The sequence below is a fragment of the Lotus japonicus genome, chromosome 4, assembly GCF_012489685.1.
Source record: "Lotus japonicus ecotype B-129 chromosome 4, LjGifu_v1.2".
In the NCBI taxonomy this organism is placed as follows: Eukaryota; Viridiplantae; Streptophyta; class Magnoliopsida; order Fabales; family Fabaceae; genus Lotus; species Lotus japonicus.
In genome coordinates this window covers 8092994-8234398 of record NC_080044.1, presented here as the reverse complement: position 1 = coordinate 8234398, position 141405 = coordinate 8092994, and the positions used below count along the sequence as shown (strand labels likewise).

At 36.5% G+C, this 141405-nt stretch overlaps 15 protein-coding genes, 1 long non-coding RNA gene and 1 other non-coding gene across 18 annotated transcripts in view; 8 read left to right on the top strand and 9 right to left on the bottom strand.

Moving 5' to 3' along the window:
- Positions 1–24588: 24588 nt before the first annotated feature.
- Positions 24589–26816, top strand: LOC130712220 (uncharacterized). Its single transcript, XM_057562059.1, has 4 exons — positions 24589–25127; positions 25220–25313; positions 25427–25828; positions 25914–26816. The coding sequence occupies exons 1-4, from the start codon at positions 24589–24591 to the stop codon at positions 26814–26816; spliced, it is 1938 nt and encodes a 645-aa protein (XP_057418042.1).
- A 10214-nt stretch (positions 26817–37030) lies between these two features.
- LOC130716414 (U6 spliceosomal RNA) lies at positions 37031–37128 on the bottom strand. The gene has a single exon (XR_009012028.1). It is a non-coding gene; the product is annotated as a U6 spliceosomal RNA (small nuclear RNA).
- A 1101-nt stretch (positions 37129–38229) lies between these two features.
- LOC130710077 (uncharacterized protein At4g18490) lies at positions 38230–45879 on the bottom strand. Its single transcript, XM_057559230.1, has 16 exons — positions 45152–45879; positions 44084–44185; positions 43314–43440; positions 42800–42982; positions 41858–42673; positions 41520–41699; positions 41303–41440; positions 41024–41161; positions 40274–40468; positions 40003–40183; positions 39581–39648; positions 39438–39471; positions 39137–39298; positions 38723–38833; positions 38554–38636; positions 38230–38464 (listed from the first exon to the last, which is right to left on the bottom strand). The coding sequence occupies exons 2-15, from the start codon at positions 44142–44144 to the stop codon at positions 38580–38582; spliced, it is 2451 nt and encodes an 816-aa protein (XP_057415213.1). The 5' UTR covers positions 44145–44185; positions 45152–45879; the 3' UTR covers positions 38230–38464; positions 38554–38579.
- Positions 45880–46423: 544 nt separating this feature from the next.
- Positions 46424–49739, top strand: LOC130711360 (dolichol-phosphate mannosyltransferase subunit 1). Its single transcript, XM_057560942.1, has 9 exons — positions 46424–46553; positions 47085–47211; positions 47347–47446; positions 47574–47607; positions 47677–47753; positions 47960–47985; positions 48063–48227; positions 48322–48436; positions 49362–49739. The coding sequence occupies exons 2-9, from the start codon at positions 47102–47104 to the stop codon at positions 49464–49466; spliced, it is 732 nt and encodes a 243-aa protein (XP_057416925.1). The 5' UTR covers positions 46424–46553; positions 47085–47101; the 3' UTR covers positions 49467–49739.
- Positions 49740–51021: 1282 nt separating this feature from the next.
- LOC130711359 (nudix hydrolase 15, mitochondrial) lies at positions 51022–54502 on the bottom strand. Of its 2 annotated transcripts, none has more exons than XR_009010681.1 (5): positions 54091–54502; positions 53791–53933; positions 52367–52486; positions 51783–52275; positions 51022–51380 (listed from the first exon to the last, which is right to left on the bottom strand). XR_009010681.1 is itself a non-coding variant. In XM_057560941.1 (5 exons), the coding sequence occupies exons 1-5, from the start codon at positions 54485–54487 to the stop codon at positions 51306–51308; spliced, it is 930 nt and encodes a 309-aa protein (XP_057416924.1). In that variant the 5' UTR covers positions 54488–54502; the 3' UTR covers positions 51022–51305. The 2 variants fall into 2 exon arrangements, 1 of the variants encoding a protein (XP_057416924.1); XM_057560941.1 differs by having other exon boundaries at positions 52081–52275.
- A 5494-nt stretch (positions 54503–59996) lies between these two features.
- Positions 59997–65071, top strand: LOC130715227 (glutamate receptor 2.7-like). The gene is made up of 5 exons (XM_057565304.1): positions 59997–60374; positions 60598–61892; positions 62181–62487; positions 62901–63298; positions 64161–65071. The coding sequence occupies exons 1-5, from the start codon at positions 60086–60088 to the stop codon at positions 64644–64646; spliced, it is 2775 nt and encodes a 924-aa protein (XP_057421287.1). The 5' UTR covers positions 59997–60085; the 3' UTR covers positions 64647–65071.
- A 2146-nt stretch (positions 65072–67217) lies between these two features.
- Positions 67218–72435, top strand: LOC130715438 (glutamate receptor 2.7-like). The gene is made up of 5 exons (XM_057565537.1): positions 67218–67611; positions 67883–69177; positions 69684–69990; positions 70417–70814; positions 71622–72435. The coding sequence occupies exons 1-5, from the start codon at positions 67329–67331 to the stop codon at positions 72105–72107; spliced, it is 2769 nt and encodes a 922-aa protein (XP_057421520.1). The 5' UTR covers positions 67218–67328; the 3' UTR covers positions 72108–72435.
- A 2488-nt stretch (positions 72436–74923) lies between these two features.
- Positions 74924–83450, bottom strand: LOC130711634 (apoptosis inhibitor 5-like protein API5). Its single transcript, XM_057561335.1, has 17 exons — positions 83291–83450; positions 83061–83156; positions 82818–82979; positions 82068–82167; positions 81912–81977; positions 80053–80150; positions 79888–79962; positions 79617–79766; positions 79408–79473; positions 79249–79314; positions 78477–78587; positions 77732–77821; positions 77531–77637; positions 75882–75996; positions 75726–75791; positions 75527–75624; positions 74924–75419 (listed from the first exon to the last, which is right to left on the bottom strand). Exons 2-17 carry the CDS (start codon positions 83145–83147, stop codon positions 75224–75226), a joined length of 1653 nt encoding a protein of 550 aa, XP_057417318.1. The 5' UTR covers positions 83148–83156; positions 83291–83450; the 3' UTR covers positions 74924–75223.
- A 3051-nt stretch (positions 83451–86501) lies between these two features.
- LOC130715219 (uncharacterized) lies at positions 86502–90873 on the bottom strand. The gene is made up of 5 exons (XM_057565294.1): positions 90681–90873; positions 89601–89914; positions 88605–88684; positions 88466–88524; positions 86502–87009 (listed from the first exon to the last, which is right to left on the bottom strand). The coding sequence occupies exons 2-5, from the start codon at positions 89904–89906 to the stop codon at positions 86705–86707; spliced, it is 750 nt and encodes a 249-aa protein (XP_057421277.1). The 5' UTR covers positions 89907–89914; positions 90681–90873; the 3' UTR covers positions 86502–86704.
- Positions 90874–93273: 2400 nt separating this feature from the next.
- LOC130711685 (peroxidase 19) lies at positions 93274–97106 on the top strand. The gene is made up of 3 exons (XM_057561399.1): positions 93274–93882; positions 94483–94683; positions 96222–97106. Exons 1-3 carry the CDS (start codon positions 93655–93657, stop codon positions 96798–96800), a joined length of 1008 nt encoding a protein of 335 aa, XP_057417382.1. The 5' UTR covers positions 93274–93654; the 3' UTR covers positions 96801–97106.
- A 298-nt stretch (positions 97107–97404) lies between these two features.
- LOC130711684 (negative regulator of systemic acquired resistance SNI1) lies at positions 97405–103445 on the bottom strand. Its single transcript, XM_057561398.1, has 15 exons — positions 103159–103445; positions 102850–102913; positions 102409–102502; positions 102228–102311; positions 101918–102004; positions 101361–101432; positions 99840–99909; positions 99709–99758; positions 99346–99561; positions 99182–99252; positions 98993–99062; positions 98645–98710; positions 98369–98521; positions 97743–97876; positions 97405–97613 (listed from the first exon to the last, which is right to left on the bottom strand). The coding sequence occupies exons 1-15, from the start codon at positions 103271–103273 to the stop codon at positions 97541–97543; spliced, it is 1419 nt and encodes a 472-aa protein (XP_057417381.1). The 5' UTR covers positions 103274–103445; the 3' UTR covers positions 97405–97540.
- Positions 103446–107655: 4210 nt separating this feature from the next.
- LOC130712219 (uncharacterized) lies at positions 107656–109806 on the bottom strand. The gene is made up of 8 exons (XM_057562057.1): positions 109765–109806; positions 109401–109658; positions 108929–109320; positions 108670–108834; positions 108448–108558; positions 108291–108366; positions 108117–108212; positions 107656–108033 (listed from the first exon to the last, which is right to left on the bottom strand). Exons 1-8 carry the CDS (start codon positions 109804–109806, stop codon positions 107938–107940), a joined length of 1236 nt encoding a protein of 411 aa, XP_057418040.1. The 3' UTR covers positions 107656–107937.
- Positions 109807–109834: 28 nt separating this feature from the next.
- LOC130714403 (uncharacterized) lies at positions 109835–112664 on the bottom strand. The gene is made up of 3 exons (XR_009011267.1): positions 112255–112664; positions 110153–110230; positions 109835–109898 (listed from the first exon to the last, which is right to left on the bottom strand). It is a non-coding gene; the product is annotated as an uncharacterized LOC130714403 (long non-coding RNA).
- A 1563-nt stretch (positions 112665–114227) lies between these two features.
- On the bottom strand, positions 114228–119196 carry LOC130715497 (GDSL esterase/lipase At5g45960-like). Its single transcript, XM_057565606.1, has 5 exons — positions 118835–119196; positions 118051–118181; positions 116982–117215; positions 115115–115388; positions 114228–114670 (listed from the first exon to the last, which is right to left on the bottom strand). Exons 1-5 carry the CDS (start codon positions 119100–119102, stop codon positions 114477–114479), a joined length of 1101 nt encoding a protein of 366 aa, XP_057421589.1. The 5' UTR covers positions 119103–119196; the 3' UTR covers positions 114228–114476.
- Positions 119197–122862: 3666 nt separating this feature from the next.
- On the top strand, positions 122863–123543 carry LOC130712218 (LOB domain-containing protein 2-like). The gene has a single exon (XM_057562056.1). It carries the CDS (start codon positions 122863–122865, stop codon positions 123541–123543), a length of 681 nt encoding a protein of 226 aa, XP_057418039.1.
- Positions 123544–131702: 8159 nt separating this feature from the next.
- On the top strand, positions 131703–133855 carry LOC130710795 (LOB domain-containing protein 24-like). Its single transcript, XM_057560159.1, has 2 exons — positions 131703–132417; positions 133562–133855. Exon 1 carries the CDS (start codon positions 131869–131871, stop codon positions 132400–132402), a length of 534 nt encoding a protein of 177 aa, XP_057416142.1. The 5' UTR covers positions 131703–131868; the 3' UTR covers positions 132403–132417; positions 133562–133855.
- Positions 133856–135285: 1430 nt separating this feature from the next.
- LOC130710794 (rac-like GTP-binding protein RAC13) overlaps positions 135286–141405 on the top strand; it is a 7253-nt gene continuing 1133 nt past the window's right edge. Inside the window, exons 1-4 of the mRNA XM_057560158.1 lie at positions 135286–135533; positions 135818–135905; positions 136012–136121; positions 136237–136300. Coding sequence (XP_057416141.1) covers positions 135435–135533; positions 135818–135905; positions 136012–136121; positions 136237–136300 — 361 coding nt within the window. The 5' untranslated portion in view covers positions 135286–135434. The remainder of the gene's footprint in view (positions 135534–135817; positions 135906–136011; positions 136122–136236; positions 136301–141405) is intronic.

The window sequence follows — 141405 nt, the reverse complement described above, 5'->3', positions numbered from 1 at the left end:
TTAGCATAAAGCTCATAAGCTAGTAATTAAGCAACTATATATGAACGAACAAATAAATAAAACCTAAGCTAATCTAATTAAGAAATACTCCTAAACCAAGAAAAACTAATGTGAATTAAATGATGGCTTCTGTGATTCCATATAATTTAATTGTCCCAACAACGATGCCAGCGGATTGAATCTTCTTAGTTCAGCATGCACTTCACTGTGAATTGGAGGATCAACATATACTGCCTCTACAAAGGGGGCAAATTGGGTGTCTGGAAAGCCAAGTGTCAGCACATTGAAGATGGAAGGCGTGGTGGCAACCAGGAATCAGCCGAGCTGGTTGCTCTTCCTCGATGTCTTCGAGGCAAACAGCGCAAGCAGTAGGCATGTCCAGTTCTTTGCCGGTGATTCTAGTCTCCGGATCTAACAGTACTGCATTGATGGGATTTGCCGGTGGCCTTTCGTCAAGGGGAAAAAGGAGGCGAAGGCACAAGTAAATTATGCAGAGGACGATGATGATAATGAAGATGAGGAGCATGAAGATCAGAACAATGTCCAAAGAAGGATGCATCTTTTTCCGTCAAAGTTAATGTGGTTGATACACAATGTTGAGTCAACCGTTACCTTGATGTTAATTGCTTTATTCGGTAAGGTTAGGGTATTCACCGCCAAAAGCCTTGAGTAGTTCTGTCATCGCGGGTGCTCGTACTAAGACTAATGACTTTGACAAAGGGAATGAAAAGTAGGATTTTTTTTAGGTCAGGTAATTACAAGATTTCTTGAAATTATAATATGTACTGATTGTAGTAAACTTTAAATGTTAACAATTTGATTGCTATAATATTGGGTGTACGGTCAACTATTTAGTAGTAACCAAAAAGAAAAATAGTAGTAACACTAAAAAAATTGGCAAAAAAATAATAATCAAATTAACTGGGATCTAATCAATATCATTATTGCAAAAATAAATCTAATGCGTTTAAAAATAATTGACAGTAGAAATTTCGTTTTTTTATTTATTTTAACAGTGTATGGTCAACTAATTAATATTTCACTGAATTAATTTTTATATTGAAATTATATTATTTTTTAATAATAATATGTTTATGTTCATAATATTTTTATGTTCATAATATAGTTATTTATATATGTTGTTTTGATGAGAAAATGTTGAAAAGATTTTGTTTCAAAAATGTAATCTAATATGACAAAAATACATAAAATTAAGATATATATGATGATTGGTTTTTTTTTTTTTTTGATAAGCATATATGATGATTGGTAAGTTAAGAATCTTGAAATATTGGTTTTTTTTTTAATTCTGATTTTGCATTAAACTCAATATTTGATTCTCTTGTAACTAAAAAAAAAATCAATATTTGATTGTAACGAAAAATAACTCAATATTTGATTGATTCTCTTGCAATGCACTGGTTCGTTATGTATTGAATGTTTTAAATATCTAATAAAAGAATATTTTCAAAGAAAAAAAAGGTACTCTACAAAAAACCACAAGAAAAGGAAAAACAGGACAACCAACCAAGAAACAAGCCCAAGACAGCCAACTGAACAACCCAAAATAAAGCCCTAAAGTCAAACCCAGCTAAAACCCACAAAAAAGGATCAACAGACCAAGAAAAACTGTGTTACAGCCAAAACTAAAGAACCAACATACCAAAATGTAGCGCCCGCTGCGCTCAGTGACGGATCCATAAATTTGATGTTGTCGGGCAATATATACATATAAATGCATAGTAAAAAAATCAACCTATACTATTAGAAGTGAGAGAATTTTGTATTAAAGGGACACAAATGATAACATTTTTTACCAAAGAGGTTACTAAGAATTATATACGTTTACTACTCAAGTGAGGACATTTAGCAATGTGGGACACAAGCGAGAGATTTTTTACCAAATAAGTCATCTAAAACCACACACTTTTACTACTCAATTTTTCTTTTTTTAATGATTCTTTTCAAAATTAAGTGAGGGCATTTGCCCTCATACCTCCTAACCTAGATCTGTCTCTGCTGCGCTTGAATTGAATGACACCATCCTCAGAACAATGGAATCAACGAGACCTCATCTCCTCAGCATAAGCTTGAATGGCATCATGGTCAGAACAATGGAATACCATACCAAGGCTATACCTCAACAAAAAAGCTCTCCTCGCTCTTGTTAAAATACCTATCAAATCTTGAGCTTATGGCAAAATCAACGGGTTCACACTTATCGGAGAAGAAATAGAACAACCTAGCCTTCGAGAATGTTCAGCGATCACAAGAGCTATTTCTTCCTTTTTCCTTCATCTGTTTGAGAAATAAAATATAATGATATGTAATAAACTTAGAATAAGAAAAATTAATTTTAAATTTTAAATCATATTTTCATTAAAGTATTTTCCTTTTAAATCAGGGAAAATAAAAATTTACAATGAAATACTTTACATAGAATAAATATTTGTATTGTAACTTTTTTTTGTTGGTAATATTTGTATTGTAACTAAGATTATTTACAATAATAATAATAATAATAATAATAATAATATATATTAATTGTTTTAAAAATTAAACGTAGCTTCAAAAATTAATTCCAGAATTTAATTGTGTTTGAAGAAAATAAGATTTAGTTTATCCTACTTTTTTTGAAAGGAAGTACGTTTATCCTACTTTAAATAATATATTATTAATAATGTACATGTAATTATAAATTGATTAAATTCACTTAATTAATTACTAGATGATTATATCAACCTTAAGATAATACTAATCATATTTAAATATTTAATTGATCACTTTGGTCGTTTCAGAGCCTACACTGAATTCAACCGAACCAAACCATGTAAAATCACTCTTTTCTTCCGCACTACTTGAAAACTGACCCAGTTCAATCTATTTTACATAAAAAACCTTCAATTGATCCGGTTTTAGCTGGACCGGACCAATCTGAACAACCCTAGACATTAGTGCTTTAAAGGGGGGGGCAGAAGCACTATCGCATACTTCGAACAAAGCAAATTAAACGAACAGGAAAATCTTTCTTTCTGAAAAGCTTTCGGACTTTTAGATGAGATTTGAGACTTCAACATTAAATATACATGATATTATATACAATTTTTTTGGGGTGGTATTAATAAAGGTTCTGCCATTCGTGTGCTCATTGTTTTGATTGATATTGTTCCAAGATTGCATATCGTTCCGAATAATAACATAAAATTATACAAGTAACTTTATCTAACAATTTAATCTTTTGAGATAATTAATTGTTTAATATAGTATTAGAAAACGATTTTGAGTTTAATCTTTACTACTCTCAATCTTTCAAGACCAAACAAGCAAGTCTAAATACTCTTGCATAACAAAACATATTAGAAATAATAATATAAAAATAACCATATATAACTCTTATCTTACACTTTAAAAACATAATTGGTTGTTTGATCCTTATATAAAATGTAGTCGCCGTCTGACCCATTATATATGTGCCACACTCATCTAGTCATTCATTGTTTCTTTACATGCTTCCCTTTTTGGACTGTATTTCTTGCTAGCATATGTTTAGGCTCATGATAATGTCAAAACACAAGGTAGATCAAGCACTTCCTTAGGATGATATTCCTACACCTCATCTCACTTACAAATTATTTCCATCTTGTTTTTCTTTCTATCTCTCTTTTACTTTCTATCACATCACTTATCATATCACTTATTTCACATTTTTCCCTTCTTAAATCTTAAGAGGTGGAAAGGTGGAGAGGTGTGTATCAAACATTTTCCCATCCTTAGTGTGACGTAAAATAATGAATATGCAATAGGCCAAATATATATCATGCATGCATGTACATGAATCCATTCTTCTTGTGTAGTTGACTTTTAATTTGATATGCTAATGTGTTTTCCACTTTCCACTGACCCTTCATCACTATAATCCAAGATTACATACGTTGAAGTTTAATTAAAAAAATGAAAATAGTACCTTGGACAAAAGGTATTTTGTCTTTTAACAAGTTAGATTTAGCTATAGATAGGTTTCCCTTGTTTTTAACTTGTGTCGGCTCATTTGTGCATGAAGTGATTTCTTTTAGAAGTGATTCATCATTTGTATACGTGGCTATATATGGCATGATATAGAGATCAAAGTTCTTAATTAATTTTTTAAGTTTTCACGTTTAAGAGATATATCCAAGTGCATGTGCCTATTGGCCGGCCACGCGTGCAATCTATGTATGACTCAACTTCATTTTGTCATCTTCTTTGTTGTATTTATCTTAAACCTCGCCCCACTACAAGTTGCCCAACCTTGGATTATCGATTATGACATAATCTCTAATGAAAATTGATTTAATCCGTAATTAGGAGAAAGTGAAATCACTCAACTTAATTTGTTAATCTTTTTATTTAGGATTTATTATTCTTTCTTTTTTTGAAATGAGGATTTATTACTTTTAAAATGGTCTGTGTAAAGTTAAAACTTATAATTACTACCTTAAAGATATCAATAATTTAGTAGTTTATTTATATGGCAATTTGTCTATTGAGATTAAAGATGTGATGGGACGAATCCGACTAAATTACTTGGATGAGTATTGACTGAAAATGAATGGTGAGATTTCGACAAGTGCGAGCGACTGGATCAATGAGTCTCCCCGTGCTCTAGGGCAGTTCCTCCGTCATCTGGGTATCTAGGGAATGTAAAAAAAAACCCTGACGTTCAAGTTAGAATGTGGGTGAAAAACAATATATATATAAAGTATAAGAGTGCCTTATATTCTCCCATGCTTTCTATGAATTTGAGTTTGCGATGTTCGAGGTTGTCATGAGTATCTGATACATTTTCAAACTTTGTACTCTTGTCTTCACTGTTAGGCCATAGTCGCTTGATGTAATGTAAGTGAGGTGACATAAAAACCTTCAATTTCGAGATCGGTTGTTGGCAAAGACGAGGACATCGCCAACTGGGTGATGGTGGTGATAGTCTTGATTAGGGATGGATTTGATCAGCATGAGGCGGTGAGATCCCTCGCCGGAACTAGATGAACTTTATCAAGGTGTGAAACTCATAAAATACAATTATAAGTATAACCATCGTTTTATTGATCAGTTCTCTACAACGAAAATGTTTCTCCTTTGCTCGGACAAAATCAATCAAAGCTTCAGAATAAGCTTGTTGTCAAAATTCTAAAAAAGCTAATGGATAGAAAGCACGCCTAAATACTAATAGACAATATCAGTCTATATTAGGAAACAATAAATTTAGGGATTATATTCATATTTCATTATATCAGTATGATATCACAGCATATCTGTAATCATGCTATTTCCCTCCTTTAATCATGGGATCCCTCCTTTAATTATGGAGTTGACCCTAGCATTGTAACTCTATATATGTTGTACAGCAATACAATAATATCATACCTTTCTCCTCCATCTTTACATGGTATCAAGAGCAGGTTCTTTTCCAGAGACCTGAGTAAAACACATACGCCCACCCATCATGGCAGATGAGTCAGATTCAGATGCCTCAGTCCAAAATCTCACCGATCCACAAAATATACCGATGTCTGGAAGAGACTATTCATCACCATATTATCTCAATCCATCAGATAACCCAGGAAATGTCCTGGTTTCTTGCCCCTTCAATGGCAAGAATTACCCAACATGGCGTAGAGCCATGATAAATGCCCTTCGTGCCAAAAATAAGGTTGGGTTCGTCGATGGCACTCTTGCTCAACCAGAGGAGTCGAGTGTTGATATGCCAGATTGGATCAAGTGCAACTCAATGGTGGTTGCATGGATTTTTAACTCATTGAAGAGTGACTTTCATGATAGCGTTGCCTTCTATGAGAAAGCTATTGACATGTGGAAAGATCTGGAAGAAAGGTTTTCACAAGGAAACGCCCCACGTGTTTATGAGTTAAAGCAAGAAATTGCTCTGTCACAGCAAAGAGAACTCTCTGTTTCAGCCTATTACACCAAACTAAAGGGTCTGTGGGACGAGCTCAATACCTATTCAAAGGTTCCTCAATGCACTTGTGGTGCCGCAAAGGAGTTTGTCAGCGAGCGTGAAACAGAAAAGTTGCATCAGTTTTTGATGGGTCTAAATGATTGCTATGGAGTGACCAGATCACAAATATTGACCATGGAACCACTTCCAAGTTTGTCCAAAGCATATGCCTTAGTCTCAAGGGAAGAAAAGCAATTACAAATCACCTCCAAAAAGAATCCAAGTGTTGAAGCTGCTGCGTTTGCTGTGAAGAACACAGGAACACATGAACAAAGGAAGGATCTTTCGCAAGAAAGAGTACGAAACAACCCACGATGTGAGCACTGCCGAAAGCTGGGACATGTGAAAGAAAAATGCTTTGAGATTATTGGTTACCCGCCAGATTGGAATGTAAGGGGGAGATCTTTCAAAGGAAAGACTAATGCTCCTGCTGCTAATCAAACTACTTATCAACCAAAGGGTTCACACCAATCAACATCTTCACCTACTGTTGGACTTACTCAACAGCAGTATGATCAACTCATGGCCTTACTTGGTGACAAACAAAATATTGTTGCTAACTTTGTCGGTAAGATCTCTCAATTTTCAAATAATTGCACAAAATGGATATTGGATACTGGTGCGTCAGACCACATGACATCTAGTTCATCTATTATTGAAAATGCATCTTACCCACAACATGTGTCCCCAGTCTATCTTCCAAATGGTACCCAACTACCTGTCCATGCGTATGGGAATGTCTCCCTAACAAATGAAATTAGTCTTGATAAAGTCTTCTATGTTCCCCAATTTACTTGCAACTTGTTGTCTGTCAGTAAATTAACAAAAGCCTTGAAGTGTGTTGCAATCTTCTTTCCTGACTTTTGTGTTTTACAGGACCTAGTCACGAGGAAGCTGATTGGAACGGGTGAATTAAAGGATGGATTATACTACTTCAAGGATGTTTGTACTCGGCATATTGCAGCAACAGTAGTGGGTTCTGGTCCAAGTTTGCAGTTGTGGCACCAACGCTTGGGTCATCTTTCTTTTGATCGTTTATCTCGTATATCCATTTTGCCAAGTGGTTCTTCCCAGCACATTGACAAGTGTTGTGATGTTTGTCATCGCGCTAAACAAACACGCACTGTTTTTCCTCTAAGCTTTAATAAATCATTGTTTCCCTTTGAACTTATACATATTGATATTTGGGGGCCTTACAAGACTGCTTCCTCTAGTGGAGCTCATTATTTTCTTACCATTGTGGATGATTATAGCAGATCCACATGGGTTTATTTACTTCAGTACAAATCTGATGCGTATTCCAACTTTGTCCATTTTCATGCCATGATTAAAAATCAATTCAATCAGTGCATAAAACAAGTACGGAGTGACAACGCGTTAGAATTCACCTCAGGAGCGATGTGTAAATTTTTCAAGGAACAAGGTATCATTCACCAGACTTCATGTGCCCACACACCGCAGCAAAATGGAGTGGTGGAAAGGAAACATCGCCATCTCCTAGAAGTTGCTAGAGCCCTCCGTTTCCAATCTGGTTTGCCTATAAGGTTTTGGGGTGAGTGTGTCCTTACTGCAGCATATCTTATTAATCGTATGCCTACACCTAAATTGGATGGAAAGACTCCATTTGAATTCTTATTTGGAACTTCGCCATCATATTCACATCTGCGTGTTTTTGGGTGTCTTTGCTATGCACACAACCCTTCTAAGCCTAAGGATAAATTTGCACCACGCTCACATGCATGTGTCTTCATTGGTTATCCAATGGGAAAGAAAGGTTACAGAATATATGACCTCGAGACAAAACAGATATCCACTTCAAGAGATGTTATTCTCTATGAAGAACGTTTTCCTTTTGTGACATCCACTGTGGCAAGCTCATCACCTTCAACAAGTGCCATTCCCTTACCCATTCAAGATGAAAGCCTTGCCCATGTGCCACCTACAACTGGAAATCAAACGTTGGAAACTAATGCTTTTTCTCCAACATCTGAGGCTGAGCAAGGTGTTCCAAGTCCAACACCAGCACCTACTATTGTAACTAGGCCACGCCGTGATAGACACATCCCAAGGCATCTCACTGATTATGAGTACAAACTTCCTGGAATAGTATCCTCTATCACACCTGTGTCCAATTCAGCATCCTCAGGTACACCATATTCTCTATCTTGTCATCTTTCTTATTCACGTTTTTCCCATTCCCACCAAGTTTTTCTTTCGGCCATCTCCACTCAGGATGAGCCTCAAAGTTTTTCTCAGGCGAAATTAGACCCACAATGGCGTGAAGCCATGGCCACAGAGCTCGCTGCATTGCAAGATAATGATACATGGTCCTTGGTGCAACTACCAGACGGCAAGAAGCCTGTTGGTTCTAAATGGGTGTATAAAATTAAGCGTCATGCAGATGGCAGTATTGAACGCTATAAAGCTCGCCTTGTTGCCAAGGGTTACACACAAGTTGAAGGTGTTGATTTCACCGAGACTTTTGCACCCGTTGCCAAGCTCACAACTGTTAGATGCCTCATAGCTGTGGCGGCAGCAAAGCATTGGGACTTGTCTCAATTGGATGTGAAAAATGCATTTTTGCATGGTGATTTGCACGAGGAAGTTTACATGCTCCCACCTCCGGGTATGCTCAAGAAAGGTGACAACAGAGTTTGCAAGTTGAACAAATCTCTGTATGGACTTAGACAAGCATCTCGCCAATGGTTTGCAAAGTTATCCACTGCCCTTGTCAAGTATGGATTTGTTCAGTCCAAGGCAGATCACTCCCTATTCACCATGAAATCGGGAAATTCCTTTACAGCTGTGCTTGTGTATGTTGATGATTTAATTCTTGCAGGAAATGACCTCACTCAATGTGCTGATGTCAAAACATATCTGCAGAAATGTTTTCGCATTAAAGACCTTGGCAAGTTGAAGTATTTTCTTGGCTTGGAAGTGGCTCGTTCACCTGCTGGAATTTCTTTGTGTCAGCGGAAGTATATTGTTGATATTTTGGAAGAATCTGGTATGACAGGTTGCAAACCATCTTCATTTCCCATGCTTCAGCAACAACAACTTTTGTTGGATTCCAGCCCCTTTCTTGATGATCCTAGTCAATATCGTCGTCTTGTTGGGAAACTTATATATTTAACCATTACAAGGCCTGACATCACATATTCTGTCCACTCTCTTAGTCAGTGCATGCACCATCCTAGACAAGCTCACCTTGATGCTGCAATGCGGGTTTTGCGCTACTTGAAAACCGCACCTGGTCAAGGACTATTTTTCCCAGCTTGCAATGATCTTCAACTTCGTGCCTTTTGTGATTCAGATTGGGCTGGCTGTCCGTTAACACGGAGGTCCACTTCAGGATATTTTGTACAGTTAGGAAATGCTCCAATCTCATGGAAAACAAAGAAACAACCCACTGTGTCTCGCTCCTCTGCAGAAGCTGAGTACAGGGCCATGGCAGCAACCACTAGTGAGTTATTATGGCTCAAAAATTTATTTTTCGATCTCACTGTTCCTCAAACAGCACCTATGCATCTTTACTGTGACAACCAAGCTGCTATGCATATTGCTTCTAATCCGGTTTTCCACGAACGCACCAAACATATCGAAATTGATTGTCATTTTGTGCGTGACCAACTTTTACTACACACAATCAGCACTCATCATGTTCCAACCAATGCTCAGCCAGCAGACATTTTTACAAAGGCGCTCGGTGCTGACCAATTCAAGTTCTTGACACGCAAGTTGGGCATTTGTGATCTACATGCTCCAACTTGAGGGGGAGTAATAGACAATATCAGTCTATATTAGGAAACAATAAATTTAGGGATTATATTCATATTTCATTATATCAGTATGATATCACTGCATATCTGTAATCATGCTATTTCCCTCCTTTAATCATGGGATCCCTCCTTTAATTATGGAGTTGACCCTAGCATTGTAACTCTATATATGTTGTACAGCAATACAATAATATCATACCTTTCTCCTCCATCTTTACAAATACCAGATGCTTCAAGTCAAGCAAAAAATATTGGAACTATTCTTTAGAAGCGAGTGATGTTGGGAGCGACTTTTATAAGGACGAGCTCATCCTTGAACCATTGTTCAAAGACTCTATAAAAGTATAAATGCTTGTAAGATTTCAACCAGGATGGTTTTGAAGAGTAACGTAACCACCTAGAAGTTGGACGACATGGAAATGGCAAAAAGAAGAGAAGTTTAATGGCTAGAATGTTAAGGTAATCACATAGAATTAATCTGAAAAACCTCTAACAAACTCCAAGTGCATATTTGCATGAAGTTAGTAAAAACTCGAAAATGAGAATGAAGACCGTTCACTACACCAGAAAAGGGCTTTTACAGCGCCCCTATTACAGCGCTTCTCCTAGCAAGCGCTGTAAAAACAAAAAGACGGAGCGGATTATAGGATTTTATAGCGGTTAAAGAAAAAACCGCTGTAGAATCATTACTTATTAACAGCGGTTAAGTTTGCAGCCGCTGTAAACACAAAAACGCGGAGCGGATAATAGGATTTTATAGCGGTTATGTTCAAAACCGCTGTAAATAATTGGGTTCCACTATTTACAGCGTGTGTCTACTAACCGCTGTAAATAATATATCCTGAAAATTAAAAAAATGTTTCATTTAGGATTCGAACCCGGGTACATTAAAAAGATTGCATGACTTCTTACCACTGGGCTCGAGTGAGCTTTTATTAAATATGTTGGTTTTTATATATAAGTATATTATATTGAATTCGTACCCCACTAACAAAACCCAGTAACTGTAAACCCTATTCTCTACCACACTTCTCTCTCGACTCTTAACCTCTCCTCCTTCCCTGAAACGCGTTTTACCTCTGCCTCCACCGTCCTTGTCACCGCCGGAGACGTCCTAGCCGGCGTCGGAGCCCTCCTTCCCGCCGCCGTCCTTCCCACTCTTGTTTTGTGTTCCTTTGTGCACGGTTCTTGCCATCACTAACCTGAGCTGTTGTCTTCTCATCCTGTAGCCAAAACATGGGTAATATTTAGGACTTGTGGTTTTCAATTGTCCTGATATGAAGATATAAAATATCTTGAATCCACTTTCTTTCTTCTGTCTTTTTCAGTTTCAGATGGTTACATTTGCTTCCTATTTTGAGTTATTTTTCATTTTTATTTGCTTTTTAGCTTCTTAATTTTCAATATCATGTTTTTCCTCTGTTTTTATTAGAATCTAAATTAGGTGTTGTAGACTAAATTGGTGGTTATTGTTGTAAACTGCAATGCAATCTTGTTATCTGACTGACATGGTTGATATGATTTCTTGTGTCAGTGTCATCAATCAAAGAGATCTTAGTTTATTCCTAAACCCTTCCTACGAAAGAAGAGATCATTCAAGAGGCAGCCTAGTCAACTTTGTAGAGGCAATCATCCAAGTGTTTTGCAAGGTAAGATTATAATTGTATCAATAATTGGAACTTGGAATGGGGGTTGCTCTAGGTCTGTCAGATATTGCGAATTTGATGCTTTTGTTTTAGGTACTTTAACCTGTTGGTGTTGTGTTTTGATTTAGCGTGTTTGGTTCCCCGTTGGTAAACTTTAGATGACAGTATAGATGTTTGATAATCATCTCAGAATTGATTTCAGCCAAAATCAATTCTGTGTTGAAGCGAATATAATTAATTCTGAGATTTCACATCATTGCCCCACAAAAATCAGATTTCTTGAATGTATCCACCCACTTTCTAATCTGTTCATTTCACTTTTACCATAATCAATTTGACCATAATCAATTTTATCTGAAATCAAGTGTGACAACGATGGTCTAAACACACACATAGTTCTTTCTTCTTGACCTTGTCTGACATGCATTTATTTTATAAAAGAAGTTAGACTTTATTTATCAGCCATTTTAACCTCTGTTCCATCTCTCAAAAGCTTGCTGCACCTTGTGCCTCCACCGTCCTTGCCGCCGCCTCCGTCCCTGCTGCGCCGTTGCCGCTCTTGTGTTGTGTCCCTTCGTGCACGGTTCGTTGCCCTGTCCTCAGAGTTCAAAAGCGCTGCATTGTTCCTCTCCTCGATCAAGCAATTTTCTTCTCCCTCATAAGGTATGATTTTCTTCAATTTTGTAAATGCAACCTAGGGTTTGAGTGTGTTTGGAATTAGAAAATTTTCTTCCTGTACAGATAGCTTGATCATGTCAGAAAGTTTCATGTCAGTTTGGAATTAGAAAATATAGTTGTCACAATTTCTGATAACCATTGCATATTTGGTTAAAATGAGTCTGGAATATTGCAAAGGTACTTAATTAGATCCACTCTTCAAAACCAGCACTTCCAATGAGTTTTTCTCCAAGCTTAGACCATTCTTCTTCAATATTAGCTTGGATAGTCTTTGCCCATTCCTGCTCAGCTTTCAACCCTGGCACTTGGTTCCCCAAATCATCCCTTTCATCTTTCATCACAATTCCTTTGTTAAGCAGTATAGAAAAACATTCATGTTGGTAATGTCGTGGGGATAAGATCTGAATTACTAGTATTTAAAAGGACAGCTCACTTAACGCTATTGGTTCAAATTTTTAGCTGTATAGTTAAGTAAAATTCCTTAAGACAAAATGAAGGTCATTTCTATTGGATGTATAAAAAATTGCCTTTACTCTCATTCCTTGTCAAGCACGTAGAATGATAGAAAATGTATAAATTTTCATATCAGGAAGAATTAGATGCAGGGGTACAAAATTTAGATAAGATCTAAGGTAACGCTGTTAGTAGTCATTTTGTTATTTTGTATGATTGTCAAGTCCGTGGTTTTGCTACTCTCCTTTTATTATTTGATGCCTTATCTTTCATGCTTTCGTCTAACTTTTTTGTTAATTGTTGTTCATAATTAGTTTGGTACATTGGGATAATATGGATCGAAAATGGATGTTTGCGAACCGTTTGTCGAATGAGTACGAGGGTGGAGTCAACGAGTTTGTCAGTTTTGCGGTTCAACATGCCGAGGCCATTGATAATATCATATGCCCTTGCTTACGTTGTTACCATATAAGACGAGTCAATCAATCTGAGCTGAAAGATCATCTAATAATTAATGGAATTGATCCAAGGTACACATGTTGGACGAATCATGGTGAGACAAGTTCTGAGTCTAATGTGAGATATGCTTCACGTGATGATGACATGGAGACTGACGCAGATGAATGTGATCGTGTTGAAGAGCTTGCAAATATGTTTGAGGATGATTTTAGAGATTGCCCTAAAATGTTTGAAACATTGAAAAGTGATGCGGAGAAACCATTGTATAATGGATGTTCTAAATTCACAAGATTGTCAGCTGTCTTGAAGTTGTTTAACTTGAAAGCGAGCAATGGATGGACAGATAAGAGTTTCACTGAATTACTTATTCTTTTGAAAGACATGCTTCCAGAGGACAATGTGCTTCCAAGTAAAACATATGAGGCTAAACAAATGATGTCTTCTATTGGCATGGGCTACGAGAGGATACACGCGTGTCCGCGTGATTGCATTTTATTTCGAAATGAATATGCATCACTGAGGGCATGTCCTAAATGTCACTCCTTGCGATACAAGAAAGAAGGGTCAACTCCGGCAAAGACATTGTTTGCAGAACTGTCGCACTAATCTGTAAGTACTTGTAATTTTTGTGATATAGTAGCTGCTAAGTATCCTTTGCCTCGTGATATAGCTGGCAACCTAAAACTTGTAGCTAAGTTAATGTAAAATGGAGTAGTGTCTGTTTATAAACTTGTCTATTTATTTACATGAACTTTTCTATATAGAACAAAGATATCTGAGCTTACAACATTCATTTAGTGTTTATTCTTTGGCTTTTGTAGTGCCCTCGTCAGACTAATAATGTTGATTGCGGATATTATGTGATGAAGTTCATGAAAGATATCATCACTCACCAACAACTTGTGATTCCAACGAAAGTAAGAAACTTTGATATGCGTTCGCATTGGATTTTAAAAGCTCTAATTGTAACTTAACTCTATTTTTATGCTGTTTTGTAGTATTTTGAAGATTGTCAGTTCGTTTCCTACAATGAAGAGCAATTGCGTGAAGTTAAAGATGAGTGGGCTGCTTATGTTTTTTACAATTGTTTTTAGTATTTAATCTATTGGATAGTTATCTATGAGATGGTGGTAGATGAAGTTAAGGACGTGGTTGAGATATTATGCACTTTAGAAATTATATTGCTTCGAATTTATGAAGCTTTTGATATTTAGATATATTGGTTTTGATATGCTGAAGTTCAGAAAATGTTTATTTTATGGCTGAGTTGATATCCTGTGTTTAGAAAATGTTGATCTTTTTTGTTTGGAAGACTCAAATGGGGAGAGGGTCCTTATGATTTGGAGACTCAAGGCACATTTCTATTGCAGAAACTCATTTATGGGAGTTTTTTTTTTTGCTGTCATGAAATTACTGTCCATATGCTTGCTTTAAGAACAGAGGTTCTGTTTACATGAGATGTTACTGTCCTTATATGCTATACCTTGTTTTAGCTTATGTTACTGTGTTATACCTTGTTTTAGTTGGGTGATGTGTATTGATTTTGCAGTCAGCTTTCATAGCTTTTGAAATGTGTACCCTTTCGATTAAATTATGATCAATATATCTTCTTTTCAGAAAAAAAAAAGAAATGTTGATCTTTTGGCTGAACAGGTGTGGTAATTAATTCAACAAAAATTAAAAACAAATTACAGCGGTTCCAAACCGCTGTAATATATATTATCAAATACAGAAAAAAAAAACAAATTACAGCGGTTCCGTGGTGGAACCGCTGTAATATATATTATCAAATACAGCGGTTACCGGCTGAAACCGCTGTAAAAGAAGACTCAAGTACAGCGGTTATTCTATAGAACAGCTGTTGTAGGTCTGTATTTACAGCGGTTTTATTACTAGAACCGCTGTAAATAATGCATCTTTTACAGCGGTTAGAACCGCTGTTAAGGCTTTTACAGCGGCGAGATCTACAGCGGTTCTGGACCGCTGAAAACCGCTGTAAAAGGTCAAAAAAAACCGCTGTAAAAGCCCTTTTTTGGTGTAGTGAAAGAAGAAGAGATCCAAGTCCAAGGACAGAAAAAACAGCAGAATGTTATGGTTGCAAGCAAATTGGGCATTGGAAGAGGGACTGTCCAAACAGGTCAGGCAAGTCAGGCAACAGCAGCAGTTCAGCAAATGTAGTTCAGTCTGATGGTTCTTGCAGTGAGGAGGATTTGCTTTGTGTTTCATCTGTAAAGTGCACTGACGCATGGGTTCTTGATTCTGGATGCTCCTATCATATGACGCCGCACCGGGAGTGGTTCAACTCATTTAAATCAGGTGATTTTGGTTATGTCTATTTAGGTGATGATAAACCTTGTATCATCAAGGGAATGGGACAAGTTAAAATTGCTTTGGATGATGGTGGCGTGCGCACGTTGAGTCAGGTGCGTTATGTTCCAGAGGTGACGAAGAACTTGATTTCTCTAGGAACTCTTCATGAGAATGGGTATTCATTCAAGTCTGAGGAAAATAGAGACATCTTAAGGGTTAGCAAGGGTGCAATGACAGTGATGAGAGCAAAGAGGACTGCAGGCAACATTTATAAGTTGTTGGGGAGCACAGTTATGGGTGATGTGGCATCTGTTGAAACTGATGATGATGCAACCAAACTGTGGCACATGCGCTTGGGTCATCTCAGTGAACGTGGGATGATGGAACTACATAAGAGGAATCTGCTGAAGGGTGTTCGCAGTTGCACAATTGGATTGTGCAAGTATTGTGTTCTTGGGAAACAGTGTAGAGTTCGTTTCAAGACCGGACAACACAAGACCAAGGGAATCTTAGACTATGTCCATTCTGATGTTTGGGGGCCTACAAAAGAGCCCTCCGTTGGAGGTTTCAGGTACTTTGTTACATTTACTGATGATTTTTCTCGTAAGGTCTGGGTTTATTTTCTGAAATATAAATCTGAAGTCTTTGCCAAGTTCAAATTGTGGAAGGCAGAGGTTGAGAATCAGACAGGGAGAAAAATAAAGTATTTGCGGTCTAATAATGGAACTGAATACACTGACAAGAACTTCATGCATTTCTGTGAGGAGAATGGAATTCAGAGGCACTTTTCTGTGAGGAAGACACCACAACAGAATGGTGTTGCAGAGAGGATTAACAGGACTCTAACAGAGAAGGCAAGGTGCCTTCGGTTGAATGCTGGTCTTTCAAAAGGTTTCTGGGCAGCAGCAATCAATATGGCGTGCTATCTAGTCAACAGGTCACCACGAGCTTCTTTGGATGGAAAAGTTGCAGAGGAGGTGTGGACAGGTAACCCCATTGATCTCAGTAATTTGAGGATTTTTGGGTGTCCAGCATATGTGCATATTTCCAGTGAGGATCGGTCTAAACTTGACCCAAAGTCAAAACAGTGCACCTTTATTGGCTATAATAAAGGTGTGAAGGGGTACAAGTTGTGGGATCCAGTCAAGAAGAAGGTGGTTGTCAGCAGAGATGTTGTATTTGATGAGCAGTCAATGTTGAAACAGTCAGATGTGACGGTTGTGCAGATACTGAGGTAGAAAATTCCAGTCAGGACAAGATTCAGGTGGACATTGAGGAGACACCAGTGAGTCCTAGGCAGATTGTAGCCCAACAGCAGAGTGAACCAAGCTCAGATTCAGGTGGAGTACAAGACTATACACTTGTGCGTGATAGGGAGCCCCGTCGTATTACACCTCCAGTGAGATATGGGTTTGAAGACTTAGCAGCATATGCTCTTCTTACCAGCTCAGGAGACCCCTCTACTTATCATGAGGCTATGGCTAGCCAGGAGAAAGATAAGTGGATGGGTGCAATGGTGGAGGAGATGAAGTCCTTGAAAAAGAATGAGACATGAGATCTTGTTCAGTTGCCACATGGAAAGAGAGCTATTGGTTGCAAGTGGGTGTACAAGAAAAAGCCAGCAGTAACAGAAAAAGAAGGGGAAAAGTTCAAGGCTCGCCTAGTTGCAAAGGGGTATTCACAGCAGAAGGGGATTGATTATGATGAGATTTTCAGTCCGGTGGTTAGACACACTTCTATCAGGGCAGTATTAGCTTTGGTAGCCAGCAGGGATATGCACTTAGAGCAGATGGATGTGAAAACAGCTTTCCTCCATGGTAATCTAGAGGAGCAAATCTACATGGAGCAGCCAGAGGGATTCAGTGAAGTTGGAGATGGCAGACTTGTTTGCAAATTGAAGAGGTCTTTGTATGGCTTGAAGCAGTCTCCAAGGCAGTGGTACAAGCGCTTTGATTCATACATGCTCCGGATTGGCTATAGAAGGTGTGACTATGATTGTTGTGTTTATGTGAGGAGCCTTGATGATGGCTCTTTTATTTTCCTGTTACTTTATGTTGATGATATGTTGATTGCTGCCAACCATTTACATGATGTAAATGAGTTGAAGACCAAGTTGGGTAAGGAGTTTGACATGAAGGATCTGGGTGCTGCAAAGAAGATTCTTGGGATGAAAATTCACAGGGACAGAGGCGCTAAGAAATTATGGTTGTCTCAGAAGAGCTATGTTGAAGGTGTTTTGAGCAGATTTGACATGAGCAAGGAAAATCCTGTGAGTACTCCATTGGCGAATCATTTTAAGCTTTCTTTGGAACAATGTCCGAAGACAGACTCAGAGATTGAAGGTATGTCTAAGATTCCTTATGCCAGTGCAGTTGGTTGTTTGATGTATGCTATGGTTTGCACTAGACCGGATTTGGCACAAGCAGTTAGTCAAGTGTGCAAGTTCATGTCCAAGCCAGGGAAGCAGCATTGGGAAGCAGTCAAGTGGATCCTAAGGTACTTGAAGGGTACAGCGGATCGCGGTATCATGTTCAGCAGGGAGCAAGGTATTGTTCCATCAGTTGTGGGATATGTGGACTCTGACTATGCAGGTGATCTAGATGATAGAAGGTCTACAACAGGATATGTCTTTACTCTTGCAGGGGGACCTATATGTTGGAAGTCATCAGTTCAATCCATAGTAGCTATGTCTACAACTGAGGCTGAATACATGGCAGTAGCTGAAGCTGCCAAGGAAGCATTGTGGCTTACAGGGTTAGTGAAAGAGTTGGGTGTTGAGCAAGGTGGAGTTCAGTTGCATTGTGATAGTCAGAGTGCTATCTATTTGGCGAACAATCAAGTGTATCATGCTAGAACCAAGCATATTGATGTGAGGTTCCACAAGATCAGGGAGTTGTTGGCGTCCAGACAGATATTACTTCAGAAGGTTCACACATCAGAGAATGCAGCAGACATGTTGACCAAGCCAGTCACCAGTGACAAGTTTAAGCATTGCTTGAACTTGTTGCATGTTCTCCAATGTTAAGCAGAGGAGGCTCACAATCCCAGAAATCAGAATCAGGAAACTGAAGCAGCAGATCTTCATAGGGGGAGTCCGGAATTCGCCAAGGTGGAGATTGTTGAGATTTGGCTCATTATATTTTGGGCTAAAATCTTTAGTTTATTAGGATTTGATTTAATGGGGATTGTAAAAGGTTTTAAGGGATTGTTATAGGATTTATTAGGATTTTATTGTAAAATAGAGATCAATAGAATCCACTATAAATAGGATAACAATGTAACCCTAAAAACACAAGAGGCACTAGTGCAATTGAGAGAAATTGCAATTGCTGAGTGATTGTATTCAGGTTCGAATCAATAAACGGAACTATAGATGCTCTATAGTCGCAGAGGTAGGCAATTTGGCCGAACTGCGTGAACAAAGCTTTGTGTGTTTCTCTCTACTCTGATCTGTATTCGTGTTGCTGTTCTAACAATATGGCATTTCATAGTTAGTAGTCACTACACTAATTCTTTCAAAACTCAAAAATCACATTAAGTAAGTAAATTTGTCTTAAAAATCTTTTTTCATACACATTGCCCATGGATTAAGCCATTGTCTAAATCGCGGAGCTATTTACCAACTATGCTAAATTTGTTGGTGCAAAAACAAAAAAAAACTTTAGTTGATTAACTAAGAGTCACTTTGATTGCTAGTTTAGTTTTCAGTTTTTGAAACAGTTTTCAAAAATAATTTTTAAAAATAATTTTCAGAAGAATAAAACAGTTTGAATAATATGTTTACCTACATTTAGAAAACCGATATATGAAAACTAAAAACAAAAACCGAAAACATCTTTAAGTTGTTTTAATTTTTTAGTTTTAAAAATTGAAAATGAGAAATATTTTTTAAAACACCTTTTGAAAATAGATCGTATCAAACATGTTTTCAGTTATTAAAAATTGAAAACTATTTTAAAAATTGCAAACAAAAAGAGCCCTAAGTTGCCTAATACTCTTATTTTTTATGAATACTATTTTTGCTCTTTTACCTCAGCATTCAAGATCAAAAGGACCCCACCATGCTGTGATTTTATGCCATTTAACTACCTCAATCTAGTCAATTGTCATGTACCACAGAATGAATCACATTTCACATATTTCCATAATTTTGACGTACATAGAAGTGTTCATATTTAATTTATAAACTTTCTTTTTGTTAAACTCTCATGTTTCTAGTAGATATAAAATTTTGACGTACATAATTGCTTCTTTCAAAATTTTATATCCACTAGAAACATGAGAGTTTAACAAAAAGAAAGGTTATAAATTAATAGTTCAATGCCAACAAGTTGTTGGTGCAGTGATACATAAGCCAAATCTCTGTAAGGTTAATAACACAAGCTCGAATTTTGGAAAATTAATTTGTTAGGAGGGACTGATCGATCGGGTATATTGAACCGCGCTAATGATGATGAGGGTCAGGTCCTCCGGGACTCAATCTTAGCTTGTCACGCTGTGCACCACCACCTCGATCTTCTGCAATTCGTTGCATTAATGGTGTCCAATTTCCAAGCATGTGATCCCTCACCACTGTTGGGTTCAGAGGCCGTGTCTCACTCCCTGTACTCAGAATCAAGACTATGAAAATGCACCCCATAAATCTTTTCAAACTGCAGGGCATAGGCATAGCTAGTACTTGTGAATTGCAATGTATATGATGATTCTTCTCACAAATCTTAGCTGAAGTACTACTGTTTTAATTGGAAACTTGGATGTTGGAGTAGGAAATTAGAGGCATCATATATGGTATTTATAGTGTGTTTTTAGAGTTTATTATAGGTACATATGCATCATATATATCTATATTAATTCTGAAAGTGCGGTCGAGTGTATCTAACAAAACAGATTGAGGTAAGGTGAAATCATCATCATGCCTTTGCTAGCTGCTGATGCATGCCATCATCCCAGCGAGTGAAAGAGGTGCAATTTGGGAGGAAAGAGGCGTCATCCAATGGTACCTTCTGGTTGATGTGTCATATATCCACTTTACAAGGCCGCCAAATTACCTTCTTATTGCCCTGGCGCGCACGAAGGGGTAGTTCATATTTATCTAAAGACAGCTAATTTCTAAGTTGCAAAATGGCTGGTAGACATAAGATGCGTGTAGATAAACCTTCAAGTCGATTTAGAGTTGGTCTAGTGTTGGCATCTAGACGTACGTTCAAAGGCTCTCGAAGCTAACTCTAAGTATTAGTGTCGATCAGACCGACTCAAAGCCAACACAAATCGCTGAAGAAACAAACCAACACTAAATGTGTTTCATTAGCGTCGGTTATATAGACCGACTCTAGAACTGGAACCATAGTGTCAGTTTTGGCCGATGCTAAAGGGAATCTGAAAAAAAAATGAAATTCATGTTTTAATAGTGAAAAAGATGGATGAATCTTAATTTCATCAGTTTCAATATATATAAGACATCGTTATTTCATATGTTTTACAACTCATGACTTATATTAGAATCGCATGTTTTACAACTCATTACTCATATTACGATCATTAACATACATTAATAATTATGAACTTAATAATATATATATTGCAAGACAAGTGTCTAATGGTAAGCAAACACCTTTCTAACCAAATCACTGTTATAAGGAAGACCGCATAACTTAAATGGCAGAGGTGGAGGACGTGGGGCATATATTATGGCAGCGACGATGTCACCGAATGTGACGACAGTGAAAGGGACCATCGCAGAGGACAGACAATAGTGGTAGAGACGATGAGAACGCAAGCTATGGCTGCGGCTAGATGACAACTGAAGTGACAACGACACCGGCAGTCGAGGTTGTGGCAGACATGACAGTAGGGCAGCAGCGGATTAAGTAGAGGGAGCGAGGCAGCAGGAGACGAAGAGGTTGAGAAAGTTGGGTTTGTTGGTTGAGGGAGATGGTTTGGGTAGTGGAGGAGGACAAACAAGAGTGGAATAAGTAGCTTCGTCAAAGGGAGGGTGGCAACGACGAAGCAAGACGAGTGTGGCTTATAACAGCGGAGAAGCGATACGAGTATAATGGGCGGACAAAGGAGGGGTGGAGGAGGAGGATGACGATGTTGCAGAGGACGAGGGTGTACTCACAGGAAGGGGCGACGCGGCAGAGAGTTGGAGTAAGAAGAGATAAATTAGAAATAATCTTGGAGAGACTAGGTTACAATGAAGCATGGGCGAATGAATCTATGTTATTTAGCAAATTAGCGTCCAACAGAGACGAAGCTAAACCTAGAGGTCCGTGGAACAATTATACACTGACAACATTGTGTCGTCCAAGGTCGACGCAATATTTGCCGAAAAATTTAGCATTTCCATGAGTTGCCACTACCTGTTGGCAAGTGGAAGCTATGTTGGCCGGTGAATGTCGCGTCACCATAAACTGAGGCTAAGTATAAGTTCACTGACGAGAGGTAGCGTCGGATGGTCCGACTTAGAGTTTTAGTGGGTTTTTCTAAAAACCTCATTTTTAGTTGGTTAGGATGGCATTAACTACTCTAAATTGACATCAGTGTCCTGGCCGATAGAAAAATTTGGACGCTAATAATGCATTTTTCTTGTAGTGATTACTGATTAGTGATTAGAAGAGTGAGATAGAAATAAGAGTGATAAATGTGATATATAGTAAGAAATTTATTACTTGTGGCACTAGTTGGTGGACATGGGGACCCATTAACAGTCCGCTACAAGAAAAACGCACATTGGCTTCTGCTAAAAGCCAAAAACCAATGATGTAGCTGAAAATCCATTATGTGGTGGTCAAAGTTCGTGTCCCTGGAATTTTTTTTGAAACATTGTAGAGGAGACTTTTCCTTATTGATGTACATCTAGACCATTTAGGTCACTACAAAAATATGTTGAACAACGTTGGTCAAAGTGGACCCTAATAGGCGAAAAACCGACGCAACTGGTGATTTAGCGTTGGCCTAATGCTGGTGTTGGAGCGAACGTTATAAGGGTCAAAGCTAACTCGTAAATAGCCGATGCTAATATGGAATTGTGTGTGTGTGAACCAATAGTAATGAGCTGGCAGTTTTGAGTCGGCGTCGGGTTGGACACTAAAAAGGTCGAAACACCGGTGCGACTACTGTTTAGCCGATCATACATTAAAATTATGTTTCTGCTACCATTACTGGTCCATAAAATATTAAAATTATGTATTATACACAAGTTTAATGGATGAGCACTGTCAGTGTAAATAAGTTTTACACCGTCATCTAATTATTGTATGCCACGTGAGATTTTAGTTTAATTACAATTTTAGTTTCTGATGTGACGGAAAACAATTGGACGTCTGTGTAATGAAAGTTTACAATGAAAGTGTATCTTCCCTTTTCTCATTATACATTAAAATGCATTAATCATTGTAGCTACAAGTGTAAGCGAAGGTTTAATTAAATCTAAATTAATAGACTTAAATTGTAGAAATGGTAGAGAATATTCCACGTGTGCAATCAAAGCCCAGAAATGCTTCCTATAGTGCCATGTGGAAAAAATGGAGCATATTAACAACAAATTTTATTACTGAGTACACACTATTTATTGACAACGTTCGAGCAATTGTGATCCCCAATCTTGATCAATGATGCCTCGGATCTGGGCCCATAGGACTGAGACGATTAAGCTTGTAATGGGTGTTCTCCTTTCCTTTGAGTCCTGCCAAAATCCCATCATAACCCAATGATTTGGTGGCCTGGCCTTCAATGGGTGAAGGTAAAGAACGAGCTTCAGAAATCACAACCAAGCACAACACCAAGATCGTGCACAACCAGAACCTTGACATTGCCATCTTATTTAAGAGGAATTTTTGCAGTAGAACAACAATACAGTTCTAATGCTTTGAGGCAAAACTATATAAGCATATTTAGCCAATTGATGTTGTGCCATAATTAATATAATGAATCTCTCTGCATATTGTGCCATAATTAATATAATGACATTGGCCAATTGGTTTTTTTGGGTTTCACTTGCATAACATGAGGCATGCAATGACGGTTTCAATTTTAATTTTTCATCATTAATTCTCCAATAGTTGATATTGATGAACTGGACCATACTTTCAACTTTGGACAGACATAGCTTGAACGTACATCTTTAAATCCCCACTATGTACCAGCGAAAAAGTGTGTGTGTGTGGGTGCTATGTTACGTGTACTTTTATGATATGACCTACATATTAAAGTCAGGCTTTTTTTTCTGAATGGCGTGAAAGAAAATATTAATTGGAGAAAGGGGGTGAAAAAAAAACAAAATTAGCTGTCTGGGGTAGTTTTCTTTTAGCATTCGAGAGATTCCATGCGAATCCTAATAGGACAAACAACTTTTCCAGAACTGAATGACATGAAGTCAGGTTGACCAGGTACCATTCGTAGGAAACCTTGCGAATCCTAATAAGACAAGGAGAATCAGGTGCACCAGGAGAGATTCTCCTCCTTCCCGATGCAGTTTGACTGAGGAACAAGGGGCATTCGCAACAAAGCTCGCGAATGGCTGTCATTGGATGGGACGTAGCAGAGCTTGCAGGCATGCAGAGGCATGCAGAGGCTTTCGTAGCCTGCCACGCGAATAGCTTGTCGGCCACGATCAAAGCATGCACAGGCATTCGCACTTGACCTCGCGAATGGCTTGTTGGCTATGTTCTGCATTTCTGGCGGTCTGAAACCCCTATAAAAAGACCCCCAGAAATGTTGAAGCCTCATTTCTTTCAAGCCTCATTTCTCAACTTCACCTCTCCAACTCTCTCAATTCTCAACTTTCAAGCCTCATTTCTGAACTCTCAAGTGATAAGTTTGATACCTCTCAAGCTCTACCTACCCTCAAACTCTCTCAAGTGTAAAAGTCTCTATATTGTTGGTAATTATTTCTAACTCTATCTCTCATTCTAACCTTTCAAATATTATAGTTTATCATTTGTTTTTGAGTCTCAAACTTTCTTTGATGCCTAATTTTCGGTTGCATGTTATTACTTCATGAAGGTTTTGTAAATGGCGGATGAAGCAGTGCTAAGTCTCGGTCCAAAAAATCCGACGTTGTTGGTGAAACAAAACAAACATGTGTCGGGATATGTTTGGAACCAAACAAGTAAGAAAGTCTTGAAGCTGAGATTACCCCACATTCCTTTGGATGGTGTCCCTTCGATTGGCCGGATTTTACGAGGTCGCTCTATGTGGTTCTCTCAAACAAGACAAAGTGTTGATATCCGCATTGGTGGAGCGTTGGCGGCCCGAGACGCACACCTTTCATATGCCGTTTGGAGAGTGCACCATCACTCTTCAAGATGTTGTCGTTCAGCTGGGACTAAATATTGATGGGCAACCTGTTACCGGGGTGACATGGTGTGACTGGTCTGATCTCGTTACTCGTGCGCTAGGAGTCACTCCACCGCGACGTGCTATTAGAGGAAGTTGTTTAAACATGAGATGGTTAAACCAGTGTTTTGATTTTCAAAACCTAGGTGCACTTGGGCCGGCAGAAGCTGAATTTGCTGCAAGAGCATTCATTTTGCGCTTGATTGGCACTTTCTTATTACCCGACCACTCGGGATCAAATGTGCCTCTAAGATATCTACTACTAATAGAGAATTTAGCTCTGGCCTCCACGTACAGTTGGGGTTCGGCTGTGCTTGCAACTCTCTATCATGAGTTATGCCATGCAACCGGTTATGAACGACAAGAAATCGGTGGTTGTACTTATTTGCTCCAAATCTGGGCTTGGGAAAGGATTCCAATGACTGCCCCTGAAATCATACCGATATTGCAAATCGGCTGCCCCATCGCAGGAAGGTATGCACGTAATTTACAAGAAGTTATATTTATTTGTTCACATAAATGCGACAAAATAAGCCGTTAATAATTTACCCTAAATTTTATTTCAGGTGGGGAAGAAACCCAAATCGTGTTGACGTTGGTCGTCAAACGAATCAAATTGATTTGTGGCGGATCAAGCTCGACGAACTGAGAGCTGAAGACGTAAGTTAGTTATGCTAATATTATATTACGCTAATATTATATTATTTTGATATCTTGTCTCAATCATTTTATGTTTATGTTCTTAATTTTTTTCGTCTAATTTGGATGTGTAGTTTGTCTGGAGGCCATACCCAGATCATGTTATAAATTCGCTACCGGAACGGTGTTGGCAAAGTATGCACTTGTGGAGATCAGTTGTGCCAATGATATGCTACACCTTTGTTGAGTGGCACCAACCGGATAGAGTCTTGCAACAGTTTGGCATGTTTCAGGGGGTACCTGACCCACCATATCAAATTGATAAACTGCATGACATAACTTTGGCGGGGAAGGAACAGGAAGATTGGGTTACAGCCATGATGCCCTTTATACAGGTGTGGGGGCAAAGACACCAAAGGATAGTTCAGCAACCCGTGGTTAATACGTTAGCTGGCCCTAACGACCGTTACATGAAGTGGTACGCCCAACATTCCATTCGTTGGCTGACGCGTCAGAGTTCGACAACAGGGCAAATTGTAATGTTATATAACCTTTGCTTCTCTTTGTTCCTATGTTTGTAAATTTTGAAATACTAACTTTCTTATTTATTCACTAATGTAGGGTGAAAACATTCAACATGTGTGGTATGGACTTTCTGACGTCGATCGCGGTATGTATACACCTGAGGAAATGCAAAGCCAAGCCGCGCGTTGCCTTACTTTATGTCACCAGCTGGACAGGATTACTGTTCCTGCCGCGTCAGTTGAACTCATGCCTATGGACTTACCACGTCCCACAATTGAATACGTACCACATGTTGGAAGAGCAGAAGCACAGGGTTTGGGCAAGTATTGGAAAGAGGTGCATGCTCAGGATGTGACTATACATGGAGGTACTCTACCACCTCGAGAGGGCGAGTACTCGTTGTATCCCCTACATCAGGGTGATTCATACCGACAATACCACTTTGGTGGTGGGTCGAGACAGCCTGCAAATGAGTCAGGGTCATCTGGTAGTTCCCAACACTACCAAGAGCCACAGATGCAGATGCCGGAGTCACAACCATATTCTGGCTCACAGTCATACATTCCGGACATGCCGTTTGGTGAATCACAGTCACAACAATATTTTCAAGAGGAGCCTCATTCGATTTATGACCAGTTCAGGACACCGGAAATGCAGCACATTGATCCCCAAGGATGGAGCCCTGTACCTGGATGGGGAGGCGGTGGTGTAAGTGAAGTGTTGGAAATTCCCCGAGCTTCTGACGTGTTGAATCCCCGACCATCATTCTGGAATGTTGCCAACCCAGATGCGATCAGCAATGCACAGGCTAGCTTTGTGTTTGACTTGAACCAAGCATCTGGAGTAGGAGACAATGAGTCCAACATCCAACATGGACTTTCTTATGGCCAAGGTAGCCAACATGAGAACCAAGCAGAGCAGGAAGGTAGGCCATATCGAGTAGCGAGAGACACACCTTGGCCTGATTGCGGAACAGGATCCCATCGAACTCATCATTGATCTATTGTACTGTTTTTTGTTAATTAATGAATATGATGGAAAAACATTAGTTTAATTCAACAAACACACAACATTGTTTGAAGGTCCAAAACACACGTATCAAGCGTAAAAACCATGACCAGGAGCTCAGATTTTCCCCCTCGACAATTGCAAATGCAATTGGCAAAACATTGTTGTTCCCGTCCTGTGTTGTTGCGATGAGTAAAGTTCCACTATACTTGCCGTAGAACCATGTCCCATCAATCTGTATCACAGGCTTGCAGTACTCGAAAGCATCACAACATTGTTTGAAGGTCCAAAACACACGTTTAAATGTCTTTGAACCAACAACTACATTACCATTACAATCGATAATGTCACTTGTGGATATTGCGTAATAGGACCCAGGGGAAAACCGAAGCATATAATTCAGCCATCTAGGGAGCAAGTCATATGACTCTTCCCAGTCACCAAAGATCTGTGCAACCGCTCTCTGCTTCGCTTTCCAGGCTTTAAAGTATGATACTTTATACTTGAGCACACCAGTGATCCTCTCTTGAATAAGAGAAACAGGTACAGTAGGATGGGTACGTACCATATCTGCAGCATTAGAAGAAAGTCATAAATTACTAAGTATTTTTAAGGGTAACAAAATAATAATCATGAGAAAATATTGTACCAAGAATGAATGAACAGATAAAGTCGGATGTCATCTTCTTATGGTCCTGTGACGCTATCGTATTGATGCATGTATGCTGACCGCCCCACCTAGTTACCGTCCACATTCCAGTTTTTTTAGAACACATGGCCCTCAACTTCCAAGAGCACCCATTCGGACATCTTGCCACAAAGTATGTGGGTTTGGATTCAGCCACAATATAAGTTATATTTAGCTTAAAACAATAATGCTTGAGGGCCATCTGGACATCTTTCTTGGTCTCAAAACACTGGTTTATATATAATTCATCGCCTAGCTGCCATGATGTCTGATCATCCCCTCCAGTATAGAAATCTGTCTCTTCATCGGGGTGTTCCCAGTTAATATATGAATAGTGTGGAGACTCATTCCAAAATGGGGCTGGGACGCCTGTAACAAAGAAGATTTATACAAGACACGATATATTGATAAATACAACACCTAAAGAGTTAAAGTGACTATACATACCATGCGTTTCGGGAGAAACATTCACCGGCGTCGGTAATCCAATAGGAGGTCCGGGATTGCCGTCAAAGCCACCCTCGTCCGAGTCGGACGAGTCACCTCTTTCACCCAATCTTTCATCTTCATCATGATCATCTGAAGATACAATCTCCTCACCATCCACATTATCAGTGTCATGGTAGTCATAATCATCATCCAAATTCACTGTGTCATCACCCAAATGAACAACCTCCTCAACGCCACGGCTACCACCGGCTTCATGAGCGAATGCCTGCTGCGCACTTACCGGATTGGTTGAGGCCGGTATTGATGAACTTCCAGCTTCAGCAATATCAACGTATAACTCTAGCGTTGTCATGAAAGACTGCTGACGAAATCCATCCATCATGACACTCACGTCTTGATTATCAACTAGCTCAAGAGGTGAAAAAAGGATCGGATTTGAGTTAGTCATAAATCTGCAAATGACTCTAGAAATTATTTGGTTTCTTTGGAGCTTCAACCTCTCATGGATTTTACTCTTCAAGCGGTCGAATGTGATGTTGCATTTGAGATGCATGGACCTTGCTTGAACTTCAAATATGACACCTTGATTGCCATTGAAAACTCTACCTCTAGAATACACAAGAGCAATGACCTTATCCATCTTTGGTGATTTTTGAGCTATTAAAACGTAGGAAGTTTTGGAGAAAATTTGCAAATGGTGCTGAGAAGAAATCTGATTCAGAGAGCTTGGTTTTATAACTGGGATTCGGAAAAAATTATATTTTTAATGCATTCGCAATAAAGCATTTGAAGGCCTGTGGACAAAGCATTCGCGAGCCTGCAAACGAATCCCTTGTCTCCCACATGCACTTCTGAAACTCTAAATTCCATCTTGTCTTATTCGGTTTCGCGAGCCTTCAAACGAATCCCTTGTCTCTCCGTGCAGATTCCATGTCACAACATTGAAAAAGCACCATATTCCATCTTGTCTTATTAGGATTCGCAAGAATCCTTGCGAATGCCTACTGTACAACCTGACAAAGCTTCAATCATGTCATTCAGTTCTGGAAAAGTTGTTTGTCCTATTAGGATTCGCATGGAATCTCTCGAATGCTAAAAGAAAACTACCCCAGACAGCTAATTTTGTTTTTTTTTCACCCCCTTTCTCCAATTAATATTTTCTTTCACGCCATTCAGAAAAAAAAGCCTTAAAGTCACATAGGTTTGGTTAGCTCCTAGCTAGCAAGGCGTACCTAATATTGTAGGTCACAACCTATCATACCCATTTGATGTTGGAGAGCAACTTGTTTGCTGCTTGTCCTTGCCCAGTTGTGCGTTTATAGTGCCGTTATTTTATGTGTTTTCAATATGATCATTTTTTAATAGAGGTAAATAATCACTAGTAGCATTAAAGGTGGACTTTTTAGAATTCTACAAATAAAGAGAAAAGTAATTAATTAAATTGTTAAAACTAAGAAAACATTGTCATGGTGAGAACCATTTGACAATTGTAAATATTAAATGAAGAAACTCAGGGTGGTGATGCTCTAAGAAGTATCATTCTTTAATGGTTTGTTTGGTTGATGAACACTATAAGAATAGTATTTATTAGTGTCGGTCTCCTGAAGCTAATGCTAACAAGCCGAAAACTGACACCACAACCAACTTAGCGTTGACTTAAAGTCAGCATCGGGGTTGAGGCGTGAAAAGGCTTGAAGCTAACGTGTATTGTTAGTCATGCGACCGACACTAAGAGTTAGTGTCAGTTTATCCAATTATAAGATAGTTCTATACACTTGACACGGTGGTCGACGCTATCGTCATTCGTCTAGCGTCGGTCGTATATGTTGATTCTCTAATTCAGAAACTCACACACAGATTCACAATCCTCTAGGCAATCAATCTTGATAATCAAGATTAGGATTAGTGCATGAGAAGAAAGCTAATTGCATATCACACGAATTAACTATGTCTGAGAGAGAATGAAACTTTATTAGCATTGATTGCACAATCACAGTGCATATTACAACATTTATAGCTAATCATGAGCTGAGGACTAAAACCAGCTCAGCTCCCAAACTAAAGGACTAAACTCTAAACCTTATAAAACCATAAGGACTAAATTCTGAATTATACAATATTACAACATTCCCTCCTAATTCAGAATTTCAGTTGCAGACATAATGTTCAATCTTTTACACAGTGTATTGAACCTCTCAACCCTCAAAGGTTTAGTAAACAAATCTGCAAGTTGTTTTTCAGTTGGGCAATGAACCAACTCCAAAGCTCCTTTAGTAACCTGATCCCTTAGGAAATGAAACCTAGTTTCAATATGCTTGCTTCTTCCATGTGCCACAGGATGCTTAGCCAAGTCTATAGCTGACTTATTATCTATCATTAGCTTCATCACATTAGAGCTTCTCAGACCTATCTCTTCCATTAACATGCTTAACCATAGAGCCTGACAAGCACTAAATGAAGCTGCTACATATTCAGCTTCACAAGAGGAAAGAGCCACAATCGGCTGCTTCTTAGAACACCAAGACACTGGTGCATCACCACATAAGAACACATATCCAGTAGTGCTCTTCCTATCATCCTTGTCTCCACTACAATCTGAATCTACATAGCCAGTCACTTCACATTTCACATTGTAAGCCTTCTTAGGAAATAAAACTCCATGGTCAAGGGTTCCCTTGATATACCTAAGTATCCTTTTTGCTGCCAGGAAATGAGTCTCTGTGGGATCTTCCATAAACTTGCTTATTAAACCAACCCCATAACTGATTTCAGGTCTGCTACAACAAAGGTATCTCAATGAACCCACTATCCGCTTAAACAATGTTCCATCTACAGGCTTTCCTTGATCAGTCTTTGTCAATATCACACTGCAATCCACTGGAGTAGTCACAGAATTACACTCAGCTAAATTGAATCTTTTCAATACATCCACTGCATACTTTCTCTGACACATGAAAATCCCTCTCTCAGTTCTGAGAAACTCAATTCCCAGAAAATATGAAAGCTCACCCATGTCACTCATCTCAAACTCAGCTTGCATATTACTCTTGGATTTTGCTATCTCATTCTCATCACTTCCTGTGACCAAAAGATCATCTACATATAAACACACAATTAGCAGTCCAACCTTCTTAGACTTCTGAACATACACTCCATGTTCAGATGTACACTTCAGAAATCTCAGTTTGCTAAGGAATGAGTCAATCCTCTTGTTCCAAGCCCGAGGGGCTTGCTTGAGACCATAAAGTGCTTTATGTAGCCTAAACACTTTATCTTCATTCTCTGAACTTTCAAACCCTGGTGGTTGTTTAACATAGACCTCCTCATCAAGAGGACCATTGAGAAATGCTGATTTCACATCAAGTTGATGTAACTTCCAGTCTTTCAAGCTAGCAGTAGCTACAACCAACCTCACAGTCTCCATTCTAGCCACTGGTGCAAAAACATCTGTATAGTCAAGACCCTCCTTCTGTTGAAATCCCCTAGCTACAAGCCTTGCCTTGTATCTTGACACTGAACCATCTGGTTTCAACTTTGTCTTGAAGATCCATTTAACTGAGATTGGACTCTTCCCCTTTGGTAGATCAACTAAGCTCCAGGTCTTGTTCCTTTCAATAGAACTGAGTTCTTCCTTCATTGCATTAACCCAGTTCTCATGTTTGAAAGCTTGTTCCAAACTCACTGGCTCAGCTTCCACAAACAGTGATAGATGTACCAACTCACCTTCATTTGTGACTTCACTATCAGGAAAAAGAACATAATCACTGAGTCTTGTGGAAGATTGTCTAACCCTCTGACTTCTCTGGTTCTCAGTAGCTGCTGGAGGTACCAATACTTGTGGTACTGCTTCAGTATGACCCTCATTCCCTATGTCAACATTCAACTCAGGAAAGTCATAGCTGATTCTGGAACTAGAAGCTTCTGATTTATCTTCATTCCATTCCCAAGTAGCTGATTCATCAACTACTACATCCCTGCTGACTACTATTTTATTAGTCATAGGATCCAACAACCTATAAGCTCCAGTAGAATGATATCCTACCAACAAAAGCTTCTCACTCTTGTCATCAAGCTTTTTCCTCCTTTGATCAGGTAAATGTCTATAACATACTGAGCCAAATACCCTTAAGTGCCTCACTCTAGGCTTGATTCCAGTCCAAGCTTCTAAAGGTGTTAAAGACTTTAACTTCCTGGTGGGACACCTATTCAGTATATAGGTGGTAGTGGAAACTGCTTCTCCCCATAGCTTGACTGGTAAACCCTTGCTCTTCAACATACTCCTGACCATATTAGCAATGGTTCTATTTCTCCTCTCAGCCACACCATTGTGCTGAGGAGTATATGGTGCTTTGATCTCATGATAGATGCCAGCTTCCTCACAAAACTGCTTCATATCCTTGGACACATATTCACCACCACCATCAGTTCTCAATACCTTGATCTTCTTCTCACTTTGTCTTTCAACCAGGGCCTTGAATTTCCTGAACACAGCAAACACTTCTGACTTTTTCTCCAGCAAATAAGTCCACATCATCCTTGTGTGATCATCAATGAAGGAAACAAAGTATTTATTCCCTCCTGATGATGTAACCTCAAAAGGCCCACACACATCAGAGAAAACCACATCCAAAGCTACCTTGGACTCCACTGGCTTGCTGTTTGCAAAGGAATTTCTTGGTTGCTTGCTCAATAGGCAGTCTTCACAAACTTGCCCTGAACCCTTAATCAGAGGTAGACCTTTCACCATATCTTCATGATGAAGTTGATGAAGCCCCTTAAAGTGCAAGTGGCCATATCTAAGATGCCACAGTTTATCAACCTCTTCAATCTTTGCAGACAAACATTGTACTCCACTAGTATCTAGATCAACTTTGAAAGTTTTATTTCTAGACAATACTGATTGCAAAATCAGGTTATGCTTAGGATCATACACTAGTAGCTTCTTCCCCTTAGTCTTCCAAGAATACCTTTTTTCTAATAGCTGCCCTAGACTTATCAAATTGTGCTTCACATTAGGGACATACAAGACTTCTGGAATGTAGGCTTTTCTACCATTCTTTTTCTTCACCAGTATTTTACCAACACCATCAGCAGTGATGATGCTATTATCTGCAAACCTCACACTGCTTTTCCTCTCCTCATCAAGATCCACAAACCACTCTTTGTGGCCAGACATGTGAGAGGAGCACCCTGAGTCTAAGTACCAGGTATTCTCACTAAGCTTATGAGAACTCACAGCAGAATGACTAACTTCACAACTAGGATTTCTAAGCAATTTACCAGAACAAGAATAAACAGGGTCATCAGGGACTACAAACAGTACCTGTTCCTCATCAGAATCATCATCATCATGAGCAGAATATGCATGATCTTCACCATCCTGCTTGTTGCCCTTCTTCTTGTTCTTGCACTCAAAGGCATAATGGCCATACTTCTTACAAGCATAGCACTGAACACTTTGTTTCTTTCCTTTGTCTTTCTTCCATTTGTCTTTATCATACCCTTTCTCCTTAGAATCCACCTTCTTCTTGAAGTCACCATCATCCTCATTGTTAGCGAATTTTCCAGCACCCTTGTTCTTCCAATTCTTCTCCTTGGAAGTCTTAGAGTTGCTACCCCATTTCTTCTTGCTAGTACTGCCTCTAACATACAGTGCCTGCTCAGTTTCTCTCTCAGAATCTCGCAGGTTTAACCTCATTTCATGAGCCTCCAATGAACCTTGAAGCTCTTCCACCTTCATAGTCTCAAGATCCTTAGACTCCTCTATAGTAGTAACTATATGATCAAATCTTGTAGTCAAAGATCGAAGAACCTTTTCTACAAGCATTTGATCATTCATGGTCTCTCCATTCGTCTTCATTTGGTTTGTCAAGGTCTGAAGTCGAGTGAAAAACTTAGAAATCGTCTCTGATTTCTCCATCTTCAGAGCTTCATACTGTCTTCTGAGAGTCTCCAACTTGACCTTCTTCAATTTTGCCACACCAGCGTAACTCTTGTTCAGAATATCCCACGCCTCCTTCGACGTTTTCGCCGCTGCAATCTTCTCAAAATTAGCAGGGTTAACACACTGATGGATAATGAACAGAGCCCGCATATCCTTCTTCTTCAACTCCTTATGAGCAGCGCTTTGCTCCGCCGGTAGAGCATCATACCCAGAGGTTACCAACTCCAGAACATCTTGGAACCCGAAGATTACAAGCATCTGGGTATTCCAACGTTCCCAATCAGTCTTGCCGTCAAGAACCGGCAACGAAGCTGGGAAATTGTCGTTCGTTCCAGCCATCACCTTCAAAGAAGCGTCCACTTCCACCGGAGCTACCAACGGAGCAAGCAGCTCCGTTGTGACTGATTCACACTCCGTCGTAGATCGCCGTGCACTGGTGGTGGCTCACGTCTCCGGTCGCCGGATCGTCAAGCTCTGGATACCACTGTTGATTCTCTAATTCAGAAACTCACACATAGATTCACAATCCTCTAGGCAATCAATCTTGATAATCAAGATTAGGATTAGTGCATGAGAAGAAAGCTAATTGCATATCACACGAATTAACTATGTCTGAGAGAGAATGAAACTTTATTAGCATTGATTGCACAATCACAGTGCATATAACAACATTTATAGCTAATCATGAGCTGAGGACTAAAACCAGCTCAGCTCACAAATTAAAGGACTAAACTCTAAACCTTATAAAACCATAAGGACTAAATTCTGAATTATACAATATTACAACAGTATAAGCCGAGTATGGCATTAAGGATGTAGCGCCAACCCAAAATGCCACCACTAATTAAAAAATATTACGGAAAAAAATCAAAAGGTCATACCACAATCATATGAGACTAATAAATTGAAAGGCTTACTGAGATGGTCAAAATATATGACATGGGGAAAATGCTCTCAAAATCGTTTCAAATTCATTTCCTGAGAACACAAACCTGACAATCACCATTTTGGCAAAGAAAGAGAAAGACAAAAAGAGGATGTATCACCATCCCTCCTCAAAGAGAAAAAGCAAGAAGCAAGGTGTGGATCAGATAACGTTGTAGAAGTCATTCTAGAAGCTGAAGAAAACCCTACCTATGATGAAGACAATGTCATTGTTCTTCATGTTGATTCTGCTACTAAAGGCTAAGAAACTTCAAGGCCACAGATTGATGCTGATGATGAATGGGAAGTAAAGGTTGAACCTTCTATTCTTATACATCATTAGGAAGAGTCGAGCAGAACTAGAAAAGATGTAAATCGCTTGAACCCAAGAACTCCGAAGCCTCTCTTTGACAACACTATTATTGATTCAAGTGCTGATTGGGAAGATCTAGGTTGGCTGGAACAGATGATAATTATGTCATCTATATGTGCGAAGCACGATTATAAGAAAACTTAGAAGGGAAGAAGTATTACATTGATCCCATCAATGTCAATAACCTTCCATACATTCATTTGCTGCGCCCTTGGAAGACAATCATGCTTGTCACCCCTGCTGAGGAAGACTTTGAGGATGTTTAACCCCTTCCACATCTACGTCGTTTCATATGATATTCAAAGAATTCATGGAGAAATTGTTGATGTGTCTGGAGTAAGGACCTTTTTCATTAATGATAACTTGTCTCATGTGATGGCCTATCTTCAGAATGCCTCCTGATTCAATGGCTTCAACAATTTTTTTTAAGGTTTTCATAAATAAATAAATAAATAACAGGGGAGATTGTTAGGTTCTAATTTCCCTGTAGTGTGATTTTTAACGTTTTGACGGTAACACACTTAAGTTTTTGTAGCATTATCTACTTTGAAGTTTTTGTAAGAATATGTTGAAGTGAATATATATTCCTTGTAAGCTTCTGAAGATCAAACTCTATGATGAATTCTTCAAGAATCAGAAGATACTGAAGTACTGAAAAGGACTAGCACATGCTGAAGAGCTCATCAAATTATGAATTGTATGATGCTGAAGCTCTCCAAATTCTGAAGTCTTTTAGAATATGTCCTTTTTCAGAAGCGTGCTAGTCCTTTCAGATGACTAACGTGACCAGTAAAAATATAGATCGAGGATTAGTGCAAGTGAGAATAGTATAAGTCAATAAACTTTGTTCATATTATTAGGCTCATCCGATGAAAAATCTTAACAACTTTACAGGTGAAAATAGAGATTTGTTCCAATTAATATAATACTTCTATTATATCCACATCCAAGAACTTTTCTATCGTGATCACTACACACTATCCTCTACGGCATGAGTGTGGGGGACACTATCTTTCTTAGACACTCAACTTTATCGCCATTGACTTTCATATATCTTTTCCCATATCCATAAAGTTTTTTTTCTTGTGCAGATACACAAAGTATTTTGCCACTTAAAAAATACTACAATTTAATATTTTATTTTCCTTTTATGATGCCCAGTCGTAAGGTTATCACTTATCAGCTGATTAATATATATTTCGATGCTCATCGCACTTTTATCTCTTATCATTCAAAGTGGTTCTTTGATGTATACTGTAGAGCCCTCAGCCGGGGGAACCAATATACGTACAGTTTCATTCAGACTCCTTAAAAAATGAAAATGAAGTGGAAGTAAGAGAGAAATATAAAAAATAAAAAATATAAAGAAAGTAAGAAATGTAATGTGATATGACTAAAAATGAAGAGAGATAGATAGAAAGTGAAGTGAAAATAAACGAGTGTGTGAATGAATCATAGGTCAATAGAATGATTAGCCGAACATAGGGCCTCCCAACTAGTTAATTCATCTCCTCTTAACAAAAAAAATTTAAAAACCAGCAGTGTAACATTTTGTCTCCCATTAAAAAAACTGTTTCTCTCCTAGTATATCATTTGTTTCGACAATTTGAGTAATACGCTGATCACATAAATGGAAGGAGTCAACAAAAAAGTTAAAGTGAAAGGAATCATCTTTATTCATTGTGATGAAAGAGAGATTCGTTACAAGGTCTAGCAAAATATTCCTTCAATCCTTTTATTGATAACTTTGCTCGTGTTTTGACTCTCATACCATGATCCTATCATGAGTTTTAGGACTTCCACACTATTCATTTTTAATCCACCCTTAAAGATCTATACACTAGAAGAAATGAGGTATCATCCTTGAATAAGGGTCAGCCTAATCTTCTCCATATTATTTCAATTTTATCTAATGTCCCGGAACTTATTATATAAACCGAATCTTCGGTTATGTGATGTGATGGAAAATAAGAAGAAAGTTAAAAGAAATGTAAGGGCGGGTTAAAACTACATGTGTGATCAAGACTCTATCTCCTCCCATGTCCTCCACTACCCGTTGTTTCGAAGTGATGGTGTGAATCTGGGCCTCCTGGACTCACACGACTCGGTTGGTAGTACTTGCTTCTAGTTGCATTATTACTATTTCTAAACCCAATGCTGAAAGAGACCTTAGCCCTCTTCTTGGCTAGGCTTCGACCTTCTGATCCTGGATAAAGGTAGTGCTTGACAGTGCTCAGGAAGAGAAAACTAGAGGGGGAATGAGAAGAAAATGGATCATGATTCCTCAGTGGCCGAGTCTCGGACACGGAGAATGAAAGCAACAGGAGCAAAGTGCAGAAACAGAAACTCAGTCTAGCCATCTTCCTTCCTTGCAGAATTGGAAAAAAAATGCTAGACAGAGTTGCTATATCCGAGCAAAGAGGGTAATGTATTTATAAGCAACAGTTGCAAACTAGGAACCATAGTTTTTTGTTGTAGTGATCCAAGTGGAAGTCCAAGGACATCAAAAGTTTGTCTCATTGTCTAAATGTGCGATAGGCAGCTTTTGTATCTATATGGGCACTTCCAATTAATCGCCAAAAGCTTTTATTGTCCTTACACGTTAAATATAAAATAAAATATATGCAAAACAACAGTGCTAAAAAGATAGAGCTTGGATTTATAGGTAGAGCCAAATTGTTGTCTTCCATCCTCAACCACATCATGCACCTTCTTAGTGCTAATTAATTTGCTGCCTAATGAGTGTGTCTAAATGTCGTATGTGAAAAAAGAATAAGAACAATGAAAAAGGCTAGTCTCACTGAGTATCCCATGTCTTGTCGTGTTGCTTTGAAGAATTTCGTCAACATATGATAGCTATTGAATATGCTAGATGTAATTCTTTTCTAATTAGCAAATATTAAGGAAAATCTGTTTTGTATGATGAATGATATGAATCTTTCTTCATTTTCCTGCTCTTGGATTGATCTTGTCTAAGGAAGAAAAATCATAGATGATTATCGATGCTTATCATGTAATAGTTTCTAAACATTATAACAGAGTTTACTTTACTTTACTTTCGCCGAAAAAATCGAATTCTAATTTTAGCTCTGCATATAAGGGCCAAAGCCTGAAACAGACTTGTGGCATGCATCACAATAGACTTTGTACAATTTGAAAGTTGAAACCTTAATAGAGCACAGAAATGACAAGCTTTCAACAATTTCTCATAAGGAAATGGTAAAGGTTTGCCCAAACAGTCACAGCACAGACAGAATAACCTGTCAATTTTTATATGAATGCATTTAGTGCTTAAATTCAAATGGTGACTAGTAGCCAGGAATTTTTTTAGTGCAGAATAGGTACATACCTAGAATGCGACAATTTTGTATCTGACTAAGTTGCAATCCCCTCAGACATCACTTGAGAAGCAAATTTCTGAACCTTCTGAATGTTCAAAAATATTAAGGAAATAACAAGCTTTGATATCTATAATTAAATGACAAGGAGGAAACTATAGAAAAAGCATGGGAGGATATTTCTTCATCGTAAATGGGATGGTTAAGCATCAGCAAGTTATTGTTGTTCACAATGGCTCGAACCAATAGTTCTTTCGCTTCCTCGTGCTTCTTTTTCAGCATGTTACAAATCTGCAAGAAATTGCATTCAGAGCATGTGTTTTTAGCTGTCAGACCACACAACTTACTGAATTCTATGAAACTATTCTCATTTGTCTCAACTTATACCTCATTGGAGAAGACAACTGATACCATGATAGAAAATCTCTTGCCATATGATCAGTAAAATATCTTATGCTTTTCAATATACAGAGGTATATTGCTAAAACATACCTATGCGCTTCAGCAGAGTTTGATAACCAAGTAATTGTACAATTTTTGACAATATAACTTATTGTCAGTTTATATAGATGACAAAATGTTTACATCACTCACATCTTCAAGTTCCTTCATATATGCTTCAGCCTTTTCAACGCTACTGTTATCTTCCATGAGTACAGAAGCAGGTATTTCCACTTCTGTTACTTTAATCTCTGATGGACTTTCAACTCCAGATGTTGAATAATACTTGAGGAAGTTATTGGGCTCACTCTCTACCTGAATATCATTAAAATGAAACTAGTATTGACAACTAACACAGTTAAATATTCCCAACTCTCCTTGCATTTATCAGTAATCATAAAAAAAACTATGACAGTTCATCAACTAAAATATCCCAAAAGCAATGATAATGTACCTTTTCAACAACTTCTGAAGATTCTTTAGAATTTCTGCAGTTGTTTAAAAACTGTTACATGTCCAGAAGAACCAATACAAGGAAGTACGGACAATCTATCAACTAAAAAAAAAAAGTAAGTCAATCAATTTATTCTGCAGCACCTGCTGTTACTAGGAGACTGAGAAAGGCGCTTTAGGGGCCTCAAGGATGTCAAATCTGCTTCAGAATCCTGCACCATTGTTTCTTATAGATGTTCTAAGAAATTCTTTTAAGATGATTTTTTCAACACAAAAAGGTACTAGATCTTCATATTAGAGTACTATAGTTGGGAAGTTATTTACTTCTTCATCTTTTTCTATAAATATTTTTTTGTCTGAAGAAAAAAAAATCATCCAGGTATCAACTGGTTGTAGGCCAAGGGGAAGAATTATAAACAAATAGTAGGAGACAGTAAATGAAGACAATTGCAGATAGGACAGATCAAGAAGCAAAAAAATGGCCAAGGCATAGGTTGTCGGTGTCAAATCAATTTGGTAATAATTTCTTCCCTCATTCATTCAAAAAAGAAAAAGTCAGGTCAAACCTCAATAGTTTTCCTCTTCAAGAATGGGTTTGAAAGCTTTTTATTGTCACCACTGTCAGTCTGATGGTCATTCTTTAGTGGAGTAATACCCTGTGTCTCCTTATTGTGTTGAGAGTTTACCAAGGAGTTTGCTTCTTTTTGGTGTGAAGAAGTTGCTAGAACTGTGTTAGCTCCAATATTCCTGAGAAAACAAACCAAAGTCATTCGAAGTCCCTGCATGATTTTAAAGAGAGAACAGACAAAAGAAGAAAGTATTAACTCAGAACAGGACCTTAAAGTCTTTAAGCTAGAAAGTGCAGGAGTGGTCTTGCAAACTTTAACAGCAGAAAGTTTATTTCCTTCTACGGCAGTGATCCTTGATTTCTGAAAAGACTCCTTGCCTGAAGCTTCAGGTTGAGAAATTACAGATATCTGAGTAGTGATTCCAGCTGTCTTCTTTGTTAAGCTGGAAGGATTAACTTGAGAACTGCAAAATTCCACAAACATTGAAAAATTATGAGCCAATTGTACAAGTAACACAGAAGGACTTCTTGGAAGCTTATAATATAACTAAAAGTAGCCTCTTTTGACCATAGATTAACATCCAGAAATCAAGATAAATATAATGATCCAAATTTTTTGGCCAATACATTGAATTCAACAATTAGCAATCTTAATCTTTAAAACATGTAAGTGATCTCCAAAATGTCTATACAACAGTGTAAATTAAACATCCAGACACTGAATGAAAGAAAGTGCAATTGGACATATTAAAATTTAATGAGAAAATGGATCTATGATTATTACGGTGAAGAGAAGACATCAATTGTCATGATCATTCAATTGAAATTCTTATTTATTTTGGCTATAAGTAAATAAAAGCAGAGGAAAATATCACAATTTTCTTTCAAAGTGCTGCAGGTTAGCAAACCTAGTCACACAAAATCATATAAACAAAATATTATCTGGATCTGATGTATTATTTTTAGTTCTACTACCAATTTGAGGAACAAAAGTTAACACTCAACAGCAGCTGCCTTACCTCAAAATATTAACATCTTTTGTTGACGTGTTAGTTTCTTGAAATTTGACTTTGTTTCTATTTACGTCTTCAGTGAATGATTTCATATTTCCTGCCAACTTGCTTGCACTCTGTGTAACATCGAAAACAATGCCCTCCCTGATCATGATCAGAAGCAACAGTTACATTCATTACTGGGAAATAACCCAACTTCCACAAAAAATATCATCTATGCAGTTGAGAAAAGTGGTTATGAAGTAAGAAACCACATAAAACAGATGTCCAGGAACAATATATTACCTGGTACTACTACGACTTGCAAGATCATCTTTGCTACCAAGTAACGCTGGTGCGTCCCTCATTAGTTTGCCAGGACCTGGAAGTGAATCACTTACCATTTTGTTTCCAGATCTTGTGTCATTTGATCTGAAGCTGTCCCTGTTGAGGGATATATATATTGGAACATGCTACCATTGAAAGGCCAATAAATATAATTGTGATGGTAAGCATAACACACCGTGCTTGGGTTTTGGATCTCAGGTGTATGTCAGCATTTTTATTGCAGCCAAAGGAGAAACTCTGTGTCCCAACTGTTGATGAAGGGTGCATGAAAGACATTTTGTCCTCTGGAATACTTAACTGCATAACAGGGAGTCCTTTATCTTTCATCTGCATGATTTTATCATCTATAGGCTTACTGCATCAAAGGAGTGAAAGTTGTGAAAAAACAGTTAATAACTAGTAAGAAACAACCTATATGTCCTGGCTACCTCACAAAGGAGTTTCAGCAATAAGCTTATAACAGAAATAAATTTATAAAGACATGATAACAAAAAAGGATTGAAACAATTTGACCTGCTAGATGTAGCCAAATGACACTCCAAAGATGATTTGTTGTTTTCTCTGATGTCACTGTCATGCAAATTATTCTTCAAGACATCAGTTTTCTTAATATTTCCGCAGCTTGTAAAATTCTTTTCTGGTTGAGGATCATTAGTAACCCCTTTAATTCTGCTGCCTATATTAGTTGCTTCTCCAACAATGCCATCTGAATTAGGGATGTGAGGTGGGGGTGAGCGCTCTAATTGCAAGTCTGCCCCATCAGAATCCACATATTTTGCCTTATCATTAACCTCCTGTTTGTCACCTGAAACATTAATTACTCTTGTTCCAGATGAAATAACCTCCTTATGCTGTTCTGAGATAGTGTCTTGCTCTGAATCACTTTGACTTACTGACCGGGAAGGTGCCATATGTATAACCTTCTCAGATTTTGATTCTGTTGGCGGTGTCTTCTCCGACAAGTCTATTTCATGATTCATTTCTTCTGTACTTATACTTTTACTGATATCTGGAGTTTGATTCTCAGTTGACAATTCAAGGTTCCCAGATGATGATTTGGAAGCAGAACCATTTTGTCTAGAAACTAGATTCCCTAGGCTGCCAACCGAAGTTTCAACCTTTAAAGTTTTCACCTTCTCTGATGCTTGAGGTTTCATAGCTATATTATCATTAGATCCATGAACACCTTTCTCATCATTGATTTTAGGCTTTTTGGCACCTTCAGTATCATTTCCTTCTGTCGTAAATTCATTTTTTCTCTGGTTATGTTTTGTGTTGGAAGTAGTATCGAACTTCAGTAAGCTTGAATCAAGACTGAAGCTATCTAACCTACACCATTAAAAGACATAATAATAGAAGAATATATCTACACCTTCAAAGCACTTGCATTCATGTTGCAGAACCGAAAAAAGACGTATAATAAGCAATAGCCTTGAATATTTACCCCCCACTTACTCATTAAAATCAAAGCTGAAATTAAACCCATCTTGTTTCCCTGCTTTTGCACCAGAAGCTTCTCCTTTTTTGTCTGTAGGCTGGGAAGATTTTTTGGGTGGACTTGTAAAATCAAGGTCTGACATGTCTACCTTAAATGATGACATCTTGCCGAAATCACCATCCAGATCAAAATTCATGTCCCTACCAAAGATGTTGGTAACAAATAGTAAGGAACTACAAGCTCACAACTGCATTGCATAAGCATATAAGTCACTCAGGGTGATCTGTTCTTAAATGAAATGATCTTTTATATAAACTAACATAGCCATTGTAGGTCTGCAGAAAAGTAAAATGTTGCACATGTGATTCATCATATCACCCTTCTCCAGCAATAGTGCAAAATACTAACCATTAAATCTGTTAATCTTAAAGCATTTTAAAACACAGAACATTTCAGAATCAAACCAAAAAATGTGTCCTCACTATCCATATTTGACTTTGCATGAACTTTAGAAAGACTAATAAGGCTTACAGTTTTTCAAAGTCAAATGTCTTTTTCTTGCTTTTAGAAACAGTGTCAAAGCCAAAATCCATAGCATCATCATTTACGATTGACATGGACTTCCAGGAGCCAAGAAAATCCTTTCCAATGTCATCATCTGTTTAAATTAAAAAAATTGCAGAGTAAGAAGTGAAATACCTACGTAATATGTATACAAAATTACACACACACACACACACCAAACATGTGTGTGTGGTTCTCCATAGGGTAGATCAGAATGCAATCTCACAAATTTACAAGAAGTTGTGAGACATCTAAGAATCTTACATCAAAATTTAGGAAAAAGTACCCCTTAATTATGGGGAAAACAGGGGTCCAATAATTCAGAAATTATCTAAATCTGCTAAATTCTTTTTACTTTTTCTCTTATACTATCCTGTTCAGCTTCGCTAACATTTTTCAAGACAGCTGAAGATTAGCCATGGTGAGAGATGTTGTGATAATATTTCATTTCATCAGAAGAAACCAAAGTCCTAACTTAAGTCCAAAATGAAGACAAATTGAAGGCAGAATAAGGACTTCAATTGAAGCTACAAATGACAGCAAATTGTGATGCTTCCTTAAATTTTATGAACCCCTATTTCCAGTGACTAGTAAATACTACAAATATATACTGTAAAATGCTATCAATTTGAAGATCACCACTCCTCTCTTTGATACTGATATTTGGTTCATGAAAAGAGCAAGGAAGAATCTACTAGTCACTAAATTGTAGAAGTAAAAATAATGCTCAGAAAAACCTTTCGACGAACTTTTCTCCTTCAAATCTGCAGATGAGGATTCCTTCTTCTGTTCTTCCATTCCTTGAGATATGAAAATATTTCGATGACACCTAGGTTCGACTGCAATATTCAAATTAAAAATTATAGAGTAATTAAAACTTTCTATTTCAACTACCAGCAAAAATAATATCGACCATTAAGTATCACAGGTGTTTTTATGAGGAGAAACAATGAGACAGGTCTCTTAGTCACTCTGATGATGAAAAATGATAGGAAGCAAATAGAAAAAATGGTATCAAGCATCTACAAAAATAAGACATGAAAATACAATTCTGTGATAACTAAACCGAATAATGTAATAATAATGAGAATTACAATATAGAATATCCTATTGAACTTATTACTAACTTAGAATGAAAACAAAAGGTTAATTGATGAAGTTTGCAAATGAACCATCATTTGAACATTGTATACTACTCATTTTTGAATAGTCCTTCTAAATCAGAAGTTTCTTCGCCAATAATATGAATAAATCACACACTGTAACTCAACCGATAAGATACGCCGCGTAAGTTGAAAATCAAAGGAAATCTCCAAGAATATTATTAACTTACTTACAAGTATCGAAGTTGTACCGAAAACCAAAGCAGGAACACGATAACTACTTAGATTAGCAGTGACTTACTTAATGCACTTTGAACAACAGTGAAATAGCATGATTTTCTACTTGAGATGTTACATTCAAATCAGGGAACATTACGCATATCAAAACATTGCAGAAAAATAAATCAAGATATGGAAACCAGATTTAGCAGTATCAATCCATGAAAAACTCAGATTCAGAATTGATTTCGCAGAAATTCGAAGTTGGTTAAAAACATAGTGAGAAACTGATCGTAAATCAAGCACGCACGAAACAAATCTATGACTGATGCAGCAACTAGAATCGGTTGAACTCCATGCATAGATAACAAAATTGACACAGAAACTCAAGAGCTGAGAATCGCAAAGAGTATTTTGAAAACAAAATCGAAATAGGTTAGTTACAGATCGGAGAAACCTAGTGGAATCGGCGGAAACGGTTACCGTAAGCTCTAGAAGTTGATCGGTGACAGCGATTTGCAGTTTGAGTAGCCGAATGGGAACGACGATCGACAGCGATAGGGTTTCCTTTTCCTTCTTCTCGGTTCTAAGGTGATGAGAAAAGAGAGACGTGAAAATTCAGCGTTTGGCAGCAAAGAAAATGAAGGGGAAGCTCTGAGAAGGTGAAGAAAGAGGAAGCGCGATGAATTCGAGATTTAAATACTAACGGCTGGCTTCTAATGGCGGGTAAGAAAAGGAGAAATAATGCTATGTTTGGGAAAACGAAATAAAATGATCATTCATGTATGCCGTTAATTTTTTCAATGAAATAATTGATTTGGAAAGTATATATTGCTGGTTCATAAAACAATTTTATCTGGATTTGCAGGAAAGTGAGGGGGAATGGGTTTTTTTTTTTTTTTTTTTACAAAAATGGTAGAACGGAGTGAAAACACCTCCAGACTACCGGGTAGGGCGCCAGTGACATGCTGGGGAGGCTAGCATAGGCCCGCTCCTAGAAGGAGCGCCGGGGATCTCCCCGAGGAGGGTTGCCCACCAACTGAGATTTTACAGACCCTAGGGAATTCAAACCCTCGACCTTTGGGAGGTGAGAGCTAAACCCGGAACCTGAAGTCAGTTGTGTCTTGATTTCATAGAAACTTGGTCATTTTCAGCTTTACAAATGCTATTTTTTTAGCTCACCCACCTATGATTTGCAAATGCTTTCAGCATGTCTCAATGGTCTAGCACTAGCTCATTATTTTGCACAAGTTGCTAATAGGTTTTCTCAAGTTTTTTCAAGATACTGAATATAATAATTTTTTTTCTTTTAGTTAAATGTTAATTGTTAGTTTTGTTAGTAAATTTGTCCATCATCATGGTTCGATTCCTGATTTTTCATCATTTATCTCACTCAACCCTTATGTCTTCTAACTCTTACTATTTGAGCAATTTTGATCTGAATGTTTTGAAGCCAATTGTCCTCCAATCAAACAACGACTTAGGAGTTTAAACAAATAATTTTTACCAGTGCAACCAGCACCCGTTGGGTAGAATATATATATATATATATATATATATATTTTATTTAAATTTAGCATTTATATAAAAAATATGTTTCAGTAACACATATATATTTCTTTTGATACATCGGAAAATTATGTAACACATATATAGAATAAAATGAGTTTATTTTTCTGAATTCTAAATTATTTAAAGAAATAAGAAAATAAAAATCCAACTCCCTCAATCTAGATCGTTGGATGAATCCAAAGGCCAGACAATTCGCTACAAAGATATTGAGGAAAATAACGGCCGCAGAGGATCCATATTCACGGTTTGCAGTTCCATTGCAGATTAGCTTCAGATCCACCGTCGTAGCCGTCGAAGTCCGATTGCGTTGAAGGTAACGCCATCACCGTCGCTCTCTCACTCTCCTTTACTCTTTGCTTTCTTCGATTCAACTGAACTAGTTGCTAATTGCTATGATCTCTTTGTTTTCCCTTGTTGATTTCGGAATTTCACGAAATTCACTCTGATTAACTGTTCCACCTCTGATTGCATATTTAATTTGGGTAATTGTTACCTGTTCTTCGATGGAAAATGTTTCAATGTCTTGGTGCAACTAGGTTTTGAATTATGACTGTAGTAGTGTATATAGTTAACTGTGTATTTGGGTATGGAATGAATGCCAATTTGATGCTTCTAACCGTGCCGGGGATTCTTCCTATCGAAGACATTATATATAAATGATGCAGACCTGACTGAGTATTGAACATATATGTTGATTCTTCTGTATTATGCTAATTTAAGCTCACATTAGGATTTAATTGATATATATATATATGTGTGTGTGTGTGTGTCTGTGTGTGCGCGCGCGCGCGCGTGTGTGTATTTGTTGGCGCCTTATCGAACTCACTGTGTTGAGGTGGTTTAGGCCAGGATTGGATTAGAATGGATGAGCAGCATCAGAAGGATAAAGACAAGTACAGTATAATTGTTCCTACATATAATGAGCGCCTCAACATTGGTCTTATTGTTTACCTCCTCTTCAAGCATCTTAGGTAATATCTCCATCTCTTCCGTCTATCTGGTCTCCCATTTTTTCTTCTTCTTATGTGTTAGTGTGGATGTAACTGTTAAGCTGGACTCTCAATTGGTGGTGTTTATGAATACTCCTTATTGTTTCTCAATTTTAGGGATGTTGATTTTGAAATTATTGTTGTGGATGATGGGAGCCCGGATGGTACTCAGGATGTTGTAAAACAACTGCAGAAGGTGTATGGAGAAGATCGGATTGTAAGCTTTGACATTTACAAATTGAATTTAATTTTCATATAAACGACTAGTCATCCATGATCATATATATTTTATGATGTCTTTCTAACTCCCTTCATATAAACCTTGCTTATTCCTGTGGTTCCAGCTGCTAAGAGCAAGACCTAGGAAACTGGGTTTAGGTACGTATCTGATACCTGTACCAATTATTTTTTCTTGATAAATAGGCCTTTGACACAATTAATTTTCAGGAACGGCTTATATTCATGGCATGAAGCATGCATCTGGAAATTTTGTTGTCATTATGGATGCTGATCTGTCACACCATGTAAGTTATGCAATTATGTTGTTCACATGTAGATGATAATTTGTAGTTATGAAGCAACTAAATTTGAAAGGATTAAAAAGTTAAGAAGATTTGGATGAACGTCGACTTTGGATTTTAATTTTAGAGAATTTATTTGTTGCATAGTTGTGTTATCTTTTTAGTTTTTATTTAATTTTCTTTGTCTAATCTATTTAGCTCTTCTGCAGCCAAAATACTTGCCAAGCTTCATTAGGTAAGAAAGCTTTTAATAATTTTCTTCTTATTTTCTTGTTACCTGCCACAATTTAACTCTTCCATTTTACATTTCAGAAAGCAGAAGGAAACTGGTGCTGATATAGTTACAGGAACTCGTTATGTTAAAGGTGGCGGTGTGCATGGATGGACTCTTATGCGCAAATTAACAAGTAGGGGGGCAAATGTTCTTGCACAAACACTTCTATGGCCTGGTGTCTCAGATTTGACGGGATCTTTTAGGTATAGAGCTTGATAATGGGTATTCAATAGTTTGCTGTATTTTGGTTGCTCCTTTGTACCCTGGTTTGAGAGTATTTTTTATTGCTCTGTGTAGACTTTATAGGAAATCAGCTCTTGAAGATATCATTAGTCGTTGTGTTACCAAGGGATATGTCTTTCAAATGGAGATGATAGTACGAGCATCCAGAAAAGGGTACCATATTGAAGAGGTACAAATGCTGAATATGTGATGCTTATAAAGTATATTAACCTTGTTCTTTTGTTTACATAATAGTTATAATCGCACTGATCATATTCATCACTATGTGCTTACCATTTATGCATTTCTTGATATAACTAGCATGATTTTGGTTAAATATGTGTGCTTGTGTGTGTGTGTGTGGGGGGGGGGGGGGGGATCGATAACTTTAGATAGAATATGTTTGTGTCAAATCTTGTAAAAGTTAGATAGTCCATGCAGACATTCTAATTCTGTATTTTGAATCTAAGTTGCAGTTATGGTTTTTCATCTGACAGTTTTGTCAAATTACCTACTTAGATAAGTTGTTGATCTTTTAAGGTTGTTGAATGACTCATATGATTAAAGAGTATAGTATGCCATGTAACTAATTATGAAAGATCCTTTGATATTAAGATTGCCAATTTGACTGACAGTCATACTCTTACTGTCCTGTCATCCTGTGCTTTGTGAAAGGTTTGAAATGGTAATTGACTAAACATTGGAATTATTTTTCAGGATTGCAGATACCTTTCTATTCTTCTATCATTATCTTTTTTAAATTTTTGTATTTTCTTGTCATCAGGCACATGCATGATTGCTAGTTAATTGCCGAGAAGTGCCTTAAGCATTTGATGATTAGATAAAAATAGATGCTCTAAATTATCATTTTTTAATCTATTTATGTATTTCTTTCATGAGGTTAATTTGGATGCTTGTTGGTCCAGTTATATGTTTCTTAAATGTACTTCAGCAGTTATGCCATTCTTTTTCTCTTTCTTGCGTTTGCTACATCTTCATCACTTTACGAAATACTTGAGAAGTAGAGAGGACTTAGAGTTTTTGCCCTGTTTTGAAGTTTGTCACCGTTTTCATTATTCCCTTCAGCAGCTGACTTTAGTTTCACATGTTTGCAGGTTCCAATCACGTTTGTTGATAGAGTATATGGAAGTTCAAAGCTTGGTGGATCAGAGATTGTTCAATACCTGAAAGGCGTAGTATATCTTTTGGTGACAACATAAAAACATAAATCATAACAACTCATGAATGTCTTGCTGTGCGGCTAAAACTAGATAAAATGGTGCAGTTCAGTCACAATTATTGTCGTTTGCATTGCACGGGAGTACACTTCTAATGTTTGATCGATTTTAAATGAGGTTTGAGATTTGGTGAGGATAAAAGATCTCATTGCAGTTTGTACAACTTAATAGAGGTTACTGGTTCTAAATGTTGCAAGTTTTATATCTCAGCCATCAATTATAAAACAAATAAATCAACGTTATTACATCATGGTCCATCAGTGTATACAAACCCCGTTTGGACCCTTCAACTCTTTTATGTTTGAGATCAAGTTGGCAGAGAAGGAGATATTCTATTGTTGTTTTAATTATTTAAAAGGTTTAATTGCAACTTTTAGTCCTTGACGTTCTTCAAGACCACAATTTTAGTTCCCCACCAAATTTAATTACAAGAATGGTCCCTGACGTTACATGTCGTTTGCAATGTTGGTCCGTCCGTCTATTTTTTAACAGAAGAAGCTTATGTGGCGTCTGAAAGCTTATGTGGCGTATATTTTTCCTCCGTCATCTCCTCAAAGCTCAACCCAGATTAATCACCAATGCACCAGCTCCATTAACCTCAAAATTTCAGCAAAAAACTAGGAAAATATAAATCTAGTTCAATTTTCACTTTTCAATTTTCAATTCTCTTCATTCTTCCTCAGCAACCAATGACTAAAATCTACTGGTTCAATTCCCTCACCCATCTTCTCTTCCCACAAAGTGTTTCCCAAGTTTTGATTTTTACTCTCCATCGTAGTGGCTGGTAGGGGTGAGGTGCGGCGAGGGGTAGGGTGTGGCGCTGTGCACGGTGGTTTCTGCGGAGGTTATGGTGTGGGTCTTGAGGGGATTTGGGGTTGCAGGGAGGGGCTTGGTTGCAGGAGAAGGTTGGGGATCTGTGTGGTTTGTTGGTGTAAGAGAAACCCAGCCACTCTCTTACCTTAAACCTATTGAAAGAAAGATCTAAACTTTAGGGGATCGTTCTGAGCAAAAAGAAAAGAGTCAAGAGAGTGAAAGAAAATAAGTGAAAATTGGGGTGAAGATGCCTTGAATTTTGTTTTTGGGTATCACAGTAGAGAGAAGATGGTTGAGGGTGAGAAGATGAAAGGATGAAGAGGAAAGGAGGGATAGAAATGTGTGTGTGTCTGACTTGGAAAATAAGATTCTAAAATTATAGAAGATGAAGATGATGAACTGGGAGATGAAAGGGTGAAGGAGAAGATGAAGATGATGAACAGGGAGCATCATCTTTCTGGGTTTGAAGTTTTTTTTTTTGTTTTTCTTTTCAGAGATGATGAGGCATGCGTCTCTCTCTCCAGTAGCAGTGCCATGTAAGCTTTCAGACGCCACATAAGCTTTTTCTGTTAAAAAATACACGGTCGGGCCAACTTTGCAAACGACATGTAACGTCAGGGACTATTCATGTAATTAAATTAGGTTAGGGACTAAAATCGTGGCTTTAGCAAATGTCAGGGACCAAAGTTGCAATTAAGCCTATTTAAAATAAGCTGAAATACAATGAAATTTAATGATGATTTCATCTTATTCCATTGTATACATCTATTCCTCCATCCAATTTATAAGTTTACATGAAATCAACTTATTATTTGCACCATATACATAGAGTAATAGTATAGACAACCCTAAATTCCTAAGTAACAAATTTGATGTTGGGCAAATAATTCAAGAGTGCTCCTTTTGGCAAAGCACTTCCTTTATAACCTAGAGTTACTCACTCAAGTTTCAAATGCTTTACGAGTGTGTTTGGAAATGAATTGTCCACACGCTCCAAAACACATCAAGCTATAAGGGGGAGCGTCCACTTTGACATGGTTTTTTGACCTCAACATGGTGTGGTAATGCAGTGCCAAACACCCACTACGAAAGAAGTAAAAATCATAATGTTAATAATTATCCAAAAGTCTATACTACTCCTAATTAGATACATGATCTTGATAAAATATGAATTTTCTTAAACTAGATATCGTATTCAAAATAAAATCTCCAAAAACAAGAAAAGTTATCAACATCTTAAACAACATGATTATCACCAAACCCATAGATTATAAGTAAAATAATAATCTTATGAATTCTGCATCATCTCCTATCATTTCATTCACTTCCTAAACAAAAAAGGTCAAACCTTATTCCATTCCATTATAAAAGATCCCAAAAACAGCATGGTTGTTTTTCTCAATTTCATCTCATCCATTTCATTTCATCTATTACTATACAGACATAGCAGCAATACAATTTGGAAGATGACAAGGTCAAACTGACCTGAAGAAGAAGGTAAAACAAGTTACTAGTCAGCAAATGTTTCTAAGAATTGTTGATACTCCTTCTGAAGTGATTTACTGTCCGCAACTCCTCAACTTCATGATAGCATTGGGTAAGCACGAATATGAATTCCAAGTGATGGCATAGTGCCCTTTTAATTTCTTTCAGTAAATATAAACACTTGGGATTCTATAACTTTATAGTTGTGATGACTAATATTGTAGGATTAAGAACATATATTAAGGAAAAAATACAAAAAATATTTAACTCAACGCATTACACTATCCTTGGTTACAACCTGTGGAACCTTGTATTTAGGATTCTGCTCTATGAAAGCTGGTGGCCGTTGGTACACAACTGATGCAGCCCTAATCAAGATCCCAGCAGTTAAACCCCATATGAGGTATTTTTTACGCTCGATTTCATAATCGAAGAAATGTATCAAATACTTCTCTCCCATCCACTCCCTCTCCTCCTGCCTCCGATTTTCATCCTGGTTAAAGTAATGGGCATCAGACAAGGTATAGATGAATATAGAAAAGAATGAAGAAGACACGAGATAACAAATAAAGCTAAGCATGGACCTTGAGAAACATTTCCAAAGGTGCATCAAACACTGCTTCCACTTCTGCAGGGCTCAGAACAGGTTTGAATGCTTTCTTGTCATGAAGAATGCCAATGACAGGAACTACTCTAAGGAGATGCTGCAAAAGAAACAGTGATTGGTGAAAAATACTGGTAAAAATTCCTCAATGAACCCTTGTAATCTGAAGCAGATGACAAATAGACCGACAAAAATGTGAAAGACCTCGGAGTTTAGACTTCAATGCCATAGATACAAATAGTCAAATATATAACAACTTCTGAAATGATCAAAACTCATATTCCATAGAAATTGAGGACACTCCTTCATACCATTTCTAGTTTACAGTTTCCAGATGATGAATGATGTGTAAAGATTTTTTTAATAAAGAAATGTGTGTATTTTTCAAACAATGGTCCCAACAAATAAATTTCCAATCATTTCCCCAAATCGATTCATCATATCAAGGATAGCTAAATGTGAACTGATTTCCCTGCAATGTTTGCCAAAGACAGTCAATCCAAGAAAATGTTGTTATTTTATTCAAATTTTTGAATAGTTAGTAGTGCTGTTTTTGTCACGAAAGTATATAGTGTCACTCTAATGGGCAACATATATACTTGTAGGGTGCGTTTGGGTGAACAGCTTAATTAAGCGCTTATCGCATATACACTTATTCATATGCCAATTTCAGAAGCTTATTGAAATAAGCTCAAAACTGGTTATAGGTACTTTGGTGGGCATAAGCGCTTATTCATAGGCTATTATGGGCAACTTATGAAAATAAGCTTAAAACAACTTATAGGTAGGTCATAAGCTATTTATATAAGCTCTCCATAACGTTTGCATAAGCGCTTGTGCTATAAGATAAGTTCAAGTAAGCTCTTCCAAACAGAACCTTATTCCTTTTTGTACTAGAAACTAAATAATCTCTACAGTTAGTTCATTTGTGAAATATTCTTTTACTTAACAAATCATCATCATCTATATATTAAAGAATAAGAAGTGGAGAAATAAGAAGACAATGAAGAATATTGACTCTCAGCTATTTTGTATTAGCATTTGCTTAGATGCGATAGACAATACCCAGTTTAGTTCCAATGACCTGCAACGATACATGACTTTTACAATTGGTGGCACCAACAGGGACATTTCAGTGATTTTCTTCAACAGGGAGCAAAGGCCAAAATGACCCACTCAATGTAACATTACTTAGTTTTTACAACCATCAATGTAGACACTACCGTATTTGAGTACCACAACTGCAATTCAACTGTGTGGATACTGTATTGGAGTTTATCCCAAATTTACAAGAAATGCACTCGTAACATTCAAGAATGGAGTTCTTTTAATTCCAGAATTTTTTCTATCAAATTATCATTTCTTAATTACTTAAGCTTGTGAAGTATTAAATGGGACATTCACCTTAGACAAGAATGGTTCAAGAACAGTGACAACATTGACAAGTTCTGGGTCCAATCCAATTTCCTCATTTGCCTCCCTTTTTGCAGTGTCCCCATCATCCTTATCCCCCTCCTCCTCTTTCCCACCAGGCAATGCCACTTCACCTGCAAAAAACACATATGAACAGACACAAAACAACCCTCAGTTCATTGTTCCCTCCTAATTCACAGAACCCAAATAGCAAAAACTCAAAAAAAGGAGACAAATTTTCAAGATCATCACAAAACAATGAAGCTGAAAATTCCTAGAAAATGGACTAACCCGAGTGAGTAGAAAGCGTGGAAGAGCGCTTAGTGAGTATAACTCGCAGATCGCCAGCATCATCTTCAAAGAGGCAGATCAACACAGCAGCTTTATTGGGTCTGAATTTTTCTGGGTTGTGTGCAATTGGGGTGGCTGATTCTTGAAAACCCACTTGGGAAACAACCTTGCCACCACTTTCTTCGATTCTCTGCTCCACAATATCTTCAGGGAAAGGTGGTGGTGGCTTGTACAAACGAAGGTGTTGTGCCAAGGCCAAGAGCCTCTGAGATCGTCCATTGATGACGTTGGAAGAAGAATCCATGAATTTGGAGAAAGGTGGTTTGGGAAGTACTAAGGATGTTATTGCTCTCATGGATACATTTGTAAAAGCTCTGTTTTTCAATAAGGTTGTCATTATGTTTTCTTGTTGAGGTTGTTGTTATTAATTTATTGCAGAAATTAAAAAAAAAATTAGGAACAAGATCTAAAGTGTGACCAAGTATGAGAACACAAACTCGAATTTTAATAAAGACATTTGTTAAGAGTGATATGCAATTGTTTTACGAACAGGTGGCCTCATCCGTTAAAGACCGAAAAAAGGAACATAGAACTAGTGTTAGGTGTTGTTGTATGAGTGAATAGTCATTTAGGTCTTTCATTTTCACTAGTCAAAGAGAAAAGAGACTTGTGGTCGTTTAATTTAATAATTTTTGAATAAATGAATGACCAAGATTGTTTACCCGCCATAGGGTAGAGAAGTTTGGATAGATTTGTAGTTTAGTCTCTCGATTTGCAAAAGGGCTTGGGATTCCGATGAAAGATGTTCACAAACGAGGTGGTGGAAGAGAAGGAAATAGCAGTGACAGCAGTGAAAGGAGAGGCTGCAACGGTCAGAGTAAGGTCGTTGAATCTAAGGACGAGGCACTCTGCTTGTACGACTTTGGTGCGGGTGGTGGAGACGATGGAAGGAAAGATTTGAAGATTGACGAGAAGTCACCAACAACGTAACCTTCAAAAACTAGAAGTTCTCAGCAACGTAGGCTTCAAAACAGGTTTTGATGCATTGTGTTTGTATGTTCAGTAGACCATAAATGTGAGAGGACAAATTGCTATGAACTCTTACGGTTGATTTTCACTTTTTATATACTTATTGTAGTTCACTTACTTTCTTATCTTAACATTTTGCACGATCTGTATTGCTGATCTCATTGTGTCTTGTGAATTGAAAAGTTTTGGCATCCGGTTTAGGGGTGATTAATTATATGTTTAAGGACAAGCTACTTGAGCATTTACGCTTGAGGACAAGCTGTTGTTTAATATAGGGGTGTGTTGACCCAACGATATAATGGTATTTTGTATGTGTTTTTAATTTATTTTATGAATTCATTTAGTATTTCTGAGTTATTTTAATCATAATATTTATTGTTAGGACTTTAAGGAGCTTTAAATTTTTTTAGTTACTTTAGAGAATTTTGATCCTATTTTTCTATTTTATTTCATGAAGCAGTCCAAGGCAGATTTTACTAAAGGATTGTAACTGTTTTTTTCTTACGTGAGCTGATTCTTGTAGCACATACATATTCTTGACGGTCCTACCAATCAGATTGAAGATCTATGTGTTGTGAAAAATATATCATAATTTCAGTCTGATACAACGGTTAACGAGTTCATACAAGTAATTTTATGGAAAAAAAAAAAAAGCAAAAGCTACTGAAGAGTTGGCGCAACTGCGCCTAGAGCATGCATTTTCAGACTTTCTGGCCAAGTCGCGCTGGTAAGTGGTGTAGTCGCGCCAACCATCATACATAAAGGAGATTAAGGGGTACATTCGTAAGGTTTGCTCATAAACTTTTGAAATCAATTCTTGGATGCTAGCTTGTAATCATGTTATCCATGCTTGGTTAATCTCTTTACAGTACTTGGGGTTAATGGACTCAACTTTGTGATTATGTTTTAACGTTTCAACTTGTTTATGGCTTATTGATTTTACCTAAGAATTTATTCTCTCATTTTAATTGAAACTTGAGCATGCAAGTATCTTACTATTTCTCATGCAACCGGCAGATTGGTTAGGAACAAGCATTTGAGGAAGGGTTGGTTAAGTTTTTTTCTCATATATTTATCCTTGTTTAATGGCTTTTGTTTATTTCTAAATTTAGATAACAACTAAATTCACACCAAATCAACCTTTAATCGTCCTTTTACTCTTTTAGTAACCAAGTTAGTGGAAATTGATACTGGATAATAACAATCCTCGTGTTCGATATCTTTATTATTACTACATAATGAATAAATAGACATGTCTAAGAGTTATCCCTATGCAAGTTGTGTTTGGATCTTGGTTTCCTTGTTAGTAATTGGAAGTCAAATAAGCTCCAATTTTCTTATTTAGTTTCAATTGTTAGCTGGGGATTGTATTTACCTTGGGACTTGGGAGGTTTTTTCTTTCTTTCGATTTGCTTCATGTTTGTAGGAGGGGTAATTTAGCCACAAAATTCATGGCTGAAGTTAGCTCCGTCAATTCGAGAGTTTATTTGGATAGATGAGGCTCTAGCTAGACTAACATCTATTCATGCTTTTGATGTACTGCCATTTTTTTTTACAGGAGGAAAATTAATGTACTGACATTTGATGATGAATAATGTTTTACGTGGACTTTACACTGTAAAATATTTTACAGTGATATCTGATCATATTTTTTCCTGTTTTTTTTTGGTAATTTTTTTTATTGATGATCATGTAGTCAAATAATTAGTCATGTTTGAATGTTTATGTATACTATTTTACAAAGTTAGTGCATCCTTATTTAACTCTAAATTAAAGATAAATGATTGATTAATACTTTTTTAGGTTAAATATGACGTGGATCAATAGAGGCTCACTCTTAAATGGAAAAGAATCTTTGTGAGAAGAGTTATCTACTAATTGAGTTTTTATTCTACGCATGGGAATTTGAACCCTAGACATAAAAAGGTGAAATTTAACTTGCGATTTGTGTCAACTCAAATTGACTATTTCACATATTCTTGAAATTGTTATAGTAAACATGTATTTTCAAGGAAGATGTATCTTTATATGCTTTGGACAAAAATACATGTATACTATACCAATAAGAACTGTGATTCACTCGAATAAAAATGGATTTCAACAACAATTATATTCAGCGGAGTTTTGTCATAATAGGGATAACTTTCGGTTCAAGACTTTTAAGCCATCCTTAATTTAATTTGGGCAATGTTTCATCCACACCTCTCTTTTGAGGTGGAGAGGTAGAATAGTGAGAGAGATAGGAAGAAAAGAAAAAGTAAGAGAGATAAAATATGAGATGTGATAGATAATAAGATGAGAGAGATAAAAATAAAAGAGTAAAATACACTCACCCCCCTCAAGATTTGTGAGAATAACACTTAGCTCCATTCTTATCCAAAATATGCACTCCACCCCAATAATAATCTCACAATTACACTTAACTCAATTCTTCTCTAAATTCTACACTCCACCCCACCCCCTTTAACACCATCCAAAAGATGCTAACGGAATATTCTTTTAACTCAAAATTAATTAATTTAAATATAAATACATTACATTATCTTCTAACTAAATAATAAATATACTTTTAAAAAAAAAAGTAGCACGAGATAATCAGTGCTCATTCAAGTAAATAAATCCTTGTTATTTGGAGGGTAGCACAAATGATTTACAATAAAGCATGTTTTGGCCTTCTTGGTATAATTCCAAATTCATAGAACTAGAACATTTCTTAAACGAGAACAACTTCTGTTTTACTTCTTCCATATCTGAGTTACGTAGCTTCCAGCTAAGTTTGAAATCATCCTCTTCAAGGCAACAACATTTTCCATCACAAATGTAGCAAAACTTAACTCAATGTCAGAACCATCAAAACTCAAAAACTTTACCACTAAGTTTACTAAAAAAAATTGTCAATAAGTTTACTAAACTTTCAAAATATAATTGTGTTATGACGATATGTGATTGCCTTAGTTATTAGGTTGTATGAGCACTTAAGCACATGGCATTTTAAGTTTTAAAATATAAGTTGTTTAAGGTTATACACAGGTATTAAGAACTCATCATTTGATAAATATTTTGACTGAAACACTCCCTATTTAAATTTGAGTTATATTAGAGAGAGAAATATTTTGACCATAATAAACATCAAGTTTAATTATTATTTGTTATTTGGAGGTATTTAAAATATTTTATAAATATTTAGAATATTTACAAAATTATAGTACAATTATTATTTGGTTAGAGGATAATGTAATTTATTTATCATTTATATTTTAATTAATTAATTTGAGTTAAAGGAATATTCCGTTAGCATCTTTTGGATGATGTTAAAGGGGTGGGGTGGAGTGAAGATTTCAGAGAAGAATTGAGCTAAGTGTAATTATGAGATTATTATTGGGGTGGAGTGTATATTTTGGATAAAAATGGAGTTAAGTGTTATTCTCACAAACCTTGAGGGGGGTGAGTGTATTTTACTCAAAATAAAAAAAGGTGGAAATAAAGTGTTTAAAAAATGAGGTGTGTATATATCATTACTCATTTAAATTTTAGCATCTAGAATTTAGGATACTGTTAATGAGTGCAAAAACCCCAAAATAACCTCAACTACTTGGTGATATATGATGAGTCATTTTTTAAGTACTCATATTAGACATTACATGTTCAAAAGTTTATCCTAATTAATCGTTTGTTTATCGAAGATCGCTTATATATGAGTTACTCGCAGATGTTCATTTTTATCAATTTCATGTTCCAGATATTCAGATATCCAATTCTAAGCGTGGGGGTGTGTTGGGAAATCTCACATTTACGCTGATAAAAATATGATCAACATAACTTTTATACAGGGAAAGACTATCATCACTTCAAACTGAATGTCTAAATTACAAATCATAAAGGGATACTTGGAGCATACACAACTTTAGTTTGGGTTATATGATGATATTTGAAAGTGTCTGCAGTGTCCTTCCCTTTAGCTGCAACTTTGGGAACTAAGTTTGGTAACCAGATAGAATTAAGTTTGGTAACCAGATATTAATAATGATAAACTGTTAATGATACTAATTGAGTATAGTTTAAGAAATGTCTCCAAATATGATATCAGGGTTAGAAGTTAGAACTATATATGTTTTAATCAGCTGACGATTACCATGGGATTCCATCATTTTAAGAAATCTGACGTTTAGATAATAGTCTCCTTTTTTTTCTTTTATTAATGTAATTTTGAACTGGTCTATGTCAAATTTTGAAATGCTCAACAATAATCTCTACAGTCTAATAAAGTTAAGAGTGGTCCTTAGATCCCATAGTCCCATTTAATTTGGCCATGTCCAACTTAGCATTCAAAGTCTCCTGTCTCTGAAGGTTCATAGCAATTTACAGTTAGCCTTCAAACAATCTAGGAAGGTTCATAGTAATTTTCAAAATTCATTTTTGCAATATTAAAATTCGGAATAGCTCTAACTTTACCTCAAAAATTAGTTTAAGGGTGAGCGTTGCTCTACCCTTTATATAGACTATTTTGGCTATATCTCTAGTCAATCTAGTCAATCTAAGTATCTAACACTCCTCAACACATTCTCTCACACCCTAACTCTAATACCACTTTAAATTTATAATTAGAGTTAAGCCTAACCCAAATTCCAAAAATATGCTCAAATTCCTGAATTATCTAGATTGGCTAACTGTTTCAAACTTACTATTAGTGGGTTGCAAGACAGACACTTTCGTTTTCACAGCCTTGTCTAACTTATTTGTCTTTAAGTGTGGGAGCCAAGACATTCATAATTGACCAAATAAAATATCAAGTTCCTCCCTCCACCAGAAACCTTGGTATCCAGCACTATATATATTCTCTAGTCAAGCTTCATAAAAATTTATTCATATACGTCCTTTGCATGAAACAGTGCTATAGAAAGCCTATGTAATACACAAATCTTCTAATAGATGCTCATACCTCATCAGCTACAGAAATTGAAGCAAAATGCATATCCCATTCACTAGACCTCAAGAGCTTGCAACAATTTGGCTTTGGCTTTCTTATTCATTCACCTTCTTTGTTCTAATCAATGGCTACACAGCTGAGCCTGCAAATGGAGACATCAAAGTTATACCCATTGGTGTAATCATTGATGTGAACACTGGTGTCGGGAAAGAACAGCAAGTAGCCATGGAAATTGCAGCTCAAAGTTACAATAACACTTCAAAGACCAACAAGCTAGCTCTCTATTTTCAGGAACCCACCAAGGATCCCATGAGAGCCACTTCTCAAGGTTAGTAATATATCAAGTATTTGCATTTTTTATCCTTTGTAGCTCAACTTAGTAAAAAATCACAGTAAAGCCAAAATCATGGCGGGTAGAATCAAAAGCTAAGGCAAGTTGCTTCTATTTACAATTGATTTTGGCTCACCGTTTTTTACTGTGTACGTACCCAAACATGAAACATGCAATTAGTTAGATACATAATTGATGAACCTGAGCCTATTTATTGCAGCTGAAGACATGATTAAAAGTCAGAAGGTGCAAGTGATTGTAGGGATGAACACATGGGTAGAAGCAGCTTCAGTGGCTGAATCATTCCGCGAATCTCGACTTCCTGTTATATCCTTTGCAGCACCTACAATTACCCCACCATTGATGGCGATTCGCTGGCCTTTTCTTGTTAGAATGGCCAACAATTGCACTGCATATGTAAAAAGCGTTGCAGATCTTGTGCATGCTTATAATTGGCATAGTGTAGTAGCTATTTATGAAGATGATGCCTTTGGTGGAGGTTCTGGGATGCTAGCACTTTTATCTGAGGCCCTTCAAGATGTTGGTTCAACAATTGAGTACCGTTTAGCTCTACCTTCACCTACTGATCTTCCTAATCCTAAAGAATTTATTCGCGAAGAGATGTTGAAGATAATTGAAAATACGCAATCTCGGGTATTCATTGTTCTGCAATCCTCATTAGATTTGGCGATTCATTTGTTCAGAGAAGCCTCACAAATGGGACTTATGGATAGAGAATCAGCTTGGATAATCCCAGAGAGGGTAACTAATTTGCTGGACTCTGTCAATAAGTCTTCTATTTCCTACTTGGAAGGAGCTTTAGGAATCAAGACCTACTATTCTGAAAATAGCAGTGAGTATCAAGACTTTGAGGCTAAGTTTCGAAGAACTTTTCGCGCCAAGAATCCTGAGGAAGATAACAGCAACCCAGGATTTTATGCTCTACAAGCATATGATAGCATTAAAGTTGTTGCACAAGCAGTAGAAAGAATGGCCAGAGACAATGGCAGAGGGGGTAGAAAGACTTTACTTGGAGAAATACTGTCTAGCAATTTTCTTGGTTTAACTGGAGAAATTCAATTTGAAGCACTTCAGCTCTTGCAGAATCCTACCTTAAGGATTGTAAATGTGTATGGGAGGAATTACAGAGAATTAGACTTCTGGACTCTAGAAAGTGGATTCACCACTAGCCTCCCTACTCAACAAGGTAGAAAAAGTGCTTTCAGGAATACAGAAAGTTTAAGTGCTGCAGTGATTTGGCCTGGAAAATCCCTTAGAATTCCAAAAGGCTGGAATCTTCCTACTAAACAAAATCCAATGAAAATTGCAGTCCCTGGAAGAACCCAATTTTCGAAGTTTGTCAAGGTTGATTATAACCAAAACCCATATAAGTATACTGGATTCTGCATTAAAATTTTTGAGAAGGTGTTGGGACTTTTGGATTATGATCTGCCATATGAATATTATCCCATCAATGGGACCTATCCTGATCTGGTGCAGCTTGTTTATAATAAGGTAACAACTTACTCATTTTACTTTAGATTTTACTCATTTTTTTCATAGACAAATGTTAGTAAATTAGTCGCCTATCAAAAAAAAAATGTTAGTAAATTTGTCATCCTCATTGTTTGAACCCTGGACCCTTCAACCTTTACCCTCCCAGACCCTTATGTCCCCTACCTCTAGCATAGTGATAAGACCTAAAGTTGACTCCTTAAATTTGATCTTTTGGTACAAAGTTTTTTCCTCCTTTGTGTGATTTACTCACTTTGATCCCTTTTCCGTTTTTGGTTATGATTGAAGACTTATGAGGCTGTTGTTGGCGACGTGACCATACTGGCAAAGAGACTGCAATATGTAGATTTTAGTGTGCCATTTGCAGAATCAGGATTGTCAATGATAGTAAAAGAAAAATCCCAAGAATCTGCATTGATGTTTTTGAAGCCCTTCACCTGGCAATTGTGGGCTGTAACTGGTGCCATCATGATTTACACAATGTTTGTAGTGTGGTTCCTGGAGAGGGAACACAATCCAGAGTTTCATGGCAACTGGAAGAGCCAGTTCAGCACTGCTCTTTTGTTCACTTTCTCCTCGCTTTTCCTTGCTCACAGTGAGTATCAATCTCATTTTTCAATTAACAACATTTATCAGCTATAGTAATGGAAACAAGTAGAAGAGGTAAACCTCATGAGGGAAAAAATCCCTGATTTGTAACCTTATTTGAGCTTATCTTATAGCATAAGCTCCTATGCAAGTGTTTATGAGAGTTTATGAAAACAGTTTATGACCTGCTTATAAGTTCTTTTGAGTTTATTTTCATAAGTTGTTCAGATTAGGTTATGGCTAAGCAGTTATAACTACCCATAACCTATTTTGAGCTTATTCCAATAAGCTTATCAAATTAGCTTACGAGTTACGAATAAGCACTTAAGCGCTTATGCAGTACGGTTATTGCTATAAGTGCTTAATTAACCTGTTTACCCAAATGCACCCTAAACTGATGCCAATGGTTTCATGTTGCAGGGGAGAAAATGTACTCCAACTTAACTCGTCTAGTGATGGTGTCATGGCTCTTTCTTGTTCTGATTCTTAACTCAAGCTATACTGCTAGTCTTTCTTCAATGCTCACAGTTCAACAACTGCAACCAAATGTGACTAGCATTGAGTGGCTGAAGAAGAACAACATGAAAATTGGTTGTGATGGGGATTCATTTGTCAGGGCATACCTTCAGAATGTTGAAAAATTCAAGCCAGAGAACATCATTAATATCAGTAGTGATGACAATTATGTCAGTGCATTCCAAAACTCTACTATTGCAGCTGCTTTTCTTGAACTCCCTTATGAAAAAGTATACATCAGTAAATACTGCAAAGGTTACTCTGCCTCCACACCAACCACCAGATTTGGAGGACTGGGATTTGTAAGTGACATTATAATTCTTCTACAAACTAAGATTATAAGCTGAACTTATTATTTTCTACTAGGCAACAGACCAAAAGTCATTTCTATAAGACTTAAATATGTTTTTGCCCCCTCCATAATCAGAAATTATTGGTTTTAGTTCTTCTTTATTTTTTGTTTGACCTCGGTCTTTGTATTAATAACAGAAATGTTTTAATCGCTGAAAGGATCGATATGGAAAGAAAAGAAAAAAACAATTTTGAGAACTGAAATTTACTAAAAAATTATCCTCGAATTGTCTTTTTCTACAGATAATGATGGTCTATGAGACTAAAACATGACTATTTTGAATATATAAGGACTAAAGTCAAAGAAAGTACAAAGAGAGATTTAAACCAATTATTTCTGATAATGCTTGGACAAAAACATATTTAAGCACTTGTATTAGTTGTATAACATCCTAAAACTCTGGCGATATAGGAAAACCTCTAAAGACTCTAGTTTTGTAGGTCACTCTCTCTAGTCTCATTTGAAAGAGTTTATTTGAGATTATCTTATATCATAAGGCTATAAGTGCTTAAAAAGTTTATGTGAAGAATTTATGTAAATAGTTTATGATCTACGGACTTGCCTATAAACAGTTTTGAGTTTAATTTCATAAGTTGCTTGAATTAGCTTATGTTTAAGCGCTTATACAAACTTATACTTGTTTTTTTTTATGCTTAAACTTATACTTGTTTTGAGCTTATTTAATAATTTTTTCAAATTAGCTTACGTTTATACAATTAGCGCTTAATTAAGTTGTTTACCCAAAGACCGTAATTCTATTTTTTGCTCAATAAATATGTCTCCAAAAGTTTCTGATCAACCCCATGATGCAGGTGTTCCAGAAAGGCTCCCCCCTGGCCAGAGATGTTTCTGTAGCTATGTTGAAGCTAATGGAGCAGGGAGAAATGAAGAGCTTAGAAGAGAAATGGTTGAATCCCTCGGGAGAGTGCTTCAAAAATGGAAACTCCAATAGCACAGAAAGTCTGAAGCTTGAAAGTTTCTGGGTTCTGTATGTGATTTCTGGTGGCACTTCCACTATTTGTTTTCTAATTTTCACCATCCATTATCTAAAATCTAGAAAATCACCCCATGATGATGAGGCACACCAAGGCAATGGCGAGAGCAAGTGGAAAAGGATGGTTAGGTTAACTAAGCATGTTTACAGAATGAAGCATAATAATGCAGTTAGGGCACATGAAGATGTTACTGATTGTTCTTCCAGATGGGATAGTGTGATTACACCTGATACACCTCCTGAGCTTCAGCATGCTGTAATGGCTCTTCAATTACCAGAAATCATAACAGTGTCTTCGATGTAAATGGCAAATACTTGATCAACTAGGAAATATAGCCAACATTAAGATATAGGAGGGTAACTTAGGATCAGAATTACCTTCTTCTCCAAGATACCCCACCTGGAATGAAGCATCTTCTTGTAGCGGATTCTTTGGGTTATGTAACTGTTAGGCAGTAGGGGGTTCTCTTTTCTTTTCCTGTTTTTTTTCTTTTCTCTTTGTAGTTGAGCATCAAAAAAAGAAGAAGAAAAAAGACATTATCGGTGTGTTTGTTAGAGTAGAGAATGAAGAGAGAGAGATATCGTGTTTGGTATGTCTCAAAGGGGGGAAGAGAGAACTTTTTGGTGGGTCCCATTGCTTTTTAACCTCTCCTCAAAAGAAAGAGAGATAGAGAGTGATTGCAGATGTGTTTTATGAATTTACTAGGTTATCCCTATAAAAAAAATGTAGTTTATGTTTATAAATTATAATATATATTTTAAGGTAAAAATGTCATTTCATACAAAATTAACTCTCTCTCTTCTCACTCTCTATTCAACCAAACTAGAGGAGAGAGATTCCACATCATTCTTTCTCTCTTCTCTTTCTCTTTACATTATTTCTCACATATTTCTCTCTACTCAACTTCTCTCTTCTCTACTATCTCTTCTCTATCTCTTTCTATCCTACCAAACAAAGTGTACATGTAGAAAAGTTTATCGGAAATCGTTTATTGGAAATTGCATATATATGATCACTCACAATCTAGGAAGCACGGTACTTCAAAAATAGCGAAGTAAGTACGGGTACGTACTCGATACCGGTACGCGACATACGTACCCAAAATGATTTCAAACAAAAAAATATATATATGACTACTTTCTGGGTGCGTTTTTGGTACTCTTTTGGGTACTTTTAGATTATAACTTTCGTTTCATAATGAAAGCTTATCTTAATACACATTAGTGGTTCAATGTTACAATGTTTCACTTCATATTTTGCTTTGGATTAATATTATGATATATATTATTTTAGTTTATACTTTTTCTATATTTTATATATATATTTCAATATATATATTTATATATATATATATTAAAAAATATACATATATACTAGCGTACCTGTACCCAGGATTTTATAAAATTGTCGTACCCCGTACCCGCACCCGGTACCGTACTCGTATCCGTGCAACCTAGCTCACAATATTTATTCCTATAAATTTCATGTTTCAGATGTCTAGTTATAATTTAATGAGTGTGTTGGGAAATCTCATGTTTACATTAATTATGAAACATGAACAAAAATAACTTTTATATAAGGGAAGACTATCATCACTTCTTTTTTTTTTTTTTTTTGAATTTGACTATCATCACTTCTAAACTAACTTAGAGTTAGATTCTTTTTCTTGGTACAGCAGGAAAATAGTAGAGCTAGTTCTAACTAAATAAAAAGATCACATTTGTTTCAACTCTCATAAAAGTAATATTTCATAGTAAAGTGGCAACATTGGTACCGTAACAGTTGGGCGTTTGTAGTTTCAAAACCGCGTGTACTCTATCCAGTGTTGCATTGTGTAACGTTAGCCTTTTTATTCCAGCATTTTTGTTGTTGACTTCCAGCAATGTCAACATTGTTAGACCGATTCAAACTGAATATTTAAATTACAAACCATAAAGGATACTTGGAGCATACACAACTTTAGTTTGGGTTATATGATAATATTTGAAAGTGTTTGCAGTGTCCTTTTCTTTAGCTGCAACTTTGGGAGTTAAGTTTGGTCAGCAGATAGAATTAGTATTAGTAATGATAAACTGTTAGTGAAACTGAAATTGAGTATAGTTTAAGAAATGTCTAAATTATGGGATCCGGGTAACAAGTATGTTTTAATCAGCTGACGATTACCATGTGATTCCATCATTCTAAGAAATCTGATGTTTATTGCTCTCCTTTTTTTTCCTTTTATTAATGTAATTTTGAACTGTTCTATGTCAAATTTTGAAATGCTCAACAATAATCTGTACAGTCTAATAGAGTTAAGAGTTGTCTTTAGATGCCATAGTGCCATTAATTTGACCATGTCCAACTTTGCATTCAAAGTCTCCTGTCTCTGAAGGTTTATAACAATTTACAGTTAGCCTTCAAACAATCTAGGAAGGTTCATAGTAATTTTCAAAATTCATTTTTGTAATATTAAAATTCAGATTAGCTCTAACTACCTCAAAAATTAGTTTAAGGGTGAGCGTTGCTCTACCTTTTATATAGACTATTTTGACTATATCTCTAGTCAATCTAGTCAATCTAACCCCTCAACACATTCTCTCACACCCTGACTCTAATACCAATTTAGAATTATAATTAGAGTTAAGCCTAACCTAAATTCTAATAATATGCTCAAATTCCTGAATCATCTATGGCTAACTGTTTCAAACTTTCTATTAGTGGGATGCAAGACAGATACTTTCGTGTTCACAGCCTTGTCTAACTTATTTGTCTTTAAGTGTGGGAGTCAAGACATTCATAATTGACCAAATAAAAAACCAAGTTCCCTACCTCCACCAGAATCCTTGGTATCCAGCACTATATATATTCTCTAGTAAAACATTTTCATAAAAAATTATTCATATATACATCATTGCATGAAACTGTGCCATAGAAAACCTGTCTATAATACACAAATCTTCTAACAGATGCTCATACCTCATCAGCTACAGAAACTGAAGCAAAATGCATATCCCATTCACTAGACCTCAAGAGCTTGCAACAATATGGCTTTCTTATTCATTTACATTCTTTGTTCTAATCAATGGCTACACAGCTGAGGCTGCAAATGGAGACAACAAAGTGATACCCATTGGTGTGATCATTGATGTGAACACTCGTGTTGGGAAAGAACAGCAAGTAGCCATGGAAATTGCAGCTCAAAGTTACAATAACACTTCAAAGACCAACAAGCTAGCTCTCTATTTTCAGGAACCCACCAAAGATCCCTTGAGAGCCACTTCTCTTGGTTAGTAATATAACAAGTATTTGCTTTTGTTATTCTTTTTGGCTTAACTTAGTGCATGTGTGGATATACGATAAAAAACCACAGTGGAGCTAAAATCATGGTGGTTAGAAGCAAAACCTAAGGCAAGTAAGTTGCTTCTATTCACCATTGATTTTGGCTCACGCTGTTTCACCATTGATTTTGGCTCACGTAGTTTTCTCCTATGAATCCAAACATGAAACATGATAATAGTTGTATGCATAATTGATGAACCTGAGCCTATTTACTGCAGCTGAAGACATGATTAGAAGTCAGAAGGTGCAAGTGATTGTAGGGATGAACACATGGGTAGAAGCATCTTCAGTGGCTGAATCATTCCGCGAATCTCGACTTCCTGTTATATCCTTTGCAGCACCTACAATTACCCCACCATTGATGCCAATTCGCTGGCCTTTTCTTGTTAGAATGGCCAACAATTGCACTGCATATGTAAAAAGCGTTGCAGATCTTGTGCATGCTTATAATTGGCATAGTGTAGTAGCTATTTATGAAGATGATGCCTCTGGTGGAGGTTCTGGGATGCTAGCACTTTTATCTGAGGCTCTTCAAGATGTTGGTTCAACAATTGAGTACCGTTTAGCTCTACCTACACCTACTGATCTTCCTAATCCTAAAGAATTTATTCGTGACGAGATGCTTAAGATAATTGAAAATACTCAATCTCGGGTATTTGTTGTTCTGCAATCCTCATTTGAATTGGTGATTAATTTGTTCAGAGAAGCCTCACAAATGGGACTTGTGGATAGAGAATCAGCTTGGATAATCCCAGAGAGGGTAACTAATTTGCTGGACTCAGTCAATAAGTCTTCTATTTCCTACATGGAAGGAGCTTTAGGAATCAAGACCTACTATTCTGAAAATAGCAGTGAGTATCAAGACTTTGAGGCTAAGTTTCGGAGAACTTTTCGCACCAAGAATCCTGAGGAAGATAACAGCAACCCAGGATTTTATGCTCTACAAGCATATGATAGCATTGAAGTTGTTGCACAAGCAGTACAAAGAATGGCCAGAGACAATGGTAGAGGGAGTAGAAAGACTTTACTTGGAGAAATACTGTCTAGCAATTTTCTTGGTTTAACTGGAGAAATTCAATTTGAAGCACTTCAGCTCTTGCAGAATCCTACCTTAAGGATTGTAAATGTGTATGGGAGGAATTACAGAGAATTAGACTTCTGGACTCTAGAAAGTGGATTCACCACTAGCCTCCCTACTCAACAAGGTAGAAAAAGTGCTTTCAGGAATACAGAAAGTTTAAGTGCTGCAGTGATTTGGCCTGGAAAATCCCTTAGAATTCCAAAAGGCTGGAATCTTCCTACTAAACAAAATCCAATAATAATTGCAGTCCCTGGAAGAACCGCATTTGCAAAGTTTGTCAAGGTTGATTATAACCAAAACCCATATAAGTATACTGGATTCTGCATTGAAATTTTTGAGAAGGTGTTGGGACTTTTGGATTATGATCTTCCATATGAATATCATCCCATCAATGGGACCTATCCTGATCTGGTGCAGCTTGTTTATAATAAGGTAACAACTTACTCATTTTACTTTAGATTTTGCTATAATTTGAAGGTGTTTGGTGGGCCAGCATATCCACAGTCCACACTCGCATTAATAAGGAAAATGGATTCCCTGCAGTTCAAGAATCCTACATTCATGCAGTCATGCAATTAAGTCGTTCCATAAAGTTCGGTAGACTATCAGATCTTTGATGAAATATATGAACCGGCCGATCTTTGATCGGACGACTCAGACTGTGTGAATGCAGGGTATCCCTGACTGCATGGGACCTGAATTCGTTAATAAGATACCTCATTATCTTGAATACTAGTGTCTCATTCTCATATACTAGCATAGAGATGGGTGACATTCCTTAGCTTTGGCGTTAGCCCCGTAATGAATAAAAAAAATACTAGCATAGAGATAAAACCTAAAGTTGACTCCTGCATTTTGATCTTTTGATACAGACCTTTTTCCCTCTTTGTGTGATTTACTCATCTTGATTCTTTTTCCCTCTTTGGTTATGATGGAAGACTTATGATGCTGTAGTTGGCGACATGACCATACTGGCAGAGAGAATGCAATATGTAGATTTTACTGTGCCATATGCAGAATCAGGATTGTCAATGATAGTAAAAGGAAAATCCCAAGAATCTGCATTGATGTTTTTGAAGCCCTTCACCTGGCAAATGTGGGCTGTAACTGGTGCCATCATGATTTACACAATGTTTGTAGTGTGGTTCCTGGAGAGGGGACACAATCCAGAGTTTCATGGCAATTGGAAGAGCCAGCTCAGCACTGCTCTTTTGTTCACTTTCTCCTCGCTATTCCTTGCTCATAGTGAGTATCAATCTCATTTTTCAATTAACAACATTTATCAGCTATAGTAATGGAAACAAGTAGAAGAGGAAAACATCTTGAGGAAAAAAAATCCTGATTTTCAATCTTATTTGAACTTATCTTATTGTATAAGCGCCTATACAAGTCTTCATGGAAGTTTATGAAAACAGCTTATGACCTGCCTATAAGCTGTTTTGAGCTTATTTTCATAAGCTGCTCAGATTAGCTTATGGATAAGCGGTTATATCTAACTACAACCTATTTTGAGCTTATTTCAATAAAATTATCAAATTAGCTTACGAGTAAGAGCTTATGCGATAAGCGCTTATTGCTATAAGTGCTTAATTAACTTGTTTACCACCGTAAAAAAAAAAACCTGTTTACCTAAACGCACCCTAAACTGATGCCAATGGTTTCATGTTGCAGGGGAGAAAATGTATTCCAACTTAACTCGTCTAGTGATGGTGTCATGGCTCTTTCTAGTTCTGATTCTTAACTCAAGCTACACTGCTAGTCTTTCTTCAATGCTCACAGTTCAACAACTGCAACCAAATGTGACAAGCATTGAGTGGCTGAAGAAGAACAACATGAAAATTGGTTGTGATGGAGATTCATTTGTCAGGACATACCTTCAGAATGTTGAAAGATTCAAGCCAGAAAACATCATGAATATCAGTAATGAATACAATTATGTCAGTGCATTCCAAAACTCTTCTATAGCAGCTGCTTTTCTTGAACTCCCTTATGAAAAAGTATACATCAGTAAATACTGCAAAGGGTACTCTGCCTCCACACCAACCATCAGATTTGGAGGACTGGGATTTGTAAGTGACATTATAATTCTTCTACAAACTAAGATTATATACTGAACTTATTATTTTCTATTAGGCAACAAACCAAAAGTCATTTCTATAAGACTTCAATATGATTTTGGCCCCTGCATAATTGGAAATTATTGGTTTTAGTCCTTCTTTATTTTTTGTTTGACTTCGGTCTTTGTATTTATAAAATTAATAAAATAGACATGTTTTAATCGCTTAAAGGACCGACAACTAAAGAAGAAAAAACAATTTTGAGAACTGAAATTTACTAAAAAAATATCCTCGAATTGTCTTTTCCTATAGATAATGGTCCTCTCATGACTATTTTGAATACACAAGGACTAAGTCAAATAAAGTAACAAAGAGAGATTAAAACCAATTGTTTCTGATAATGCTTGGACCGAAAACATATTTAAGCACTTCTATAACATATCCTAAAACTCTAGCTACAAAGGAAAAGCTCTAAAGACTCTAGTTTTGTATGTCACTCTCTCCATTTGGAAGAGTTTATTTGAGTTTATCTAATAGCATAAGACTATAAGTGTTTATGCAAGTTTTTGTGAGAGTTTATGTAAATAGTTTGACCTACGGATTTGCCTATAAACAGTTGAGTTTAAATTTATAAGCTGCTCAAATTAGCTTATGTTTAAGCACTTATACCAACTTATAACATGTTTTGAGCTTATTTCAATGTTTTTTTCAAATTTACTTATACAATTAGCGCTTAATTAAGTTTACCCAAAGACAGTAGTTCTATCTTATGCATAATTAATCTGTCTCCAAAAGTTTCTGATCAACCCCATGATGCAGATGTTCCAGAAAGGCTCCCCCCTGGCCAGAGATGTTTCTGTAGCTATATTGAAGCTATTGGAGCAGGGAGAAATGAAGAGCTTAGAAGAGAAATGGTTGAATCCCTCAGGAGAGTGCTTCAAAAATGGAAACTCCAATAGCACAGAAAGTCTGAAGCTTGAAAGTTTCTGGGTTCTGTATGTGATTTCTGGTGGCACTTCCACTATTTGTTTTCTAATTTTCACCATCCATTATCTAAAATCTAGAAAATCACCCCATGATGATGAGGCACACCAAGGCAATGGCGAGAGCAAGTGGAAAAGGATGGTTAGGTTAACTAAGCATGTTTACGGAATGAAGCATAATAATGCAGTTAGGGCACATGAAGATGTTACTGATTGTTCTTCCAGATGGGATAGTGTGATTACACCTGATACACCTCCTGAGCTTCAGCATGCTGTAATGGCTCTTCAATTACCAGAAATCATAACAGTGTCTTCGATGTAAATGGCAAATACTTGATCAACTAGGAAATATAGCCAACATTAAGATATAGGAGGGTAACTTAAGGTAGGAAGTATGTAGGCTTAATCCAGTTTTTGGTCCCAGCCTTTGTCATAAATATGACTTTAGTCCCTCGCTGGAGTAAAGGTGGGGATTGATCCCCAATTTTTGGCAAAATGATTGGCTTTGGTCCTTCCGGCCGGTTGGGTCAACGCCGGAGTTCCGCCAGCTGATGTGGCCCTTGCCACGTCAATTAATGAGTCCACGTGGCTATTTTTTTCTTTTTCATTTAAATTAAAAAAACCCATAATGAAAACCCTTAATTAAATCATTTCATTTAATTAAATAAAAGAAATCCTAATCTTCAGCTTCATCACCATCTTCTTCAACCTCCACCCCAACCAAGCCCTTTATGAATCTCATCATCATTCTCCATCAACTTCACTATACATCTTCTTTTTTCACACTCAGATCAATTGAAAATCTCTGGAGTGGGGGTTTTAGGTTAGGGTTTCTGTTTTCTGATTTCTCTAGATTGGGGTTTCTGGGGTGGGCGGTTTGGTGGGATTGGGGGTGGTGACTCCTCCGTTCTGGAAATGGAGAAGAGAGAGCTGGGATTTGGAGAGAGACAACCTAAAAACGACATGCAAGGGGGAAAAAACTCCTTTTTCCTTGATCTGACTTTGAGTATCAGAGGTGGTGCTTGGTGGTTGAGTTCGCCAAAAAAGCAGAGAAGAAAATGGCGATGGTGGCTTGCCGGGAACGATGGCAATGGCCTCCACTGTTTTCCGGCAAAGTTTCTTTCCCTCTCTGTTCTTCCCTTGACCCGATTTCTGGTTCCTTTGACCCCCAGACCCTTAATCGGGTCGAATCCCTCTCTGCAGTCTCTTCCTCCTTTGTTGACCCCCTCTGTGCAGTTCTCTTGTTCTAAAGATGTTAACGTTGTAGGGGAGGAAGAAAGTTCAGAACTTTCATCATTTACTTTCTCCTCTTCACCCTCTCGGAGATGGGTCTATTACATTTCTGGTTTAACGAGATCTACTTTCAATGAGTAATGATGTAATTGATTTGGGGCTTCAGAAAATTAATTGCTTTCTTCATTTGCTCGATTTCAATTCTTTCATGTGTAATGATGCAATTGATTTGGGGGTTCTAATTCATGTCTGCCTAATGTGTTTTTGTTTTATTTCAGATGGTTGAGTAGAATTGGGGTGCTTAAATTTGGTAATATATTAAGAAAAGAAAATTGATTTGGGATTAAAGAAAGCCTTAAACGAGTGCTTGATTCATGGAGCCTAAGTTTCAGAAAGAGGGATGAATGTTCTGGAAATAATTTGAAGATGATAGAAGGATGTTTGAAGAAGATGAACAATAAACATAAAAAAATTTAATTAAGATATAATTGATATTTTTTTTTCAAATGAAAAAAGAAAAAGAAAAGTCAGTGTACTCATTAATTGACGTGGCAAGGGCCACATCAGCTGGCGGAGCTCCGGCATTGACCCAACCGGCCGGAAGGACCAAAGCCAATCATTTTGCCAAAAACTGGGGATCAATCCCCACATTTACTCCGGCGAGGGACTAAAGCCATATTTATGACAAAGGTTGGGGACCAAAAGCTGGATTAAGCCAAGTATGTATATATAGTATAGTATTTAGGTCCTGGCTTAGATTTCTTATCATGCTTGAGAGGTAAAGTTTTATGACCCTCGTATACTGTTTACTGCAATGGGTATGTAGTCAATACATATTAAGAAGATTGACACATATATGAACACTTGTATAAAGGAATCTATCAATCTATTTACTTGATGCATAGAAGTTTAAATGTCACCTTTTAATATACCTTTTAATATGTATGAAGAGGGAAATAGATATAAGGCTTAAATATGTTGGAGGTCCCTCTAAAATAGGGGTCCTTTGGTTAAGGCCCCTACAAAATATTTTGGGTGGAATAAGCCCCAAATGTGAAAATAATATATAGTGATAAGCCCCTGCCGTGAGGTTCCGTTTAATTTTTGATGATTCTGCAAACGGCGCTGACGTGGATTATATTTTTTGAAAATAATTAGGGTGCCACGTAAGTAAATTAGGGTTGAAAAGAATAAAAAAATAAAAACTCAAAAGTAAAAAACCCAAGTAAAATCCCCAAACGTACTTGGGTTTTTATTTTATTTTTATTTTTTTCAACCCTCATTTACTTATGTGGCACCCTCTTTAATTGAATAATTTTCACAAAATATAAACCACGTCAGCGCCGTTTGCAGAATCATCAGAAATTAAACGGAACCTCACGGCAGGGGTTTATCACTATATATTATTTTCACATTAGGGGCTTATTCCACCCAAAATCTTTTGTAGGGGCCTTAACCAAAGGACCCCTATTTTAGAGGGACCTCCAACATATTTAAGCCTAGATATAAATTTCAACATGGCAATGTTATGTGAAGTTTCCATGTGAAATGATGCTAATCCAATCATTACCGTTCAGGTGAAACTTGTTCTATTTCCTACTCAAACCAGTGGAAAGAGTATTTTTACTTCTATTTCTATTTTCTCATTTCGTCCAAAAACATAAAACTGCACCGTTTCTTTTCCTCTTCTCTTAATTTTCTTTCCATCTATTTTCTTGTGAACCAAATGAAACTTGTGCTAAAAGGGAAAGAAGAAGTCATAAATAATTATTTCTGCAGTTTTTTAAGGCAACCCAACCTAAGTTTGAACGAAAAACATAGAAACAAAATTTTTCCAAACTATCACTAAACGTGGTTTGATATATCGCTACCGGTTTAATTTCATATTACTTTAAGCGGGAACCATTTTACAAATCAGACATGGTATAGATATAAGTCCACTAGTCATTAAATTACATGCATACATGCCAATGGGCATAAAACGAGTCAACTAATTCCTTTTCTGATGCTTGCACGAATGGACTGAAAAATTACCAATAACTCAGCATTCTACTACATAAACAAGCTCAGGATAAAGTACAACTAAATTAAAATGCCATCATCATCCTCTGTAATCAAAACCTCTCTGATAAAAAAAATTAGTACATTAACGAGCCCTATTGTATTCTGGTACAGTTTCATGAAATCTGATCAGAACTGCAACAGTTACCGAAACCCTCTTCCCCTTCCTCTTCCGCGACCACCCCAACCTCGGCCTCTGCCCCTGGCAAAACCTCTCCCACCACCAGATAATCCATCCAGCGCTCTATTGACAAGTTGATTTTGCAAACCACCAGCACCTCGGCCCTTCTTTGAGGCAATATTGTTGGATCCATTGGCAGCAGTAGCAGGCCGTTTTGCTCTGCAGAAGTGAAGTAAAAAGAAAAGGATTGTTAGAAGAGTAGATTGGATAAGGTACTCTCAAAGGGGGGAAAATGATTGATAAAAAAAAAGACTAAGAAACTATACCCAGCAGTTTGTGTGGTAGGTGCAGCTTTGATTGCTTCTTTCCAGGAAAGGTTGATTCTCTTATCTCCGATGAATGAAGGCACCTTGGCGTGCAATGGCTGACCACAAAATTCAAACAATTAAGTAATAGAGCTTTCAAAAAGAAGTAATAGAGAGAAAATAGAAGTCAAGAAAAGGCTGCATTCCTCTTAAGTCTTACCTTTGTCATAGTCAAAATGTTATTGCAAGTCCGCAAACCAGTCGTTGCATTCTGTTTCTTAGTTTTCTGCAGCACCGTGTACAAATGTTAGCATGATACAAGTATATCAAGAGAAAGGCAAGATCCAGAAATAACTAAGCACAAGATAAAACTCACAATTTTTTCTTTTTCTTCATCAGTCTTAGCATCTGCCATAGATTTGTTGTTTTCAGCCATTCCTTGAGTTAATTTCTTAATTGTAGCCCGGGTGAACTCCTCGACATTATTCAGTCTGGGAAAAGAAAAGAAACCAAAAATGTGACCAGAGAAATAACAAACTAATAAACCCCAAAGGGAGAGATAACAAAGGGGCAACAATGGCATGACAATGAAAAGCTTCGTAGAAAGTGGATGTTTACTAAACCAAACCATATTGTAACAAACTGAATAACTTACAGTTACACTTTTTCAAGAGGCCTCTTAATTAGAAAAATGTCCAAATACCCTACGACTCATTGCGGGTCTTATCAAATTCTAATGTCTTAAAAACCTGTCAGATATTGCTTTAACTTTGTACCCAATGGACACTACCACTTATAATGAACTAAATAAGATGTAAGAATTAAGAAGAGTGAGATACACCCAAATCCAGAGAATTGGGGAAAATTATCAAGGAAAAAAACATTAATTGTGCTAAAATGAAAAGCCAATAGCATGAATTTTCATAAATCAAGTCAAGTTTAATCAACTATGTTCCCACCTAACAAGAAAGCGAAAAGAAAAGGATGAATATGGATCATGGATGCATCGGAAAATTAGTAGGAACTGAAAGGGTTTTATTTTTTGACAAATTGAAAGAGAACTTGGAGGTATGATAAATTATAAAAGGTGAAGTACAAGACAAAAACGCCAACAATTGAACCAAGGGACTTTTAGTCCCCATGCACAACAGTGTCTCATAACTACAAAAATATCCCTCCTCTCACTTTCAATTTCACTTTCATTCTCATCTCACTCGCCCGATGGGCCCCACTTCAGTCATTGATTTCCAGTTATGCCTCCCACTTGGACCCCATGTTTTCCTACGTCAGCCTCAAACCCCTTCTCACCCTCACCCTCTCCCTCGCCCCACTTGGACCCCATGTTTTCCTACATCAGCCTCAAACCCCTTCTCACCACCCTCACCCTCACCCTCCCCACATAATTTGATTTAGTCACTAAGGGTGTGTTTGTTAGTTGAGTTTTGAAGGGAGGGAAAGGAAGCGGGGTTTAGAGGAATCTAAAACTTGCAAACAAGGAAAGGGCTTAACCCAAGGGGGTTTGGAGGAACTTAAAACTTGCAAACAAGGGAAGGGCTTAACTCCCTTCCCCCTCACTTGCCCTCCCCTTCCTTTCCCCCCAAAGCCTTTCCCTTCCCTCCTCTAAAACCTCACATACACACCCTAAGAAAATGAGTTATGAAGGTCTATCCAAAAGAAATCCCTTTTGTGCTTTTACCCCTGTATGGAAAAGTTTGTTCACTATGCTTGGCTTCATGAATTAACAACAGTTTACCCTAAACTAAAAAGGTATTGAGTTTGATTCTCGTTGGTCGTCCTTCATAGGTTGTTCATGTATAAATAGTAACATAAGCCTTCACCAAGGCTTTTGAAATGCCCTAACCTAGGAATTGGACAACCTCCCACTGAACTATTTGTAACCAAAAAATCGAAAGATAAATTCATTTGCATGTGACTACGAACTAAAATGTCCTAAAAATACAAACCAGAGAATAGGTGAATACTTCATTAGTTCATTATATATAACTTATAAGAATAAGACAATACCTCTCGGTAAAATCTTTATATTGCTCTGAAAAGTCCTCTCCAAGCCTATCAGATGGCTGGCCAGTAACAATCTTATAACCACACAAACTATTTGTGGCATTAGGAACCTACATAACGACCAAGTTCAATTATGTGCTGCACATAAGTAACTCACATAACAGTAAATTATTTTCTTATTCCTCGGGTGAGGCAAAGGGTTACCTTATGAGCTAGGTGATGAAATGCATATAATAAGCACTCAACATATGTAAAGTTCATCTCTTCTCCAGTCTTCTTCCAAGTCATGTATTTCTGAAGAGAGCAAAGCAAACAGCTTAACGAAAAAAGTGGAACTATATAAAATACAGAATAAATTGATATATTGATCCCAGAGAAGTTATATTAAAATTTTATTCAATGCTCACAAGATTATCATCAACAATTAATCATATCATCCTTCATATTCAATTCAATCAACAGTGAAATGTAGTCCTAAAAAATTTGAATTTATCGCATTTTAATACATAAATGGAGTTACATAAAAAAGAAATTGATATTGATGTGATCAATTAAAGCAACTAAAATTTGAAAGAACATATTTATGTAAATCCAATCTTTTTTTATGCATTGACTCAATATTATAATGCTGCAGATAAAGAGCAGGAGCAGAGCTGATATTTTATGAATAAATTACAAGTTTATATCTATGAATTTAAACTTACAAGATAGATAACCATCAAATCTTTAACAGTCCCTTCGTGACCAGAAAAAAACTCAAGACTCAACCATAATAGCGACATCAAAATCCCATTTTAGCTAGTTAACAATGGGCTTAGAACTTCCAAATAACAACATAAACTAGAACAAAGCATACAACATTGAACATTTTGATTCTGTCATAGCAGAAAACCTACTGCTATGTCCAATAAATTGATATATGCCAGTCATGCTATTAACAAATGTTTACCTTCAGCAACTGAACAATAGAAGGAAGCATTTGGCGTGAATCTTGTGGTGTTGTATAAGGTGAAAACTCAGCAAGGCTTCTGAGCAAATCTACTTTCCGTTCTCCTGGAAGCTGACCAGGAAAAAAATCATCATGAGTTTTTCGATTTGTAATAAAAAAAGAGAACTTAATCAAAGAAAATCATTAACAAACTTCCACCAAGTTCCAACAATAAGAAACCCACATTCACCAGCCAATTCAAGATCTGGAAAGTTAACTTGTCAAAATATCATAAAATAACACTTAAATTCAGCTTTAAACATCGTATTAAGTGTTTCTTCCGAACCAGCTCTTATGACAAAAATTCACAATTTGCTTCCACACAATCTTCTCGATGCATTTTTTTAAATACATAATTCATCAATATCCTTAAAAGGTCATCCTTGGAAAAACAGTAGAGCTACTTCCTTGTTAGCTGATGATCAGAACTATAGTAACAAACAGACTTTGTTTCTGGGATAAAAGGTTCTGAACATATCCGACCCTCCCTAGACGCTACAGCATTAGAAGACCCCTACTTCTGCGGTCACCCTAATCATCATATCAAATATCACCCTTCATGTTATCTAGTTAAGACATGCAAGTTAACTTGATAAGATGATAAATGATGGTACAACTTCAAATCAATTATGCATGAAAGGAAGACAAAATCGTAAACCCAAGGAAATGAGAAAACACAAGATACTCACGCACTAACCATCAATTCAAAGTTTCAAGCTAAATGTCTAATTACCTGGTCAAACACAGGTATTATATATTTGTTTATGTAGCTGAGAAATTTACTGCTAGATGCACCCTTCTGCATGAAAAAAAATAAAACAAAATTGAATTGGTTGAAGAAAAGCTAAACAGAAAAGTGATATGACAGAAGATACAGTTAAATCGTACTTACCACGAGAATTGGAAGTGCCAAGTGAAGGCATGATATCAACCTCTCGATGTGATCAGCATCTGAAACCTATATGAATCAATAGTGTAAAGAAATAACATGAGACCCTGAGAGCATTTAAATATAAAATTAAGTGATTTTTTTTTATAAAACAGACTTGTCACATATATAATGATATTATGTGTGTTTCACAGGAGAAGAAAAGTAATCACATTGAACTGTGCATCTAAATCAGCTTGCCCTTCAATGATTCCAATCAGCTCTAGCATCCGCTCAGGTGGAGCCTTTTCTCCAAATAGGCTCAAACTCCTCAGAAAATCCATAAACATTCGGAATTCTATACCAGTTACATCTTCTAAACTCTGTAATAAAACGCAACCACAACAGAAGTCAATTCCAAATTTCCAATTATGTTACAAATTTAAACAATAAGATAGGCAACTGACCTCATAAAAACAATGAGTCAAAGCAAAACGTAGATACCTTTTTTATGAGATCAGTAATGTGTCTTTCCATTTCCTCTTGGGGTTTCAGCAATTCAGCTTTGATAGGGAAAACCTGTAAAGATATTTAGTATTCAGTATTCATTTCTTTTTTAAAGATGTAACAAATAAAGGGCTATTTATAATCAAACACATATCTGCTCACCTTATCTCTAACAAAGTTTATAACTTTCTCACGAATAACATCATCTGTGCTTGGCTCTTCAACACTGCCAATGTGCTTAAACAAAGCTGTCAAAGAAGCTGCATTCACAATTATACTATAAGGAAACAGCCAAAATGCAGCATAAGTTATAAACATCTAGAATCCGGAACACATATTGTGATTAGTTAGAAGAAATTAAGTGTTCACGGCCAGTAAGATTTTGCATTACTATAACAACCACAGTACCTAAAAGTGCATCATTAGTTTGACATGTAACAATCTTACACAGTTGTTAGACTTCCCCAATTAATCTTATCCTTGCTATCTAAGTACTAGTGTTACTAAGTTTTATAACCTCCAGAAGGCTCCTCATTGATCACCAAATTAACATGCTTCAGAAAAAAACCACTTCAACTACATAATTTCAAATGTCGCAAACTATTCAAGCTTAGATACATCAAGAAGACCTAAAACCATTGCAAAACTAATAATATCTTCAAAGAAAAAGTATTTCAGAATGGAAGAGTTATACCCACTAGATAGACGCAGATAAGACTAGATTTAGATTGGCCTTCTTTTTTTCTGTTTTAATAGATGACAGATTGGCCAATATTATGCCAACTATGAAGGGAAAATTTGCAGAAAGAGTAAATCATATGTACCAATGTCTTAAGAAGAAGGATATCAAGAAGATTGGGATGCCAAAAACTGTTCACAAATTGATGTTTATGCAGTTCATCATCAGATAACAAATGTGGGCTGTTAGATTTTGTGTTGTTAAAATCACGATTGAACACTAGTAGCACAATTTTGCAATTCTGCAGGCACCCCTCTCACCCCAACTCGCCTGCATGATCTCTCCTTGGTGGAATTTCCATGTCAGAGTAAAAACATGCAGTCGCAGAGGCCCAATAACAGAACCTGGAAAATTCAACTAGTCACCGGTTTTTGGATCGAATTTCACAACCTTGGAAACCTCGAAAAACATAAGGGTTTTCAAACCCCAAACACTGTTTTACCACCCTAAATAGTATGCCCTCTTTCTTCCCAAACGAGTCGTCGCTCTCGACTCTCTCTGCCCATCATCCTTGCACACACCTCACAGTGACAGATCTCTCTGTCAGTCGCACAAGAGGAAAGTTTTATTTCTGAGTTCTGTTCTCTCAAGTCATGCCGTTTTGGATTCCTAAAGGTTTGGGTGTCTTTATCATACATTATACATTAAAAACCCTAAAACTAAGTCTAAAACAAACCCACCTGCGCAGTTTTTTCCCCCTGACCCTCTGTTTTTCACGGTTAGTTCCCCTCCCCTCTGTTTTTCATAGTCACCTGGTCCCTCACCTTCACCTCTGTTATTTTTCTTGGTCTACCTCACCTCCTCCCTTTTCTTGAACTTAGTGTAGCCAACAACTATTTTTCTTCTTATGGCTTGGATCTATAATTACTTTAAATATGATAAATCAGTCTATCATTCAATTCATGACTTCATTTTTTTGCATCTGTATCTTACGATACATTATATGATACGATTCACGATTCAGAAATTAGGATCTTCAGATACACGATACATATGAAAACCATGATCTGACTTACAATTCTACAAATTACGATCTTGCACGCCCACGCCCTCCTGATCCTTGGTAAAATCTTAATTTGACAACATTGGTTAGACTGGTTATATATTTTTTTATCAGAAGATATCCAACATACAACTCAGCATTTATCATACTAGTTCCTTACCAAAAATAAGAAGTCATTTTTGCTTTATTATTGACAGATTGAAGGTCCTTGACAAAAATTACACTATTTAACAACCAAAATATACTCAGTTATTTTTACTTATGTAAAGACAATATTACCTTTCACGTCCTGCCTCAGCAGAGACATCAGAGCCTTATGCACAGCATCACGTTCCACAAATTCCTCTAAAAGAGTCAAAACATAAAAGAAAATATCAGGATCATAATCATGGCCAAATTCACAAGAATGAAAAATTTTCAAAGACCACAACTTACCAGACCCAAGAATTTGCACTAGAATATCAACCATTTTCCCAATATTTTCAGGTGTATCCTTGCAGAAAAGAGGCAGACCTCTGATTGCTTGCACCCGGACCTGCACAGCAATTGAAAAAACATCAAAGAGTGGAAACAACCCCAGCGTATACGGAATTCACTAATAATCTACAGAGAAAACACAACAAACAAAATACATCAATATAAAAGTTTCTTTTCCCATTCACCATGTTCTGTTTAATCTGATATTATCAATAGCATTGCTTTTATTCAGATTATTAATGAGTCACAGTGTTATCAAATAGCGGCTATAGCGGCAGCGTAGCGGATTTTTGGCTAATCGCGACGCCGCTATTCGCCGCCAAATAGCGGCCGAAATAGCGGATTTTTGGCTCACCGCGATGGTCCGCGATCGCGATTTGATAACACTGATGAGTCATCATTAAGAGTATCTAACTAATAACTATACACTAATACAGACTAATGTTTTAAAAACTAAACTGGACAGGCAAGAAAATTAGCCATTGTTTTTATTCAGACTAATGTTTCTAAAACCAAACTGGGCAGGCCAGAAAATCAGCCAGGCCAGAAAGTCACCGGGTTCGTTGGTTCTTTATTTTTAGTTTAAACGTGAAACATATTGAATTTAGGTAAGTTTTTAGGGAAATTGTGTAATATATAGCAACCTTGAGAATACACAAGTAGAAATTATACAAGACATGGTGCAGATTAAGCAGCAAAAACACAAACCCCAAGTTCTTCAGCCTCAACCAAATCAAGATGTGTGTCAAGTGCAGGACCAGAGAGGTCAGGGAAGAACTTGTAGAACTTGGGAATGAGCTGTGCAGCAAGCTGCTTGGCCTTAACACTGGTCTTAGCCGCATCTATGATTCCCTGGTAATCCTTGACATTCTGCGAGAGAGAGAGAGAGAAAATGAAGACCGTAATCGAAAACCCTAATAATTGAAGATTGTGGAAGAGTTGAAGAGAAACCTGAGACTTGTCCTTGGCAGTGTTGAGTTGCTCGCCGTATTCGTAGAGCTTCTCGATGTAAGAAGCTTCGTCGGAAGGGTCAGTCATCGGAAGAGTCTGCAATTGAGATTGCGAAGTTGGTTGAAGAGCGAAGAAAACAACAGCATCAGTATGTATGTGAAGATAGATAGGGTTTTGTTTTGATTTGAGAAGAAGAACGAAGAAGAAGAGAGAGTGAGATAATAACTGACCTGGTGAAGTGAACAAGGGTTTTGAGTTGAGGAGTTTTGGGAGTGAGTGAGTGATCTAAGAAGGTCAAGTTGTTCCTATTCGGGTTTTTGTGTAAGTTGTCACTCTTATCTATCTGGATGTCTATATATGTACGACGCGCCGTTTCTTCTAAACGTGCCCCCAAAGCAACGAGAGGATATACCAACACTTTGGACAAGGGATTTTTATTTTTACAGAAGTAAAGAAACAAACACCTCAAGGCTGGAACACCAACAACAAAAATGTCATTCAAACTTCTAGGATAAGAGAAGTGAATCAAGAGCTCAATTTGTAGAAAATACCTTAACTTTGAAAGAATCTAGGCTTAATTGCACTTTTGGTCCCCCAGCTATTGCCTTCCTGCGAAAATCGTCCCCAAACTTCAAAATTAGCAAAAAACGTCCTCTAACTATACATGTCGTTGCACTTTTTGTCTGCCGTTTGCCTTCCGTGAGAAAATTAACGTGCGAAGCTGATGTGGCTCCCTCACGTGTGTCTCCCGTGACTTTCTTTAGAGAGCTTGATGACTGGACAAGTCACATGCTTCTCACGTGACTCTAAAATGCTCAAACGGTTATGAAATTACAAACCCGAATTAGACCTGATTACCCCCTTTTAGAGTCACATGAGAAGCATGTGACTTGTCCACTCATCAAGCTCTCTGAAGAAAGTCATGTGAGACACGCGTGAGAGAGTCACATCAACTTCTCACGTTAGTTTTCTCACGGAAGGCAAACGGCAGACCAAAAGTGCAACGGCATGTATAGTTGGAGGACGTTTTCTGCTAATTTTGAAGTTTGGGGATGATTTTTGCAGGAAGGCAATAGTTGGGGGACCAAAAGTGCAATTAAGCCAAGAATCTATGTTGTTATGTTCCCCTCATGAGACAAATACTGCAAGGGAAATCTCATTGCAACTGCCCTTTGATAGCAACAATGATCGATGCAAAATGAGGCAGTGATAAAAAGTGGCTTCTAGGCGAAGGGACACATGAATGAACTGATCTCGCACTCGAACAAAATGTATTCTGAGGCTATATAAGTATGAGACTATACAGTTGATGAGGGCATAAAAGATTTGAATGGTATAATAACAAGATGCATCTTTTATTCATGAACCCAACACATAAAAACTCCAAGGTTAAGGAGGATTGCTTGGAGAAATATTGGGATGGGGACTTCTTGAGAAGTTTTCTAAGGAAGGGCGTGAATGAGGACAAAGCATGATGGAAGACTCATGTTGTTATTGTGAAGCAACGATAATCGTCAGATCGGGATGTTTCAGCAGCTCTAACAAGCTGGATCACCAAACAAGGAGTCTGAAGAAACTGTCACTCATATGCTGCCAACAAAGGTGCAAGCCATGGTAAATGACCAACACCACAGTCCCTAAGCAAACCCCTAAACCTATCATGCCAAGGATTACATGCTACTCACCTTATGCATCACTGTACCAATAGGACGACCTTGTCCTCGAAACATCACCTCACATCAATTCTTCCAAAGCTCCCACACCATCAACGCAAAATAATCTCGAGCTGGGGGCGGAACAGCCATGGCTAACGCCCAAAAATCCTTCGTAGCGCCAAACTCAAAAGACAACAAACCCAACTGCTGCCAAATCTTCCTCAAAGCTAGACAATCCCACAAACAATGTAATAGGGACTCCGACAACGATCTGCACAAACTACACACCGTTGAGCAAAGTAAACCCCAATGATGAAGCAGTTCCACACATGGGATGACATCATGACAAGCTCGCCAAAGGAAGATACGAACACGCTCCAGAACCTACCACTACCAAATCCAAGACCACGTGCAACCTGGATTGAGAGGGAGAGTGTTGTTACTTTGTTGTCTTGCATTTTGTCAAAAACAACCTGATGTCGAAGCAGATGCTTTGACATCTGATTTCGTGAAGCTAGGACATCAGTCCTTTGCTTGGAACGTGATTGTGGGCCCTTGAAGATCTTATGAAGATATGTTTTTATAAGTTACTTGAGGTTCAAGTAGCTGTACCATAAGGGTTTTAATTGTGGGTTGTTATTTGTTGAAACAATCTTTGATAAAATATTTGTTTCTATCTTTACTTGGGAAAAACGCAACAAGATCTTTGGAGATTCAGTTTTGATTTGATGGTTGTTTCAATCTGTTACTTCAGCCCATGGTAACCTGAGTGCCTATGCTGCTGCTGCTGCTGAAGTATATAAAAGGATGAAGACCACCGAAGCTAATAGAGAGCGATCAAGTGTTTTAGGGTTGTTCATTGTTCTTTGTCCTTGTTACTTGTGAACAAACTTTGCTCCCCGATTCTATAAAGCAAAGTTTTGTTCTGTGTTCTTTGATTCTTCAAACTCTGATTGTTGATTGTTTGTTACCAATCACTGTGGCAGTGATTGAGAGAAAGGGAGAGGGGCTCTCATACTTAGATTGAGATACTAAGTAGAAATACACTGGGTAGATTAGGAAGTGAACTATGAAATGTTGTGTTCATGAGTGTCTGTAATTCCTGAATCTTGAGATAGTGGATTTCCTTTCTTTGGGTGCATACCCTCCAGACGTAGGTGAAGTTTCACTGAACTGGGTTACCAATCCTCTGTGTTCTTCTTTATTATTTTGTTGGTTTTGTTACTATTAGTCAGTTGTCGAACCGGTTGTCTCAGCATCTCGTAGAACATCTGTCCTGTGCGAGAACCGGAATTACAGAGAGGAACTTGTCCACACAATCAATTGTAGCAACTCTTCACCGAAAAAGATTCACACTGGATATTGCCTCAAATAACTTTCTCTTTACCTTCCTCTCAGTCCCACTCAATCTCTTCTTATCACTTATCATATTTCTCATCTTTCTCTCTAACCTATCATATTTCTCATTTTTCTCTTTGAAAATTCACTCACTTGGTGTAAATGAGTATAGTGTGAGGGTAAACTTATTGCTCATATTTTTAGGTAACTATTGTACTTGAGCTTCACAGTCCAATGACCTAAAGCTCGTATGCAAGAACTAGGATTAACTAGAGAAGCCTAGTTTAATTCTGATTCGCCATAGTCACACTTTGAATTAAGGAAATATCTTTACCTATTTAATAGCTAGTCCAAGAATCATTGGCTTGAAACACCAGTTAACATAGATCAGACTTCTCATTCTTCTTTGTTAATTCTCTGTTTCAATCTAGATGCACACTTTAAGGCAAAGTTCCAAACCAAGATCCTTTATTGAAACTAGATAAGAATGTTCATCTAGAAAGGGACAAAAAATACTGCATCAGAGATTATAGTAGAAAGTTCAGTCCAACAAACAAACAAACAAAAAAGAATTTGACAACAAAAGATGAAAAGAAACCTCTCTATCCTCAATGCTATTAATTAGTTTAAGATTTGTCTAATTAAAAATGGTTACAAAATAGGCATGTCCAATGCTTGCAAGACATCCTTGAACTCAAACTCGCGTGTTTGTCTGTTGAACCTCTCAACAAGTTTGTACCTCACATCATTCAAATAAAAAGACTGAGCAGTTTCCAAAAGCCATTTTGCCTCTGAGTCAGTCAGCTTGCTGGTGAATACAACATCCCCGCGGATAAGTACCAGGTCCTTGCTCTCTGCAAATTCTGTGTAAAAGGTCACAGTAAAGTAGGGAGATGCTTGTGTTCCTCTGGCCTTGTAATCTTCAAGACCTGTAAAAATCATGTGTGGCGCCTGGGCTGCAAGAAAAGAATGAGTATGTGTGGGTGAGACAACAATGGAAGTGTAAAGAAAAAGAGGCAAAGATAGAAACACTCAAGATAAATACACGGTTTTATTTGTTTATACTAAATTGCTTTCGTAATTCTGACTCGGGTGTGGTGAAGACCAAAAATATCCCCAAGATTGCAGCTCCTTAGGATCAAACTCCAGATTTCAATTTTCTAACTTATAATCCATTTCCGAGGGCTTCAAGATATATTTCAATTTTTAAGACATGACATCATATTTGAAGTTTCATGAAAAATTAAAATCTAGGGGTGACCTAAACAATAAATACATAATAATGCATACAAAAGAAGTAAGGTTTAAATGGTTGGAAAACAATACTCTCCTCGCCAGTTCCTTTCTCATATCTTGGACAAGATTCAGACTAGAATGAGAATAATATCTTAAAGCAACAAAAATACTAGGTTTTGGACACTAGTTTTTTACCCTAGAGCTGCCAATAAAACAGAACATGTTTATCAAACCAAATAAACACTAAAATTTCAAAGTATTCCAAGTTTATCACTATTTTCGAATTCTCATTTCCAATCAGTTGTATTATATATTTTCCACAGTTGAAAGATCAATTTCAAAACTTCAATCAAACATATCTGAATTTGCTAAGGTATCCTACTTCAAAGTTAATTCATCATTTTCTATCAGTCCTTGTGATCGAAATTGAAATAATTCACTCCAATTTTATTTGCAACTTAGATTCTCCCATCAATCAGCATTCAGTCAACATATCTGTCTGTGTTGCATGGCACTGCCCTTCTCCTTTTCGGTTAAAAAATAACCAAATGAATAAATTGCAAGCTGATCTATTTTATAAGTGAATTTCTGAATACAGATGACTCTCAAGACATCCCTTCAATCTCTATTGTATAATTTTAAAAAATCATCCCCAAAATAATCAAGCATTAAGTTCTATTCTATCTGAATATGAGGACAAACAAAAAATTAAGATCAAATTCTTGTATTTGTCAGAATATTTGAGTATTATATGCTAAATAGCTAAGTTATATTGTGTTAGTATGCTGTGAGTGTGCTGGATTTATACAAGCTGAAGTAGTACTAAAATGATTGATGGATAAGGTCAGTGCAATACATCATAGATGTTCATATTCAATTTCGTAAATTATACTTTTGTTCTCCATGCTGATCATGCTTTTATCTTTTCCATCTAATCCTACAATTTCAACAATTCCCTAGAATGACCATTTTCTTTTTCTTTCTCCCATTCACTTCAATCTATCAAGTTCTCTCATTATACTACCCACTTCCAAGAAGTAGATATAGTACCTATGTTCAAGGGGGGCAAAAGATTTCTCATTTACAAATACAGATCAGCAATTGGGTGTGAAATAGTATAGATTCAAACTATTATTGAATTTTAAAAAAATATGATAGAAGTCATTTGTATCAAACCTTGAACAAACATTGATGTGTAACCACTTCCCCTCCACAAAGGAATGACAAAATATCGGCTGCCAAGGATAAATGAAGTTAGGAACATGAAACCTAGAAGAGCGCAATTCATAATTTAAGTAGTGATCAAAATTAATACCATTCTGAAGCTCTATGCTCCAGCAAGTGATAAAGTTTTGCTTTCATAGTTGCTCCAATATGACCTCTTCCAATGTGATACTGAAATAAAACAAGCCAAATCATATAATTAAAAACAAAATAATATGGAAATCATTTTTAGACAGCTTTTCCTAAATTATATCAACTCTGCCAATTCAATAATGACAATAAATTTGTAATGATTAAAAATATGCTCCATATACAACTCTTCTGCATATAATCCAACAGGATAACACAGGGAAAATTCCTGTAAAGGAACCATGTTTATAAAGTGCAACAGTAATGATGCACTCAAGAGTGGATATATTGTTACTTATGCACTTTATAACAAGTTCACAGGAATCCTTATCCTACAGAAAAATTAATAGCAGGTTCAAAGAAGAGTTCTAGATAACCACAACAAAGAAGAAGAACTTGGTTGCTACTTGCTACTACAAAGATCACATTGCTAATTGGTATACGTTAGTGGACATTCTGGTTATAACACACCAACCGTAAAAAGGAGAGGGTAAATGTTTCCCATTGATCAACAACAAGCAGAAGCTTAGCTAAGTCCACATTTTTTCTTTAGTTGCTTCCTTCTCTTCCTCTTCATTGGAGCTCATCTCCTACCTATACTTTTCAATTTTTTTCAGCCTCCAAAAACTGAGAAAAGCCTAACTCGAACCAAAGCAAGTGGCAAAGTCAAACAAAAAAGCATTCTGAGACTACTCTGACCCTTCTCTTAAACCAAGCAAACACTATATAACTATACAGTATTGTTCCAACCAAGAATGATCCTCTGATATCAAAATTTCACACAACTTAATTATCTCTTTTGATAAACATAGCTACAGTCTTATTAAAAATTATGAATATTTTCCAATTTCATTTCAACCAGCTTCTACAAACACACACACACTACTGTCAACAAATGAAACCAGACAAAACAATTAAAGAACAAATCAAACTGAAATTACGATAAATGAGACATTACATCATCCCAAGCTGAAGCAATATCCTCAGGATCCCGAACCTTGAGTCTCTCGACATCTACAATGGAATCCAACGGCTTCCGTTGCAAGGGGCTGAACCCAGTGGCAAACCTTGACGTCCTGCAGAATCCAAGCGAACCCCATTTCTGGAAATCACACGGAATCTCCGGTTGATGCGATTTCTGGGAAGCTGCTCCAATGGAAACCACAGAGAAGGCGCGCCGACAAGGTTCATTGAAGAGAACCTGGGTTTTGGTCTCAGAGGCTATGCTCCTCAAAAATCTCGAGATTGAAGATACCCTTTGCATTGCAGAATCTGAAAATGAGAAAAATGAACGAACTTGAGTGCATCTATCAATATTGTGAATGCATCTTTTGGGTGAGTTCTACGCAGTGGCGGAACCAGAAATTTTGTGAAGCCTGGGCGAATTTTAGAACCGCAAATCCAAACGTGCCACAATATATAAATAGTTATAAACCGAAATAAAAAAGACTCGCTATTTTACCAACAAAGGTTCCATTTCATTTACACATGATACGTCCAATAAAACAATACAAAATAAGAAAAAATGGAACATATCAATAGTGTGCTAAGTAAAACTACGAGGCAAATGCCCTCTCCGAGTCTTGTTTGCGGTAAATGTTCGAAGAATATCAACGTCAATAAGTGACTACAAGCCAGCATGGTTCCATTCCATAATTCATTGATTCAAAACATTTCACATTTGCACTTGCAGCAAGTCAAGGTTCCATACTTCCATTGATAATTCAAAGCACACTCACAATATTTATAAGAAATACATGTTCCTCAAAAACAAGCAGTGGATCTAATCAAGCATTTTATTTCTATGTGCACTGAGCTTGCTTTCAAATTAAAAAACAAAATCAAACTCAAAACAAAGCAAAAGAAGAAAATCAGAAGGAAAACAACATCAAGTGTATAGTTTGAAACTCAATCACTGTGGAAAACAACCAATTCAATTTTGCTTGAATAGTAAATCATTACATTTAACGTTTGAATGAATCATTGAATTCATGAATTGGATAGTTAATTTAAACAAGGACAATGGAAGAACAGCTACCTGCGACTCAGCGACTGCGAGCAGAAAATGGAAGCAGCAGCAGGGGCGGAAAACCTAAACCCACGCTCACTAATCACGACGGCGGGTGGCGGGTGGCGGCCGGCGAACGGACGAGGAAGGAGGAGAAAGTGGGTTCAGGCCAGGGGTGATGGGTGAGAAATTGAGAGAGGTGGGTGGATCTGAGGAGAGGGCTATTGTTGACATTTCAGTTTTTATTAGCATGTTTTGGTCCCTCATTTTACTCCAAAATTTGGTTTGAGTCCTTAGCCTCTTTTTTTATGCTTTTAGGCCCCGTTTGGAAAAACAGCTTAATTAAGCGCTTATGGTCATAAGCGTTTATGACATAAGCGCTTATTCATAAGCTATTTTTAAAAATTTATTGAAATAAATTAAAAATAAGTTGTATATAAGCATAAGCTGTTTTTCATAAGCTATCCTGAGTAGCTTATGAAAATAAGCTGAAAATAGCCATAAGCTGTTTGCATAAGCCCTCCCAAACACTGGCATAAGAGCTTATGCTGTCAGATAAGCTCAAATAAGCTCTTCCAAACTGGGCCTTAATAATTTAATCTCATCTTTTACCGGTCATGACCCGTGTACAGACATTTTGGGGTTTAAGGCGAAAATATTAAAATGATTTTCTTTGGATTAGAATCTTAAAGAAACTTAATATATCTTACAAATTATCAATTTTTTATATTAATCTTTTTGATTTTTCAAAACCAGATTCATACTTTCTATTTGACATTTTATCTTTTTTTGGTACATCGGAAAATTAAAAACAAAACAGAAAAGACTACAAGCCTAACAAATCCCTAGCCAAGATGGGTTGAAGCTGAGGGGGGTCCTCTAAGCGAGTAGCCAAACACTGACTCTCTGAACCGCTGGATTCTCCAGGATCTCTCCAAAAGGTGCTTGACCTCCAAAAACTCATAAGCAAGTTGATGAAACAGCTCCCTGCCTTGAGAAAGAACCTGGGCAATCTCCAAACAATCTCCAAGCAGCCTTGACATTTTCTCTTAAAATGAATAAAAAATATAAATAAAATAATATTGTAAAATAAATAAAAAATGATGAACAATGGAACTTGAAACGCAAGGAATGAAACAATGAGAAAATTTGTAACACTTTAATATCAAGTATCTCCTTTACAATGATTTTTTTTTTTTTAAGAAGAGACAATAAGTGAAGAGAAAACTTTTACAATAGTAAAAATATATTAGTCATAAAAACTAATAGTTATGAATAAACACTAATTAATTTTTTAATTTTGGGAGTATAAAAATAATAGATATTTAATTTATTAATATTTTGAAAAATATAAATTTGCTAATACAAAATACTACTACTAATAATTTTCAAAGTTACATTTTTCATGTTGCATTTTCTAGTTTTGATGTTAGATAAGTGGAAGGACACAATTTCTTGACCCCTACTCTTTGGTGGACTAAATGAAGGTTCTATTTCTTTATGTTGAAAAGAAAAAGAAACATCTCTGTGCGAGAAAAGATCTAGTTGACCCTAGGAAGGAGAGGGTGGAGTCCCACTGAAAGGGTGGTGGAAGGAACACTCATCTCATGTTTGTCCCACTTTCACTTTGTTTACTAAATGCCCATATTTCTTTCTATGCTGAAGCACCTTGTAATGCTAGGCTTACACGAGGAACAAACTTTGCTGAGATGGTCCACCAGCATTTTTAATGAAGTCACAACAAAAAGCTGCCCCCACTTAAGACGAACCTGAAAAAAGAAAGAAATTAAACTCAGCATTTTGGTCACACAAGATGATGGAGAGTAGTGAGCGAATTGAATTAATTACTGTGAAGAGCTATTCATTTATTTATAATCAAGTGGGCCTTTTGGTTGCACATGCCCTGCATTTAATAACTCATGCAAGCAAGGCTTGTACCTCAGTGCTGTTTGGTGGGGTTCTCTGACTCACTCACTCACTATTTTCCCTTCACTCAAGCCTATTTTTGTTAACAGAAAATGTTACTTTCATATTATTTTTTTGCTTTTATGGTAAACAATGCTTATTATAAACAAAAGGGTACAAATTTATGGAGCATAATGTACAATATCATGATTAATGTTATCTCTTCATTTGCTTCTCTATTTCTGTACTTAATATTTTTTAAACCACATATACTCTCAATTGAACCAAATTTATTCAAGTCGGTAAGATTATTATGAACAGCAAAACTCTTCCAACTAAATATTTAACGAAGTTTCATTCACATGGACTCGAACTCGAAATCCTTGCTTATGTTAAAACAACTTCACATCAGTTGATCTCCGCGCTTAGCGGTGTTTTCTTAATCTATTGCCACTAATGAGACCGATATGTTCATCCTTATTAAGAAATCTTAACAATATGAGGTAAAAAAATTAATGGCAGTTTTTCTATGCCAGCAGTCAACTTTCTCTTCAAAATCAGGAACAATTGCACACATGTGAATGAATCTCATCATCATTTTTCATAATAAGGGTAGTTCTGGTTCATGCCCATGTTCTTTAACATTTTCCAGTTTTACTATTTTAAAATAATCAGCCATAAATTGATAAATAAACCACAGTTTCTCTCTTTGATCATCTGTCACTGATTCTTCCAATCTCGAGGAAGCTCAAATTATCAAACTGACATGATGCATCTATGTAGACCCTACATTTTCATTTGACCAAACATAAACCAATTAGGATTAAACCAAATATATATACAATTTTCAATGTGATTTCCTCTGGAATTTAGTGAATTCTATTTTTGGGATGTCTGAACTTTTTCTGCACTAGACACCACCTAATAATTCAGCTTCATTTTTCTATTCTATAAGATTCACGGGTTTGATTCCCTCTAATTTTTAACTCTCCCTTGTTTCTGATTAGCAATCTGTCCCATACTACAAATTTTCAACCTTGCCTTCTTCAACATTTACTCTTTTGTTTTGTCCTGAACTGCTCCATTAACTAAACTACTCATGTCTGTCCTTTGTTTTGCTTCAACTTCTTTTTCAGTTCTACTCATTTCTTTGTCTGTTTTCTTCAGAACTTCATCATGCTTAGCCATTCTTTCAGTTGATTACTATGCAAAATCTTGCCCCCAGTTAGAGCAGCTTGTTGGCTCAGTCACCTCTCAGCAATTCAAAGAATCACCTGTTTCTGGACCTGCCACCATTCGTCTTCTCTTCCATGATTGCTTTGTAGAAGTAAGTCCAATTCCACTAAAAAAAACTTTACCCTTGCATGCATGTACTGGCTTGTTTTCCTGATTATTCTCAAAGATTTAAAAGCAAAAAGCAAGCCAATTTATGGTCTTCATAGCATGTTTTGATAAACTTCTGTTTCCTCAGAAACAATTCTAAAACTCAAAATTACTCACTGAACCTTCTCCCCAGAGTTGATCCTGGTTTTGGAATTTGTAGAAGAATTTTTGAACATGCAGTTAAACTAGTCATTCGTGTTTGGTTGTGACTTTAGATTCCTGGGGGACTTGTGATAAGATAATTCCTATAATTTCTAGTCTTCATCCACCAGTAATACTTTTAGAACAAATGTTTCAGTAATTCCAGCTGCATTTAGTGCATGTTCGGATACACGGTAGATTTTCACGTTGGAATGCAAATTGATTATGAGAAAAGCTACTTCTAGTAGCTTTTGTGGGAGCAGAATTGACTGTAGAAGATCTGAATGTGAATCCAAAGATGCTGTTAAATTAGTCATTTGTGTTTGGTTGTGAATTTTTGTTCTTGGAACATTTTTTAATGGGGGGGTTTGTGATAAGATAATTCTTGAATGGGTGAGTGCAGGGATGTGATGCTTCAATTTTAATAGCATCAAAGCCTGGAAGCAAGGAATTGGCTGAGAAAGATGCAGAGGATAACAAAGATTTGAGGGTGGAAGGCTTTGAGACTGTGAGGAAGGCCAAGGAAATAGTGGAGAAAAAGTGCCCTGGCATTGTGTCTTGTGCAGACATTCTTGCAATTGCAGCCAGAGATTATGTTCACCTGGTAAGTTACTGGTTTTTTGTTTCAGTTCCTATTTAATATCTTTATTTGTTTCTCTTTATTCCACCCCTACTTTCTGGTTAAAATGTGGGCACTTTGGTAATGCCCTCACGTGCTAAGATTTGATATATTATAGGTACCTGATCACAGTTTTAAATGGTTTTGCTCTTAGAAGTAACAATATTTGTTCCTCTTACTTTGGCCTTAGAGGAGAGGGGCTATTTGACTATGAAGCAATGTATATTATGCTTTTCTAGTTCTATTCTGAGTGCCTGTCTTGAAACTCAATCAAAAACTATGGTTAAGCTAAAATTATGGTAGACACAAGTAAATTTCCTTAGCTGGAACTTTTGTTTACTGTGATTTTGGTTTTACTGTGGTTTCTTGAACGAGTTTTCAAACATGACGTGTAAGTTCAAATTTTCTTCCTTTTTTTTCAGCAGCTTTGCTTCCATACTGCTAAGTGCTAACCCAGAAGAAAAACGGTTTTGGAAAGACAAAGGTGGTTTCCCGTTTCCCCTTTTATAGAATACCAGGGAAATTTGATGATGATATCAATGCCAAAATAACAAGCTATTCTAAAAAATTTAGGCGCAGTATTATGGTACTTATATTATTCATTGCAGCCTACTTGTCTGTCATTTCTGATGACATTATTATGTACTTTATATTTAAAGAAATGAGATGTTAGTTTTTGTAATAGGTTTTTAAATGTTAAGAGAAAGGGGGGAAAGGACAATATAACACCATGTTCTTAACCATTTTATCTTTAGCACCACTAACTAATCCACTTATAATAAAGTTATTAATACTTGAAGTTAGACAACTCCAATTAAGAAATGAAAATTTCTCAACTACTATAATATTGATTGCAATTTTGGCAGTTTGCAGAGTGGCTGTTCCATTCAAGGACTCTGCATACATAAAGTCTGTTTAGAATTGTTTTCTTCTTGTCATATATTTTGGTATGTTAGACTCTAGAATAGCTGAACTTTTGCACTTTTACAGGTAAATTATTTGGGCACCAAACACAAGGCTGCTTCTGAGCCTTAGCTCTAATATTTTTAGTATATTGTCCTTTGAGTGAATTCTGAAAGATTTTGCCACTGCTAAGTTAGTTGTCTGGAAAATACATTCAAAAATCTTGAATGTATAAATACTAATTTGACTAACATTTTATACATTTAAAAACATGTATTTTCTTTTTCTATGGACTAAGTTTGCAGCGAAAAATTCATTCAGATGCTAAATTGACCAACTTTGCTATTCCATATCATATCAAGCTGATATATGTAGTAGGAGCCTTGTACTTGTAAGAGAAATGACTTAATTAAGCAAGGTGTAGCACAACTATAGATACTTGAGTTTTTAAGCATTTAGTTAAGAATTTGTTGGGAGATGTCTACCCACTTAACATGATCTCTGAACCTTGAATGATTAGTTTGTCGGCCATGGAATACCTTAGGAAGAAAAAGACTTAATTCCATTAGATTTGATGTTGGGTTTTCATGATGATTTTATTTAGTTTAAATGTGGCACAGGCAGGAGGACCCTATTACCAAGTGAAAAAAGGAAGATGGGATGGAAAGATCTCAAAGGCATCACGAGTGGCCCCCAACATCCCACGTGCAAACTTCACCGTTGATCAACTCATCAAGCTCTTCAACTCCAAAGGCCTAGCCACACAAGACATGGTCACTCTCTCCGGCGCCCACACAATCGGGTTCGCCCACTGCAACCACTTCGTGACCCGACTCTACAATTTCAAGGGCACGGATCAACCCGACCCGGACATGGATCCGAAGTTGGTTCACGCTCTGCGACTGTATTGTCCGAACTCCGGTGGAAACTCCGACATCGTTGCCCCGTTCGATGCTACTACACCTTTCGTGTTTGATCATGCGTATTACAGTAACTTGCAGAAGAAGATGGGTTTGTTGGGTTCAGATCAAGGTTTGGCTTTGGATCCACGAACGAAGGCGATGGTTGTGGATCTTGCGAAGGATAAGCAGCGGTTTTTTCAGGCTTTTGTGGCGGCTATGGATAAATTGAGTTCGATTAAAGTGGTGAGAGGGAGGAAACACGGGGAGAAAAGAAGAGATTGTAGCGTGCAGGGGTGAAAAATAAAAGAAGAGATTGTAGTGTGCATGGGCGATTCCTGTCTCCCTAGCTGCCAAATAATCTCATTGGTAAGAGTTAGGGAGCATATGGGTTAGGTGGGGAAGGTCTAGGAATCAAACTCTGACGGGTGCAAATTATATTTCTTATGTAAAAAAAAAAACTCACATCAACTTTCTTTCTAACCCTCTTCAATTAGTTAAAATTCACACAGGGCCTAATAAATTATATGGCCCCACAACCAATTTGACGAGACTCATGCATTTTAATCAATCAAAAAGAGGGTGACCAAGTGAACATTGCTTGTATTCCTTGTTCAGAGATATGCTAGCACCCACCACTTTGACACTTGGAAATTCCTTCTTGGTTATTGTTATTGTCCCTTCTATGAGTTGGACACTTCTAGCTATGGTGTCCTAATTTATTGCATCTATTAACATTCCACTCCATGATTAGGATAATCTTAAATCGAGTATGGTCCTCCATAAGGGAAACACTTCACAACTCTCACCCACGTCTTGTAAGAATTAAGATCTCATATGACAAGGATCTTATCAAGGCAATTGAACTCCCTAACAATGTACTATATCGGTATATCCCATTGCATTTAATTAACATAAAGCCTACAACTATGCAAAAAGAATGAGTTAATCAAGTCAATATAGAATAGAGTTGGTTGATCTTGTTGTATCAGACAGAATCACAGAATACGTTAATCAATTCAAAGCAGTTACTTAGGCTCCTATGACTTCATGGAGATAATAGTTGCAGCAGTAAATAGCGCCTCTTTTCCAATCGACAGGATCTCCGCATGCCTACACCATGACAGGAAACAAATTTCAGAATTGCCAAGATTAACCAAGAAAATTATGGATTTTTATAACATGGTTTCATATTTAGAAATCACTGCAAAAGATTAAAATCCTGAGAAATAGTTCACTTACTCATCTGTGCTTATCAAACTCTCAAAAGCAGAAATTAATGTCTGGCAGAAATGCACAACAGTTTTGGCTCCCTCTTCTTTGTCCTCAGATATGTTGCCATCTTCATTTCTTTCTGACAATATCAACAACTGAGCCTGAAAACCAGTGAAAACCCATTTCAAAAAAAGAACTAATTTTTGAAGCTCCTCATACAGTTTTCAAGAAGTGTGGACTAATATCTTTTGCTTCCCTAGGGCAAACATGACAGGCTTCATACTGAAAAAAATCCAAATAGCAAAAATCTCTATCTAGTCCCCCAATCCCATGAGATCAATAGCTATCGAAGTGGTCGTGATCCATTGTTTGGGATTAATGAAGTTCTTTGACAATGAGCCTATTTGGATACAAATCAAAGAACACGTATTGAAGCTTATCTCCAATAAAGGTCTTTTAATCTGCATCCAAACGGGTCCTATTATGCAAAAGAGTTTCTTCAACTTTCGTTATGATGTTCTTATTTCTTGGATGTCTTCATTTCTTCTTTACGAGGGTTACTGGTCCTCAATCTTTGTAGCTCTTTATTGAAGAAGCTATCTCATTCAAATCAATGTATATGTGGCATTGTTTCATTTAACAAAGACAGGTACCTGAAAACCATGAGCTAGAAGTAACTGAATTACATCTGCACCAATTTTTTTTATTGTGCTCTTAGTGCCTGTTTTATTTGAAAAGCACTTCAAAGCCTCATCAAATGTTGCATCTTCAGTACAATTGTTTGTCCTACGAGTGCGAACAGAAGGCTGCAATTTTGTATTAACAAAAGTAGTTAATTCAAGAGATTATGAAACAGTATGATGGATTTTGATTTGAATATAGTGTTAATCAAGTATGATAGATTTTTAAATAGTGTGGCTGTTAACTACCTTGGTTATGTATCTCCAGAGATACTGTACAATTATTTCCAGCTTCCATTTAGGTTCACTGAAGATCTGAAGCCACTCTCATGAAAAGCATAAGTAATTATTAGCCACAAGATAACTCCCTCAAAATATGACTTGATATTGAAATTTAGAAAAGTTAACTAGTAACACCAAAGTAAGATGTCTCGAATCACATCCAATCAGGATACGTCAGAGCAAAGGTTTTCAAAGGACAAGCATAACCCAATCTTATGCATCCATACTTCATCTAGCCCCATAGATAGTAACATGCAAAGAGAGATGGTGAGATGAATAGAGAGGGAAAGGGCAGAGACAGTATTCAGGAGCCACCTCGAGGAAAAGGGGAACAGTATCTTTGCTGTAAGCTAGTTCATCCAGAATTATGTCGATCAAAGGTGTTCTGTACCAAATGCACCAATACAAGATTACATCTATTTCAACCAGAACCACAGCACATAGAGAAACAAGAAAACCATCTGAAAGGAACAACAATGAAACAAAATTAAAACAAACAATTACCTTGGACTATCAGCTCTTGAAGTACGACCTTCAATATCTGCTTTCTTCCTAGACATATCAAGGTCCATGATCTAAAATAATCAACAATGTAAGCAGACACAGAAAGTTATTTGAAATTTGAATAATTACATAATTACTATAACAATTAAAGTTCAGAAACATACCATCACCAAAAGTTTGTCCATAGAGATACATGTGTTCTTTAATACTTCATGTAAGGCAAGAGATAATGCAGTAACACAATTTTTGGATAACTGAGATTCAGAACTCCTTTGAAGCTCTAGATGTTCACCGAGTTCTTTTTGAAGAAGTTGACATAGTTGACAAATAACTTTCAGACAGTCTTTCATCAAGTTTTTGTAATTTATTTTCCTAGATCCCTGCAAAAACTCGATCAGTTAAATATTTCTACAAAAATAAAAAATAAAAACTTCTAGGCGGTGCATTAAGATGCATAAAATCTCAACAAATCATAATGGCTAATTGTTGATTGGTTAGTCAACAAAATCCTATAATGAAACAATTACCAGTAACTTGTGGAGCAAAGATTCCCTCTGCATACTCCAGTCCATGGTTGCTGCAACAGAACAGTTACTTAGAATTTACAAGTAGACTAAGGCATAGCAGCTGAAGAGAATGTGTTCAACTTCATACATACCATTACGAGAGAGAAAATCGCCTTGGAAAACAATCACAAGATATTGGAAGAGTAACCATTTCTGCAGGGTCTGCATCAAGATTACATAAACAAAATCAGAAATATGTATCTTATATTTGTTAAATAAACACTGTACTTAATTTGTCATTAGACCACATTTTGTAGCCTCAGCTGCAACACTTTTTTCATATCCAATACAAAATTATAAGGAGTCTGTCTCAACTCTCAACGGCTAATGCAGAAGAAATAATGAAATATACAGAGTTCTAGAATTGAATTCTTGAAACTCGAAGAACTCTGAATAGCTGATTTAATAATTAATTGAATATTTGATTGATATTAATGTGATCCAGAAGTATATATTTATAGAACTGGGTTTCTAGAGGCTGCCTCGTCAATTACAAAGGCTAAAAGAATGAAACCTGAGCAATAAAATCATATCATATCCTAATGTTGGCAGGACACGGTTTTAATTGGATCTGCGGGTTGGGGAGGATTTGTGTAAAAATTTCTCAGTTTGTAAGGTGAGCGAGACGGGAAAGAAAATAGTGTTTCTAGGTGGGATATGATTTGGAGAAAGAAATCATTTGAATGGGAAAGACCATTCTTTGACATTTAGTTGCAGGTTATCAAAAAAGTATGCCCAAACATGAAGTTAATGATACTGTGCTAGAAAGCTGATGTTTACGTGGGGTTTTCAGTGCGTTCAGCTTATGAGATTTTGCATCAGGCTTTTCGAAGGGTGGATAGATTGTTTCTTAAGCTTATTTGGTCAAATGTTGTACCATCAAAAGTTTCAGCATTTGGCTGGAAAGCCTATCTTGAAAGGTTGCAGACAAGAGATAATTTGTTGCCTAGAAAGGTTACTTTGGAGAATAATAATACTTCATGTCATTTATGTAATTATGGCCATGAATCAATGTTCTCATGTGTTGTTCTCTTGTTCAGTTTCACATTCTATTTGGCAGCAATTTCTTAATTGGCTTGGACTTTACACAGCACTCCAAGCTGAATGCAGGGCTAATTTTTCACAATTTGTAGGGATCCTATACGGTAAGCTCCCAAAGATGGTGTTGACAGAATGGTTTGCTATCATTTGGTCCATTTGGAGTTGTCACAATGATATTATCTTTCACAATGGTAACTCATGTATTGCATCTATTCTGAAAAAAAGTTAAGGCTTTAGCTTGGTCTTGGCTTAGGTGTAAACTTAAAGGTTATAATTTTACTTTGGTTGATTGATATAGGCACCCTTTAATGTGTTTAACAGGTTAGTTTTGTATACGGGTTAGGATACCCCTTGTACATATTTTAGGCTTATAAAAAAATTTCTAATCTATCATAACATAATATATGTTATACTTACTAACAATATATCTTATCATAATATATCATAACAGAATCATAAGTCATAACAGTATATAATGATCTAATCCAAACAAATTATCATAACAAAATTATCTCAACAAACTATATCCTAACAGATATCGCAACAGAAATGTGCAATATTAATGAACTAACCTTCACACTTGATGTTTGAAATTCGTCCTCAGTTAAAACTTCAGCGAGATCTTCAATCATGAGTTGAAAGCTCTAAGGTAGGTGGAGAAAATAAAGACCAAAAATGAGTGTTAAGAATTGAACATCAAATTGCAATTTGTAGAAAGATACATTATACAATCTTGCAGAAGACCAATATTATAATAAAAAAGATATATATTTTAAAAATATAAATGAGTTGATTGAGCTGCAGAGCTCTTATTAGTCATAACCTGACTGCAACTGAATGTGTCTACTACCGAATATTGTGCAACACAATAAAACAAGTAGATCCAAAAGCAGATTTTCATAAATGTTGGGGTAAAACTTAAAAGGAACTAGGAAGGCAACATTAACATGACAAGAAATAAAAAATAACCCATAATTTCTGTACCATATTTTGAAATGCGAAAAAACCCTATTTTTTGGCTCTACTGAGGATAGGAAAAACTGAACATTACGGAAAAAAATGTTGTAAGTAAAATGAAAGAACTAAAAACATTAAAGGACAAAATTGAGTTCTAGGAAAACAAACTCACAGAGGGATCAAGAGGTCCACCGGACTGTTTGTTACCTGCTTCAGTGACAGCAGTTGCATTATCAAGGCCAATAATGGGATACCATGCCTGCCAGAAAAAATATTGTCTATTTGTAAGTAAATAGTAATCTCTATTAGCATCCCAATAACCAGTCAAATTTATCCAAAATCAATAACAATAGAAGCCTTTTACCACTTAGTAAGGTCAGAAACATTGATGAAATCACCCAACAATGTCCTATCATGACCAACTAAATTTAACCAAAATAGAACAAAAGCAACAGATTGAGACGGCTAATAGTCATTCTTACCTTTTCAACTACAACCAACTTTGATGGCGAGTTAGAGGGTGATTGGGAATTATCTCTGCCAGATAGATACACACGAGGGAAGTGCTAACCCAAAAAAGAATTCAACACATTTGAAGTTATCAGTTACATTTAGGACATATTAATATCAAAACAAAAGAAAAGTTATTTGGCAGTCAAATACCTTTTCTAAATCAACCAGAAGCTTATAACTCGCCATTATCAGCTCTATGGTCTTCCCCGTCCTCAACGTATGGAAGACTGCCCCAAATATTTTTCTTGACAAGTTAAAAAAAATACTCAGAAATCAGAATACAGGTAAAAGACACTAGACACAACTCATTCTGCCAAATACAACCTAGCACCGGTTTGGTCGCAAACCAAATAGCACTTATTAGAGGATACTTCATGCATTTTCTAGCCGATAAGCTTTAATAAGCTCTAATAAGCCCGTATTCAAACGGGTTCCTACTCTTCGAGGACAATAAACTACAGATAAAGAAAAAGAACAGAAAAATGGAATTAAGCACAACAGTTTTTTATGTAATCTTGTTGCAAACCCAGAAGAAATTGATACTCTTTCAACATTTTGTGACGCGTACCAGCGTTAAAGAGAATGACTTACTTAGTGGGTGGCTTTCCATGTCCAAGAGCAATAGAAGCTCGAACAGCATCCAAAAAAGCAATCCCTGTGTATAGTAATCAACATAAGAAAGCAAAAAAGATAACAACTTTTTCATGTTGAGGAGAAAAAAACCCAAACCCAGAACCAAAATTCTCTAAAGTTTACATTTTTCTGATTACCCAGAAGATCAATTAGCCTAAACACAATGAATTTCCACATGGGCACACAAACACAGTTCAAAATCAAGTGAACATGGAAAAAGAAGAACATATAATAGAAACCCATTAGAAAAAGGAGTGTGATGCGTACGATCATCGAGGGCATCTTCATGAGCATCTTTAGCTTCTGAGGCATCAAACATGGCTAGCATGTTATCTTCTACCCCTGCGCTGTTCCATCTTTGACCACTGCTAGGGTTTTCCATTCTCGCTCCCACTTCTTTCTTTTTCTTCAAGAACAGAATTGAAATTAGTCAAATGCTGAGAATTTTGATTTGATGGATATACAATTAGACATTTTAACCAGAACAAATCCCGAGTTACTACTGCTTTTTCCCGCCAAAATTTTGCAACTCTTGCAGCAGAGGATTTTGAGTTTAGGGATATAAAAAGGTTCCACCGCACCTTCAGATCATTCATAATTTGACCTAACGATCATTATTTGTTCATACAATTCTCACAGAAGAAGGTCAATATCATAAATTATCTCTCATATTTTTATGATTTATCATATGAGAATGTGCTACAAGAATACTGTCTATTACTGACAATCATAAATCTGCCGATAATCTTCACTGTTACTAACGGCCTAGTCGTCGGTAATTGAAGTCTACCTAAAAAAAAACTATACAAATGGGCTGAAAATCGTCAGTATTGTGACGGGATAATTAAGCGCAAACTTTACTGACGACATTTGTCGTCTGTCGTCAGTAAGCTGGTGTGAACAATCGTTTTGGCGGCAAAGTTCATTGCTAGATTACGGACAATCTGTGATTGTTGATTGTTAATGAGGAGTTCGTATAGCCATTGTAACACTACTAACAGTAATGATTGTCGGTAGCATATAAATAAGCAAGGTTAAAACTGTTAATAATTACCCATGATTAATGTTGTCAATAACTTATGTATAACTTAGTGATTAACGTCATTTTCACAACTTTCAGTTTTTGAGCATCAATACAATTTAGTTTCTCTTGTCTTTTCATATATTTTTTTGCTATTTTTTATTTTGGTACGAACTTTACTTTATTTTTGGTTGTTTTGTAGTTTTGGATTGTTGATTTTTCTTATACTAATGAGTTTAAGTAGTTGCCCTTTTACATAGGTTAGTTATCAAAACTTAATTGTTTAATTCTTATTGAGTTTTCATATGACATATTATAACACATGGTACATTGTGTTAGAAGCTTATTTCCCCATAATCAAAACATCATTCAATTGGGGTAGCTTTGTTAGGTCACAACTCACATGAGGACCTTCAAATTATAAAGGGCATAGCAGCCTATTCTTGCGGGGTCCCTATTCATTTTTGCCGAAGTAGTTCACTTGTCAAAATATGCTTTTTGTCCCTCTCATGGATTTAACCAGACAGATTGCAATTGCATTTAACTGTAAGAGCAAGTTGGTAAACATGTGACTTTTTAGTTTTTATTCATATATGCAGGCTGCATGGGCTGCCACTTTGTATAGTATTCTTGTATAGTGTGCTTGACATATAGGACACATAGCCGCGGTCGTAGTCAATTTAGTTCATCAGGATGGGCATGGCAGAAATTCGGAATGATCGTGGTCAACTTGTTTAAGCTCGGTCTCTCCACACAGACATTATTTTAACAATCTGTCTAATAAAAGGGTTAAATCTGAAAATCGTCCTTAAACTTTGACCAAGATTTGATTTTCGTCCCTCGTTCGAAAATTTTCCTAAAGACGCCATCAAACTACCTTTTTTATTTGAAAATCGTCTTTGTCGTTGATGAAGCTCCGGCCGCCGTGCCCAGTTGTCAGTTTTGAGCCTATGTGGACATGCCACACCATTTTAATGAAATGACGTGTAATTTTTTAAAGAAAATTATAAAAACTAAATAATTAAATTTTAATTAAGCCCCTAAATTTTTCTTAATTTAATTTCTAACCCTTAAACCAAAACTAACACTAACCTAACTTCTACTCCTACTAAAATCATATTAATTTTTTTTTTCAAAATTGGGTTTGAAGAGGAAGAGGTGAAATGTGGGTTTTGATCTGATTTTAGTATGAGTAGAAGTTAGGTTAGTGTTAGTTTTAGTTTCAGTATTAGAAATTAAATTGGAAAAAATTTAAGGGCTTAATTAAAATTTAATTATTTAGTTTTTATAATTTTTTTAAAAAAATTACACGTCATTTCATTAAATGATGTGGCATGTCCACATAGGCTCAAAATTGACAATTGGGCACGGCGGCCGGAGCTTCATCAACGGTAAGGATGGTTTCCAAACAAAAAAGGTAGTTTGAGGGTGTCTTTAGGAAGATTTTCCGGCAAGGGACGAAAATCAAATTTCGGTCAAAATTCAGGGACGGTTTTCATGTTTAACCCCTAATAAAATCGAAGCTCTAGAATTGTAGAATGACATCTAAATTTGAGCCTGATCCAACGGTGAACGAAGCCGCCACGGTCCAATATAATACAAGTGCTCATAGTAGAGTACATTGTAAAATCAGCATTATTGTACTTGCTTTTCTTATGTATGCAACTTTCTCCTTGTTTTGAACCATTAATGCAAATACACCGTAAAATATATCAGTTCTTATAGATATAATGAGTAATGTTTCATCCACACCTCTTTTTTGATGTGGAGAGGTGGAATGGTGAGAGAGATAGGAAGAAAATAAAAAGTAAGAGAGAGAAAATATGAGATGTGATAGATGATAAGATGAGAGAGATAGAAATAAAAGGAGGTGGAAATGAAGTGTTTAAAAAATGAGGTGTGTATATATCATTACTCTAGATATAATGCATGCCAAGGTACAAAATAATATTAAAAGTAAGGTATAATACATGTATTTTAGACCCGCATCAACCGTTTACATCACCTTTTTATAAAGGAGTTGTCTAAATGACCTATGGTAGAATTTGGGTTAAATAACCCATGGTCTAGGTAGACCAATCACATTTAAGATAAATTGGTTGAATTTTGTATATTTTATTTATTAATTTATAGCATTAAATATGTTTTTGGTCCCTAACTTATACAAATGAATCTAAAATGGTACCTAAAAAAAGCGCAAAGGTTTTAATCCTTAAAATTATTTTTCACATCTATTTCGGTCCCTCAAAAATTTCTTCCATTAAATTTAGTCCTTCTCCCCACATAATTATTTCAAAACCTAAAAATTCACCATGAAATCATTGTCCAGCTTATGCAACCATTGGGGTTGTCAAAGAACGCAGCCATGGGTAACTATATCTTATGCAACCCTTTGTGAATGCACTTTTTTATGTTTCATAAATTCATGTTTTCTTCTGTAGATCTATATGAAACCCACGTCGTCTTGTCTTTGCTAAGTACAAATGATGAGGAACAAACTATGGCAAGGTGAAAAATTTTAATCGACAGGGTATTGTGTTTGCTAAATACAAACCATGGCAATAAACTATGGCAAATACAAACCGTGAGAATTTTTTGAGGGACTGAAATATATGTGAAAAATAATTTCAAGGACTAAAACTTTTGTGTATTTTTTAGTATCATTTTATATTTATGTATATAAGTCAAGGACCTAAATCATATTTAACCCTAGATAAATTAATAAATAAAATATAAAAAAATCAACTAATTTATCTTAAATGTGATTGGTCAACCTAGATCATGGGTTATTTAACCCAAATTTTAAGATGAGTCATTTAGACAACCCCTTTTATAGATTCGCGAGAGGTAGTCATGTTTAGCACCGAATAGTTCTCACACTTCCTTCCATAATTCTTCAGATAATTGTTCTTGTAAAAATTTCTTCGATCGTAGTCCTGATCCTTCTTATTGTGATTCTTGTTTTCATTGACATCGTCCCTTTGAACATTTGTCGGCCAAACCGTCTTCCATGTTTACGTAATTCATCCATGTCTTGTAGTGGCTTCTTGGCTAGTGAAGTGTGGAAAGGTGTGTCGGCTCTGATTGCTTCACATTGCAGACAAAGCTTCACCTTCAGATCCAAGCTTGTGACAAGCGTCACCTTTTTGCAGAATTTTGTCAGGAAATCCTATAGGGACTCGTTCTTTCCCTGTTTCAGCTTTCCTAAGGTGGGCCAGGTCCTCGGTAGACCTTTGCTCGTAATGAAGCAATGAACAAATTTTTGAGATAATTCTTCCCAACTCACTACTACAGAAAAGGCTTTTCGTCACGGTTAAAACCGCCCATTCGTCACGGTTTAACCGTGACTATAGAAGGCGTGACAATTGCTCAATTGTCACGGTTAAAGGCGGAACCGTGACAATTGATATGGCTGTTATCACGGTTTGCAAAACGTAACCGTGGCAATAGAGGCCACATATTGTCACGGTTACCTATTTAACCGTGACAATAGAGGCCATATATTGTCACGGTTACCTATTTAACCGTGACAATTGATTAGCCTGTTATCACGGTTTGTAAAGAGTAACCGTGACAATAGGTTCCCTCTATTGCCACGGTTGAGTAAGTAACCGTGGCAATAGGTGGCCTCTATTGCCACGGTTGTAACCGTGACATAGGTCATACACCTGGTCTGTGAAATTGCTACAGAATTTTTGATTTTTTTCTTTTTACCTGGTGTGTGCATAAATTTTAGTACGTTTATATTGAAAAATAAATTGCATAAAATCACCAACATTCACATATTCTAGCCAAATTACTCAAATATTCCAACCTTGAATAAGAAAACAATACATTTACACTAATTTGTCCAAAACAATACTAATTGTTGTTGAGAACATACTCTCACAAGAAATTAAACCAAATAGCCAACACTAGCCAGTACAGTACACTGCTTGAACCAAATACTCTAAAATAACATGCAGTGCAGTTCCATACCATAAGTAGCCCATACTCTCACAAGGAATTAAAGCAAATAGCCCACACTAGGCAAAATTCTTTAACACATAAGTAGCCCACTCTTCTTTAATTTCATTTAGTTGATCCTCATCGTAGAAGCCAAATTGACAATCAGAGAAGTACTGCAAAATGATGGTAAAAGTTACAAAATTTAGAGTCACACTTAAAAATAGGAAAAATTAAGAATTTAGTCAAAGTTCCATACCGCTTGTGGAATTGTAGATTTTTTGTGCGCAATTATCTCCTTTAGAAAGCTTAGTACATAGTACCCGCAATCTATATAATTTGTTTGGGCAGGGCACTATAAAAAACAAATATAATATATATCAGTGATTTGGTAGCTAGATCTAATTGTTTTCAGCTATGTAAATTTGTATACCTTTATAGTATTCCATTTGGCTTTGGACCATGTAATCCTCTTGTCATTGCAATTAGCACGGTAGATCATCATTGCACTAACAAATTGAATGAAAAAATCATGATTAAATATGTTGAATAGCATGACTAACATAGCAAGTAGATCTATATAAGCTTACTTATCAAACATCTCTTTCATGACTTTGCGTTGATTCAAACTACCATGTATAGGATCCAAGTAAAATAAGGTCCCTGTAGTGGCATTGATCACAACCAACACCCAATGTGCCCTACAAGCAAGACATGTTAAATTATAATATTAATAAATCAAGTAGCTAATCATATAAATTAATCAAGTAACTATGAATTAATATTTACAAATTTCATCCAATATTTCTCACCCTATATTGACCGGTGCAAGATATAATTGGTTTGGGTGTCCATTTGCCATAATTGCATCCGAAATATATTGGCTTTGATTGGTCAGCCCATGTGCCGTTCGATGAGGACTCAAAAAGGCAAATTTCTCAGTCAAGTTTTCAGCCACACAGTGATCAAATAAGAACCTTAAATAAGAATATACAAATAAAATACAATGTTAAAAAATTGCTTAGATAAGAAAACTAAAAACTTTGTTTTCAGTCAAGTTTAAAAAAGTACCTCATATAAACACAAACGGCTGAAGCACTTAATTCACCATGCCCAGTGATTTCACGGACTTCCTCACGACCAATATGCTCAATCTTCATATAAACATCATGGAATATTTTTTGATCTATTGGTATTTTAATTTGTTTCCCTTGAATAAGAACCTTTTCTGAATATATGTTGAGAAAAGTACAACTGTTAAGTTGATTGGCACTTATCCCAATGTGAGACCTGTGTTGATTTGGCGATGCAACAGATTCCCTTGTGCATCTTGTTTCCATCACCTTCTCTTTCACAATCAATGGTTTCACCTGATTTTTGTCCTTCTCTTCCGCCTTGTCTTTGTCATTCTCCTCTGCCTTGCTTTTATCCTTCATTTCATTCCCTTTTGATGATGGACAATTCTGAAAATTTTAAATTTATGTATCATCAGTGATTGCAAATATATATTAGCTAGCTTTGTAAAATTATAACATATACATACCGTGTGATCAAGTTGAATGAGGTTGATAGGCCACGCCACTAAACCCCCAATTGCGTCGTGGACGCTAATCAAATCATCATATGCATCTGGTACCGGTAATTTTGCATCATCCTCAATCGCAACATCAATACTAACTTTTACATAACCGGTTGGAAGTGGGCAGTTATGAATTGTATCACCAAGTGTGTTATACACTTTTCCCTTAGCAACCACGCGCCAATAAGGCAGCTCCAAACACAAGGAACAACATGTAGTACCCTAAATCAATGATAATAAAAGTGTAATTGGCTTTGTCTGTGTTTTGTAATAAACTTATAATGATACTTCTTTTAAGGGTAGTTCAACATTAATAATTTTTTGTAACCTTCATGTAACGCTCAAAAGGGTACATCCATCTACGGTCCATACCTACGTGGTGGACAAATTTAACAAACTCTTTCACCCCAGCAGCATATTCATCGGATAAGCGATTAGCAAACATCCATTTACGGTCCATACCTACGTGGTGGACAAAGGTTAATGTCTTCATTCTCAAAAAACTATTTAGTTTGGGTGAATATTTAACAATCAATAGCAAATAGAAGTTACAAATAAATGAAAACACACATAAAGAACCATGGCTCCAAATGTTATTTCTAATGCTTATGGACATCTAACTTGTATCACATACTTCAACTTGCAGTGCTTACAGATAAAGTATTCACTATGAGTTAACTGCTGAAAAAAGTAGGGTGTAGAGGAAAGAGTGAAACCTGGATATTTAGAATCAGACTGGTCCTCTAAGTCAGTGGCAATCAGCTTGGCTCTTCGATCTTCAACTTCGAATAAATCTATTCAAACAGAGCCAAAAGCAATAATTAAAGAGAACCCAACCAGATTGTACTAGCAAAATGTACAGAAAAAACCAACCAGATTGTGCTGGAAAAATGTACAGAAAAAACCAACCAGATTGCCTAATCCAGCAGGCCAATATAACCCCAAATACATGAATAAAATATCATGAAACAGCAGCCAAAACAGCACAGCGCCAGGAAATTAATTTCTCATGATAACAGTAACAACATAACTAAATTCTCAGCACCAAAACCAGCCCACAAGACCTCAGCAAAACACAAAACAACAGCCAATTTCCCCAGCAAAAAAGGCTTAAATCACTTCCTACAGCAGCCCAAACTGCAATAGCAAAGATATCTCAACAGAAACAGCAGCCCATTATGGTTATCTATGGAAAATCGGTCTCTGTGAATTAATCCTTTCTGTTAGTTTAACACCTAGCTGTGTTCAGGTATACTGGATTCGCGAACATGGAAACTGATACAAATCCCACTCTTTAACTAGAGTATTAGGGGCAGTTAAAATCATGTAGCCATGTTTATTAGTCTTTTTCTGCATTAAGTCCTTTAAATCATGTGAACTAAATGTCTAAAAACCAAGTTAAATACTTATCAATTATCATGCTAAATGGAAGCATCAAGAACGAAATCAAATTAGGTCACAATAAGATGATAGAGAACAAAAATCAAAAGAGAAAGCATGCGAACTGAACTGATTCCTGAGATCCTAAATAGAAAAACTAAATTGGGGAAAGAAACTAAGAACATGGGTTGTTCATTACTAACAAACTCATATTAGCGGAAATTCTAATTAAATAAAAACACAAATCAAAGAAGGGATGCATGCTTCTCACTCACTCTCTGCCTCTCTCACTCTTTAACTATCTCTCAAGTTCATCTCCACAAACCAAAAGACTAGAACCACATGCATCATTGATTTCTCAGTGAATCTGCCCCTTTCTACAAAACTGAGATATATAATATATGATGAAAACTGGAACAGTTTTTGTCCATTCAGGTGCTCAAATATAAAGCTTCAAATAGCAACCTTAGTTGCAATTCCAATCTCGGAATAAAGGAGTTGAGACTTAGGAGTTACAAGCAACTATTTTTAATCCTCCCAATTCAATACTATATAGATCCTAGATATACAACTCCCTGATTGAAATAAAGATTTGAAATAACTTGGAATGACTTGGAATTGAAATAACTTGGAATGACTTGGAATTGAAATAACTTGGAATGACTTGGAATTGAAACTCGTACCTTGGAATAACTTAGAATGACTTGGAATTGAAACCCGTACCTTGAAATAAAGATCCTAGATATACAACTCCCAAATTTTAAACACTAACTAAATAAGCCCAGGATTTGAAATAACTTGGAATGATTTTAGATATTACAATTGATCTCTAACCCAATTTCTTCCCCCTTGATCTCTAACCCAATTTCTTTTCTGTGATTTTGCAGTTGGAACAATCAATTTTATCTTTCAGTCTTAAAAGGGCACAATTCAAATGATTCTCACCAAAATAAGATATATATTAATGTGAGAGTACTAGGTGTACTCCCAGGACCAATACACCAACATCTGTACAAAGATAAAAGAAAGAAACAGAAGGAGACAAACTAGGTAAAAATTCTGTTTGATGAAAAGCACAATCTCATAGCAATATGGTCACATTGTCTGGCCAAATCACTTCCAAACCCGTACCAATTTGAGCAGGGCACAGCAGCAAAAAACTTTCTCAATCACACAATAGTCTGCAACTAGCAGTAGGAGAACAACAACAACAACAGATCACACAGATTTCAAACAGTCCCAGATTTTTGGCCACATGAGGGACAGTTTAAAAGAAGCCCCAAATAACTAGAGGTAATGCAGGACCAAGAAAAACCCTAAGTGAAACTTAGCTACAGATGAACTATTTGAGTTGGTTTACGGGGGAAGCAGAGATGAATATTACAGCAGCAAGCACTAATTAGGGAGTAGTAGAGATGAATATTAGAGAGAAAGGTACCTGGGCTTTGCAATGGTGCTCGAGAGAGAGAAGTGCGCGTGACAGAGAACGGCGTGAACCGAGAACGGCGCGAACGGCGAACGGCGTGACGGAGAACGGCGACCGGCGATTGAGAGGGAGCAGGAAAGAGAGACCGATTGAGAAGGCAGATATTGGAGAGAGACCGATTGAGAGCGCGCGAGAAGAGGTTAGGGTGCAGTACTGGTAGGGTTTTTCAGGAAAAATTGGAGGGGAGGGAAAAATAAGAGCCAGATATTGAACTTCTGTTGTCACGGTTCCAAAACAATAATAATAAAATATTATTTCCTTTTGTCACGGTTCCTTTTAAAACCGTGATAATTGACCTTTTGTCACGGTTCCGCCTATAACCGTGACAATTGGGGCGTGGCAAAAGGTCAAATCTGTAGTAGTGACTCCTTATTGAATTCAACTGAATAGATTGATACCAATGCAATGTAGGTTTCCACAGCGTCAGAACATCCAGCAAACAAGGCATTAGTCGCGCCTAAGAACGAGCCTATCGTGATGTATGTACCAAGATGCTCTATTGGATTAGTGTCTCCCGCTTACGCTTCTATTCTGATCGACTTCTTACAATCCTTTGAAATTTCTACCGACATGATCTTGGTGCAAAAAGGAGTCTATAGACACTTCTACATTCTGGCCAAAGTCCTCTTCTAGATCGACCGATGCTCTCACGTAGTTATGAGTTGGCTCCGTAGGTTTCTTGACGTGTTCCTTGCGGATGTATGGTCCACTTAGTGGTTCACATATTGATGTTGGCTTGGATACTGCGAAACGTGGGCTGATCACTCATATTCATGTATTCTTCTTTCATCTCGTGGAGCATTTCTTCAGCAGTTGTCATTAGACTGATTCACGATTCTCGTCTCGCTACGCCTGAATCCTCTAAGACTCTCGTTCTTGCGTGCTCCTCCTTGATGGAGAAGCTTCCTTGCGTTGTCTTCGTCTACAAAATACAAAGACATTGTTTGAAGAGTATTTTGATGAACTAAAAGGAATAATGAATGTAAAGTTATCTTCCTCATAGACGACACAAAATATTCTTCCCGAATTCTGGATTGCTTCATTTGTCGAGCTAGGTTGGCAGAGCTCTGTCGTAGTTTGGCCTGAGATAGTAACGGTGCTAGCCTCAAGCATAGGGGGACTACTTGTAGAAGAAACTCTGACGCTCGAGTGAGTGAAAAAGAAACAAGAGAATTCATAAGTCTTAGAAGTACTCAGGAATAATGCTAAGAATGAATAACATGTTACAAAAGTGAACAATGGTATCTGTATTTATCGGCTTGATGTCTATGTTGGGAGTCTCTACAAGTGTGAGGAAGTCCCTTAAGTGGAGCTTCCGGACGCATGATTGGCTTGGTGTTGTCGTGTTTTGTAACTTAATTATCTAGACCCTTTTGTCATGCCACTCGGACACCTTTGGCAGTTGAGCCAGGGTGGTCCGTTCCTGAACTACTTCACAATGTCGTAGGATCGTATAGTTTTTGGAGCCCACCGAAAAACTTGTATTCTTATTTTAATAATGATTATTTTCTTTAAAAAATTCATATCTTCTTGTTTGATTATTTTTTACCGGTTTTGCAATTATAAATTAAGTAATGATTATAGTTTTAAAATTTAAGGATATATTCCTTAATAATGTTAACTTGCATGTATTATAAATACGAAGCAATTTAATATACACTGAATGAAGCAATTCGACTAGTGATTCACTCACTCGACTAGGACTCATTACTTATGTTGAGCCGATGACCGAATCGAGTTTTAAAACATTAAGCATAACAATTAGCATTTATTTTTCTTTACTGTTCTAGTTAAGTTTACTCAGCATATATAATAATGATAAGTGTACATACAAAATTCGTCAAGACCTTCCTACATACTCATTCACAACGGTGTTTACCCGCCGCTAATGTTCTGCGGGTCACCGTTAATGTATATATTAGATGGATGTCGTAAGAATTTTGTATGAATATTATTGATGTAATAAAGCAAAACTGAAATGCTTTTTGTTAGGGAAGTTTTCTGCATAAAGAAATTAAGACATGTAACACATGTGAATTACATAATCAATACCCCACCCATCCATGATGCATATATTTTCTCATAGGCATTGGCTGTACCTTAATGGTACAAAATGTTTCACAACTAACAGCAGTGCTTCTAAACAAGTTTAAAACACAAAAGCAATAGGATTCCTAGCTATTGATAAGGGCATCAATGCTGGGAATTGCTGTCATGAATATTTTTTGGTATGTCATCTCCGTAGGGTGTATTGAATCCCAGAACACGTACTTTGATGAATCAGAGCACACGTACGAAATCCTATTGCACATAAAAGTTGCTTCGATGTAACCACTTCCACAACAGCCACGATTAGCCACATCAAACCCTACCAGAAAACATAGATATAAGCATATTATTAGTTAAGTTAATTAATTACTAATCATAGTTTTAACGAAGTAGAGAAATGAGTAAACCATCATTTTGATTCCTGAAAAATAACCGGTCACTTTTTTTCTAGTACAAGATGCGAAATAAAATAAAATTACAGTCTAAGGAAAACTGTATTCTTATAGGAATTGGTCACTTTAATTATATAATATGAAATTAATTTTTTTCATCCCTTAAAGACGAAAAATACGATCAATGTACTTCTTTTGCAATTGATCATATTTTAGTCCCTGAAAAAGACTAAATGAATCATTTTTTTTGTCATTAACAAAAATAAAATGTAATTTTCGTACTTCAAAAATCAAAGTGACTGACCAGATATATTTAGTGGATCGAAATGATGGTTTACTCGTAAATAAATATATACTGGCAGCTTAGTTACCAAGACTTTCATGCGCTTGAGTCATGTTGGCCAATGGTCCATATATGTCAATGTAAGAGATCTTAGAACCCTCAAGTTTAGAGAAATTCTGTTGCATTGAGAACAATTCATGTTGAAGGACCAGATTGTGATCTCTTGCCACAGCCGAATACTTGTCTACACAATTACGATCAAGAATGGCGTTGCCGGAATTGAAAGTGATCATCATCGGCAAGCACCCCATTGGAGGTAGTCCCACCACTGCAATTTTTCGAGCTCCTTCTGTCCATAAACTCTAACAAAATCATAACTAGTTTTAGACTTTTAGTTTTAGTTGATCTAGCCAGGACTCTATGCTTAAAAGATAAAATTCTTACCGATTAGTTTATGTGACTATATTGGTTAATTAACTAGGAATTTTTCCAACTCTTTTTTTTTGGGTAGGTTTGTGCTTTCAACTTTTGTTGGTTGGGGTGCTTGACGCTTCATTGCTCATCTGAGCTACCAAAACCAACTCACAGCTACCTTCACTCTAGTTTTCCTAAGTGTATTCCTTTAGAAAAAAACAAAAATGCTTTCCTTTTGGCATGGAAAAGTTATTAACTATTGTGGCTATGGGTGAACACCGTTTTTGGTAGACACCTATCGACAACTGTAATTTGGGGAGGTTTCTGATTAACCATCACGAAGTATAGAGTTTTTTTTTATTTTTCTAAAACTCTGCAATTTGTGGTGATTAGAAACAACCATAAAATAAAGTTTGTTCAACCATCATTTATTAATCGATAATGTCTCATCGACATACGGGTGGAGTTGACTACCAATCAATACACGTACGTACTTCGGGGCTGTTTTCGACTGGCGACATCTACATACTATGTAAAAAAATATTGACAGTTCGAAAACCGCCTTAAAATTGTGTGCAGTGTTTATTTTGCCAGAGTTTTAAAAGCCTTGCTAAATGCTTTTTTTATAACTCTTTTGTTTAGTGGCAGTAAAAACCACCGTACACTTACATTAGAAATATGTCTAGAAACACAGGTTCACATGTCACTACTCTTTTGTAATTATAATGCCAAAACCCAAGTTAGAGCATCTCCAATGGAGTCCTTATTTTGGGATCTTAAAATAAGATCCGGATTTTATTAGATCTCACTATTGGAGTTATCCTACATGACATGAGATCTTAGCAAAAACTAAGATCCGTGCCTTAGCTCAGGTACTCTCAAATGTGAGATCTTAAATAAAATAATATTTTTTTCTCTCTTCTTCAATACCACAATCAAAGTGAAAATTAGGGAGGAAAATAAATAATATAAATATATTGAGTACTGTGGGCCCAGACAAAAGTAAAATAATATATTAACCACTAGAGTGAAATGTGTATGAAAACCTTATGAGTGTCTTAAATCCTATGTGGCAATTTGGGCCCACAAGAATTGAGTTAAGTCCCAAAATAAGTTCCTACCATTAGAGATGCTCTTAGAGAGGCTCTTGTGGCTAACATACAATTATTTCCTATTATTTTTCACAATATTTTCCTTACACAAATATATCATATATATGAGTTGTCAAAATCACCTAAGCTAAATATTGAGGAAAATTAACATAACTTTAAGTGTTCTAATAGTAATATTTTGATGTGTTATGAATTAAAATTTTCTGAGGCACATTTAAGTTAGCTGGGGTGGTTTTATTCAAAATAAAATTTCGAGTGATTTAAAGAACTCATATACGTCTAAAATTGTACAAAGATTGGATTAAACGAAAATCTTGTAAAAAAAGTATACTATAATATTTTATCTTTATGTATGGGTATATATGTATTAATGTATATTTGTATATGTGGAAAAAATTTAGCATGAGTGAGTGTGATGGAGAACAAAACCTGTATCAAATCTTTGACATGTTGAAGCAAGAACTGGCGGTAGGTTAATGGGGTGTAGCTCCTTCTTCGTATTGGTAGCGTGAAATAATTAATAACGAAGTCATTTGTACCTGCACTTATTAAAAACACTGCATTCTTCATATGATTTTCCGTTCTTTGCTTACCAAGCACACCCTCCAGCCTTCTCTTGCATTCTTTGAAATTCTCCAACTGCTTTGGAATTGGAATTACATTCTGCCATTAATAGCCAGACTGTCATGAATCAATTATTCTAAGTGCTTATTGGATAACATTAAAAATTACTCCGTATTATATTTCTAGGAAGCCCCCTCACATAAAAGCCTAGCTACTTAGACATGAAGTGTGGATAGTATACAGATCTACCTAGTCTATGCTGAAATTTTTAACCTTTTTTTTTTAATTATAAGAAGAATTGAGAGACGAAAATGATCGAATTCTATAGCAATTAATTATCATAGAAATTATAATATCATGTCATGAATCAACTACTCTATGTTAATCATTTTTATAATTATTGGTGGTTTTTTACTGCCACCACACATCATTTTTTCTCAGATCACACTCGCTTACAAACTCAACAACTAATTTGGTCATTAACTCAATTTATATATTATTAAATATCTTTTAAGCGAAAGATTCACTTTTTTCTTAGGGTACAAACTATCATTGATCGTTGACAATTTTGTTTGAGTCGAAAATATCCAATATCTTAATGAGTTTAGGTGTGAGGATTTTCCATGGCTTGATCTAGAATAATCAAACTCAAAATCATACTTAAAATAGTTAGTGAAAGATTTACTTTGATCAGTTTGTTAGTAGCTAATCAAAGGCTTAGTAGCAAAATCAAGTCCCATAATTTATGCCATCCATGTTCAAACATACATTTAAGAAGAAAGTCTGACACTAAAAACATTACCAAGTGTCCTTGATTGTTGATGTTGGTTTAAACTTTTTAGTGTGAATTGGTGATCCTGACGGGTGTTAGGTAATATAAGGGACACGCAAAACGGTGAGAGAGATAGAGATAGAGATAGAGATAGAGACATACACTCATAGTTGGTGTAAGTGGATCAAAGCCTGAACCAGCAGAAGCGAAACTGACTCCAGTTATGAGTTCTTGATCGCTGAGATTTGGATCCAAGTACGGTGGCAATAACTCTTTCAGGCCTAGATATGAAGCTGTGTGCATTCCCAATATAGAAACATTATTCAAGCAATGACTAAGACAAGAGAGATCAGTTTCATCAATTGGCTATTCTTTTTTAAGCTAAGATTCTAAACACATGATCGTGAATGAAGGAAAATGTTCTCTTCAAACCTTTTCACCTTGCACTTTTAGAAATGGATAGAAGTAAGAGAGAAAAATGAGTGATATAATAAGTGATGTAATACAAATAAAGAAAAAAGATAAGAAGAAGCATAGAGTGAAAATAAAATATAAGAAAAACTGGAGTGTGAACTGTGAACATATAAAAGTTGCATAATCAATTGAGTGCTAATACGTGACACTCATTTTTGTGGCGGTTATATAGACCACCACAAAAGTGGGGAACAAAAAAATCATAAAAGCGTGTTTTTTAATTGTTTAAAATCGTCATAAACGTAGGTGTCGCATGAATTAGAATTTGTTAAGTGGTTCACTAAACATGATTGCAGAATCAGTTCGGGAACAACAAAGCTACCATAAGTTTTTCCCTAAAATTGATTACGCTAATGTTTCATGAACCACTCAATAAATCCGGACACCCGCAACATCTGCGTTTGTGATAAGTTTAGACTACTACAAAACGCGTTTTGATGGTCTTTTGTTAAAGAAGGAGGAAGTTAGTTACCAATAAAATCAGTAGCAAGCTTCCCGTTGGAGAACCTTCCCGTGGGAACTTGGTTGGGAAAATCTTTACCATATGGTAAAAAGTTGCTCTTGAAAGCTGTGTTTATGTAATTGTTGTTTCCTGGGTCTACTGTGGAGTCTCCAAACACATAGAAGGAAGATACCTTATTGTTTGAAGCTTCAATAACTTTGACCATAAAGCTTAACAAACAAAGCATGAAAAGGAGTAAAAGAGAGACAAAGGAGTACTGTGTAACAGAGGTTTCCATGATTGCTAGTAGCTGCTGCTAGATGAAGGAACTGTTCAAAATAAAATGAAGATTTTGGAATGTCTATGCATGTATATATAATAGGACTGGGGTGTATGTGATGTGACCATATATATGGACCTGCGACTGTTGTGGAGTTAAATGCAAGATTCATTTTTCATGCCCAAAAGAACCCTCATAAATGTATGGGATAATTCACAATTTGTCCATTCCTAGTGCCAACATGTGGGTAATAACTTTGGTTGGAAAATTCACCAAACACTTGCAAAACTTCCGAAGCTTCTTAACAACCTTTCTTATAAAGTGAGTGAAAAAGTTTATTAAGTAGTGATACATGTAGATACATTTTTGTGCAGACATATAACAAACACACATATTAGCAGCATATTTTAACTATCAAAATAATTAACAGTGGTTTTTAACCTCCATTAATGTGTGTCTGTTGTATGTCGGTAATGGATTTACAACTAACATATTTCAAAATTATACAAGTAATATTGTAATATCATTTATTTATTATTTATAGATGAAGTGTACTGATTGTTGCAGTTTGTTCATTTATGTAAGGTGAAAAAGAAAGAAAGTGAAGGTATCATAGGATCTAAAATTTTGATAACTTTTAGTCGTCGATCTCGTTCACCTAAGAGCCTTGTGCTAAAGAATGTCAGAAGAACATGATATATATTGTCCTATTCTTCTACGTATATTAATGTTATGACTCAATTTTGCCAACTAATTAAGCACTAAAATGGCAAGAAAGTTGTAAATTAAAACAATTTAGTGCGTGCATGCTACTATATATTGTCTACAAGCTTAGATCCATCATCCATGCAAGTTGTAATTAAACTTGGAGGAGTTCAAGTTTGAATAGTCTTCTTGGTATTAATTACAAGTTTCTAAAGCTATGTTGAAGAAGAATTTAAGTTTGAAAATGCTTCTTTGTAATGAATGTAGACTGTAGAGGAGTTTAAATTAAAGACTCAAACTATATATCCTTGCTTAATGATGAAACAAAAAGGGGGCAAGGTTTTCTAACTAAAGAGACATTTGGCTCAATAATTGGTATTGTGCAGATTGTACATAGCTTCCTTGAGTGATTTTTTAGAGTGTCGGTTCTATGCCAAAAAAATGCATACTAGCTTTTGCGTGAAGAACTGAGTGTACTTGCGTTTTTGGTAGAGTCATGCTTGTATCTCTTAATTAAGTTCTCTATTAATAGAATCTTTTCTTAATCTTGGCAAAATCTTAATTGTGTATTTCTTTCTTCTGATTATTATTTGTGTATTGTGTAATTTCTGCTTCTACATGTACAAAATCTTAATAATTGGTACTAGAGACATTTGATTAATATGTATTTTGGATCTCTTGATGTCTTCTCCAAAGTTTGAGATAGAGAAATTTTACGAGGAAAATTACTTTAAACTTCGGAAGGTTAAGGTGGAGGCATTGCTTGGCCAACAGAGTTGTCATCAAAATTCGTCGTGTATATTTTCTTTCTTCCCATAGAGACATTTTTATCTTCTTGTCTATCACTTCGTGCAATACATTATCTAATAGTGACAACATATCGCATTGGTAGGACTAACGACATCCTATGAAGGAAGGTAGTACACCTATGAAGGATCATCTAGACTCATTCAATAAGATGATTCATTCAACTAGAATAACCATCAGTGATGAAGATAAAGCCTTGATTGTGATTTTGTCACTACCATCATCATGTAAGCGTTTCACATACACCATGTGGTATATGGTAGACAGGGACGGATTTAGGTGTATAGGTATGAGGGCAAGTGCCCTCACTTAAATTTGGAAAAAACATTAGAAAACAAATTGAGTAGTAAAAGTATGTGGTTTTTTATGACCTCTTTGATAAACAATGCTCTCACTTATTTCCACACATTGCTAAATGCCCTCACTTGAGTCTCACATTCCTAAATGCCCTCACTTGAGTAGTAAAAAATGTGGTTTTTGATGGTTCCTTTGCTAAAAAGTGTCATCACTTGTGCCCCTTTTAGTAAAAAATGTTCTCACTTCTAATAGTATATATTATTTTTTTTATTACAAATTTATATGTATATATTTGCCCTCACTGCATCAAATTTCTGGATCGATGGTAGAGACATGATCTCCTTAACAACAATGAAGAATATGTATATAGTTGGAGAAAGCCCTTGAAAGGATGAACATCCTTTGTGATTCCCGATGACCAAGGACATTAGGACAAGGCTTAATTGGTTGTAAAAGGGAGAATGATGGAGAATTTTTCTTGCGGCAAAGGATGGTCTATATCGAAGAGAACAATAATCACGAAAGTATGGAGTGTTTTCATTGCCACCATCTTGAAAATATTAGAAAACATTGTCCAAAATGTTTTCACAACATCCACAAAATCAATCAAAACGGTCAAATCATCTCGAAAATTATTTTGTAAAGAGAACAAACACGTTCAAGTGAGCACGGACGTGCAGGTTTTAGAAGCATAATAAATTGTTTTCATGCTTTAGCACGACCGAGAGCAACATTACATGCACGATCATGGATGTGTTAATAATACGAAATAGTTTCTGAAGAATTTTTAAATAGTGGCCGGCTAAAATCCTTAGGTCAGAAACCTTAGTTCTTAGACATGGTGGGAACACCTTCAAGTGTTTTGGAGGAAAGAACAGAGTAGAGGGAGCTACAATGAAGGACTCATATTGTGGTGAAGATCATTGGAGTGCTCAAAAAAGACATCTTAAGATTAGTTTGTGTATCTTTTCCCTCATTCCCATGATGTTAGCTATTAAGATTTTTGCGTGTTTAATCTCTACCAAAAATAGCTATACATCCGCTCTTAAGGTTGTGATGTAACAGATGAAGTGAACCCCTTTTTAGATGTTCTATTATTTATTTTCTATGTATGATTGATGTTTATTCTCCGTGCCTGATGCTATTAAGAAGTAGTTAATTTAACTGAACTGAGATGAAGGTAGTTGATAATGATTTGCTCTTAGTAGAGGTTTTAGGATTACATATAGCCTCTATTTAAAGGGGTTGTCTAAATGACCCATGATAAAGTTTGGGTTAAATAACTCACCATCCAATCATATTGGAGATAAGTGAGTTGGAATTTTTATATTTTATTTATTAATTTATTTCCAACTCATTTATCTCCAATGTGATTGGATGGTGGGTTATTTAACCCAAACTTTATCATGGGTCATTTAGACAACCCCTGTTTAAATAAAGAAGTTTTTTAATTTTCTTAACCACTTTAATCAATACATCATATTAAAATAAACTTTTTTATCATTTAAAATTTTCTTTTAAAATAAATTTTGTGATTATAGAAAATAAAAAATAAAAAAAATCTAAAATTTTGTATTCTCAATTAAGTTAATTTTGCATAATATCTTTTACAGATATTCTCATGTATTCTCAATTAAGTCTTCAAAAAAGTTAATTTCAACAATATTTGCTCAAATAAACACACAAAAAATCTTATTTTTTAAATATTATCGGAAAAAAAAGGATATGGGCCCATAGCGTTTACACAACCCAAATCCTAAGTTTCATTAGCACATTAATAGGAAAACCTAATTGAAGTATTTAGCAGAACCTTATAGGGGTTGAAGAGAAAGCACAAAAGAGATAAGAGCCACCGGAATAAAATAAGGTCTCATTTTTTTGAACGGAAAATAAGGATTCATTGAACACAAATATTGTTGGCAGGGTGGTGGCAGAAGCCAGAAGCAGGGTATCAATAATCATATAAGAGATGAGCAATGGCGGCGCCAATCGCCCTGCATGCGCTGCTTGCAGGCAACAAAGGAGAAAGTGCAATGAACAATGTATTTTTGCTCCTTATTTCCCACCCACCAGTGCTCGAGAGTTTGAAGCGGTTCACAAGGTTTTTGGTGTCAGCAACATAACCAAGGTGCTTACAAACCTTGATGAACAAGGCAGAAGAGAAGCCATCAACTCTTTTCAATGGGAAGCGATGATGTGGCAGAAAGACCCTGTTCATGGGCCTTTTGGTGCCTTCAAACAAGTTTGGAACCATCTCCAACAACAGCAACAAATGATTCAGACTCTTGAGTCCAAATTGATGGGCCTGGCCCAGGCCCAATATTCACCACCATTCAGCAATGGCACCAGCAATCTCAATTGGGCTCCTCAGATTGCTAACAATGTTGGGCAAGCTCCCATGTTATCTTACCAAGAAAAAAATATAATTCCATATCCTTATGTTCATGCCTCTAATGCTTTGCATCCTACACCAGACTTGCTTCAAAGTTGTTCAATAATGCAGCCCAGTCATTTGCCAAGCCAGACAAGGGTTGATAGGCCAGATACAGAACTGTCTTCAGGAATGGATCAACCAAGCCAAGGTAGAGATTTTCAATTTTGTGATGATAAAAGGTCAGTGGACAAATGGGGATGCAGAGAGGGTAGGTAATGATGGCATGTTAGACTTTTCAAGTTTTTCATTCTATAGAAATACTAAAACAAGGATATTTCAATTATATGATTCTCACATTTTAATACAAGAAGGAGTACAATCACTTATGTGATCCACTCCCTTGTATTTCTTTGCAATTATTTTAATGCGTTTTCTCCCCTATTTATCTTCCACTGTAAACTCTTTTTATGGAGAAGTAGAGAATGGTGTACAAGTTCTCTTTTCTTTTATGTGTTTTTACACACTCACATACCTTGTTATGGATGTGACAGTTTTAAAACTTTTAATAACTAATCCCTCTTAAAAGAAGATAAGAGAGGATTTTACATTGTGTTTGGTTGGAGGGGAGGGGAGGAATTTTTCAAACTTCTATTGTTCAGTTCAATTTTTAGGAGGGGAATAGAAGGGGTAAAACTCCTCCTAACTGAATCTTGTGTGCCCATTAAAAGTGAAGGGAATGAGAGGAAAAACATTTTATTGGGCAAGAATGTCATTCTCTTACAATTGTATACTATCAATGTCCTTCCTTGTTTGAGTCATTAAATTTCTTATCTCCTCATTGGCATCTTTGTTAATAGCTTTGAAGCACGAACACATCTCTTCAAAGGGATGTCCTAGTCTAGGACACTGACCCAACAACGACACTCATACGACTCGTGTTAGTCACATTTTTACGACATCCGAGCAAAATACTTTACTACAACTTAGACATTTCAAGATGACATCTCATGTTAGTTGGACACTGATATTATTAATTTTAAAGCCGAATTATTACATAACTTTCTTAATAGGCAATTTCTCCAATTCCCCTCTAAAAGTGAAGAAGTTTCATACACTTTCTTTAATTAGTCATATTTTCTCCATGATAAACATTTTTTAAATAACAATATAGTCATTTGTATGCTAAAAATTGAACCAAGGGTATCTTATTCTCCCATTTTCAATGAATATCGGATCAACGCTCGTTAAATCAATATATGAGACATAATGGGAGATAACTTTGGATTAGTGAGTGAAATCCTTCAAATTACAAATTTGTTTATTTGATGGACCATGTCTTAATCTTTTCAATGACAATGATTACAAAAATGCAAAAAAGCTTTATGAAATTATAAGATGTTGATTAGGATCATTATGAGTAATTTTAACTAATGAATGAATAGTGAGAATTAAGCCCAAAAATAAGTTAAAGGTATTTACAGCACATGGGACATTGTCATTTTATGCTTCTAGATTAAAGTAAATTATAAAGATGATGATGATAATATTTAGCACGAATAGATGAAGAAGAATTCTCAATTATCACTCCAACGTGTGTGTTACCGAAGTAGGTGAAAAATCGGGATGTTACAAAAGACAACGTTTGAAATTGTGAAACAGAGACTTCGAAGTTGAAACAGAGATGAATTGACGAAGACGATGCCAAAATCTTAGTGCAGAGCATCTAGAGGAAAAAAAAAAGCTCGAACAGAGCGTGATAAAAAATGGCGATCCCAACAAAAATCGACTCTGCATACAATCCACCTCATAACGGAGCTGCAAAGTCGCATAGTCGTGCCATCTTACGCTTTGAGTCGCAATCTTGCAAACATTGATCACATGTTAAGTGAAAGGGAAAGCCAAAACAAAGGATGGAGAGAAAGGTGGCAATGAACGATTGTGGGTGGTAAAGGAGGTGCAAAGAACAGTCACGATGAGAGAGACAGACAACTATAACTGGAGGAGCGATGCTTTCACAGTGCAGATCAAAGAATCCATCGTGGTCGTCATCGTTGACGGTAGATCTAGTAGGACATAAAAAGCTCCAGCGAACACTAAGACGGTTCATTCATCTAGAGAGTAATGGCCAAAAACTAGTGTTTTTTACCCGCGCGTTGCACGGGGAATACATTTATTATATTTGATAAGTCAATTAATACCTTGATCTTTAAAAATATAATAAACAACTGATGAAATAGAAGAGTATGAAATGATGAGCAAAGTGGACAAAAAGTCTTAAATTAAAACCCTTGTTGCATAGATTGAACTTCGTACAATTGAATAACTAATAAAAAAATTGGTTAACCAAATCTCAAATTATGCAAAACATATTAGGGGATGTGGTTTAATGATGACTAATAAACAATAGCTGATTTAATCTACAATGAAAAAAAGAGAAAAAATTCTTTATGTACGTGATTATGCGAGTTCATTTTTTACACAATAAAATAAACTAAGTTTGACCCATATTAACATGAAGTCGTTTCACATTCTTCATGAGCCTAAAGACAATAACACAAATTATAGATATGAAGAATCACCAATAAAGCATTCAGAACACATTTTAATCTTAGAAAAAAAAGAATGTACCGCGAAATTTGTTATTGTATTTGATACATTAATTAATACTTAATGAAGGTACTTTATTGTTAAAATATATTTCTTCCCGTAGAAGAATTTAACTCCTATAATAATTTGTACAAAAAAATTAAAGTGGACTATATTATTATGTAGTAAAAAATTAACATCAAACTATATTATATTATGTTTTTCTTGTAACAAAAAAAAAATCCGATGAAATCTTATTAACATTTATTTTTATGTAGAAGTATTTTCATGTAAAATATTCTTCCTATATATAAAAGCTTTTAGGCTCTTTCTAATACATTTAGATCCAGCTTCTCCTTACTCTCAGGATGCCTGAAAGTATTTTCTCAAGTCTATCTGGTGGGTAATATCGATGAAGATGATGACACCCACCATACCTTGCTTGCTTCAAGGTCGATCTCTTGTATCCTCCTCCTGCCGAAGACTTTAAGAGTAAACCTTGTCATTCCAACTTTCATCGATCGAGTTTCAGTTGCTTTTTCTGTTGATCCAGGTGAGAAAGCTGACTAAGGCAACCTCTGCTTTTGTCTATCTCCCAATATAAGAAGCATGTTGCTTTGCTCTTATAGTAGTACTAATGGGCGTACTTTAGAACAAATTTCTAGCGAAGGTCTTGACAATTTGGAAATGAAAGGTTTGGTTCATTAATAATATCTAGTAGTTTCATCATGTTATTCTGCTTTTGAGCTTGTTGTACTTACCGGAGCATTTCTGCGATAAAAAAATTCAGAATAGTAAAGCAGCCGTTGTATGCTCCCTTTACTTGCTCTAGTGCTCAAGTGATAGCTGAGTGCATACTGTTTGCATCTGAATTATATATAAAATACTCTTAAAAACAACTACTTAATTCTCCATTACAAAGAATATACATTACATCAGAACCTAATTATTATTTGTCAGTGACATAAGTGTCGAAAATAATAGTAATGGAAATTTCGAATGGTGTGGATAAGGGTTAAAAGTCCAATCTCATAAGAAAGAAAAATCTTCATTTACATCAAAATCTCTATCAGATTTCTCTACCTCACTATCACCACCGTTTTTCTTATAAATTATCCACAAACACACTCACAAATTCCACACAGTACCTAACATCATATGCAAATTTTGTTTTCACTACAACCAGAGTCTGTTCTCTGGCATAAAAAAACACTTCATAAAGTAAGAAGGTATCACATTTTGAATTTAAATCATTAAAATATTTATTTTTAATTAAAAAATCAAATGAAACTTGCTTCCAAATCAGCAGCAATCCTAGGTGCTATTCCTGATTGTTGTCCAACTTTAACATGAATTAATATGAACTCATGCTAATTCAAATGAAACTTGCTTCCAAATCAGCAGCTTCCAGCCGTATCTGCATTCTAAGTAACAGAAAATCAAGAACTCATGAAGTGAGATTGATAGACATGTTAGAGTAGGATAGACTAAAGACCACCAAACATAATAGCAATATGTGCAACATCAATCTAACTATGATAGTGCAAAGATAGCAATCAAATTTGTAGACAAATATGAAGGCCAAAGAATGAATTGAAGCCACTTTTTGGCTATGGCCTTCCAGTGGTTTCCATAACCAATCAGATCTATTTGTAAGGGGAAACTAATCACATGCTACTAAAGAAGATGAATGAAAGAAAGCCCCTCTAGAAATTTTAGACCCATTATATTTGTTGAACGGCTAAAACAACTCTTTGCTTTATGTAGCACTGTTGTTGAAAGTACAATAACCAAATCAAAAACATATGCTGATACTAAATCGTAATGTGATAATTACACACTCATGCAAGCAAGACTTCCAATCACACTAAAGTTTGATTAATTGAACCATAGTAGAACAATGATTAATTATAAAATCTAATATTGCCTTCGAAAAGTGACTTTTAATATATATAATGATGATAGATAGATGTAGAATTGATGAACTAAGTCAGTAAAACTGTATATGCATCACAGTAGTGCAACACCAAACACACATCTCTATCTCTTATCTGGTGAATATATACATATAATGGACTGAGAAAAACCTCCATGAGTACTGGTCTCACATGTTTCGTGGCTTACTTGAAATGAGAGCAAGATAAGATCTTGAGTCATCAATCATATTTCATCTTCAGCTAGCTGAGAATCAGAAAGTGTAGTCAGAAAGAGGTATGCACCTCATTGTCGTTCTGTACCTACAGATAAATTCATGCCAAGGAAATCAATTTATTGTTAGAACATTGGTTTAGGCGTTTAGCATATTAGAAAGGATAACACCAGTTTTAAAAGTCTAACCTCAATAGTATGGCTTGAGCGAACAAAGATAAGCAGTAAAATCTCATCCATGATATGTAGTTATGTAGTTGTAACGGCAAGCACCAACAGTAATAATTAATTTCCTCAACTTCTCCTTTCTCTCCCCTCAATTCTTTCACTCCCTCAATCCACTTCACTGACAATGATTAGGTTAATCAAAACATACACAGATCAATGTTTCACCTCCTATAACATAGGACACAAATTTTAGATGCAAATTAAGAAAAACGAATAAAATAGAATCACATACAAAGGAGAATCAGAAAACATAAAAAACAAATCAAAATATTGCAAAATTCCATATAGAATATAAAATGGACTCACCATCCATGGCTTCCAAAGAATCACTTTTGGTGGAATATCTATAAAAAAAAAAACCTGAAGAAAAGAATTTGAAATTAGAATGGCAAGTGATGAACGAAATTGACCTTGAAGTCAAACATGAGTGAATGAAAGTTAAAGGTAAAGTAAAATAAAATTGAAAAAAACCATAACATATTATGCAAGCAAAGGAAGAAAATAATTTGAAACCTCCATCTGCAACCTTCCCAATCAGTCCAAGGCAGCAAATCGGAGGGATGCGATTGCAAGTCGATGGCTAAGTGGTTCCGTTGAGAGATGAGACGATTTTGTGGGGTGGTTCCGTTCAGTGGAGAGATGAGATGAAAATTGCATGGAGGAGATGAATTCCATGGAGGAGATAGTGGAGGTAGGCAGAGTTTTAAGAGGGTTTTTGCTGATGGGATGTATTATTGATTTAAATCACTTATCACAGATTTTATATTAAGATAAAATCATGAAATAAACAACATAAATCCTAATCAAATCTAAAATTTAAAAATGTACTAAATAAATATAGATAAAAACTATCAAAATCTAGCAAATCACAATAAAAACTCATAAAATTCGGAATTAATTAAAAATCCGAAAATTCAATAAAAATACCATAAAAAATAATTAATACTCTAAAAATAAATAATAATATAAATTAAGATAAAATACAGAAATAAACAACATAAATCCTAATCAAATCTAAAATTTAAAAATGTACTAAATAAAAATAGATAAAAACTATCAAAATCTAGCAAAATCACAATAAAAACTCATAAAATCCGGAATTAATTAAAAATCCGAAAATTCAATAAAAATACCATAAAACTTAATTAATACTCTAAAAATAAATCAAAAATAAATTAAGATAAAATCAAGAAATAAAAAACCTAAATCCTAATCAAATCTAAAATTTAAAAATGTATTTTTTTATTAAGGAGAAATAAGGTAAGGAAAAATCAGGGCACGTGTGGCAAGTGGGGCCAAGGAGAAAGAGCTTACATGTAAAATATTATGTGAGAATTAATCTGGGAGCGACACGTCACTAACTTGGTCTGTGAGAGCGACACGTCATGCTAGAAGTTGTTATTTTCTAATATATATTGATTAGATCAACCATACCAAATAGTGAAGGGAAACCGATGAAAAATCTTGGGAGGAGAGAGACAAAATAAGGTCAGAAGGCAAAATATTGAATAAATGAGATTGAATGTTTTTATAAAATTGTTTACATATCGGTTAAAGTATCATAAACTGAAAAATGCATTAAAAAAAAATCAAATCAAAATGCATTAAAAAAATAAGCATTATAATTTTAGTTTTTTTTTTCTATTAATAGACCTAATGCTTTTAAAAAACCCAAATAAATATGGCTTAAAGGGTCCAAAGGCCCCTGAGATTACAAAGGGAATCAAATCCAGGACCTAGAAAAATTTTACATCAAATTGGGTCCCTAAGAAATTTTTTTTAATTCAATTAAGGCCAAATCCCAATTTCATCCTAATCACTAATTCCACCTGGCTTTTTTCATTATTTTTTAATTAAAAAATATTAAAAAATTAATTTTTAATACCAAGTCATCAAAATAATCAGAAAAAAAAATCTTAATAAAAACCTAATCTAATAATCCTAAACTAAACAACCTAATAATCTAATAAACCTAATTTAAAAATCTAATCTTCAACACCATCATCTTCATCTTACCTATCAAAGCCATTACTATGATCCACAACAGATCAGATATCACTTACATATCAAAAAAACAATCAAAGTAGCTCACTTCACACAGGTCAACCAAACCCAGCGCTGCCAATAAAAATTTGCCTACACTATGAGTAAAAAATTGTATCTCCAGTACCAAACCTTTCCTCAAAATTCTCAAATTTTTCTCAATTTGAAAACTTTCTGGTGCCACCGTATCCAAAACTATGCTTCGTCTTCTTTGGGTGATACAATTTCCTAATCAATATCTCAATATCAGTATGTGGTTGCATTATACCCAGTTACCCACCCCAACTTTCCATTGGTTTCCTGTAAGATTACCTCATCTTGACACAATCAGCACTTCGGAGGCAGAGGACTGGATTCATGATCCAATCAAGAAGTATCATCGTATCAGCACTGGTTTCATGACCCAACAAACCCTAAATCGACCTGCTGCTCCAAATCCCCCTTTTTCTCTTCAACCCCAACATCACTGATCCTTAATCAAAGAGAGATTATGCATTTTTCTTTTCAGATCTGGTTATTGTTCAACATTGATGCTCAAAGATGAGAAAAAAAGCGAAAGCTTGGAGCTTCTCAACCCAGATCAAAGCCTCATGTGGCCAAGAAGACTTTCTCTTCTCTCCTGCGTTTCATTCTCGCTTGCGTTCTCCTCTCGGATCTGAGTTTGGACCGCCCATGCTCCCACCACAATGGCGACGAAAACGTAAATCCATAACACCAAGGGTTGCAAGCTTTGCGTTTTGTTGCCTGATTTTGGAGGAAAATAAGAAGAAGAGAGAGGGGAGAGAAGTGGTGCAACCATGGTTATTAGAGTGAGTGGTGGATTTGGGGATTTGGGGATTTGGTTTTGGTTTCTCGATCACTCCTTCTCCTTGCATCGCCTGGTGGTGGATTTGGGGATTTGGGGTTTTGGTTTCGAGTGGGGGTGGGGGTGGAGGTTTCAGTTGCAGGTGGGGGTGGGGATGGGGTTTCGGTTGCAGGTGGAGTTGGGGGTTGGGTGGAGATGGTTTGGCTTCCTCATGGTGGCTTGCGAGTTGCGACAGAGGAAGCAAGAAGAACGGTGGTGGTGGCGGCCTTCATGAGAAGGAGAGGAAAGTGTGGTGATGGTAATTCACGTTGAAAGGAAGAAGGAAAGTGGGTGATGTTGGTGCTGTGTTCTTCTAGGAAAAAAAACAAAGAAGTAGATTAGATTAAGTTTTGGAATTAGATTAGGGATTTTGTTAAGTTTTTTAATTTTTTTTTTTGCTTAAATAACTGAGTTAGAATAAAAAAATAAAGTTTTATTATTTTTTAATTAAAAAAAATAAAAAAATGCCAAGTGGAATTAGTGATTAGGACGAAATTGGGATTTGACCTTAATTGAATTAAAAAAAATTTCTTAGGGACCCAATTTGATGTAAAATTTTTTTAGGTCCTGGATTTGATTCCCTTTGTAATCTTAGGGGCCTTTAGACCCTTTAAGCCAATAAATATTCATTAGAACGTTAACAGGAAAAACCAAATTGGAGGGAAAAGCACAAAAGAGAGAGACACCGGAAATAAACTTCCCGGCGGCGGAGGCTACGGCGGCGGATACAGAGTTTCCGCAGTCGGAAAAAGATGAGGGGAAACACACGCCATCGCAGTTCATGCGCTGCTTGCAAGCAACTCAAGAGAAGATGCGATGCACCCTGCATTCTTGCTCCACATTTCCCACTGACCAAGACTCGAGAATTCGAAGCGGTTCGCAAGGTTTTCGGCACCAACAACATCATCAAGATGCTCTCCGATCTCGACCCACAAGGAAGAATCGAAGCTGTGAAATCGCTCGAATGGGAAGCGTTGATGTGGCAGAACGACCCTGTTCATGGACCTCTCGGTGCTTTCATGCAACTCCAACGGAAACAGCAGCAAGAATCGGGTCTCAATCTTGAGCTCAAATTGATGTCCCAGTTGCAAGATTCAGCAGTGGATCGACCTAGCCAAGAGGGTAATTTTCAATCTTGTGATGGGAACAAGGTTAATGCAGAATTGGGAATGGAAATTGGGGAACTAGGTCAAGATGGAAATTCTGACTCTGAAGTTGAAAGGGGTAAAGAGGATAGTGCAATTGAAGGCAATGTTGATCAAAGCAGTGGAAGGACCCAAAGCTAAATTTCAGCATGTTAGGTACATTCCTTGCCTTTCTGATTAAACTTGCAAGAAATTTGATTTTCTATGTAGAAGGTAGAAACTAGGATTTAATGCAATTAAGAGCTTTGTTGAATTGAGCTATGATTTAGTTTCTTTTTAGCTGAAACTTTCATTCTTTACCCTTGATTTGATGATGTTATATTTATATGTATAAATGTGTAAATTAGATGTTTTAGAATAAAATTGGTGTTTACAACTATTTGGTGTAGCTAAGTCACCAAAAGTTACTTTATGTTTGCAATTTTTATTTTGGGATTGATGACCTGCCAGAAACATTATATGGAATTTTGTGTTGGGTGTTTATCTGTTCTTTTTCATGATTTTCTGTTGGGTGGATTTGGTAGATGTAGTTGGGGTGATATACATGATACTCACTTCTCATGAGAAAGTTTTGTGCTCAAGATTATTATCCTGATGAATTTTGTTTTTGGAAAAGCATTTTGTGGCACAGTCATGCTAATATCAAACCAATCATAGTTTCATAAGAGAAAAAGGGTGTGTGGACAGCTCTTGATCTCTTAAAAATGGAATAAAATTTGCACAAACATAAACATGCAGTCTTTCTGGAATAAGACACACAAAATTCTGAGTATGTTTGTTATACTTAGAGCTTGTTTGGATACAGATTTATTGGAGCTTATTGAAGCTTATATCTACTGAAAAATAGACTAAATAAGCTATAATAATAAGTGCTGTTCGGTTTGCACCCAAATGAGTTTTTCGTGCAATAGCGGAATTCATAAAAAGCTAGTTTATGTTCCTCTCTTCCTACTGCACTTTATTGGGAAGAGGTAGTAACACATTTTAACATACTCTTTAAAACACTTTATGTGGTTAGTAAATTTTAAGAAGACTCTAACACACATTTGAAGTAGTGTTAAAGAGTGGGTCAGAAATCAGAATGAGTATTTACTAGCATTTTCTCTTCCTAAGAATGGGCCTATAGCTAAGTTTTATCAACCTTACAGTAGTCTGAATGCTTTTCTCCAAAACTATGGGTTTTTTAAGCTTTTCTTCATATATATATATATATATATGTCTAATTAACTGTTTCAAGCATTGATCAACTCAGACTTTGATTTCATTTGTTGATTTTTTCTCTTAAATCTTGTTTATGTAGACCATATGTGAATAGTAGAGTGAAGCAGGTAGCAGATGAAGGATTTTCCACAGGAGAAAAATGTGTATATACCTTGACAAGACACTTACTTAGAAACCATACTTCTGGAGTTTTGTAAATTTACATCTTCTACGAAACTGATAGACCAAAGATGTACTTGGATCATTTGTAGAGAATTGTTTTGAATAACTTTGTAAAGTTACTTCCGGAATATTTTTTGTAGAATGTTCATCTAAAAGTAATTTTTCAGTAACTATCTGCATGGTGTTAATAAAATTTCGTTTGAGCATAAAATTAGTTTTATCATTTGCAAAAGTATTGTCTTTGCCATCAGGGTGGAAGGTGGTGCACCAGTGAGACACCTTTTTTTACTGTTGTTAGTTGTTACGATTGTTTAATATTGGATTGGATGGTTGATAAGGACGAGTGGGGAAGAAAGTGTCGACTTTTGAGATATTTATCAATAAATCTCTTCAACATTGCACTCTCAAAGAATGTAGAATGAGTCGTGTGTTTAGAAGAGCTTATTTACTGCTTATTTGAGCTTATCTTACAAAAATAATAAGCATTTATATTGGGTGTTTGAGAGAGCTTACAAAATATTATAATTTATATAATTTTTCACCTTTTCAATAATTCTTTAATGTTGTATTCTCATTTTTCTTCTCTTTGACTTGAGTGAATTGAATCTGAAGTGTGAATGACATTTTATTGATCTATTTTTCTGGAATCGTTGAGGTTTTTTTTTTGTCAAACTGCAGTCTTGAAATAATTAACCGTGAAGGGTTTGCAAGTGGCAGAGACCATTCTTGAAATCCTTAATTACATAAAGAATTAAAACAAAAATAAAGAAGATGACATTCGTGTTTGGATTGTCTTCTTTAAATAAAGAAACAGTCAAGTCCTAAACTTAAAAAAAAAAAAACTAAAAAATCCAATGCAACGAAAAGTATTTCTAATGTTGGATCAAGAATTGTATGTTTGGATTTCTGTTGACGTCAATGTGCATTCATGATCAACGGCAAAAACTTCCTTCTCGAATTTATTTTGAACTTAACATACATGACAAATCTTCTCCATTGATAATTTGAGACAGGTGAAAATATGTTTGGTGCCTTTTCACACTGATTTCTCCCTTGCCTACAGTTTACAAATTTTATTCATCTAGTAGAGGTGAGACTAATTAAGAAAACCCAACATTAAGTTGTGTCACTCTTCAATGGATTAAAAATTCCACTTTTCCTTTGTTTCAAAGTTACCAAGCAAAATACATTGGTTAGTATATCCCTTTTTTTTTCTTCATTGTAGTGTCTATTTTGTAATGGTGAAGTAAAGAGAGATCACTTTTGGAGTTCTCAAGTGAAAAAGGACCAAGAGGGATAAATGAAACCAATGCAAGCTCAATCCGTTTCAGCATAACTACCAAGAAATATAATTAGAAACAGAAACATATCCAATAGGTCACTAACAAACTTTTTGACTTGCTTTTCAACAATTTGTTGTTTGATTTCATCATAGTGTATTGGTTAATTAATTAAGCAAATTCTTTGCTTTTCATCATTCATTACCTCCCTTCTCCCACACTTAACCAACTAACGCCAGCAGCACTATACCTACTTTGTTACCATATCTGCTTTTGTCCTTGCACTTAAAGAAAAGAAAAGAAAAAGCTTTTGGGGGCAAATGATTATAAATTTGATCAGTTCCATGAGCAAACAACTAAAGTAAGTAGGTAATAGATTTGCTTCTAGGTCCTTTCACTTTTTCCATTATTTCTAGCTCAGACTTCTTCATAAATATTGTTCCAATTTCTTTATAAGTATAGAGTATTTTTCTTAGTTAAGAATAGAAGAAGAACCAGAGAAGAAGAAGAATGAGTACAGCCAGATTTATCAAGTGTGTAACAGTTGGGGATGGAGCTGTGGGAAAGACATGCATGCTTATATCCTATACCAGCAATACCTTTCCTACAGTATGTTCCAATTAGCATACTTATTGGTCATGGAAGGTTCAATTGTACATATATATACAGGGTTTAAAATTGTGGTTGCCATTGCCACTGTGTCGCAGAATTGCAGACAAGTGGAGGGTGATGCGGTTGCAATTCCGGTCTCTAGAACCGTTACGTTGCGGCTGCAATCGCAGTTGCGGACGAAAATTTGAAACCCTGCATATATCTATGAACTGGAATCATGGTTTCAGGAGCTAGTTTTGAAGCTAATGCTCTTTCTTTTGCTATGGTTTTCTCTTTGTTAGGATTATGTTCCAACAGTGTTTGACAACTTCAGTGCCAATGTTGTGGTGGATGGTAGTACAGTTAATCTTGGTCTATGGGACACTGCAGGTTTGTTAATCTTCTTTCTGAGGGCTATGTTTCACATTCACTTTAAATGCCAAATTTTGATGAATGAAAATATTGTGTTTGCTTTGTATAATTTGTGTGGTTACAGGACAAGAAGATTACAACAGGCTAAGGCCTTTGAGTTACAGAGGAGCTGATGTGTTTTTGCTGTGCTTTTCTCTAATTAGTAAAGCAAGTTATGAGAATATTTCCAAAAAGGTTTTTTAACTATCTGCCCCAAATCCTCTTGTTCAGTTACTGTAATTTGGTTTTCAGTTGAATTGTGATGTGAAATCCTTAAAACATATGTATTTGTTGGATTCTTGACAAACAGTGGATACCTGAGCTGAGACATTATGCTCCAAATGTGCCTATTGTGCTGGTGGGAACAAAACTAGGTATGATAATTCCATCAAAGTAGCATAGCAAAATTCATCATAATTTGTCAGTAATGATAGTCTTCTTCATATTCCTCTCTCTCTCTCTAGCTATTCAACTCTACTTCTGTACAATTGTGAAACTTCCATAATTAAACATTAACTAGAGATCTAGCTAAATAAGTCCTTATAAAGGGGAGGGAAACCAGGGCAACGCTCACCAAAGTTTAAAACTGTGGTCGCGGTTGTGGTTGTAGTTAAATTGCGGGATTACAGACAAATGCGGGTGAATGCGGCTGCAATTGCAGTCACGATTGTGGGTGTCAAGAATAATTGGCTTGATGCCTTCTCTGATTCTATTCTCTTCTATATATAATACAATTACATTTACAAGCAATAATGACTAATTAACCCTAATTCCTAATTTGCACAACCTAAATTAGGAAGTCTAATTCTGTACATTCAAATAGGAATATTCTTGATTCTATTTCCTAATTTCTCAAACATAAAATAGGAAACAATCATTAATTGCAGATATCCTCATTGACATCCCCCCTCAAATTGATGCGGTTTGTCAAGAAGCATCAATTTGCTAAGAAGAAACTGGTGACGGGCACGAGGAACCGCTTTAGTGAAGATATCTGCAAGCTGAAGCTGCGAGGAGACATGAGGAAGAGAGATAACATGATCATCAAGAGCCTCACGAATGGAGTGACAATCCACTTCAATATGCTTAGTGCGCTCATGAAAAACTGGATTAGTAGCAATCTGAATAGCGCTTGTGTTGTCAGCATGGAGAGGCGTAACATTGATTTGAGGGAATCCGAGTTCAGCCAATAAACCACGAAGCCAAGTTATTTCAGAGCAAGCAGTGGACATAGCTCGATATTCAGACTCAGTGGATGACTTGGAAACGCGGGCTTGCTTTTTGCTCTTCCAAGAAATTAAGGCCGGACCAAGGAACATGCACCAACCGGACACCGACCTTCGTGTATCAGCACAACCTGCCCAATCAGCATCACTATAGGCAAGCAAAGTAAGAGATGTACTGGCCGGAAAAAATAATCCTCGATAAGACGTTCCTTTCAAATAGCGAATGATGCGACGAACAGCAGCCAAGTGAAGATGACGAGGAGTGTGCATGAATTGACTAACTTGTTGCACTGCAAAGGAAATATCTGGACGTGTAATAGTCAAATAGTTAAGACTTCCCACCAATTGACGATACAATAAAGGATCAGGCAAAAGATCACCCTCATCACGATGATATTTGACATTAACTTCAAGAGGAGTATCCACAGGGACAACAGATTGAAGACCAGCCAAAGAAACTAAGTCCTCAGTATACTTGTGCTGATTGAGAAAAATACCTTTGGAGTCAGAATGAACCTCAAGCCCCAAGAAATAGTGAAGATACCCAAGATCCTTCATGTGAAAGGAAGCTTGAAGCTGCTGTTTAAGTAGTTGTATGGACGCTTGATCAGAGCCAGTAATGATCATGTCATCAACATAAATGAGAAGAAGAACAATACCAGCGGACGTGTGATGAATGAATAAGGAGGAATCATATTGGCTCTGAGAAAAAGAGAATCCAAGAAGGGTAGACCGAAATTTCTCAAACCATGCCCGAGGAGCCTGCCGCAAGCCATATAAAGAACGCTTGACTTTGCACACGCCTTCAGAGGAAGAAAACAAGCCTGGAGGAGGTTTCATAAAAATATCTTCTGCTAAATCACCATGAAGAAATGCATTCTTCACATCCATTTGATATAGGGACCAACCTTTAGAGGCAGCAATAGAAAGGATTGTGCGGACAGTGGTCATCTTTGCCACAGGTGCAAAGGTCTCATCATAATCCACCCCGTATTCTTGTTTGTTACCCAAAGCAACCAACCGGGCCTTATAACGATTGAGAGAACCATCAGAATTTAACTTCACAGAGTACACCCATTTGCAACCAATGGGTTTAACACCAAGAGGGCAAGGGACTATGTCCCAAGTGAAATTCTCCTGAAGTGCTTGTAGCTCATCTTGCATGGCCTTTACCCAACGCATGTCCTTAACAGCCTGCGAATAACATGTGGGAATAGGTATACTAGATAAAGTAGCAGTAAGAGAAGTAGGCTCCCATCCATACCTATTAGGTGTTCGATGCAGGCGAGTGGATCGACGCAGGGTAACTGGTGCTGGTTCAGGCGGAGGATCAGCATCGGGAGGGGGCAAAGTAGGAGGTCGTCTAGTATACACCTGTCCAGGTTTAAAACGTTCTATAGGACGAGGAACATCAGCAAAGGTATGAAGAGGAACAAAACTGTTAGAATCAGAAGGAAAACATGGAAAATAATATTGATAATCAAAGAAAACCACATTTCTAGAAATGCGCATGCGTTGAGCAATGACATCATAACACAAAAATCCCTTTTGATTAGGAGAATAACCCATAAAGGCACACTGCACAGATTGCGCGCCGAGTTTATGACGCTCTAGAGGTGGCAAGTGCACAAAGCAGACACACCCAAACGTGTGAAGGTCATCATAACTTGGCTGTGTGTTATAGAGACGAAAGAAAGGAGAATCAAAAGCCAAAACCTGAGATGGGAGGCGGTTGATCAAGTATACAGCCGCAGACAAAGCTTCAACCCAGAATTGAGAAGGAACAGAGGCTTGAAGCAGTAATGTTCGGGTAACATCAAGCAAGTGCCGATTTTTGCGTTCTGCAACGCCATTTTGCTGCGGCGTATATGGACAAGAACATTGTGAAAGAATCCCCTTCTGCCGCAAGTACTCTTGAAAGTTGTGAGAGATATATTCCCCACCAGAATCAGTACGCAAAACCTTGATACCTGTGTCAAACTGAGTCTCTATATATGCCAAAAACTGTTTAAACATACAAAAGACATCAGATTTAGAGCGGAGAAAATAGATCCATGTAAACCGGCTATAGTCATCAATAAAGGTTACAAAGTATTTATACTTTGCATGAGACAAGACCGGTGACATACCCCAAACATCACTATGAATAAGATCAAAACATTTAGTGGCACGATGAGCTATAGAGGGAAAGGGAAGAGTCTTGCTTTTAGCAAGTTTGCACACAGAACAATCAAATGCAGAAGTAGGAATAACAATTTTATTACTCAACAATCCAGATTTCAATAAATGAGCTAAAACAACTGAGTTTGGGTGACCCAATTTTCTATGCCAGTCCTCATACTTATTTGGGACACCATTACAAGCAAAAGACAAAATATTCGACAGAGAAAACTGGAGAGGAAATAGTCTGCCCACTTTAGGCCCCCTCGCGATCACTTTCCCCGACGCCTGATCCTGCACAGAACAACCATCACGAGAGAAATTAACATTACAATTGTTATCGACCAATTGTCCAACGGAAATCAAATTGGAAACAAGCCCTGGGGAAACAAACACATCTCGAAAGGAGGAATTGATGTCTCCAACAGCAGAAATAGAAAGAATATTACCATCAGCAATTTGGATATTTTGGGTGCCATGATAAGTGTGAACATTGTGCAATTTTTCAAGGGAACCAGTCATGTGGTTAGAGGCCCCAGAATCAACAAACCAAGGTTGAGATGTAGGTTTGGACTTACCTTGAAGGCCCAAGGCAGAAAGAGCTGCGAGTACCATTTGTTGTACGGCCTCGGGAGTCAAGGAAGCAGCACTAGAAGTTGTAGGAGCAGAAGTCTGGTCCAGAGAAGTTGTAGTGGCGTGTAAGGCATGCAACGGCTTCCGCGGGGGTCGAGTTGGGCAATCTGCGAGGATGTGACCCTGTTGCTTACAATAGTTGCAAAATTTCTTACTGCAATTCCGAGCAAGATGACCAAATTGCTTGCAAGAAAAGCATTGAACTTGGCGCATATCACGACCTTTGCCTTTACTTTGGGCAGCGTAGGCAACAGAGACAGGATCAGCAACAAAGTCACCACGGGATAAGGTCAGAAGACGCTGCTCTTCTCGAAGTAATTCTGCAAGACACACGTCCAAGGAAGGGGCTGGATTCCTGTTCAGCAAAGCAGCACGCACAGCTTCAAATTCAGGTCGAAGCTTCATGAGAAATTGGTCCCGTTGGCTAATCTGATAAACTTTTTGGACAGCAGTGAGTGAATCTTTAGAAACATCAGCGTGTAAGATTGCTGAATGATCAGCCCAAAGAGTAAGGAACCCGGAGTAATAGTCCTGAATAGAGAGATTTCCCTGACGATAGTTAGCAATGTCGAGCTCCAACTGGAACCGTTTGGCAACATTGTCCTGATTGTAAATACGCTTCAGATAGTCCCACATATCTTTAGCAGTAGAGAAAGCACGTAAGTTGTTGATCATGTGAGGTTCAACAGAAGCCAGAATCCAGGTTATAACTTGGGCGTCCTTTGTTTGCCACGCCGCCAATGTCGTTTTCTCTGCCGGAGCAGTGGACTGAGCTACATGATCGTCCCAAAGGCCTTTCCCTTTCACGAACATTTGGAACTGAAACTCCCAAGCGCCATAATTTTTGCCCGTAAAGCGGACACAGAAGTTTTCAAAAGTCTTTTCGGAAGCCATGAGGAGCAAAGCAAACTGACCAGAAACAAGATAGCACAAAAAAAACAGCAACGTTCCAGAAACAGAACAGCAAGAAAAGAAACAGAGCAGCGAACCAGGAATAAAAGCAACGAACCAGGATGGGCTACAGCAGCACAACACGAACCAGAATCAGAGCAACGAACCAGAGAGCCAAGATGAACCACGAAGGAGGCACGATGTTGATACGGATAGAAGAAGCAAGAGCGTGTCGCTCTTAGCACACAAGGAAACGGCACAAGAGAAGTGAGAAGACTCGTGATACCATGTCAAGAATAATTGGCTTGATGCCTTCTCTGATTCTATTCTCTTCTATATATAATACAATTACATTTACAAGCAATAAGGACTAATTAACCCTAATTCCTAATTTGCACAACCTAAATTAGGAAGTCTAATTCTGTACATTCAAATAGGAATATTCTTGATTCTATTTCCTAATTTCTCAAACATAAAATAGGAAACAATCATTAATTGCAGATATCCTCATTGACAGTGGGAACTAAAAACCCTTAATGTTTGCGGCTGCAATTGTAGTTTGTGGCATG

Bases quoted from the DNA above. Each gene is read 5' to 3' on its own strand.
- LOC130715497 (XM_057565606.1), bottom strand. From the start codon at position 119,102: ATGGAAACCTCTGTTACACAGTACTCCTTTGTCTCTCTTTTACTCCTT. The intron at 118,182-118,834 runs GTAACTAACTTC...GAATGCACACAG, and splicing joins GCTTGCTACTGATTTTATTG to CTTCATATCTAGGCCTGAAA. The intron at 115,389-116,981 runs GTTTTGTTCTCC...TGATTTTGTTAG, and splicing joins ATGTCAAAGATTTGATACAG to AGTTTATGGACAGAAGGAGC.
- LOC130715219 (XM_057565294.1), bottom strand. From the start codon at position 89,906: ATGCAAAGGGTATCTTCAATCTCGAGATTTTTGAGGAGCATAGCCTCT. The intron at 88,685-89,600 runs GTAATGTCTCAT...GTTTTATTTCAG, and splicing joins TTGCTTCAGCTTGGGATGAT to TATCACATTGGAAGAGGTCA. The intron at 87,010-88,465 runs GTTTGATACAAA...CTTTTCTTGCAG, and splicing joins CACATCAATGTTTGTTCAAG to CCCAGGCGCCACACATGATT.
- LOC130712218 (XM_057562056.1), top strand. From the start codon at position 122,863: ATGAGCAATGGCGGCGCCAATCGCCCTGCATGCGCTGCTTGCAGGCAA.
- LOC130711684 (XM_057561398.1), bottom strand. From the start codon at position 103,273: ATGGAAAACCCTAGCAGTGGTCAAAGATGGAACAGCGCAGGGGTAGAA. The intron at 99,253-99,345 runs GTATGTTTCTGA...TGATTATTTTAG, and splicing joins TGGACAAACTTTTGGTGATG to ATCATGGACCTTGATATGTC. The intron at 97,877-98,368 runs GTACCTGTCTTT...ACTGGTTTTCAG, and splicing joins TTCTAGCTCATGGTTTTCAG to GCTCAGTTGTTGATATTGTC.
- LOC130712220 (XM_057562059.1), top strand. From the start codon at position 24,589: ATGCCGTTTGGAGAGTGCACCATCACTCTTCAAGATGTTGTCGTTCAG. The intron at 25,314-25,426 runs GTAAGTTAGTTA...TTGGATGTGTAG, and splicing joins ACGAACTGAGAGCTGAAGAC to TTTGTCTGGAGGCCATACCC. The intron at 25,829-25,913 runs GTAATGTTATAT...TCACTAATGTAG, and splicing joins GTTCGACAACAGGGCAAATT to GGTGAAAACATTCAACATGT.
- LOC130711360 (XM_057560942.1), top strand. From the start codon at position 47,102: ATGGATGAGCAGCATCAGAAGGATAAAGACAAGTACAGTATAATTGTT. The intron at 47,986-48,062 runs GTAAGAAAGCTT...TTTACATTTCAG, and splicing joins TACTTGCCAAGCTTCATTAG to AAAGCAGAAGGAAACTGGTG. The intron at 48,228-48,321 runs GTATAGAGCTTG...TGCTCTGTGTAG, and splicing joins GATTTGACGGGATCTTTTAG to ACTTTATAGGAAATCAGCTC.
- LOC130715227 (XM_057565304.1), top strand. From the start codon at position 60,086: ATGCATATCCCATTCACTAGACCTCAAGAGCTTGCAACAATTTGGCTT. The intron at 61,893-62,180 runs GTAACAACTTAC...TTATGATTGAAG, and splicing joins TGCAGCTTGTTTATAATAAG to ACTTATGAGGCTGTTGTTGG. The intron at 62,488-62,900 runs GTGAGTATCAAT...TTCATGTTGCAG, and splicing joins CTCGCTTTTCCTTGCTCACA to GGGAGAAAATGTACTCCAAC.
- LOC130710795 (XM_057560159.1), top strand. From the start codon at position 131,869: ATGAGGGGAAACACACGCCATCGCAGTTCATGCGCTGCTTGCAAGCAA.
- LOC130711634 (XM_057561335.1), bottom strand. From the start codon at position 83,147: ATGACTGACCCTTCCGACGAAGCTTCTTACATCGAGAAGCTCTACGAA. The intron at 79,767-79,887 runs GTATCTACGTTT...GTTTTATTACAG, and splicing joins TTACTGATCTCATAAAAAAG to AGTTTAGAAGATGTAACTGG. The intron at 75,420-75,526 runs GTATAGTTTCTT...TCACTTCTGCAG, and splicing joins CCTACCACACAAACTGCTGG to AGCAAAACGGCCTGCTACTG.
- LOC130710077 (XM_057559230.1), bottom strand. From the start codon at position 44,144: ATGGAAGAACAGAAGAAGGAATCCTCATCTGCAGATTTGAAGGAGAAA. The intron at 43,441-44,083 runs GTTTTTCTGAGC...TAATTTAAACAG, and splicing joins GGAGAAAAGTTCGTCGAAAG to ATGATGACATTGGAAAGGAT. The intron at 39,472-39,580 runs GTGCTGCAGAAT...AAACAACTGCAG, and splicing joins CAGTCTCCTAGTAACAGCAG to AAATTCTAAAGAATCTTCAG.
- LOC130715438 (XM_057565537.1), top strand. From the start codon at position 67,329: ATGCATATCCCATTCACTAGACCTCAAGAGCTTGCAACAATATGGCTT. The intron at 69,178-69,683 runs GTAACAACTTAC...TTATGATGGAAG, and splicing joins TGCAGCTTGTTTATAATAAG to ACTTATGATGCTGTAGTTGG. The intron at 69,991-70,416 runs GTGAGTATCAAT...TTCATGTTGCAG, and splicing joins CTCGCTATTCCTTGCTCATA to GGGAGAAAATGTATTCCAAC.
- LOC130711359 (XM_057560941.1), bottom strand. From the start codon at position 54,487: ATGACAACCTTATTGAAAAACAGAGCTTTTACAAATGTATCCATGAGA. The intron at 53,934-54,090 runs GTTAGTCCATTT...TGTTTTTTGCAG, and splicing joins CACGCTTTCTACTCACTCGG to GTGAAGTGGCATTGCCTGGT. The intron at 52,276-52,366 runs GTCCATGCTTAG...TACTTTAACCAG, and splicing joins CTTTGGAAATGTTTCTCAAG to GATGAAAATCGGAGGCAGGA.
- LOC130712219 (XM_057562057.1), bottom strand. From the start codon at position 109,806: ATGGACCGTAGATGGATGTACCCTTTTGAGCGTTACATGAAG. The intron at 108,835-108,928 runs GTACTTTTTTAA...TTCTTATTTAAG, and splicing joins GCCGTTTGTGTTTATATGAG to GTTCTTATTTGATCACTGTG. The intron at 108,367-108,447 runs GTAAGCTTATAT...TCAATTTGTTAG, and splicing joins ATGAAAGAGATGTTTGATAA to TGCAATGATGATCTACCGTG.
- LOC130711685 (XM_057561399.1), top strand. From the start codon at position 93,655: ATGTCTGTCCTTTGTTTTGCTTCAACTTCTTTTTCAGTTCTACTCATT. The intron at 93,883-94,482 runs GTAAGTCCAATT...GGGTGAGTGCAG, and splicing joins TCCATGATTGCTTTGTAGAA to GGATGTGATGCTTCAATTTT. The intron at 94,684-96,221 runs GTAAGTTACTGG...AATGTGGCACAG, and splicing joins CCAGAGATTATGTTCACCTG to GCAGGAGGACCCTATTACCA.